Source organism: Canis aureus, chromosome 20 (genome assembly GCF_053574225.1).
Source record: "Canis aureus isolate CA01 chromosome 20, VMU_Caureus_v.1.0, whole genome shotgun sequence".
NCBI classification, from domain to species: Eukaryota; Metazoa; Chordata; class Mammalia; order Carnivora; family Canidae; genus Canis; species Canis aureus.
In genome coordinates, this window is record NC_135630.1 from 31123458 (window position 1) to 31267636 (window position 144179).

Below are 144179 nucleotides of genomic sequence, written 5' to 3' on the forward strand. Positions count from 1 at the left end.
AATTTCTGTGTGTGAGCAGTTATGGGGATGCATACAGAGAGTGGCCCCCTACTATTTGAGTCATCCATCTCCTATGTAAATAGCTCCAGCCTTTGACATACTATACTATACAGAGTCCCTGGAATTCTGTGAACCACTATACTGTACAGAATCCACAGAATCAAGATATCTTCCATATTCTAAGATAATTGAACAGATATAATCTCAGAATTCAGTGGAAGGCCAATAGGATCTCAGTATGAACATGACATTGAGGGTGACTGCACTAGCCTTTTTTCCCACTAGTATCTGCTAAGAAACCCTTTATACCAACCCATATAATTTTGTGAAAGTCAAAGGTCATTCCCTTTGGTTTGGGTGCTACAGATCTAAGTCCAGGTTCTATCCAGGAGCACCATGTACCCATCCATCCTGCCAGCATCATTGGCCCTGTGGCACCCACATGCATCAAGGTAGTCTATAGTGTCTATTCCAGTGAGAAAATAATGTCCACGTTCATAGTTGTCTTCTAGATTCAGGAAAGCCTGCTATTTAGCATTTCCCCAGTGAGCCTCACAAATTTAATTACACAATTACATAACACATTGCTCATTAAACAACAACAACAACAACACTATGTTTAGAACCCAGGTGTGTGCATGTGTGCATAGATAGTCCTCTAACATGCATGTGTGTGCCTATGTACACACATATACATACATATGTGCATATAACCATGTGTTTTGTGTGTATGTGTGTGTGTCTACATTCATATATATTCTTTATATTCTTAGAACATTTTAGATTCTGGAGGAAAATGAAATAATCCTTTCCATGGCCAAAAATTTTTATTTCTTGTATGTTTTTCTCAAGTAAAATCCATTTCATCTATTTTCATTACTTTTTGGAAATGGCCTTGTTGCAAAAGGAAAGAGATACAAACAAATATACACAGAGCAGGAGCAGGGCAATTCTTTCCTGTTCCACACATAATTAAAAACATAATACATTTTCTATTCTGTGGCACTATCAACTTTTCTCTAGTCGTATTTAATCCCATAACCTTGAAAGGCTTCAGTCATAATAGAAAAAGAGGAGGAGGGCTACAGGGTTTGAGATCTTGTGAGTGGAAAGATTCTCCTATTTCCAAGCTTGGAGCTCTGAAAGTGAATAAATCTTTTCAGTTTCTGAAGAGTCAAAGGACCCTGGGCTGCCTAAAAATGCTCAGAAATGAGTTTCTTTGACAAGGGCAGAACCCGGGTCTTTGCAGTCATGATTGACAATAAGACAAAAAGGAAGCTTGGGGTAAATGTATGGGAGAATGGTTCAAAATCTTGGAAAGATAGAATGGAAAACATGTCCCTTATAATGGTTCAGCATGAACCAGTACATTTGTTGGGAATGTTTAAAAAATATTGTGGATTTTCAACTTTTGGCAGAAATCCATTCAAATGTTTTTCCATTAAAGCAAACATCTTTTTAATGCTGAGAAAAGAAAAGCAAGAGAGGAAAAAAAAAATCACATATAAGTCTACCTTCCAAAAACAATTAGCATTTAAGGCTAATTTCTTTCAGTATTTCTCAATGTATATTTTCTATGGAATAATGATCACCCCACACACCCTGGCTTAAAATCAATTTTCTCCACTTCCTCTGTATAATCACAGGCTTTTGCAATGGTAGAGGCCATGGGGATAAGGAACTTGAATTTGAATCTGAGTTTTTCTCACACACTTTGTGCCTGACCTTAGACAAAATTTTAACTAACTTAAACTCTAGTTTCTTCATTTTATAATGGTAGCATGAATAATTCATTCTCTATAAGATTATTGGGATCAGCAAGTGATAAAATACTTATAATATGCTTAACACAATTCCTGGTACATAGCGAGTAGTAAAAGCTAAAATAATAGCATAATTTGATATACCTATTCTAATTTATCCTTTGTGTAACAATTTAGTTTACCAAATCATATCTTTACCCTTAAAATCATACCAAATCATATCTTTACCCTTAAAAATAATTATTAAAATGTTATGTATCTGGGAGGGAGAAGAGGCAAAAAAGGAAAAAAAAAATGTTACATATCACTTCCTTTGTATTTGTGACTATTATTTCCTAGGGATGGTTTCCCTAAAGTGAGATTGTTGTTTCAACAATTAATTCTGTTTTTAATATATCTTAATATGTAAGAATTTTGCTTTCTTGAGTTCATCAATCAATTCCTTACATCAAAAGTATATAAGCATATTTCTCAAAAATGTACTCATGAAGACTGAATATTTATTTCTCTAATATCAATGTTGTCATCATTGAAAATGAGGTAATTGTTTTTATTTCAGAATCAATAATCTTTTATAATCGTATTTGTTACTTAGATGTCACAAATCTCATATGCATCTTTTTAAAATTATTTTTGCTCAGATGCTCTCCTCTTATCAATAAATGCATATTCAGTTTAGATATTGATCACCATTTTACATTCACACATTCTAGTAATAAGAAGTACTACCATGGGACACTTGGTGACTCAGTTAAGCATCTGCCTGAGCCTCAGGTCATCACCGCAGGACCCTGGGATGGAGCCCTATGATAGACTTCCTGCTCAGCAAGGAGTCTGCTTCTCCCTTGCCCTCTGCTCCTCCCTACCACTTATGCTCTCTCCCTCTCAAATAAAAAGACACAAAATTAAAAAATAAAGTAGTACCTGATCAGTACTTCGTGGACATTTAAAATTTTCTTGCAGATAGATTAAATGTCGACATATCCATTCTTGCTTAGGTGTATTATTTGTGCTTGGATTGGGATGGCAGATGTGTTTATAAACAGCATCATAAATTGTTAATTTTACTTAACAAATAATTAAGCTCATTTGCCAAGTAATTTATAATAAAACCTGTCCAAGTTCCATACCTAAATTATAGTATTAGCAAAGCACTTCAATTCAGTGAGGGGAGGGGACTCTCAAAATGCTTACTTAAATTTTAAAAACAGAACACTCATAAATAAATAAATAAATAAATACACAGAAGACTCCAATTTTTTATGCTGTTTGTTTTACTTTTTAAATTATTACAGTGTTATCATTCTGCTTTCTATCTCTGTGAATTTTTTCATGCCATTTTCTCTGCCTACACCATCTTCCCAAAAAAATCCTGCTCACCATCCAAAACACAAATCCAATAGCTCCTTTTCTGTGCAGGTTCCTGTGAGCTTCTCCAAGCAGAGTCAAAGGCCACACCCAATTCCACCACTGTATGCATACCTGTAATAGCACTTGCCCAGTTTTTGAATTACTGAATTTCAATAATCATTCCCTTTGTTATACTGAGAGATTCTCGGGGGCAGGAATTGCCTCATTAATCTATGTAATCCTTACATATCAGATCAGTGCTTGACTTCATCAGTCTCCCCAGCATTTGACAATCATTGGAGTCCAGTCTCTCTAGTTCAGCATTTCGTTACTACATTTCCTAAGATTAGCTCTGGTCACAGCTCTGTCCCCTTCTAAGGCTAAGGCAAATCAGCATGTTCTTATGCTATTTGTGGCCACTGTTTAGATTTGCATAATTCTTCCATTTGTCTAATGGTGGTTATTTTTTTTTTTAAGATTTGATTTATTCATTCAAGACAGACAGAGAGAGAGAGAGAGAGAGAGGCAGAGACACAAGCAGGCTTCATGCAGGGAGCCCGACGTGGGACTTGATCCAGGGTCTCCAGGATCATACCTTGGGCGGAAGCTGGCTCCAAACTGCTGGGCCACCGGGACTGCCCTAATGGTGGTTATTAAGAACAAATAAGTTACGTGGGTATTTTTAACTATTCAGAGGTGGATGCTAGTGGGTAATCTGAAAGACCTATATTAGATCTAAACTGATCTGCTAAACTGCTAAACTGCTAAACTGAGTTCAAAGTACTGGCAATATCGATGAGAACACCTTTGCCAACTGTCATATGATGTCAATTGTTTGATCATGATGAGAGGGTTTTGGGTGAAGGAGCCTGATGCAACACAAGAGTATTATGTAATGTTGCAGTTGGAGAACACTTTTTAAATTATGTTGGCCTATTTATTTTTTAAAGTAGGCTTAATGCAACCATGAAGTTTCCATGATTCTACTAGAAATTATATGGCTAATTAAAACCCTGTTTAATGAAAATCTAGAATTGTCTCTTTTATTTTATAATACATTCATCCCCAGGTGTCATGACTATGCAAAGATTATTCCGAGAAAAGTAGTAGTTTGTTGAATGAGTGAGTGAATGAATATTCAATCCAGCAAATTATGGCACTACTAAAAATAGTAATGCCATACTAATAATTACTGTGCATAATATGATGCAATTTTATCTCTACCTCTCTCATTATACATTTAGTATAGCATTTCTATTTTATAACAAGTACTCAGTGTTTTTATCTAAATAATGAAATCATTTAGAACCGTATTTGTGCACTTTTAAAAATCTTTTTTTCTGTTAGAAGGAAATCTCCATGAAGCCAGAAATCTATTTTTTTTAGCTTCTATTTCTGTGGAAGCATCCATTAAAGAACAGACTCACAGTGGGAGGTCAGTTATTTACTGAGTGAGTAGACACTTAGTTTCAAAAAGAAAACTGGACTCTGGGCATAGGACAACAATAGATTCATCAGTGTAACAATTGGGCTTGATTTACTTGCTCAGCTGTGCTAATCGCTGCCTGCTTGTCACATTACTAATCAGAATGATGGTGCAATGATCTAAATTTTCACTGAAGACACCAAAATGACCAGATTGGTTATTAAGTGGTCTTTTGTAAGCTAAATTTGCAAAATGTAGTCATTAACCCATTGTTTAACAATTATTTTTAAAATTTATATAATTGAGATTTTTTTATGCCATTGGATAAGTTTTTGATTATATTAAGATTCATTTTGATCTAAAAGTGTAAATTAAAGAATGATCAATTAGATCAGTCAGTGTTCAGCCAAAAAACTAGACCAGTAGGACAGGTAGTCTGAAGGGAAGATGTCGGGTAAATTCACAGTCACAGTCACATACTAATGCTGTTATCCACAAACAGTAAGGTAGAAAGATTGTGGGCAGGACTAGAACCCCATGAGCATGGAAAAGATCTGTCATACATAGGTGGGATCTCTTCTCTCTCTCACAGGGAAACCATAGCTTGCTTTGGCACCTTCCTATAGATTCAGTCAGACCCACCCAATTATCCAGGATAATTACCACTACTTAACACTAACTGTCTGTAAAATCCATTCACAGCAACACTTAGATTAGTATTTCATTAAATAACCAGGGACTGTGGCCAAGACAGATTGACACATCAAAAAAGCCATCATATTTTTCTTTGCCAGCCCTGAAACTCCCCTTCCAGAGACACTGCATGGTTGGGGGCACAGGGAAGGGATCCTGTCATCAAAACCATTCATCTCAGCGTTCTCTGTTCCCCACAGGGGGGCAATCCCACCAAAATAGTCTCCTTGCCCCCCGGGGTGTTATTTGTTCCTATAGACTAAAGATTTCTTCTCCCCACCTAGAGGAAATAGCTTAGCCTGTGGAGGCTCCTTCTATTCGCTAAAGCAGGGGTCCTCAGCTGCCAGCGGTGGCCAGTGAAAAACCCAGGGGTATGAGACAGACAAATTTACCATAAAATGTATATGGACATGTGTAGGCCCTAATACAGCTAATATTATTTTAAAAATAAAGTGGGAGGAATCACTAGTTTATATCAATGCTATACAGCTGCAGTGATTATTGTTATTAGTAGAGAGTGTTATTAGTAGAGGGACAGATTCAGAGATCTATGGAACAGAGTTAAGATCAGAGAAATAGACTTACACATATATGTGCAACTGATTTTTGGTAAAGATGCAAAAGCATCTTGGAGGAAATACAGCTTTTTCAATATATGGTGCAGTAATATTTGGACATACATACCCCAAAAAAGTGATCATTTATCTAAACCTCACAATGTAGATTTTTTTTTAAAGATTATATTTATTTATTTATGAGAGACATGGAGAGAGAAGCAGAGACATAGGTAGAGGGAGAAGCAGGCTCCCCACTGGGAGCCCCATGTGGGACTTGATCCTAGGATCCCCGTGTCACAACCTGAGCCAAAAGGCAGGCACTCAACTGCTGACCCACCCATTGACCCAATGTAGATAAAACTTAACTCAAAATAAATCACAGACTTAAATATGAAATTTAACCTCAAAAAATTTTTAGAAAAAACATAGGAGAATATCTTTAGGATCTCTGGCCAGATAAAGAGCCCTTTAATACCAAAAGTAAGATCCAGAAAAGGTTATATTGATAAATTACTTTATCAAAATTTAAAAAAGTTTTTGCTCTCTGTCTCTTTTAAAAAGGTAAAATATAACTGAAAACTGAAATAAAATATGTGTTAGCTACATATCTGACAAAGGACTCTTACCTAAATAAAGAATGCAAAACTCAACAGTAAAACCAAACATTTCAATTAGACAATGTGCAAAAGACATGAAGAGATGATTCTCCCAAAATGATATTCAAATGAGAAATAAGCACAAGAAACAATGTTCAATTTCATTAGTCATTAGGGAAATGCAAATTAAAACCATAATGAGATATCACTTCACAAAACAAAATGTTTAAAAAATAGTGAAAACACCAAATGCTGTATGTAGAGCATTCAGAGAAACTATACTTTTCATACACTGCTGGTGGGAATGTAACATGGTAGTCACTATGGAAAACACTTTTGTCTGTCTTATAATCTAAACATGCAAGTACCACATTATAGTTACAACTCATTCATTACAATCCCAACCCAAAAACAACCCCAAAGTCCTTCAACATGAATGACTAAACAAGTTGCTATATCCATAAAACACAACGCTACTCTAAAATAAAACACTAAAGTATCCGTAGACAAGACAGCTTGGATGAACCTTCAGGTCATTAGCAGAATGAGTAAAAGCCAATCATAAATGGTTACATTTTATATATTCCATTTATATAACATTCTCAGAATGACAAACTTCAGATAGAGAACTGGTTAGTGACCAGCAGGAGTCAGGGAAATAGGTGGGAAGTGATGTGGTTGTGGCTGTAAAAGGCCGTATCGGCTAACCTGGTGGGGATGAGACTGTTGTATGTCATGACTGTATCAATGTCCATATCTTGTTTGTGATATCTTACTACAGTTTTGCAAGATGTAAACATTAGGGGAAATTGCATGAATACGGGGGATCCCTATGCATTATTACGTACAACTGTGGTTAATCTACAATTTTCTCAAAATAAAAAATTTAACGAAGAAAGCAACACGTTAATCAAACTGAGCTTCAACTTTTTGAAATACAAAATGATGAGTGATTATAAATTTGTTTACAGTATTTTTTTTAAATATGTGCTTTTTCTAGATTTTTTAAAAAAAATTTTATTTATTTATTCATGAGAGAGAGAGAGGCAGAAACACAGATAGAGGGAGAAGCAGGCTGCATGCAGGGAGCCCAACGTGGGACTCCAGGATCAGGCCCTGGGCTGAAGGTGGTGCTACACCACGGAGCCACCGGGGCTGCCCACAGCTTGTGTTCTGATGCTGGATCTAGAGTTCCGTAACCATGGAAATGACTTAGTACTGTGGGAACGGAAGAAAGAGAAAAATAAAGAAAGAGAGGAACAGAAAAAGGAAGGATGGAAGCGGTGTTACATTGCATTTTAGAAATCAATATTGATTTTTTTCTACTAAAATCTTCAGTGGTGTTGTAAAGGAAATAGACATTATTGTCCTTGACTCAATATTTGAGGGAAAAAGGCGGTCATAACCGGTGGGGCACATAAGACATTGCTAGGGAGTGTCAGCCAATCCAAAAACAAACAAACAAAAAGAAACAAAAAAAAGCACAAGTATCAGTCTATGAATACAACTACTTATTTCACAAATGTAATTCAGTAAACTTCTATGCCATAAGATCCATTACAGACATGATAAGTATCCAGTACTACACTAATTTCTGGGGATATAAAAAGAAAAGAACAAGACTTGTTTTCATGAAAGTCAGACTTTTATTAGCTATACACATGCAATCCTGCACAACAGATCATACAGGTACCTGGAACCAATAACACATGGCTCAGCCTGGAAGTCATATTCAAAGATATGTCTGCAAGCATGTGGATCCTTCAGCTGTTTTCCTAAGTTGGTCAAGTTAGTTTGAAACTAGAAAAAATATTGACAAGTTGGCTGAACTGCCTTGATATTTTTTAGTCATGAAGTGAGAGTGGAAATATAAAACTAGTCATGGAGAAAAGTCCTGCATCACTTAATCCTGAGCGCTATAGTGTTGATGGATATGTTGGTCACGATGCTTAAATCTTTGAAAACAAAGAGAAATCATATTGTTGTTCAATTTCAGCTTTAAAAAGTAACAACATTCCAAGGTCCTGTTTTATTTGACATTTAGTTTCGTAGGTCCCTGTTAATTAACACATCTTGGAAATCCTGCCTGTAGAAGTGGGGTACAGTAAAGTAACATGAACTTATTCAAGAAGCCATGGGAATGAGGCAACCCACAGATTGATTTCAAGTGAAATTGATTCATTTTATATCCTTAAAAATACCTGAGACTAGGAGAGTTAAGGTATATAAGAGGGATATGCATTCAGATTGTCAAGAAAGAAAGTGGAATTACATTGTTGAAAGTAAATAACTCAGAGTCCCAAAATACATGTTTATGAAATATGCAAAAATTTCCATTCCATATGCATTGTAAAGAAGCAGACAGTATTTTTTGTTGTTGTTATTGTTGTTTTCAACAACATTTGGGTCAGGAAATATGCACGCACACACACATTTGTTGTCAAGACAGCAAAAGCCTTAGGATGTAAGAAAAGATGGAGAAAATTAGAGCATGCATGGGTGGAGATGAATATACAGATGTTTTGGAAGGATGAACAAAAGTAGATATGTTTCAAAAAGAAAAACCAAACAGAGACAATAGAAAGTGCACCCTAAGTAGAGTAGGACCTTTATGTTGAGGAAAAATGAAAAATGTAGTTGGTTTTAAAGACTGGGTAAAGATTAGTGAGATTTGCTTGACAAAATATTTGCCAAAATGGAGCATGCAATAACTATTGAACTCAATTCATGATACTGGAATCCTCAAAAATTCATTTACTTAAATATATTTTGGATGACAGATAAAGAAGCTGAGATATCTAATGTTAAAGTGAAAATAACTCTGAGCTAGTAATCCACAGATATTGGATTTTAGTCCCCTCCTTCTCTTTCCAGTGATTGAACATGGCAAACTCATATAACCTATTTGGATTTGGGGTCATTTTGTGAGCCAAAGTAAGGAATTTGAAGAGGCTTTCCAAAATTCCTTCCACTTCAAATAATCTGTCAAATCAGACTACCAAGTTAATACCACTTCTTTTCAATATGTTTTATGGGCTTACTATAAGCTTCATCTGCCTGTAAATGTTGGTTTTCTTCATTTTGCTCTAGGTCCTCCTCCCATATCATGCTTCCTGTGGGTAGTTTTGCCCCATTTCATGCTTTAAATTAGCCCTACATATCAAATATTTCAAGTGTGTATAAGCTAAATCTCTTCCAGCTACCTAAGAACATCTCCCTTTGGATATTTCATCCTTAATATTATATATCTAACTACTAATAAACCCTCTCAACCCACCAGAGGTAAGACTTTGCATTTGTCTACTTGGCATTTATAGGTTGATACCCAATAAATATTTACTTAAGTGGAATATATATTAAATTTAGGAAAATACCAGATTTTATTCTCAGTATGGAATGAAAATATTAATAAATGTATCCATATCTCAATTATGTCTCAGGTCTGTGTTATCACACACTTTTCTACTGAAGCTAAAATCAAAGATAGCATATTTCTCCCAGAACTTAAAGTTAAGCAGAATGGAATGCTATATTCTGACCCAAAGAATATTCTTGTATCCTCAAGGGTGTTGATGATGTCTGGTTCTCTATTATCTCTCTTTTGCTTGAGCAATATTTTCAGCATCAGAAAATCTCATGGGATATAACTTTAGCACTAGCTCTACCATAATATTTTACAATGGACATCAAGAAGACACTTAAAGCAACCAAGAGTAATTCAGTGTTTTATTATCTAAGGAGAGTCTCTTGCTAAGGTAACTCCCCCGTGTATGCTAATTAAAAGTGAATTTTCTCCAATTCCCAGTAGAATTTCATACAGTTACAAATTCATTCAGCTCAATCAGTTTTTAAGACTCTGTCTATCATACTAACAGATTTATGTAAGAGATAATTTAAAAAACAATCCTACTAGCATTTGTCTTAGGAATTGACCAAAGTTGTATTTGCTATCCAGATACAATATTAAATGACTTCCAAGTTAGGTTAAACACTAGCGTCTATTGTTTATTGTTTCTGTAGCTGGGTCACCTTTCAAACCTAAGCATAAGATACTTTTCCTTCCTTCAAACGCTATAATTAAATTTTTAAAAATATGACAAATATTTGCACAGTGTTTTAAGAAAGGCTCTGTGCTCAATGATTTACATGTCCTGCCGCTTACTTCCACTGAAGCCTGTAGGTAGGCAGTATTTATCTCCACTTCAGAGATGAAACCTGAGCTCATGGTGGAAGGTAAAAGAATCAGCATTTGAGGGGGGCACCTGGGTGGCTCAGTAAATTAAGCATCTGACTTCAGCTCAGGTCATGATCTCAGAGTCCTGGGATCAAGCACCCCTTCAGACTTGGTGCTCAGTAGGGAGTCTGTTTCTCTCTCTCTCTCTCTCTCTCTCTCTCTCTCTCCCTCAAATAAATAAATAAAATCTTAAAAAAAAAAAGATTCAGCATCTAAACCCAGGTCATTTAGACTAAAAAAAAGCTCTTTTCATTGCACAGACACAGATGCTTAAAAAAAACAGCAATTATACATCCACAAATATTTTTCCTTTAAAATTTTTTTTTCCTAAAAAAAATAATAAAAATATTTTCCTTTAAAAAAGGGCACCCTTTTTAAAGAATATTAGAGACAGTATGCCAACTGGAGAATTAGAAATACAAACAGAAACAGTCATTACTCCATAACCACATTTCACTTTTTACAAAATACGCTTTATCAACTTTGATAACTGATCTTTTTCTCCAGTCTGAGTTCTAAATGTCATCTATTTCCGAAGTCAGATTCTTTTGCAATGTTGATTGATTTAAGCAGCCATGCTGTTGATTCTGAATGCAAATGCAAAGAAGAGCTCCAAAAGTATTTTGAAACACTTTGAAATAAGTAGATAACCTTTTAGGTTATTTTTAAAATCTATATTGAAAATATTACAGTATTAGATGTATTTGGGAAAATAGAAAACCATAACATATCACATAACTTCAGTATGACAATTATATTTGAGTCAGAAAAATTCTTTTTATCTCAGTTCTGTTACTTAGTTGTAACAAATTGTGAGGCTTTGAGGAAAGAACCAAAGATTTCATTCTAGCCCTTTTCCCCTAATTTCTAACATGTGTAAAATAATTATAATGTTAGCCTTATGGGTAAGTGTAGGGTAAGTGAGAATATATGTGAATATTGTTTGGCTATTCTATCCCAGGATATTGTATATGCATATATACGTACATATATTCTGTCTGGCTGCATTAGTAATATGTACCCTTTTATGTTGGGAACTACTGATTTTCAAATATATATGCTATGGAATTTTTTTTTAAAAACCATTAGGATGGATAGATGTAAAAGGAGGGTCATTTTGTTTACAGTTTCACCAGGACTTTAAGAGGGATTCCCAAATTGCTTCTAGACTTGGATTTTCTGTCATGCACTCAAATGACAAAATTTTGTTCTATCAGAACGCCCTAGCTCTGCTAAAGGTATGACCATCACCTCTCTGGATTTATGTGCTACCTTAGGCTCCTAAAGTTTACCCACAATCAATAAATTCTTATCTAAGCTTTACATATTCCTGTAAGATGATTCATGATGCAATGAAGCTGATATAGGTAAGCATGAAACATGGAGAATTTAAGTGACTTACATTACATCTTGTTTGGTTTCCTTTAGAACTAGAAGTCAGGTCCACAGAACATTGGTTATGCATGCTCTACCCTAAAGTGGGCAGTGCTTAGATTGCTGTAAGATGAATGAGGAAGGCATTACCTTTCTGAAACGTGTCTCAGACCCTTTCAGGTTGACACTAAACATATTCTCATCTCCCACTTATAGCAATTACAGCAGGAATTCCTTTCTTTTTTTTTCTTAAGATCTATTTGTTTTGGAGAGAAAGAGAGAGAGCACATGAGCAGGGGAAGGGGCAAAGAAAGAGAGGGAGAGAATCTCAAGTAGACTCCCCACTGAGTTTGGGCTGAACACAGGGCTAAATCTTGGGACCCCAAGGTCATGACCTGAGCTAAAATCAAGAGTCATATGTTTAACAGACTGAGCCACTCGGGCACCCTTACAGCAGGAATTATTTACTCATTTATCACTCCTTTTAAAAAGGACTTAATTCAGAGTGTGCTTTATAATGAACTCAGTCTGTTATTTGAATAGCTAATAATCATTTGAAATAAACCATTAATTTAAAGTGAAATATTTGTCTTTGTACATTATGTCTAGCTGTATCACCTCTTCCATGTGTGACCTTGACAATGTAAATAAACTGGTAAAATATGTATTATTTTCTCTAATATGTTATCAAAATGAGTAAACAGAGCCCCAGGAAATTTGAGTACTTAGCCACAAAGATAGGAAGTGGCAAAGCTGCATTTGAATGTGAGTGAATCTGGTGCATTTTTTTTGGGGGGGGAGGCTCTGTTTAGTGCACCATGAAACCATGTCACCCACTTTCAATCATGAAATATGGATGACAATCCAGATACTTAGGATCTACCTTTTGGTTTTCCTTATCATGGGGTTTAATTTCTTTTCTCTTTTCTCACCACTAAGCTCCACTTATCCCAAATAAATCAGAACAATGTGCTATACTAGATTTATTCATCTATTTGTTCACCCATCCTATATATATTTCCTGAACATCCATTATGAATGAGGCTCAAAGTTAGAGCTACAGTTGAAGAGAAAGATACCTAATTTTAAAGTCTTAACAGTTGAGAAAATATAGACAAGTGAATATCCAGTATAAGTCACTGTGATATGTGATATTATAGAAGTAAGCAAAGGGAGGGACTCCTGTGTGGCTCAATGTTTGAGCCTCGGCCTTCGGCTCAGGGTGTGATTCCAGGGTCCCAGGATGGAGTCCCACAATGGACTCCCTGCAGGAACCTTGCTTCTCCTGCCTATGTCTCTGCCTTTCTCTCTGTGCTTCTCATGAATAAATTAATAAAATCTTTTTTTTTTTTAAGAAGTAAGCATAAGGGGCTGGTCCTAACAAAACTGTTTTTCTTGGTGATTGATTCAAATATCATGTTAATTACTATCCAAATCTCTGATTCTAACTGTGAAAAGTGACAGGAAGAAAATTAGAGTGCAATGGAAGAGTGCTGATACACTATTAAGAGTTAGGCATAAATGCCTTTAAAAGTAGTATTTGAACAAAGCTCTGAAATATAAGTTGAAATTAACTTGGTTGAGAAGGAACAATATGTGATAAGATCCTAGAGCAGAGGGCTCATGGGAGGAACCCATAGGAATCTACTGTTAATTGGACTGTGACTGTGGTTGACTCAAAGTTATACCTGTTGAGAAGGTAGCAGCCAGATTGCACATGGTCTAATAGACCACAGTTAGGGCATGAAAGGTCTTTACCCTAATGAAATTTAATTTATTGATTATTTTTAAAATCACATTTATAATTTAATGATATACATATATACTTTTATGGAGGGAAATATGAATTATTAGCTACATATGCTTATATTGGGATAAAAAGAGAGAAGAATATTTCTATACTACAGAGAGAAAATATTCTACACTAGGATGTAGCATAAGAAATGGAGAAAAACTTGATAGAATTGAAATCTATTATAAGATAAAATTGGCAGTAAGTATTCATTAATTGGATATGATGATAAAGAAAAGAAGAGTAAAGAGGACCATAGCCTCATTATTTGCTTGCAAGATTGATTGATGGAATGCCAATGAAATAGAGAACATGGGGCTAGGGGTAAAGGTCATAAGTTCAGCCTTTTTAAAATTTTTAATATTTTATTTTTTATTTTATTTTTTAAAGCAGTGTTACATTCACAGCATAATTGAAGGCAAGTACAAAGATTTCCCATATACCTCCTGCCTCCGCATGTCCATAACCTCCCCTGCTATCAATATCTCTCACCAGAGTGGTACATTTGCTACACTCTGAAAGGTCTGAAATAAGGATATAAATGAGGGAATTTGTAAGATGCAAATTGGAATCACAAGGATGGATGGTGAATATAGTAGGAAGAAAGGAAGAGTAATACTGAATACCTTGAGAAATGCTTATATATTTATCAATCCAGTAGAGGAGAATAAGTTGACAAATAAAATAAACTAGTTATAGTTTAGTCCAACCTGGATTACTATAAAATGAACATTAAACGTCTATGCTACCACTTGTATTTGACCTTGCTAAACATGATTAATAATAAGAGAGTTGTGTTTTTCTTCATGTGCAAGCATAATCCCAAGGACTGCTTCTCACAACATTCTGGAATTCACCATTGTATTACTAAAATAAAATATTTGAGTATATATATGAAATTCAGATAGTAAATATACTATAATGGAAGCTATGTCTTCTGCCTGAGGAGCTCCCAGAAAAACAAAGCAGAATAAGATATGGTCTCATGGAAGCAAGCATCAAGAGGTGGGATTCATACTCCTGATAGTTACTTGACCATAATCTCAAACCCTGTTTCTCTTCCTCTAATTTAGAAAGGAAATAAAACTCTCACCATCAGAGAAGGAATTACAAGTATATAAAAGGGGAAAGCAAGAAACTAATCCTGTGGTGTTGGTTTGGAATTAAATATACCAGTATGTGCTCAGGGTATTTAAGATACATGATAGATAGGGTGCCTGGTGGCTCAGCTGGTTGGGCATCTGCCTTAGTCTTGGGTCATGATCTCAGGATCCTGGGATCGAGCCCCATATCAGGCTCCCTGTTCAGCAGGGAGCCTGCTTCTCCCTCTCCTGCTCCTTCTGCTTGTGCTCTTTCTTTCTCTCTGTCAAATAAGCAAACAAACAAACAAATAAAATCTTTAAGAAAAAGATAGATGATAGATGACTGATAAAAGATAGCTAGATGATAGATAGATAGATGATGATGATAGACAATGTCCTATCACTGTGAACTTAGAGAGCTCAGAAGCAATGACATCCCTATAGCAATGAACAAATCTAGCATCCAAATTATAATTTTTTAATATCATTCTCTATGGATGGGAACCAGAGCTTTGATTGATAAATGGCAGGTTCCAGGCTGTATCTAAGAAATACAGATGAGTCAGGAAAGTCTTTCTGTTTCAGAAAATTGAGAATTGCTTAAAGAATGATGGGAACTGGGATCCCTGGGTGGCGCAGCGGTTTGGCGCCTGCCTTTGGCCCAGGGCACGATCCTGGAGTCCCGGATCGAATCCCACATCGGGCTCCGGGTGCATGGAGCCTGCTTCTCCCTCTGCCTGTGTCTCTGCCTCTCTCTCTCTCTCTCTGTGACTATCATAAATAAATAAAAATTAAAAAAAAAGAATGATGGGAACTTATTAGAAAGGCTTAAGAATCAATTTAGGCTCTTTAAGGGGCTCTATCTTATCAAATATAGGATAAATTGATAAGCAAAAAATAGTAACAGTAATGAATTATAATCAATTGAATAAAATAAAAATCCATGAGTCTACTGATAGACATACCTAAATATCTAATCTAGTAACACTATTCCTCTCAGGAAAAAGGAAATTAATAGGTATAAAAGGCATAATGGAATTAGAAAATCATCAGTTGGCCACAATCATAGCAATAATTGTTTGAGTCAAGAATCAACAGATTAGAGGCTCCTGGGTGCCATTGGGCTCCCTGCGTGGAGCCTGCTTCTCCCTCCTCCTGTGCCTCTCTCTCTCTCTCTGTGTGCCTCTCATGAATAAATAAATAAAATCTTAAAAAAAAAGAATCAACAGATTATTCTAATGGGCTAAAGTTTGACAAGTAATAAGACATTTTCAAAGTCTGTCCCCACGAGATGTTTATTAATTATGGAAAATAAAAGCCTTAGCATGCAGAAGCCTGACAGACACTGCCCAAGTTATTGAGCCAATGTTATGTGAGTCCTGATACAATTCACTGAGAAAGACACATTATCTCTTCTCTAGTATCTTTGACCCCCAAAATCTAATTTTTATTTTATCATAAGGAAACATACACTCTTAAACCAAAGGACATTGTACTTATAAAAAATATCAAAGAAATTAAATATAAATAATGATTCCAGGACTGTTCTAGATTAAAGAAAAGTAAAAAGATATGAAACCTAAATGCAACACAAATTAGGATCTAATTTTGTTATAAAGGTCATTAGTTAGACAATTAGCAACATTTAGATCATCTTGCTTTATAATAGTATTGTATCAGTATTAATTTTGGATTTTGATAATTTTATTCCAGTTACATAAAGTTTGTATTTTAGAAAACACAAATTAAAGTATTTAGTAATTAAGGAAAACAAATGTATTCAGAAAAATTATGCACATATATATGGAGAAAAGGGAAATACAGTATGCTGTTAGAATGTTGGGTCATCTGAATGCACAGTATAAGACATTATTTGATTCATTCTTGCTACTTTTCTGCATGTTTGAAATTATATAAAAATGAAAGTTAAAAGAAAAAATAAACGAAGTATATTTTATGATCTTTATGATTCATTTTCATTATAAAAAATATGTAAAAGAAAAATAAACACCAATCACCTCACCACAAACATAGGTTAATTTTAACACTTTAGTAATTATATTCTAGTTATATGTTTTTCATGGAAACACAAATATATACAGAATTTTAATACTGAATTTTCATTTAATAATTAAAAAAGCATGTGTCCATGTTGTTAAATATTCATACACATTTTAATGAACATATATTGGTCTATATTTCAGATGGTCTATATTGTATTTCAGATTATTCATTGAATCATCCTCCTCTTCAATATTTAGATTGTTCTCATTTTTTGGAATTATATATAACACCATAATAAAAACATAATTATTTTTTTTCATGGAGCAAATTTTTTTGATTTTTATAGGATCCAACTTGTCAAATTTTCTTCCTATGCATCACTCTTTTGGTGTCAGGTCTAAGAAGTCTCTGCATAGTTCTGGTTCATGAATATTTTTCCTACAGTTTTTTAAAAAGTTTTCTGTTTTATTTTTATATCCATGATCCATTTTGAATTAATTTTATATAAAGTGTGAAGTTTATCATATGGTTCTTTTTTTTTTTTACTTACATATGTCCAGATCTCAACATAATTTGTTGAAAAGGTTTTTGAATTGCTGTTGAATCTTGTCAAAAATTACTTGCCATATTCACTAGGGTCTATTTCTGAGTTTGCTGTTGCTCCATTAATCTACCTTTCTAGACTTTTTTTCACTACCATGCTGTCATGACTACTGTAGTTATACAAAGTTCTAATAATAAGGGGTAGAATGACTCCTCCCAATTTATTCTTCTTTGTCAGCATTTTTTCTTTTTTACCTACTCTAGGGCCTGTGCGTTGCTATATCAATTTTATTTTGTTTTACTTAATTTTTTCTCATTTGTCTTTATAAGTTTGATTTGCCAACACATAGTAGAACACCCAGTGCTCATCCCATCAAGTGGACTGCTCAGTGCTGGTCACCCAGTTACCCCAAACCCACCTTCCCTTCCACAACACAGTTTGTTTCCCAGAGTTAGGAGTCTTTCCTGGTTTGTCTCCCTCTTTAATTTTTCCCACTAGGTTCCCCTCCTTTCTCTTAAAGTCTCTTTCACTATTTATTATCTTTCCCATAGGAGTGAAACTATATGATGATTGCCCTTCTCTAAATGACTTATTTCACTCAGCATAATACCCTCCAGTTCCATCCACATCAAAGCAAATGGTGGGTATTCATCCTTTCTAATGGCTGAGTAATATTCCATTGTATAAATATACCATATTTTCTTTATCCATTCAACTGTCTAAGGACATCGAGACTCTTTCCACAGTTTGGCTATTGTGGACATTGCTGCTATGAACATTGGGGTGCAGGTGTTCTGGCGTTTAACTACATTTGTATCAATGGGGTATAAATACCCAGTAGTACAATTGCTGGGTCAGAGGATAGCTCTATTTTGAACTTTTCGAGGAACTTCCACATTGCTTTTGAAAGTGGCTGTACCAGTTCACATTCCCACCAACAGTGCAAGAGGGTTCCTCTTTCTCCACATCCTCTCCAAAATTTGTTGCTTCTTGTCTTGCTCATTTTCACCATTCTCACTGGTATGAGGTGGTATCTCACTGTGGTTTTGATTTGTATTTCCCTGATGGCAAGTGATGCGGAGCATTTTCTCATGTGCTTGTTTGGCCATGTCTATGTCTTCCTCTGTGAAATTTCTGTTCATGTCTTTTGCCCATTTCAGGATTGGATTGTTTGCTTCATTGCTGTTGAGTTTAATAAGTTCTTTATAGATCTTGGCCACTAGTCCTTTATCTGATACGTCATTTGTAAATATCTTCTCCCATTCTGTAGGTTGTCTTTGAGTTTTGTTGACTGTTCCTTTTGCTGTGCAGAAGCTTTTTATCCTGAGCAAGTCCCAATAGTTCATTTTTGCTTTTGTTTCCTTTGCCTTCCTAGATGTATCTTGCAAGAAGTTGCTGTGGCCAAGTTCAAAAAAGGTATTTCCTGGGTTCTCCTATATGATTTTGATGTATTTTTGTCTCACATTTGGATCTTTCATGACTTGAGTTTATCTCTGTGTATGGTGTAAGAGAATGGTCCAGTTTCATTCTTCTACAAGTGGCTGTCCAATTTTCCCAGCACCATTTATTGAAGAAACTGTCCTTTTTCCAGTGGATAGCCTTTCTGCTTTGTCATATATTAGTTGACCATAGGGTTGAGTGCCCATTTCTGGGTTCTCAATTCTGTTCCATTGATCTATGTGTCTGTTTTTGTACCAGCACCACACTGTCTTGATGATCACAGCTTTATAATACAGCTTGAATTCCGGCATTGTGATGCCCCCTGCATTGGTTTTCTTTTTCAATATTCTTCTGGTTATTTGGGGTCTCTTCTGATTCCATACAAACCCAACTGACTATTTGTTCTAAGATTATTTGTTCCAAACCTGTGAAGAAATGCCAAGGTATTTTTATACAGGTTGCATTGAAGGTGTAAATTGCCATGAATAGCATAGACATTTTCACAATATTTATTCTTCTGATCCATGAGCATGGAATGCTTTTCCTATTTCTTTGTGTTTTCCTCATTTCTTTCAGAAGTGTTCTGTAGTTTTTAAGGGATAGATCCTTTACCTCTTTGGTTAGGTTTATTCCTAGGTTTCTTATGCTTCTGGGTATAATTGTAAATGGGATTGACTCCTTAATTTCTCTTTCTTCAGTCTCATTGTTAGTGTATACAAATGCCACTGATTTCTTGGCATTGAATTTGTATCCTGTCACATTGCTGAATTGCTGTATGAGTTCTAGCAAACTTGGGGTGGAGACTTTTAGGTTTTCTATATACAGTATAATGTCATCTGCAAAGAGGGAGAGTTTGACTTCTTCGTTGCCAATTTGAATGCCTTTTATTTCTTTTTGTTGCCTGATTGCTGAGGCTAGTATTTTTTACTACTATGTTGAATAACAGTGGTGAGAGTGGACATCCCTGTCATGCTCCTAACCTTGGGAGAAAGGCTTTCAGTGTTTTCACATTGAGAACAATATTCGCTGTGGGCTTTTCATAAATGGCTTTTCAGATATTGAGGAATATTCCCTCCGTCCCTACACTTTGAAGAGTTTTAATCAGAAATGGTTGCTGTACTTTGTCGAATGTTTTCTCTGCATCTATTGAGAAGAACATATGGTTCTTGTTTTTGCTCTGGTTGATGTGATCTATCATGTTGTTTGTTTTATGAGTATTGAACCACCCTTTCATCCTGGGGATAAATCCCACTTAGTTGTGGTTAATAATCCTCTTAATGTACTGGTGGATCCTATTGGCTAGTATCTTGTTGAGAGTTTTGCATCCATGTTCATCAGGGATATTGGTCTATAATTCTCCTTTTTGGTGGGGTCTTTGTCTGCTTTTGGATTTAAAATAATGCTGGCCTCATGAAATGAGTTTAGAAGTATCCCCTCCCTTTCTATCTTTCAAAACAGCTTTAGTGAATAGGTATTGTTTCTTCTTTAAACGTTTGATAGAATTCCCCTGGGAAGCCATCTGGCCCTGGACTTTTGAGTCTTGGGAGGCTTTTGATGACTCCTTCCATTTCATCACTGGTTATCGGCCTGTTCAGGTTTTCTATTTCTTCCTGTTCCAGTTTTGATAATTTGTGGTTTTCCAGAAAAGCATCCATTTCTGCTAGATTGCCTAATTTATTGGCGTATAGCTGCTCATAATACGTTTTTAAAAATCATTTGTATTTTCTTGGTATTGGTTGTGATCTCTCTTCTTTGGTTCATGATTTTATTAATTTGAGTCTTTTTTCATTTTAATAAAGCTGGCTAATGGCTTATCTATCTTATTCTTTCAAAGAACCAACTCCTGATTGTATTGACCTGTTCTCTGGTTTTCTGGTCTCTATTTCATTGAGTTCTGCTCGAATCTATTATCTCTCTTCTTCCGCCTGATGTAGGTTTTACTTGCTGTTCTTTCTCTAATTCCTTTAAGTGCGAGGTTGGCTTGTGTATTTGAGTTTTTTGTAATTTTTTAAGGGAGGCCTATATTGCTGTGTATTTCCGTCTTAGGACCACTTTTGCTGTATCCAGTCTATTCTGGAGAAAGTTCCATTTTCACTTGAGAAGAATGTGTATTCAGTAGTGTTCAGATGGAAAGTTCTGTATATATCTGTGAAACCTACTTGGTCCAGTGTATCAGTTAAGGCCCTTGTTTCTTTGGCGATGTTCTGCTTAGAATATCCGTCATTTGCTGAAAGTGCCATGTTGAGGTCTCCTACTATTAGTGTATTACTATCTAACTATATCTTTACTTTGGTTATTAATTGCTTGATATACTTGGCAGCTCCCACATTAGGAGCATAAATGTTCATGATTGTTAGGTCTTCTTGTTGGATAGACCCTTTAAGTATGATATAGTGTCCCTTTTCTTCTCTTACTGCAGTCTTTGGTATAAACTTTATATGATAAGAGGATTGCTACCCCAGCTTTCTTTTGAGGACCATTTGAAAGTTAAATGGTTCTCCACTCCTTCTTTTTCAGGTTGGCAGTGTCATTAGGTCTAAAATGAATCTCTTGTATACAGCATATAGATGGGTCTTGCTTTTTTATCCAGTCTGGTACCTTGCATCTTTTCATGGGGTCATTTAGCCCATTCGTGTTCAGAGTAACTATTGAAAGATATGGATTTAGTGTCATTGTATTACCTATTCAGCCCCTGTTTTTGTGGATTGTTTCTTTGGGCTTCCTCTTTCTTGTACAGGGTCCCCCTTAATATTTCTTGCAGAGCCTGTTTGGGGGTCACATATTCTTTCAGTTTCTGCCTACCCTGGAAGCTCTTTATCGCTCCTTGTATTCTGAATGAGAGCGTTGCTGGATAAAGTATTCTTGGCTGCATGTTCTTCTCATTGAGTACCCTATATATATCCTACCAGCCCTTTCTGCCCTGCCAGGTCTCTGTTAAGAGGTCTGCTTTTAACCTGATAGTTGTCCCCATATAAGTTAAGAATGTCTTGTCTCTTGATGCTCTAAGGATTTTCTCTTTATTTTTGTAATTTGCAAGTTTCACTATTAAATGTTGAGGTGCTGAATGCTTTTTATTGATTTTTTTTGGGCGGAAACTCTCGATCTCCTGGATCTGAATGCCTGTTTCCCTCCCCAAGTTCGGGAAGTTCTCAGCTGTGATTTGTTCAAATATACTATGCAGTCCTCTTTCTTAGTCTCTTCTGGAATGTCAAATAGGCATATATTCTTCTTTCTCAAGCTATCATTTATTTTCCTAAGCTTTTCCTCATTAGGCTGTTAATTTTTTTTCTTTTTTCCTCAGTTTCCTTACTTACCATCAACTTATCCTCTCTTTCACTCACTTTCTCTTGCACCTCATTAACCCTAGTTAGAATATCCAGTTTGGATTTTATCTCATTTAATGTATTTTTAATTTCAGCCTGATTAGATCTCAATTCTGCAGTAATGAAGTCTGTAGAGTCCTTAAGCATTTTTCCAGAATCACCAGTAGCTTTATAATTGTACTTCTGAATTGAATTTCTGATATCATATTTATTTATTATTTTTATTTTTTTAAAGATTTCATGTATTTATTCATGAGAGACACAGAGAGGAAGGCAGAGACACAGGCAGAGGGAGAAGCAGGCTCCCCTCATGCAGGGAGCCTGAGGCAGGAATCGATCCCAGGACTCCAGAAATACACCCTAGGCCAAAGGCAGGCGCTGAACCTCTGAGCCACCCAGGGATCCCTCGACATCATATTTGAATCCAGATTCTATAATACTGTGGCAGAGAGTATTGTTTCCAGTTCTTTCTTTTGTGGTGAATTATTCCTTCTAGTTCTTTTGTCCAGTGTAGAGTGGCTGTATGAAGGGGCTAAGTCAAAAACACCAACCATGACCCAAGTAAAACACATCCTAGATGATTCCAAAGAGGTCAGAGACCAAAAAATAAAAGAAAAAAGAACAGAAGAAAATAAAACAAAAGGACCCTAAAGTGAAAAACAAATTTTAAAACAATGCAGTAAAATGAAAAATGAAAAACAAAGAATAAGAAAAAAGAAAAAGAAAAAAAAAAGAGGAAAAGAAAAAAGGGAGGGATGATGGTAGTGAGGAAGTGGTAGTGGAGAAAGAACGTAGTCTACCTGAGGGGTCCAAGAGGGTCCTTGGTTTTGAGTATATTAATTTCTGTATGTTAGAAGATGCTCAATACCACATTTATATTAAACCAACAATATTTATAGAAAGCCCAACATTGACCACAAAAACATAAACAAGATAGAAGAGAGGGGAAGAATGGGAAGGAAGAGAGAATATAATCTCACAGAATGAACCAACACAGTAATCCACTTGGTTTTGGGTGTATGTTCATCATGTTTTAGAAGGTACTAACCTTCACCATTGTAAAACAAAGTGAGGCAGAAAAAAACAAAAACATAAAACAAATAATATCTTGTATATTTACCAAAATTAAATTGAATACGTTGAAGGGAATCCAGAAGTGAAAAATATATCTAAGATAAGTAATTGTAAAAATATGAAAGTCAAAAAGAAAATAACTTAACAATGAATAGCTGGTAAAATATTGTAGTTAAGGTGGGAAAAGAGAAAAAATATTGGAAATTTTGTCTGATATAAAAACAAGTCATAATGGAAAAAGAAAAAAAAAAAAGGACCCTCTAGTTCTTTATACTATTTTCCTTAAATACTCAAGCTTTCCAGCGCTACTTGGTCAAGAACTTGCTCTTCTCCTGTCCTTCCAGCTGGTCTTCTTGGGGAGGGGCCTGCTGGGCTGATTCTCAGGTGTGCACCTGGGGGAGCTGCCTCGCCCCCTGCTGGGTGCTGGGCTCACTGCGAGCTCTTTATCCTGTGAGGCCTCTGTTCCCTGGCAGCCTGCCTCTCCCAAGCACAGGGTGAAACAAAGAGGAAAAACAACAATGGTGTGGCCAGATTTCCAGCTCTGGAGTCATCTCCCCATGAGTAACTAACCACAGTCTCCCAGTCCACACTGGCCTAGATGCTCCTGAAGGTCCATTCGGGTGCCCTGATCTGAACAGCTTGGGGGGCGCCCAGCAGCAGGAGAGTTCTTGTTGTCCTGTGCCCTCCCCGTTTCTGCCTGTCCCAAGGGGAGTGCAGGATCGCTGGCTTTGTCCACTTGGGTGCCCTGGATCCGGGGCCCTGTGTCGCTGGACCACAGTCCGGGCCGCCTCTCCTGAAGGCGACGGGGTGCAGCCACCCCCATCCGGAGCCGCCCGCGGACCCCACTGGCTTCTCCCGGATGCCCCGAGGGCTGCGGCGCCCCAGCCCTTTACCCACATGGACTGCGGTTGGCGGAGCCCTCCCCGGGCCCCTCCTGCAGTGACTCCGGGCATCTGGAGGCTTCACTGCCCTCCTGCCATTCTGCCCGAGCTCTCTGCTGAGCACTTGGCCATCAGGGAAAACCCCACGTGAATTTTTATAGTTCCTGCTTCTCCAGGGCTCTGCTTTCCGGTCCTGAGGCTCTCGTTGCTTCACTTTAGCCCGGCCTGTTGAGGTTCCCCTCCCCCACTTTGTTCTTTTTTATGTATGTATGTATGTATGTATGTATGTATTTATTTATTTATTTATTTATTTATTTATTTTTGTCTTCCTACCTTGTTAGAAGCGAAAATTTTTCTCTCTATAGCATTCCAGCTATTCTTTCTTTAAATCTCAGGTCGAATTCGTAGGTGCTCAGGATGTTTTGAAACTTATCTAAGTAAGTTGGTGGGACCAGGTGAGTTGAGGACCCTACTTCTCCACCATCTTGCTACTATATCTTAAAAACGTATTTGTTGATGAGGTTTGTATACATTTATTATTCCCCTGGAATTAGACTTTAAAGGAGGAATTCTATATAAGTATTTTATTCCCCCTGATCATTATTAGTCACACTTGCAATCCATTCATGATTTCTGTTTTAGGGTCTTCATCATGTTTCTCTCCCCACCCTTTTAGCAAATGTCCATACCTCCAAACACAAAGAAAAAAAAGTACAACTTCCATTTTTTAATGACCAGCCTGTTAATAGATTCATCCTTTACTGATTGTTCTCTTTTCTTCTGGCTACAATGGAGGAATTGCCCACCCTTCTATCCAAGGTAAATTCCTCCACAAGGCCTTTGCATCTTATAGCTTCCTGTCTTCTCAAGAACGTAAAATATTTACTGTCCCTTCCATGTTCTTTGCATTCACTTTAAATATTCAATACTTAAATCTACTAAGTCCTCTTTTTATAAGACAAATAGAAGGCCCTTTAAAGTCAAAATTCGTTGAACATTGTCTATATGATCTCTATTTTATCACATTTCATTTCTCAACCTATTCCAATTTATTTTTATCCAAATAATAAGGTAGTAATAGCTTTTCCAAAGTCCACCAATTGTCTACCTTCCCATAAACCAAATGCATACTTTTTATATTTCCATCTCACTTACTTCTGTAATAGTTTTCAACATTATTGAACACAAATTCCTGCCTTTTTACTCTATATTTCCTTACCAGGCAATCCCATCTGAACTTACAGTTTTAATTATGATCCATATCCTGCAAAGTCCCAAATATTTTTTCAGCCTTAATTTCTTCATTGATAAATACATTTTGCACATATGTGATAAGAATGTCTTGAGATCCTTCTATGTCAATGATAAGGTAACAAATACACTCAGATATCATAGCCACTTAACATTATAAATGTCTAATTGTAGATCAGGTGAAGTTTGATAAAAATTGGTCAGATGTTCTCTTAAGTAATATTTTAGGGATTCAGTCTCCTTCCAAAATGTCCCTGTGCTAATTTGCAGTCATAGTCTTTCAAATTTGTGCACAAGAAAGAGTTAGGGAGGTCACAGAAAACTTACAGACACCAAAAATAGAAATGGTTCTTCTACATCTGCCCATATATTGTTGGCCAGAACTGGCATTTTCTCAGATCTTCATGTACTGGAAATGACAGTTTTCTTAGTTGCTCAGGAGGAAAAGGAAGTATCATGAATTGTTATCATCTTCTGGCAGCATCAACTAACCAGTAGTGCAAACCAAAACCTTCAGAATTACTCCTGGCACCTCCTTTTTAACAGCTCCCATATCCATTCTATCACCAGTCCTTCATTTCATCTCTTACATATTTTTTCTAATATGCCCATATTTTTTCTATTTCCACTTTTCTCATATCTTCAAAGTCATAAGTAAGTGTCATTTAGACTGAGGCAGGGTCCTTTTGTTTTTGTACATTTACTACTCAGCTCATCAAATCCATTTACATCTAGTTGTCAGTGTTTACAGAAGGGAAACCTCAGTATGTTTTGTCCATTCCAACCCTCATATTTATCTTCCTCTCCCATTTAAAACTTTTTAATCATTTGCCTTAAGATAAATGCCATAATTCATAATGGAACAGACAACATCCTATTTTTGTCTCAACTATAGCAACTCCTCCAACCTCTATCATATGCTCTCCAGTCACTCCATACTTTAAAATATTACAGTGTGCTGTTTTGCTTTGTTAGAACTCTTGAATCTTCTATTCCTTTATCCAAATTCTTCCCCTATCCCTAGCTACGTTAATCATTATTCTTCTTTTATTTCTTAGTTCAAACAATATTTTCTCAAAAAATCTTTCCTTGATCTCCCACCTTAGGGAGGAATTACTCCAACTCCACACTTTCACAATGTGGCATATCTTTCCATCATTTTATACATCACAGCTGTAAGTTTATATTTAACCATATGCTTGCTTGAAATCTATCATCTATCTATCATCTATCTATCATCTATCTATCTATCTATCTATCTATCTATCTATCATCATCTATCATCTATCATCTCTTCCATAGAGAGAAAATTTTTAAAGAGGGGTGCCTGGGTGGCATAGTCCATTGAGCGTCCAACTCTTGGTTTCACCTTAGGTCTTGGTTTCTTGGTTGAGATACAGCCCCACTTTGGGGTCCACACTCAGTGAGGAGTCTGCTTAAGACTCTCTCTTCCTTTGCCTCTCACTCCTGCACTCTCTCTCTCTCCTCTCTGATAAGTAAATTTTAAAAAAGTATAAAGATAATGTGGAGACCATTTATTTCTACTTGCTATGGAAAGAACCTAACTCATAGCAGGAAATCAGGAAATATTGAATGGATGAATGAATGAGTGAATGAATAAATTGATGAATGAGCCACTGGATTATGTTCTCTGTTGTAAACTATGTCTCAGGAAAGTCTATATCAACTTAAACTGCCTCTCTCAGTGAATAAGAATCCCATTCTATCATATACCATCACCAACATGAATATCACAATTAATTTTACTTCCTATTGAGATTCAGATTTTTTCTATTCAATTGTATAAATTGTTTTATGGTAACTATTCTCATGCCTGCAACAATTTAAACTCACATTCTATATCATAAGCATGAAGACATCCACTTATTTTTCTTTCTGATGTTCCTGAAAAAAACACGAAGTAGTAACTCTTCTTTTCTTTTGTCTATCCAATAGAGTTTGCAGCTTCAATTTTACCCCACTATAAGCCATAAGCCATATGGCAAATCATGAATTCTTTTTTTCTGTTACCAACAAAAAGTGGAACCAACTGAATCTGTCTTTTGACAGCTTGGAAGATGATCTTTCATTTCCTAAGGTCTTATATACTTTCAGAAGTAATTTGCGCTAGGAGAATGATATTAGCAAGATGGCAGATTATTAACTGCAGACCCTTGTTCCTACATGGAAACAAAAAGTAAACAACAACACATTAATGGGAATAGCTTTGTGTAAGCTCTAGAAAACAGTCAAGGTTCTGAAGTCCCAATCAAGAAAGCATGCATACACACAGACACAAAGCGGTAAGAAATTGTGTGTTATTTTCTCACTCTGCCTCATCTTCTCAGAGCAATACAGCTTGATGTTGTTGGGAAAAAGCCATCCAATTCCCTGTTACTCCCTTAAGAGGGAAGGAAAAGAGTAGAACTTGTTTGCAGTGGGGTTGCTTGATTTCTGTTGCACCTGTTTTAGAACTCAGACAAGAATGGGAGCATCGTTTGGAGATCAGGTTGAAAGCTACTGAAATCAGTGAAAGGTGTTGCAGCATGTGAAAATTGCAGGAAGATTAGAGACCCACAGGAACCTAAGAGTGAGAGGGTCCAAACAGAGGGCCGCATGGAACATCTAAGGTGTGAAGAAGAAGTAAGGAGAGATTCTTAGGGAAATTAAAACATTTAAAAGCAACTATATGTACGAGTAAATTGGGAAAGAAAAACATACATACAGACCTACAGAACAACCATGTCCAGAAAGGCCTGAAAAGCAGTTAAGCCTTCTTATAGGCTGATTAGTGATGCTTCATTGCATGGACCCTGTCTGCAAAGTTGTGTGTGTGTTTAGTTTTTATAGCAAATTTTCAATAAAATATCACAAGGTACATCAATATCTATATCTATTATCTATATCTATATCTATATCTATCTATCTATATCTATCTATATCATCTATCTATGTAAATACATCTCCAGAAACTGATCCAAAGAATCACAGCATTCAAACTTACTAGACAAATATTTCAAAACCCCAGTCTTAAATATGATCAGAGCTAAAGAAAAAAAACACACACACACAAAAAGAACTAAAGGAAATCTGGAGAATGATATATGAACAAAATGAGAATATAAACAAGATTATATAAAATATAATAAAATGATTCTGAAGCTAGGGGCACCTAGGTGGTTCAATCAGTTAAGCATCTGCCTTCAGCTCACATCATGATCCCAGAGTCCTGAGATGGAACCCTATATTGGACTCCCTGCTTGGTGGGGAGCCTGCTTCTCTCTCTCCTTCTTCTGCTCCCCCCATTTCTGCTTGCTCTTTCTCTCTCTTCTCTCTCTCTGTCAAATAAATAAATAAAAATTTAACAAAAAGATTCTGAAGCTAAAAAATATAATAGCTAAATTTATTTATTTATTTATTTATTTATTTATTTATTTATTTATTTTAATAGCTAAATTTAAATACTTAAGAGGGACCCAACAGACTTGGGCAGACAGAAGAAATAATCAATTAACTTGAAAATGAATCATTTGAAATTATTGAGTCTGTATAGGAAAAAGAAAAAAAGAATGGAAAAATGTTATAGAACTTAAGGAACTTATGGGGCACCATTAAACAGAATAAAATTTGCTTTATGGAAGCTCCAGAGGAAGAAAATACAGTCTGAGAATTTATTTGAGGAAATAATGACCAAAACTTCTCAAGTTTGAGGAAAGACATGAATATACAAATACAAGAATTTTAACGTACTCCAAAAGGTAATTTAATAATAATAATAATTAATAATAATAATAACCTACATCAAGACAGTACAATGAAACTGTCAAAGTGAAGGATAGAGATTCTTGAAAACAGCAGAAAAAGTGACATCACATACATGAGATCCTCAGTAAAAATTTTAGTGAATTTCTTAGCAGTAACCTTGAAGGCTAGAAGGCAATAGGATGATATATTTAAAGTAGAAAAGAAAAAGAAAAAGAAAAAGAAAAAAGTCTGTCAACCATTAGTACTATATCTATCAAAACTATCCTTTATAAAATGAGGGGGAAATTAAGACATTCTCATGTAAATAAAAGCTGAAGGAGTATATTACCACTAGACTTGCCCTATAATAAATACTGAAGTGACCCCTTCAAGTTAAAATGATAGAGGAGTCTAGACAGAATAGGCAAATACTATGTGATTTCATTTATATATTAATCTTAAAAAAAAAAAAGAACAAACTAAATAGAAACAGACTCATAATACAGAGAACAAACTGGTAATTGCTAGAGGGAGGGAGTTCGAGGGGATGGGTGAAATAGGCGAAAATGATTAAGAGGTACAGGCTTCTAGAAATAAGGTACAAAAATGAAATGTACAACATAGGGAACTTAGAAAATAATATTGTAATTGTTTTGTTTGATGAGAGATGCTAACTATACTTATTGTGATTAGCATTGCTTAATGTATAGAATTTTTGAATCACTATGTTGTACACATGTAATTAATAAAAAATTGTATGTTAATATACTTTAATTTAAAAAACCCTACAAAACATAAAATTCTCCAGTAGAGGTAAATATATAGACAAGTATAAAAACTGGTATAATTTAAACATTTATTGGTATCTCCTTTTTAAATTATTTTGTAGAATTTAAATGTAATATATAACATGAGTAACACGAAGAAGGGGAATATTTAGTTAGGGAGGGGGGAGGTAACAATTTATTTCCTATGCTCCTTCATGTAAACTAACTCATTGCCCTTATAATTATAGACTGAAGATTCATTTTCTCTAATGTTCTTGATATAATTTCCTGGATACATAATTTTATTGAAATTATTGAAAGATAGGTGGTCCTACCTACCTTAAGAGAAAGATTTAAAATAGAGAGACTTTATATCAAGTGTTATGAAAACTATATCAGGATGCCTTAGTACCCTTTTGATAATGTTAGTGCATTAAGTGTACCTGTTCCTCACAATAAGGTATCTTAAGTAGACACCAAATTCCCACCAAAAAGTGTAGAATGTGCTTAGGTTGGCTTTGTTTTTAGAAAAAGTAGGACACATTGTGGCAAAGAACCCGATTCAATTTTGAGAGTTTTACATTAGCACCACTTCTATACATTAATTAGAAGGGCAGGTTTGGGGACACATTATCTATATATGACTTAATGAGGGAAGCCTCGGGCACTCTGATGTTTGGTGGCACCTCTACAGAACATTTTACTTTTTTTATGAATAAACTGCTCTAAATCTGATAGCCCAAGAATTATCCTTCTAAAAAGTTCCTCTTGGTCATGTTCTGTCTTTTCTGGCAGGCAGAATGGATTCATCATCTTCAAATCACATTAGCCCTTTTTGAGGAATTATGCAAATGTTAAAGCCAAGTCTCTGTACATCTTTAAAAAAAATGGAAATGCCTTAAGAGAGCACCAGTGAGAGAATGTAACACACATATATTGGAGGTTAAGATATGCTACACAGTAGGATCTTGATGACCTATGGGACATGAAATACATGGCATTTTTGTCAGAGCTCATGAAATCCACACTATCCTTCCTAAATTTGCCAGTACAGAAGCAGTTCAATGCAAAAAGTTTGACAACCAAATAGAACTCAATACATAAGCTGCATAATCACAGGGTTGAAAGAATTGGAATTTGTTCTTTCAATCAGTGCCACATTGCACTCTATTTAAACAAATACAAATATATGTGGGGAGAAATAGAAACAAAATATTTCAAAATGACAAAACTAAAAACAGTTGGATTATTTCAGCATGGCTGATCCTATTTTCTTTCCGCAGAAATGTAATTTATAGTTTTGTTAAATATCTTTTGTTTATTAAAAGAATCCAGGCAGATTGCTGATTTTTGTTTCAATTGTAACAGCAATTTCACCAAACAAATAACCACTTAAAGCCATACTTTCATGGGATATAATTTGTTTCCCTCCCATTCAGAGTACTACTATTTCAAATAAGGATATATTTCCATGCTTTTTCTCACACCTGTTTGTTCAAGGACATTTAAAGAGCACTGATACATGCTCTTTAAAGCAATGTACTTTTATACAGTACTTATGATGGCTGTTCTCAGGTAACCAAAGAGCAACTTTTTTTATTATTATTATTAAGTGTATTTACAAGCTCTGTAGGAAATAATACGTGGAACAGCAAGACCACTAGATACTCATCCTTTCCCTTTCCTAAGAGTGTACTTACACTCTTAGAGGGCAGGTGTCTGGCATCAGGAACTATATATTCTAATTTTCCCTCTATATCCCTTCATTATAAATAAAGTTATCAGTCTACCCTCAAGTGATACTAATAAAAATAGAATATGATAAGATAATCATTTGGAGTTAGAATAGTAAGCCTTGGTAACTGATATGATATGAAATCCAAAGGCAAGGGTCAAGTCAAATATAACTAATGTTTTGAACTCCTGAGTCATGAAATAGTATCCAGGACTGCCTGAAATAATGATAAGGAGATCACTGAATGTGTGAAATTTTGGTAAGAAGATGATACATTCATTGCTGGGGGCATTAAAATTGAGACATCAGTGAGATCTCCAAGTGACAAAAATACTGAACTACAAGGAATGGCCTACCTTTATCTAGACCACAATAATCCCTAAAGATTGCCCTTAAAACATTAGACATTTTCAGGTATCCACATATTTATTTTAGGCCTCTTCTTCTCACTGACAGACAACCTTTGAGACCCTTCTTATCAGATGAAACATGAGGTGTTCTTCAAAATTCCAGTAACAAATTCCTTCCTTTCTGTCTTCAAATCCCAATTTTTAAGTACACAACCTTGTTTCTAATTTAATCAATGAATTTCCTTGTCATGTATACACACACACACACACACACACACATATATACGTATATATAATTACTATATATATAACATTACTCTCCACTTCTACATGTATGGTCATGTGGAGGCACAGAGAACCACTATATAGTTTCTGCTTTCTAGAAGAGTACATATCAAATGGAAAGTGTGTAGTTAAGTACTAAAGTAGACAAATTAATCCTAAGCCTTTCTTGTACCTTCCAAATCCCTTCTCTAAAGCTCTATGACATTGAAGATATTGGAGGCATAATTGTTCATTAGACTCTACCTCCTTGAAAGTAGAGGTATTGCCCCCTTTTTATCCCCCGTTGACAGAGCTTTCATTTTTATAGAGATTAGTGAACATGTGTTTCAAGAAGGGACTGTTAAGAGAGTATATTCAAGGTAGAAAAACATGGATTGACTATTTCAGATATGCAGAAAGGAAATACAGAAATGGTGAGGCATTTATATTCATCCCTTTATTCCTTCATTTGCTATGTATTTTAAGAGCTGAATAAGTATCTTAAGCAAGAGAAAAAAAAACCAAGGTAGAAATATGGAAGCGAGAATGTGAACGGATAATCCTGAGGTGCTGGCAGTTAAGGTCTGGCCTGAATGTTGTGCAGATTTTGTATTTCATGACGAGTGGTCACGCTGAGAAGCTGGAGGAGGAGGATCAATAAACAAAGGCACGTAAACCCGTGGTGTGGGGGTGGCCAGTGCTTGTAAAGGCCATTTGTAAAAGAATACAACTGACCAAATAATTTGGACCCAAACCAAATGCTTTCTTTTCAACTAAATTTTCAGTTAAATTGAAGGATAATTTTGAGAAACTGGGAATGGTTATTTGACTTTTTAAGTAGCCATTGTGCAAATTAATAGTTGCGTGGCACAAAAGCAAGCACATTTCAGATCCAGGGGTTTCCTTTCCATTGAGAATGTTACATATGTATTTTTTTTTCCCAAAAGAATTTTCAGAACTCCTGGTGATAGTGTCTTTGGAACTCAAGTGTTCCCTAATGGGAGTTTCTGACTGACCTCCATTAAAGTCATGTCAGCATCCATGATGTGGGCCTGTGTGTTGCATGCCTTATTTTTAGTTTATAAATTCTAATTCAAAATCTTAGTAAAATATGACAGAGCACTTTGCAGAAATTCTGGCACATTTCAAGTAGTTAAAATTCCTGAGTCTATAGCTACTGTGCCTTTTTGCAGCACCTGAGCAAGTGATACCAACATGCTTGTGACCCAGCTTACCTTATCCCTGAAGCATGTTGTCTGCTCTACCATATCCCAGGTAGGTTTACTAAAATGGCATGTGGGTGTGAAAAAGTGTTGATTAGTTTCTTACATAATCTCATCGGAAATGAATTAATTTACAGAGATTTTCTATTCAGGGAAAGATATCGTCTTCATTCTGTTCAAAAGGAAAAACTTGGAACAGATATGGTTGGAATTTCTACACCAGAGTCTTTTACAAAGTCCTTCTGAGTCATTTGGAAGATTCAGAAAGAAAGGCAGAGTCACTCCACTTTACAGCTCTGACCTGAGCAAGGCACCTGACCTCTTTAAGTATCAACTTCCTCATCTAATGTTGAGCAATCATACCTCTTAGGGTTCTTTGACTATCAGGTAACTGAACAGTACCCAGGGCATGGTAAACCTTCAGCAAACAGTAGATACGTAATCACTTCATACCCCTAATTTTTTTTTCACTCTGTCCTGTCAGACTAATAAACTAAAATATGACTAGCAGCATGTCAGTGTCAGGAGTCAGTTAACATCATTTCAGGATGGAATATCTGGCCAGACATGCCAAAAGTGATGAGGATGTGGGAGGAGGGCTTGGAGGCTTTCCTGAAAAAGTGTGTCATGCGTTTCTCTATTCATGGATATACAATGCCAGAAGGGAAACACACACACACACACACACACACACACACACACACACACACACAAACACCTAAGTGAAGTTTTGAAAATAAAGTCTAAGAGAGCAAAAGGAATTGGGTTAAAAAATATGGATCTGGGGCAGCCCCGGTGGCTTAGCCGTTTAGCGCTGCGTTGGCCCGGGGCGTGAACCTGGAGACCCAGGAACTAGTCCCATGTCAGGCTCCCTGCATGGAGCCTGCTTCTCCCTCTGCCTGCGTCTCTGTCTCTCTGTCTCTCTCTCTGTCTGTCTCTCTGTCTCTGTCTCTGTCTCTGTCTCTGTCTCTCTCTCATGAATAAATAAATAAAATCATAAAATAAAATAAAAAATGTGGATCTGGTAAGGAAATGAAAGGAACAAAATGGATAGTGAGATAGATATGTAATGTCCACCTCAGATCAATTGGAAGGTGTCTGAAAGGGAGCTAGTTTCCATGGTTTTCTGTGTGCATTTAGTCCTAAACAATTTGTTCTTATTGTTCTTCACCGGAAATCAGAACCTGGAGTGCTTTTGCATGCATCACGTCATTCCTATCTAAATTTTAATATTATTTTCCAATTTCATTTATTATCTACTATTTTATTTCTTTTATATAGTGAAAACCTGTATTTATTATTATATAGGTAAATTTTACTGTCTTGCTCATGTCCTTTGATCTGGCCTGGACCAATGGGTATTGATCCTTTCCTCTATAACCTGTTCAGCCAAACTTATATTTCTTGGCTTGGTCCTATGAAGTCAGACAGCTTGCCCAATTTCTAACTTTGGCTACTCCTCCCTAGATCCTGACTTCTTAACATTTTCCTTTGGCTTCATGGAAATCCTATTGAATCTTTTTATATGAAATGGCTTTCTACCAGTGTTCTCTGATTACAATAAAAATCTTTCTCACCAAGTCCCTGACCTAGGAGGTGGCTATGGTTCAGTAATATCAGGTTGAATCAGTGGCCATGGGGGCAGCAGTGCCCATGCGAACTTTTATATCAGGATGCACATTTAGGATTCTCTAACTATCACAGGATCACTGACAGCAGCCTTAGCCTAGCTTGATAAAAAATTACATATGCACAGACCCATCTTGAATCTACAGGAAGCAGCGCATGCCCCAGTCTCTGCCAATAGTGACTTTGCATATTCTAGCACTGCTTAGAATATGGTCATGCTTCCTTTTTGAATTTGTGTGTTCAAAGTGTCTAATGGTAAATGCAGTGTGATCCTGGATTAAATCCCAGATCAGAAAAGGAGATTAATAAACAAATAGCAAAATCCAAGTAAAGTCTAGAGTCTTACCTGTTATTGAGGTACTATCAACAGTAATACTGGTTTCATAAGTTTAGACAAATGTACTATAGAAGTGGAAAATATTATTAGAAGAAGCTAAGTAAGAGGTACACAGGAAATCCATGCATTGCCTTTGCAACTTTTCTATACAATCAGAACTGTTCCAAAATACATAGTTAATTAAATAAACAAATTATAACTTTGGTTGCCAACAAGGTGGACCAAGCCCATTATTTCTCTAATTAAAACAATAACTGGATAAGTACAAAGAACAACTATCTTAGGACTCCTGAAGTAAATAATGGCAATCAGGAAAAGAAGTCAAAACTTTAAGAATGGCTAAAAAGATACTAATGAATTTCCTGTTCCCTTTCTTTTTATCTCCCAGCTGTGATCAGAGGGCAGGGCAAATCACAGAAATAGGGTGGAAACAATCAGCAAGATAACCAAGAGAATCTATCTTTCTAGTCAGAAGACCCGGAAGAAGACATTGCCCAGACTGTGGGGGGAAAATTCTCTTTTAATTTTGTTTTTCTCTCCAGTCCTACTCAAAGACAACTTCATTCCTAGAAACACACTCCTACAGCAGGACAATGGAAGCAGAGGTATAAAATACACCATGGGAACATTTCTACCCCTGGATGGAGGGTCCAGGAAAAGAATATGAGTAGTATTTTTTCTCCTGTCGCATTGGCCAGAGCAGGCTCAGTCTCGAAGAACTGTGTCACAGCACAGGAGACTTAAATTCTTAGAGAAAACCACCTTTGTAGACATGAAAACTTGGGAAGAGCTTCCAGTGCCTTCTTGAAAAGATAGAGATGGAAAAGCAGATCCCTATCTCTATGTTTGATATGACACAAATCCTGCAGTCACTCTTAAGTTGCATATTTGTGGAACACACCCCAAATAGATAATAGCAAGAATCCTGACAGCCAAACTACTATATAAACATTCTACAAGGTAGAATGGAGATGGCAGAGGAATGAGTATGTGAACTTGAAAATAGGTCAATAGAAATTACAGAATCAAGGAACATAGAAAAACATATTGAAAAAAATGAAAGAGCTTCGGAGACCTGTGTGCAACATCAAAACTTCTTACTTTTTTTTTTTTTTTTGAGTTGGAGTCTGAAGGCAAAGGGAAGGGAATGATGCAAAAAAAATATCAAAAGAAATAATAGCTAACAAATTTTGTGAAAGTCATAAATTTATATACTCAAGAAGCTCAGTGAGAACCAAACTGGGATTAAGCTCAAAGGAAACCACATTGCATATGTGATATATAACAGTAATTGACTTTAACATGTTGAAAGTCAACCTTGCTTTCTTGTACTAAATCCCACTTGGTCACATTTTATGGTATATGCACATTTCTTATATTGCTGGATTGGTTTTGTCAATAACTCCTATTTATACTAATAAGAGATATTAGTCTGTACTTTTATTTTCTTGTGATTTACTTGATTTGTTTAGATGTCAGAGTAATGTGGGCCCCAAAAATCAGTTAAGAAGAACCCCTTCCTCTTTTACTTTCTGGAAAAGTTATAAAAACTTCATATTAATTCTTCTTGAAGTGTGGTAGAATTTAGCAGTGAAACCCTCTGGAACTTGGCTTTTCTGGGTGAGTGTTTGTTTTTAAACTACTGATTCAGTATGTTTCCTTACACAGATCTACTAAAAAATGTCTATTTCTTCTGAGATCAATTTCTTTAATTTGTGTCTTTCTAGGAATTCTTCCATTTTATTTGAGTCATCTAATTGCTATATGATTTTTAGTAGTGTCTTATAACCTTTTCTTATCTTTCTGTAAAGTAAGCAATAACATTTATTTCTGAATCTAGTAATTTGAATCTTTGCTGTTTCTCTTGGTCATTCTAGCTAAAGGTTTATTAAATTGTTATCTTTCAAGAAACCAATTTAGGATTCATCGATTTACTATTCTTTTTCTGTTCTCCACTTAATTATTTCTCACTCTAATCTATTATTTCCTTCTTTGATCTCTTTATGTTTAGTTTACTTTTGTTTTCTAGAGCCTTAAAGGAGAATGTTAGGTTTTTGATTTGAGATCTTTTTTCTTAACATCAGCATTGACACTAATAAATTTGCATCTAAGAACTGCTTAACACGTTTGTGTAACAAACATGTTTGCATAAAAAAATTTTTGATGTTACTTTCATTTTCTTTCATCTAATAGCAATTTCTGATTTCCTTTCAATACATTCTTTGTCCCTTTGGTTATTCAGTAGTGTGTTGTTTAATTTCTACATATTTTTATGTCTCATATTTTCCCTGCTATTGACTTCTAAATTCATTCCACTTTATTCAAAACATACAGTTTGTATTTTTTCTATCCTTTTTAAATTCATTGAGGTTTGTTTTATGTCTGGCTTATGGTTTATCCTGGAAAATGTTCACGCATACCTGGAAAGAATGTATATCTTAATGTTGTGTGGAGTGCTTTACAGATCTCTGTTAGTTCTGGCTGGTATATAGTGCTGTTCAAGTCTTCTGTTTTCTTGTTCATCTTCTGGCTAGTTGTTCTATCTATTATTGAAAGTGGGATACTATAGGCTATAACTATTATAATTTAATTTTTTGTTTTTTTCTTCATCAGTTTTTGTTTGACATACTTTGATGCTCTATTATTAAGGCATATATTTGTATAATTGTGTCTTCCTGATAGATTGATTATTTTATTGTTATAAAATGTCCCTCTTGATTTCTAGTGCTATATTTTGTTCTAATATCTATTTTTATTTTACTTTTTTTTTTAAAGATTTAGTTGTTTATCTTAGAGAAAGAGAGAGAGCAGAGGGGAGGGGCAGAGGAGAGAGTGTCTTAAGTAGACTCTGTGTCGAGCAAGAAGGCTAAAGTGGGACTGGATCTCATGACCCTGAGATCACCACCTGAGCTGAAACCAAGAGTCAGACACTTATTGAACAGTGCTACCCGGCACCCCATCAATCTATCGATCTTTGAATCAAAATATTTCTCCCGTAGACAGCATATAATCACATCATCGTTTTTTGCTTTTCAGTTTTTGTTTTAATTTTTTTCAGATCACTTTTTTTTTAATTCAGCCTTCCAATTTCTCTTTTTTGATTATTGTTTGGTACATTTCATTCATTGTTGTTGTTGTTATCTGCCCTTTTACTGTTTCGCACATCTTTTTTGTTTCACTATTACTCTATTACAAAATTCATTCCCATTAGTAAGTGTTTTCTAATGTAGCATTTAAATATCTTTACTCATTTTTTTCACTATATTTTTTAAATATTTTATAGTGGTTGCTCTAGAGTTTACCATATAAATCTTAACTTATCAAAATCAACTTTAGATTTATACTGGCTTAATTCCAGAGATGTAAACATTACTTCTGTATAGTTCTATTCCCTTCCTCCTTTTGTTTTATTGTTATACATATTACATCTGTTAATGTTACAAACCCAAGGATATATTGCTATAAATATTACATCACCATCTGTAGTCCCTTCCTTAGTTCTGTACAGTGTTGCTTCTACTCACCTCCTCTATGCTGTTATTGACAAATATATTACACATATATACTATATTGCAGACCTAACAATACACCATATACATATTTTATTAAAATGCTTTTAAAATAAGGGAAGAAAGAAGAAAAATAAACATTTAAACTGTCTTTTAATAATTACATTTACCAGTGCTCTTTGTTTTTCATTGTGGATTGGAATTGCTGTCTGGGGTGATATGCTTCCAGTCTGAAAAATTTTATGATTCTTTGTAAGGCACGGCAGCTAGCAACAAATTCTTTCTTCTTCCTTTTTTTTTTTTTTTGTTTTGTTTTTGTTTATCTGAGAAAGTATTTTACCTTTATTTTGGAATGAAAGCTTTTCTGGCCCAGGATTCTTGGTTTATAGTTTGTTTTTGTTTTGTTTGTTTTGAGCACTCAGTAAGTTTTCCCACTGCTTTGTGGCCTCTAGCATTTCTGATGAGAACTCAGTTGTAAATCTTATAGGGGTTCCCTTGTAAGTAACAAATTGTTTTGATTATTTTTCCTTACTGCTTTCAAGATTTTTCCCCTTGTCTTTGACATTCAGCTTTTTTATTATGATGCTTATGTTTGTTGATATCTTTGAGGTTATATCGTACTTGGAATTTATTGACCTTCTTGGACATGTAAGTTACTATTTTCCAATAAATTTGGGAAGTTTTCTGTCATTATTTCTTTGTATATATTTCTGTTCCTTTCTCTCTTTCTGGTGCTCATGTTATGCATATGTTGGCGGGCCTGATGGTGTTCCACATTTCTCTGAGCCTGTCTTCATTTTTCCTCATTCTTTTTTTCTCTGTGTTCTTTGACATGCAAAATCTATCAACGCATCTTAAAATTTGCCTATTCCTCTTCTGTCAGCTCAACTCACTCTAAAATCCACTGAGCTTGGGACCTGATGGGGGGCTCTATCCCATGACCCTGAGATCATGACCTGAGCCAAAAACAGGAGTAGGACAAACTGACTGAGAAACCCGCATGCCCATTATTATTTTTTTAAAATTTCAGTTATTGTACTTTTCAACTCCAGAATTTCCATTTTGTTCTTTTTGTAGTCTTTATCTCTTTATTTATTTTTTCTATTTGGTGCAATGCTGTCATTATACTTCTTTTATTTATTTAATAGTGGTTTCCTTTAGTTCTGTGAATGTGTTTATAATGGATATTTTGAAGTTCTTTTCTGATAAATCTGATTTCTGGTCACCCTTACAGGCTTGCTTACATTTTTTTTCCTTCAGGTGTGATCATAATACCCTGCTTCTTTGAATGCATCATAATGTTTTGTTGGAAATTGAACATTTTCCATAATATATTGTAGCAACTCTGAATACATCCTTCCAGTCCTCCCAGCCCTGGGAGTGGTTGTTATTGTTATTTTTCTATGTCTTTGTTGAGTCTTTGGTTGCCTTATTTCAGTGATGTCTATTTCTCCTCTGATTCTTATAAGCTTTTATTGTTGTTCCTCAGGGAGGCAAGTTTTTGGGTATGCCCACAGAGACCCTGGGAGGACAACGGTTTTGGTAGAGCTCTCTTTCACTATATTCCTTGACCACATCCAATGGTTAGGTTCCACCAGTTGCTGATCGATTGTTTAACTGTTTTCATAACTACTTTGTAGCATAAATTGCTGTAAATTAATAAATCAAATTGTAATTTCTTCACAAGAGTAGTTTCTGATGTCAGTGCTTGATATCTATTCTGATCCAAGGAGGACTCTTCTCAGCTAACTTGCTCTTTAGTTCTCTACAGCATACTGGCTGGCTTGCTTTTGAATCTCCTCCCAGTTGTCCCTCACCACTACCTCCACTATTCCTAAGAGTGCCTTTAGGCTTGAACTTCTTCACTCTGATGCAAATAAATTCAGTTCCTTTGGGAAGAGATTAGGAGCTGCCATGTTTTATAGTCTACATCTTCTCTAGGCAAAATCTCTGAACCAGAGGTCTGGAATAAGTGTAGGGACCATGGAAAGCTTCTCCCTGAGTGACACTCTAATTCTAGGAGGGTTGGTAAGAGGGCCTGGCATGAAACCACTGCCTCCTGTAACAGGGAAAGGATGATGAGGCCCTCAGTCTTAACATGCTGTGCCCAAGGAGATTTATAATGTAAGCCTCCAATATATGAGTGGGGACAGAGAAGAGAACCTCCACCTCTTAACCTCACTCAGCAGAACTTGATATCCTGTTCTTCTCAGGAATAAAGTCCTCTACTTGGAAAGTAAGGGGAGAGGGAGACATCTTCTTCACTGAAAGAGCCTGAAGTAGAGTCTCTACCTCACTAAGGTGGGAAGGAAAAGACAGAGGGCAGTCAGTTCAAATATTGCAAACTTTCACCTTTCTTACTAAATTTTTGTTCACATTATTGAGTAGATATTTATCCATTGGCTGTTTAACCTTCAGACTTTCCCATAGATTTAAGAGGAAATTTTTAAATATAGCTTTTACTCATTTCAATGGTGAAAAGATCAGTGGAACCCTCAGCACTGTCATATTAGTAAGTAGATCTCATCTGATTATATCTATATGAATCTTAATTTTTGCACATATGTACTGAAATAGTTATAGAAGAAATGATATGGTGATTAAGAATTTTTTAAATCCTTTTTTATTTATTCATAAGAGACAGAGAGAGAGAGAAAGAGAGAGGCAGAGACATAGGCAGAGGGAAAAGCAGGCTCCATGCAGGGAACCCCATGTGGGACTTGATCCGGAGACTCCAGGAGCACGACCTGAGCAGAAGGCAGATGCTCAACACTGAGCCACCCAGGTGCGCCTAAGAATTAATATAAAATATCCTAAGGAAGTGCTTAGGGATATATATACAATTGGTTTGGGTATATTCGAACTGATTAAAAGATGAATTAAGTTTATTAAATGACTCTCTTTCTCTTCCTCTCTTTTGCTTTCTCTTTTTCTCTCCAGATATGCATATTGTAGATGTGACTTGAGTGTATGTGTATACAATTTCATACAGTATTTGGAGATATAAGAAACAGTTAGAAATGGCTAAAGTGTCTCTTGAAGGACAGTGTAAGAGGGAGACTTAGATTTTAGAATTTATCCCCTCCACAATTTTTTTTGATGATTCTGAAATATGGTCATATCTTCATTTTAGAAATATTGATATGGTACAGTTTGTTATTTTTTTACAGACATATTCAAGATTAATCATAAGTTAGTGGTATTGTCAGGATTTGGCTATAGATCTTCTAACATCTAATTTCAAAACTGGGATTCATTTACGTAATACCATGTTGGCATTCTGATTTTAAGATAACTTTATTCTAGTCTTCACATAAGCAAAAAAGGAATCATTAACAATTAGTTGAAAGCAGACAGTTACAAAAAAAAAAAAAAAAAAGAATTAAAGGGTCCAAATTAGCATGTACCTGCTTCATGCAAAGGTATAACTAAAGGTTGACTTTGATTTAAATCACTCTTAGAAGAAGAAATGTGGTTGTGAGCAGGGAAACTAAATCATCTTATCAAGATGAGCCTACATCATAACATCCACTGATTGCGATCCATATCTATCTAGGTAATATATTTATTTAACTTAAGCCTTCAGAGTAAAATGAATCTCTTTTGTAATTTTTCCAAGAATAGCAATAATAATGATATATATGTTCATAAGAAGTATAAATGAACAGGTCATGTATTATAAAATCACAAACTCAACAAATATGAGATATTTAAAAACTTTAATAAATCTCAAATATCTCATAAAAAATTTCATTTCTCACTGCCTCTTAGACATCATAGTAGCACTATAATATTTAATAATCAGTCCTCTGGGTTTAAAAAAAAAGGCTCTGATTTCTAATGTTTGTCAAATTCTGTGGTATCAGTACTTTGACTACACTCAAGTTCAATCTACAAATGGATTAACAACTAGCCAACAAAATTCCTGAAAATGTAGTAATTCATTCTCACATGCTGGTAAATCAGCCTCTGCACATCCTTTGAGCATCACTGCCCAACAGGAACATATGCATTTGAAAATTAAACCAATTAGTGCTAGATTTTCAGAGTCAAATGGTCATAATCTGAGGGTTTAAACACATGTATGGTGGCTAATTGCATATGTCAACTTGACTGGGCCATGGGGTGTCCAGATATTTGGTCAAACATTATTTTGGGTATTTTGGTGAAGGTTTTTTGGATTAAATTAACATTTGAATTGTTAGACTAAGAAGATAGACTTCTCTAATGTGGGTAGTCCTCATTCAGTTGAAGACCTGAATAGAGTTTAAAGGCTGAGTAAGAGGTAACAACTGTCTGACTGTTTGAGACATTGGTCTTTTCCTGTCTTTGGATTTGAGATGAAAAATTGACTTTTCCTGTGTCTCAAGCCTCCCAGCTTCCATACATAAACTTATACCATCAGCTCCACTGGTTGTCAGGTTTTTGGGTTTGGACTACAACTACACCATCAATCCTGGATCTCCAACTTGCCAAATTCAGATCTGGGATTTCTCAGCCTCTATAATGGTATGAGCCAATTATTTATAATATGTATGTACATATGTATGTATGTATGTATCTATCTATCTATCTATCATCTATCTATCTATCATCTATTTATCTACCATTTATCTACCTTTCCATCATCTATCATGTAACTATCCATTTATTTATCTTTTTCTTCAGTTTCTTTACCTTACTCTCTCTGCTAGTCAGGACCTACCAAAAGGATTTTAGAGACCAGTATATTATCCACAATTTGCAAACAATGGCCTAGTCTATCCTAGCTCTTTGCTTGTTGTTGGGGAAATAATAATGGGTAAGAAATGACCACCCCCCTTGAAGTATTGATAGCTTGACAAGGGATATTTTTAAATATTTTATTTATTTATTCATGAAAGATACAGAGAGAGAGAGAAGCAGAGACATAGACAAAAGGAAAAGCAAGCTCCTTGCAGGGAGGTCAATGCGGGACTCAATCCCAGGATCCCAGGATCAAGACCTGAGCCAAAGGCAGATGCTCAACCACTGAGTGACCCAGGTATGCCCTTGACAAGGGATTAATCACTCTTCAAGGGTTCTGAATTGAGAAGCAAAAGGCCATCATTCTCAGAGGATAAGGGGCTCAGATTCACATTTCCTTACAGTTCTAACTTAAGTTTTAGTTTATAAACAAATAGTTAATAATAAGATCATGCCTATGATTATTTAGACATCATTTTTCATATTTTAATGAATTTAACATCTCTATTTCCCTGGGCAACATTTAATTGCACACATCTGTATCTCACAACTGCGTGTTCACTACAGTACTGCTTCAGTATGATCTCTGGAGGCTGTCAAATACACAGTCTAACTCTTCTGGTGGAGAGAGAAGGTCCCCAGTCTTCCTTTGTGTAATATCTACAGAATAAAGGTCAGAGATGACACAAAGAAGATGAATGGGCATTATCTGTTCTGAGGTAAGGAAGATAGAAAGAAAACATTTTCTTCCTTCTCCCTTTATTTCTCTTTCCTTTAGCCAGAGAGGACTCAGGGACATGCCTTGCTTGACAGCAGAAGAGATAAGGATCCATTACTCATCCCTCAGCTAGGAATCAAAATTGCACATTTCCCGCAACATTTTGTAAACTGCCTTTTGGCAGCCAAGAGCAGTAGTTCATGAAAGGTGGCTTAACAGGGCATCTGCAGTTAGGTAAGGGAGCACTAAAAACGAATCCCATGAGGTAGTAATAGTGATTTTTCATACCTCTGTCTTACTTCTTCAGCTATGTTATAGAGAACTTCTCTCATGGATAAACAAGAAGCCATTACAATGTTTAAAAACATCTTTTGAAAATTGGGCATAACTTCTTGAAACATTTTGAAACTTGGAGTTCCAAAACCATGCAAAATGGTGACTTTCCTATATAATAGTGTTCTGTGGGGAAGTGTAATTATGTTTCTAAGGAACTTTTATAACTGCAATAAGTATTGCTTTTGAAATCTATTATGGTGGTTGGATATAGAGAAATCAAAATCATAAAACTTCCCACTGAATGCTCCCTTTGGAAATAGAATTTCCTTTTTAAGTAGGCCTTTTTACATGTCAAAGAGAGAGAGAGAGATTTTACTCTCATTGCTCATGGGCTGAAAAACATGGGACATTAGAAGTGGTCTGAGCCTATCAGTAGGTTTAGTGATTTGCCCCACGTCACACAATGCCTTAGCATAACCAATTTGAACTCTTGGTTCTTGTTCTCAGACTAGTGTTCCTTTGATGACTTTTTGTCATAAAATATAAATCACCTTGTCTATATAAATCAATTCCCCTCAATTAAGAAAGATATTTACTTTAAGGTGTTTTCTCATACATATTTTACAGACTTCTCATCATGCAGATGAGAAAATATGACCAAACATGGTTAAATAAATCACCCAAATCAAACACCTACCATGTGGCAGAGATGATGCAAAATTTTTAGATCCATGTTTTGTTGTTTTTCAAAATATGAGGAGCAACAGTATCTATTATTAGAATTGAAATATTTAGTTCATACATAATTCAAATAGAAGTTAGCAGTCTTGGTAAAAATATAATATATGCAGGACATAATCTGTTAGGATTTATATTTTTTGGCTCTTCTTCCCAATCCATTTGCTGTCTTTGAAAATATAAATTTGAAAGAAAAAATTATTAAAATCCACTTAATTATGCTAATATCTTTTGCTTGCATTATTTGCTTTTTACCACAAAGATACAATTAATATTTAAATTTTATTATGCAAACTTCACTTATCCATGTTAAATTCCAAGTGCTAAGTGTATACATCTGATCAAAATCTTGAAAAAGTCGCTGACTTATGCAGCATCTGGAGTCCAATTTCCTTTGCTTAGCCTATTAATCCCATTTGCAGTGTTTTGAAAGGTAGCCTGTAAGTAATTGATACAGGTAAGGTTCAGATAAGCCCCTGCATTTGCTCCCTTCACAAACCATTTACCAGGGCAATTTTATTTCATTTCCCTACTAATTTGTTCTTCAAGTTGCTGATTTCCTTAGCAACTAGATTTAGTAGACACGGGTGAATAAAGTCGATGTTTATTTTATAAAACTCAAATTCAACCTTCAATCTAATTCTGTAATGTGAAATGTGATTGTCTACACCTTTGGGGAAAAAAAGACTTGCTTTAAAATAATATTCCCTATCTTTGTAGTCTAATTATGTTCATAATAAGCATAATCAATGCTAGAGATGATCAGAAGGATGAAGGTAAACATCTCCAGGTGTGGCTTACATCTTCCCATCTATTTCAATATAATGACAAAATGTTTATTTCTTTTTTTTAATGTTTATTTCTTATGGCATAAAATTAATATATTTTATCAGAGGTGCTACTTTGTGAAGAGTAATATATTTCACATACAATAGTCACAAATTTTGGGTTTTGACTGTGTGGCTGACTTTTCAAGATCCATGTGAAGATTACTATTCACTGTGTGAATTTGCATCAGAACAGGGGTTATGGGTTATGTCCAAGAGAAATTCTTGAGAGAATTTAAGAGAATTAACATATCTATCCCTTTACCTTTCAGGTCTCAACATTTCCTTAATTAATTATGACAATTGTGACAAGTAAGTGAGTCATTTTAAGAATGAATGACCTCATTATTTCACACTAGAAGAGATGCCAATCAGGAAGATTCTGCAATTTATCCAAGGTCACACAGCTTTTTAGTATAAGAAACTCAAAGTTCCCAACTGCATGAATTCATGTAATTAAAATCATTGTTAATTAACCGTAATGTGTATATTTAAACATAGAATAGTTAAGTCACTGTGTATATTTGTGTATGATTTTTTTTTGCCTGTTTGGGGTTTTGTTTTGTTTGTTTTTATCTGTTGTTTGTATATGTGTATATATGATTTTACCATTTGCCTGTTGTCAAGTACAGAATTCAAGTAATATTTCTTTAAAAAAGAGTTTTAGTTCATTCTTTACAATTGGTTACATTGGATTGAGTTTTAGAAAATATCTTAAATTCTTAGAACCTGGGCTTGCAAAGAAACCAAATATTCTATTATTTTCTTGCCACCCATTTGTTTTCTAAAGTTTAATGTTATCCTCATATTCAATTTAGTTGTATGTCTTTTTCTTCATATTGTTTATCCTCAGTTTTCTCATTCTTCCCTAACTTCCCATTTTCTGTCTTCCTGGTCAATCTCCTTGGAAAGTTATTGTTTTTTCTCCTCATTTTCTTGGTGATTTTAAATATTCTTATTACCTCATAGATACTCCATGTGCTTATGATTTCAAAATGCATATTTGTCTCTATCTCATTTTCAGGCTTATCTTCTTCTCAAGGATTTCTTGACAGTAACTCAAAATATCCTGCTAGAAATTTTATCCATATCATGCTTCCCTCATGCACCCCATCTTAATTGATGCTATAGGTAGTATTTCAATAATTTATGGAGAAAAACTGGGGACGTCTTTGACTTCTATGTCTCAGACACTCATTTTTTAAAACCCTGTTCTTTTCTGGTCTGTGGATGATGATTGTTCTACCCATGTGTGTATATTTAATAAGCTCACTATTCTTTACTCTCTTGCTAATGTGTTCATCCTCCTTCCTTTTTATTCCTTTAAAAACCACCCCTGATTTGATTGATCTTATTGCTCTTTAATAAATTGCTGCAAAATCTAAGCTTCTGAGTATGGCTATAAAGATGGTAAGACATATGAGTTGAAGCCTCTATACCTTGGTTTGCCTGGAAATTCTATGAATCAAGGAAATTTTATGAATGTTTTCACATTTCTGATTTTTTAGCCTTTACCACACGGCTCAACTTCTTTGATCCTTCTTATTCTCAGTAGATGACTCTTGACTTCTCTTGAGATGCTAGAAATCTTCAGGCAGAAGCTACTCAATCTTAGGACCACACCACTAGAAACTTTATATATACATCTATTCAACCCTGGCTCCTTCCTTCATTCAACATCTTCCTTTGTCCCTTAACTATTCATATACCCAGGTTTCAAGCACATAGTATATCTCACCAACATTATTAGTGTGGATGTTTAACCAGATTTTCTTATGTCAGGTTTGTCTTTTACCAAGTATGTCTCTGAATTATTTTGATAAGTACAGAGAAACAGAGTATCAAGGTCTGTTAGTTAATTGTTAATTAACAAACTAACCTATATATTCCTATACTATTGAATATTGAACATATTTTTAGTCATGCTAAAGGAATTTTTTTAAAAACTTGAACACCATTCACTATAGTAAACAAAGAAAACAAAGAGAGAAGTGCCCATCAGAGCAAGTCTTGGTTGTCACTGTTCACTCTCCTTTTGAGGTACTTATGCCATAAATGGGACTTAATTTTCATTGATGTTCTTCTTCTGCTGAGTTCACAAAGTGGTGGTACAACTTCTTGGTCTTGTTTAGGGGAACAATGTTTTATACTATTTAGAAATAATATTTTTATGGCCAGATTTTATTTACCAAGTTCAAAATAATTATGTAAGACAAGGCTCACATTTTACAAAGGATATAATATGATAATATATTTTTAGAAAATAGTGATACAAAGGCTCATATATTCTGTCCTTTCTTCATCCTCCAAGGTAAAACAATCACAGAGATAAAGTTAAGAAATGTATAGTTACTTCTTCAAATTTAATCCCATGTTGCTACCAGAAAAATCATGCTTAAACACAAATGTGTTTAAAAACCGATTTATGTCCCCTATAAACTTCAGAATAAATTCTAATTCAGTAAGACATACTACGTCCTTCAGTAGTATGCTTTGCTTATTTGCCAATACCTTTCTACCCCCAACTCTTGAAATGGCAAGTGTTTTATGGCTCAGAAATATCCTTTGCACTTCTATGCCTTCTGGTCTGCACATCTCAAGCTTCTTTTGCAATGAAGAGAAGTTAAGTCTTTTCTTCAATAGTAAACTCAAATATTGTAAAGTGAATGAATAATAAATTGGTTTTCTAAACTATTCCTCACATTCTCTGCCTCTGTCCTCTCTCCATGGTATCACCTTTTCCATGGGTACAATTTTATAAATTCCATGAATTAATCCCTTGCTATCTTTTTTCCTTTCCTCAAACTATTGCCTTTCCATCCCTCATTCTACCCAAAATAATGATTTCTTAACCTAAACAGATTAATCTACTTTCTCCTTGAAAAGTAGACTCTAGATTGCCATTATTTAAAGAATTTAGTGCAAAGTTCTTGGCACTCCAACCAAAAAACTTCCACAATATAATTTCAAACTGCCTTGCCAGTCTCAGTTTATGTATTCCTATGACACCAAAATAAATATTCCTCCATGAATTCAAATCTGAAGAAGCCTAGACTACTCATAGCTTTCCTGAGCACTTAAAAAAATCTCCATCATTGGTTCATCTTAAAATTATAGCATTGTTAAAATGCCATTCATTCTTCAAATCGCATCTTAAATGTTACCCGCTTCCCCAAATGACAAGGCTTGTATGATCTCTCAGAGAAGTAGAGATAATTTCCTTTTCTTAAAAAAGTGCATTTTAGGGATCCCTGGGTGGCGCAGCGGTTTGGCGCCTGCCTTTGGCCCAGGGCGCGGTCCTGGAGACTCAGGATCGAGTCCCACATCGCGCTCCCGGTGCATGGAGCCTGCTTCTCCCTCTGCCTGTGTCTCTGCCTCTCTCTCTCTCTGTGTGTGACTATCATAAATAAATAAAAATTAAAAAAAAAAAAGAGTGCATTTTATTATAGACTTTTTTTTTCACACCAGTCTTTCTACTTATGAAGGGTTTGGACTGATTACTATGCCGTTTTTCTGGAAAAGTGACTAATACATTAAATGTACTCTTCATTAAATGTAGGAGACAGAGAGAAAGAGACAAACAGAGGGACAGAGAAATAAAGACTATGAAAATGAAATAATAAATGTCTCCAGGAAGCTTCATTGACCAAAATTATTGAATTTTATTATTTTAGAAAAATACTTTCATAGGCTTATTTAATTCAAATTTTACAATTCTTCTGTCTTTTCTTCATATAAAATCAAGATGTAAGGATTTCAAAATATCCTTTTTTTCCAAGAATCTTTTTACTTAAAGTATGTTTCTGAGCTGTATTTCCCCTGAAGATTTCTGATACTGAGTGTGTGGATGTTTTTTCTCACACAACCAGTTCTCCCAGTCTCCAGACACCAATGGGTGTTATATACCTTACTTCAATTATGACATTTACTGTCTTGGGTTAGCACAGACCCCACAGTGTAAGGGCTCAGGCCCATAAGATTGTCCCCATTCCAAACTGCAATCACAAGTCCCAGTCACCTGCACCTCAGGAAGTTCTCATAACCCCCTCAATAATTTATTAGAACGGCTCACAGAACGCAGAGAAATACCTTATTAACATTTGCCAGTTTATTGTGAAGGACACAGCTCAGGGAGAGATGGAAGGGATGTGCAGGGCAGTTGTGGGGGTGCTAGGAATGGAACATCCATGTCCTCTCCAAGCACAACATCCTCCCAGCAATTTGCTGTGCTCACCAACCTGGAAACTTTTCACCAGTCAGGAAGCTCTCTAAACCCTGGTTAGGAATTTTTATGGCTTTTTCATTGGACATGCATAATTGATTAGATCACTGGTCATTGGTGATTGACTGAATCTCTAGCACCTCTTCCCTCCTCAGAGGTTAGGGGTGAAGCTCTAAGTCCCAACCATCAAATCACATGGTTGTTTCTCTGGCAAACAGTCCCCATTCTGATGCTATCTAAGGGACCCCCAAGAGTCACTTTATTCACATTACTCAGGTATAGTTGAAAGGGACTTATTACGAGTAAGAAAAGATGCTATCACTCTCATCACCTAGGAAATTCAGGGACCTGCCAGGAACCAGGGACAAAAACTCAACATATATTTCTTTATTGTCATGATTGCTTAAAACAATTATAAATGAAGTGTTTAATAATATTTGCCTATTTCAACCTATCTTTTGTCATCCAAATCAATTTCTAAAATCTTAATTGAGAATAGCAATAATAGCAACAGTCGAGGCTCTTTTATGTAGTTCTTATGGTGGGTCAGCTATCGTGAGAGTCCAGTCCTGCTCCGATGCCCTAAATTAAAGTTGTGGCGGCTACTCTGCACTATCACTCAGGCCCCTTCCACTGACTGAAGACAACATACAACACAAGAGGGGAGAAAAAGCAAGGCGGAATATCCTGTCCGCTTTGCTTATGGGCTTACTTCTACTGACAGATCAAAAGGCACAAATAGAAGAAGTCCTGTTTTTAATAAGTTCAAGAGTCTTTTTCCTTTTCATTTTTCTCCTTGTGAAACGAGTCACTTCTGTATGTGTTTTATGCTGTAGAAGTCTCTACTTCAGAAAACAACACAATTCTTTGTTATGCAAAAGTATTGGACTCTTATGCTTATTCTTATGTTTAAGCTTTTGCCTGCTTCTCACAAAACTGGCAGAAATAAAGAAGGTTGGATTCTTTTAAAGTTCTGCAGGAATTCAAATGAGCACATTCATAGATAATTTGAATTAGCACCTCTTAATGTTTTCCAAAATAAAGCTTTTCAAATTTAACTTCTTAAAACACACACAATTCTTATTTCACTAAAATAGTCATATGTGCAAGATATGCTGAGAAGATACTTTTTTTTTCCCCAAATGAATGTTTTCTCCATAAAAAGGGAGACAAACCAGGAGAGATTTAAACTCTATGAAACTAACTGAGGGTTCCTGGAGAGGATATGGGTGGGAGGATGAAGTAATTGGGTGATGAGCACTAAGAAGGGCATGCGATGTGATGAGCACTGGCTGTTACATGCAACTGATAAATTATTGAACTCTACATCTGAAACTAATGACGTACTATATAGTGGCTAATTGAATTTAAATTAAAAACAGTAACATTTTCAAAATCTGCTCCCCATCCACAACTTCTATGCAATACAAACAAGTGGTAAGTACTGAGTGATTTTCAGAGGAAGAAAATACTTGTATTAAGGACAGAATCACAGTTAGATGCTTGTCTGTACCTGTAGGAAGCTGTGTGACTTGGTTAATCACTATGAACTTCACTTCTCTCGTCCAGAAACTCTGAATGATTTGGTGAATTCTAGTGACCTTTCCAACCACTAAATGCTATAATCCCATTGTCCTAGTAACAGAAGGAAGGTTAGAATTCTAGATATATATATATAGTTAAAGATAAGGATAAACAGGCACCTGAGATCAACAGACCAACAATGCTCAGAATCCACATGAAGGGGTTATCACTACTCACCAGCAATGAAGTTTTGAAGCAGTGTTGCCATTTGGGTTAATTAGATCCCGCCCTCAGAGCAGTAGCGAAAGAGGTGGGGGGCAAAGGCAAATGAAAAATTAATTTTTTTTACTGCCTGCAGCCCATTGACAAGTCCTTGAAACAAGTAGAGTGACATTCCTTTAGGAACTCAGCTTGCCTCCATGTTAATACTTTGTTAAGGGCAAAAGACAATCTTTGCCAGACCCCTAGGATCTTGTGGATCTACTTTAACATATAACAATTCTTTTGGAAATTTCTTGTATCTCAACCTCTCAATATACATGTTGGCAATCATCCCCCAAGCACATAACCAACCCATCGATATACACCTGAAAGGTCTCTTGACTAAAATTTCACTAGACAGTATTAAATGTCGTATTCCTAACAATAGCTAACTCCCTCAAGGTCCTGGAAACCTTGCTTCCAAAATTTCTTAGAGCCTTGGCTACCCCCAAGCCCTCCCAACTTGAAAGTATATAATGGGCCACTCCTCATGACCCTGGTGCAGCTCTTTCTGCCCATGGGTCCTGTCCCCATACTTTAATAAAACCACCTTTTGAACCACATATCTCTCAAGAATTCTTTCTTGGCCATTGGCTTCGAACCCCAACATCTTTCCCACATCAGTGAAAAATACACTGGGTCAGAAATCCTTTACTCATAGGTTAGTCTGTGTTTTTAAGCAAAGCACTTTATACTGAAATCTCTGATTTATCACCTAAAACTTAGAAACTATCTTTTCCACAAAGGAAAAGCAAATGATAATATCATTTATGATGTGAAGTAGGGCTTGATTTATTAGAAATGATTTATAGAGAAGAAACAGAATCTAGTCATCTTCCCTTCCAGTTCAACCATATTAATGATGGGAATAATTCAACTTTCAAAGGAAAATTTTGGTCATGTCTAGTCTGGAATTTGAAACCTTGAAAATAGTCTCAGACTTTCTCCTTAAGGAAGATTTAACAAATGTAATTAGCATGGACATTTGAATTTTATGTAAATGTCCAGGAGCAGAGGAGGAATACAGCATACTTTAAAGAACTGAGCAAATTGAATCTCATAAATAAATGAATACTCCAAGATCCATTATTCCTGCTTTCCTTTTTTCCAAGAAGAGAAATAATTCTTAACATTAAAGAGATAGATCTTCCTCTGGCAAAAATCATTACTTTTTAGAGTAAATAAAAGCTAAGTGTTTCTAATTAAAAGTTAAATAAGGTAGGAATAAAATCTTGGTTTTAAAAATCCCACTTTTGCTGTTTGTTTCATTTTGTCAGCTATTATAATTGCTAAGGCAATTATAACATCATCTCATCTTTCTACAGCATGTCAGGTTACCGTCCATATGCTATTAAACACTGACAATAAGATGAAGAAAGTAAAAGAATGGCTCATTAAGTATCAGGGACTTTGTATATGATCAATAGTTGAGTAATTCAACAGAGTGTCTAAAAATCATGCACACAATTGACATCAGCCAATCACCTTCTTTTATTCCCCTCTATTCACAGGCTGTACTAGCTGCTTCACAGGACTCCTTCTGTCTCTCCATCAGATCTTGCTATAAATGTCTGTCACTGTCCATCAGTTTCAGCCTGTTCCCCACCACCACCTCTTATATCATTCCATCAGGCCCTTCTCAGTGTCACAAATTGCCCTAAGTGCAATCTTTTATAACCTTCTATCATTTAAAAGATTGTGTTTCATGAGTACTGTCCACACTTGCCATTCTGATGATGGTTTAAATATCAAATTGCATCCAGGAGGCACCAGAATGGGGCTGCCAGAAAGTGCATGCCCTGCATGCATTGCAAAGGCGCTTAGCTGGTGAAGACTTCCTCTAATTGCAAACCAGCTTAGTGTGCCATTCAAGTAAGAATAACATGATGTCTTTGAAAAGGAAGGCAGATTTAATGCCCTGTAATTCTCTCTCCTTTCTTAGGATGTTAAATTCCTTAGATTCATTTGAATCAAAAGAAAGCGTTAGGAGGGGAAAGCAGCCCTTTCAATAAAGCCTCCTAAATTTAGACCTCCACATTTGAGCTGTTCAATCTTGCTTTCTCAAACAATTAAGTTTTAATCAAAAGAGTGGGTGGCTTTACGGCAACTTCCAGCTTTGCATCACCAGCCAAGGAAATCACTGTAACTTATTTATCTTTCCCACTTTTATTTGTAAATTCCTATGCTAAATGGTTGTTTGGTATAGGAAGTGATGGCCATGGCCATATTAAATAATTTATTCCTCTAGGTGGCATTTGTATAAATTTCTACCTAAGAGATCAGTCACTAAAATGGAGAATAAAAAAAAGGGGGAAGTAGAGTGAAGCTTTCTGGAGTGTAAACCAGAGACTCCTTCTCTATGACCCCAAGCTCAACATCAGAACCAAATTATTCTCCTTCATAAATAGGCAGTGAGTTATGCATTCATTCCTAGAATCTGATTCTGTTATTAGTTTCAATAAATTGACCAAAGGACCCCCGGAAGCAACCAGGATTTCTATGGTTTCAGGGAATGTGGGTTGTCATGGAAACCCAACACCTCATTTGTGACATCCTGTTACCACTTGCAGTAGGCCAGGGCCAAAGAGCAGTAGCTCTACTTGCAATAGCATAGCTATTCATTTATTTAATTTTGTACAGAATAGCCATTTTTGCTTTCCCATGTGTTTGTCAAAGATTTTATTTCTGTGGTCTTTGAGATGATTAGAGTATTGAATCACTCAGTGGTAGACTAAGTTTTGACCCACATAAAAGCTTAATTCTATAAATTTAATGAGTTTAGTAGGCAACAGAACCCTTCTATTATGAGAAATCTACCATGAAAATTGGACAAAAATAAATTGAAGTTCTGGAGGTAGTAATAACCAAGACAACTCTGTAAAATCTCTAGCACTCTGGTTGCTGTTTTAAATCATATGCAATGTATGTACACATGTAATTTGACACATGTAAGTATATATTGTTTAAATGAGCATATGCCAATTCCCTAATGTGGATGAACAACATGATTTATTTTTATTTATCTCTCCAACATGACTATGAGTTTCCTTAATTGCAGACTATTGGATAATCCAAAGAATATGAGATCTAAGAAATTAGAAGACAGAGATAGATATTAAGACATCTTGAAAACTGAGAAACTATGGTGGAAGCCTGGATTTAGGCAAATGATGGACCCTTACAAGCAGATACAAATTAGAAGTACCTTTTTAAAATCTCAATCAAGGGTAAGTTTCTATGACCTCAGTTTTTGGAGCTCACCCAAAGAATATGACAATAGGTTGATCCATGAGCTAAACCTGGGCTGTCAGAGGCTCCTCATTGTTGTGCCCAAGATTACTATCTGAGAAACCACCAAGGAGCCGACACCGATGCAAACACACAAGGGTTTATTTACAAGCTCGAGCTTGGGTCCAAGTATACCCGACACAGCGGAGCAGGGACTTGGACCCAGAGGTGGGTTCCAGCTTAGTTTTATGGGCTGGTCTAGAGGAACTTCAGAAGGGGTGGAGGAATTTCTCAAGTTCTGTTTACATTCTGATATGGGGCTTTCAAGGGCATTAAGCTCTGTTCTCATTCTAATATGGGACTTTCTAGGGCATTAAGCTGTAAGCTGTTTTTTTCCTGTAACTGAAGTAATGTAAATTTTAGCTCTTATTCACAGGGGCCTGAGGTGGCTGTACTTGTGCTAATGCTGAACTTCAGGTGGAATGGCCTTAATTTTCTCAGCCTCCACACTCATCCCCTCTCCTGTCTTGGAATGTACACTGTGCTTGCCTTTCTAGTGCTAGAAGCTGCCCAAGTACACTGCATAGTATACATGACTGAACCTAGGTAAGACATCTTTGTAAACTTCTATAATTTGGCAGGCTGGTCAAAGATCTAATAGTTTTGTGGCCACTCAAGACAAGCCTTGTTTGTAGATTCCCTTTACTTATCAAACCTGCCATCTAGCAAGCTGAAGTAGTTTGCCTCTTTCTCAGGTCTCTCTCCATCCTCAATGTACAGGAGGGAGACACTTTTAGATTATACCTTAAAAGTGAGACAGAACGTAAAGACTGCTAACCCTGGGAAACGAACTAGGGGTGGTAGAAGGGGAGAAGGGCGGGGGGTGGGAGTGAATGGGTGACGGGCACTGGGGGTTATTCTGTATGTTAGTAAATTGAACACCAATAAAAAATAAATTAAAAAAAAAAGAAAACTAAAAAATAAAAAAATAAAAAAAAAATAAAAGTGAGCTCTTGACCATGTATCAGAAAATGGAGTGAGTGGATTAGAGCAGAAATGTTTCCTTTTCTGGATCAGCTATGATAGAGTTTTTACTGATAGTCCCCTAACATCTTGTTGATTTCTGCCAACCACACTGTTATTGGCTAGGTAGTATACAATCTTGGTTCTATGAGTCTTTAGAAATTCTGTACACTACAAAATACCCAAAAGTAAATATTTTCCTTTTAAACAATCCATATGTTTTTGGATTTACAGCTAAGAACCGTTATCAATATAATTGCCCTATTAAATGTATAGTTTGTGATGCTTAGGATATTTGTTTTTAATGAACAAGAAGAAATAATTTCAGAGTGAGAAACATTTTTGAATCTCCATTTTTCATTCTTTTACCAAATTGTATTTCAGCATTTTATTATACCACCTGGTATACTGATGTCCTACCTAGATTAAAAAGGGTAAACTATTGATTCCAATATGCCAATATAACTAAGAATCACTGGCCTAAATCAATCATCCAAATATGACTCACGTTAGACTCTCATCAGAGACTGAGCTTGTGAAACACAAAGTCTCAGGTACCCCTGATCTACTGAAACATTCCCCTTAGGTACAGACTAGGAATCTGTATATTTATTAAATTCTTCAGTTAACTATAATACTGCCAGATGCCAAGATCCAGTGTTTAGAAGCCACTGGCATAGAAAATAAATAATTTTTTTAGTGGGGCCTAATGTAGGTTCATTAAAACAACTTTATTCCCTTTCTTAAAGTATCAATAGATTACTCAAGCAAGGGAAAGCTGTCCAATCCTAGATCTGCACTTCAAAAAATAATATCTTATGAGATGTCTTATAATATTTTTGTGAAGAAGGTGGCTAAGTAAAGTTAAATGGAAAAATCAGTTGGATCATTTATTCAGTGGTTCAATGTCTATCATGAAAGATACTAATCAAAGGAATAATCACCTTCTAACAAAGATATTTCATCTATGTAATGATCAATATACTTTAAATTGTATTTGAGTATAAACAGTATTTAAATTCTTTCTCTTGCTACATGCTCACTGTTAGTTTAATAGGGACCCTGGTTCACAACATTTTCACTAGGGCCCTAGGCTCAAAGAATGCCACAATATCGGAAACCTCTGTTGGGATTGTGGGGATAATAGATATAGCAAGTTTTATATTGGCCTAAAGGATAATTATTTTTTTACTCTCAATACTTCTGCTGCCAAATGTGTAGAATTTTATTTTCTTCACACTAAACAATTCTGACAATAGCTATCTGGTGTTAGTGCAGACCACAGGTTAGGGGTTCAGTCCCACAAGACTGCCTTCCACTTCAGATGCCAATTGTGAATTCAGAACATCTATACTTCTAACAGGCGGTAGATAAGGGGTTCCCACAACCCCCTCCTTGGATTTGATTATTTGCTAGCATGGCTCAAAGAACTTAAGGAAACAGTTTACCTACCATCACCAGTTAATTATAAGGAATTTTAAAAAGAATATAAATGAACAACCAGATGAAGAGTTTCATTGGCAAGGTCTGGAATGATCCCAAGTATAGAAACTTTCTGTCCTTGAGAATTTGGGATATGCTACACTCCCAGCATATGAATGTGTTCACCAACCTAGGAGCTCTCAGAATTCTGAAACCTATCATTAAAAATTTTTATGGAGTTTCCATTACATAGGCAAAGTTGATTAAGTCAGACCATTAGTGATTAACTCGGTTTCCATCCTATCTTCCCCAACCCAAGGTCAAGGAGTGGAGCTGAAAGTTCCAATACTTTAATCATAGAGTTGATACCTCTGGCAACCTGCTCCCATTCTGAAACTATCAAAAGGCTCAACAAGAGTCCCAACATTGAAATACATTCAGATGTGGTCGAAAAGAACTCATTATGAAAAACAAAAGATATTCCTATCACCTCTAGCACTCAAGAAGTTACAAGAATTTTGAAAGCTCTGTCCTAGAAATCCCAGAGATTTATACCATTTGACCTTCATCCTATTGAATGACCAACTGCTGTGGTCATGCTTAACTTTGAGGAACTGGAGGAAAGCATTCTAAACTTAGAAGGATGTGCACTGAAATATGAGAACTTTCTATATTAAATAGATGGATCTTGTCCACATTTCAGGATTATTTAGTATTCAATCAAGATATTGAATCTTGAGTTTCATTCCACTTGATCTGGTAGTGAAAAAGAGTGAATAAAATATCAATCTTGAAAAAAAGGGAAGTATTTTGGATGATTGGGCTGAAGGACAAACTGTTCATCTATTCTTCTAGATCATTGTTTACCATATGGCTACACATTAAAATTGCCTGGGGAGTTTAAAAACTCAGATGTCCTGATCATACCACAAATCAATTAAATCAGAATTTCTTGGAGTGGGACCAGACATAATCATTTTTACTCAAATTCCTCAGGTAATTAGAATGTGCAGCCAAGGTTAAGAACTACTGGTTTAGATCAATGGTTCTTAAACCTGTGTTCATATGGGAATCATCTGTAGTGTTGTAGAATGTGGTAAAATTGTAGATGGGCAGTAGCCTCTCTTCTAGGCTCTATGTAGTAAAGTTATACAAAAATAGGTTTCAGTTGAATATCAGAAGCAGTTTTATTTATTTATTTATTTATTTATTTTTAAAAAGATTGTATTTATTTATTCATGAGAGACAGAGAGAGAGAGAGAGGTAGAGACATAGGAGAGGGAGATGCAGGCTCCATGCGGGAAGCCTGATATAGGACTCAATCCCAAAGTCCGGAACCATGCCCTGAGCCGAAGGCAGATGCCCAACCGCTGAGCAACCCAGGCATCCCCGGAAGCAGTGTTAAATAGAAAATGTTCCAGAGATAAAAGATTTCTTTCTGTAGTAATTAAGGACAGTCTTAGTGACTCATTGGCAGGGGCACTGCAGAAACACACTTCAAACAGGCCTGAGTACTAGCCCCACTTTTCCCTGGAAACTGGTCTTTCTGTCCCACTGCCAATATACTCTCACAAACAAGCATTATTTTTTGTTCACACCTAGTGAGAAAGCTTGAGTTTCCAGAAGAGCAGCTTAGGCCAGGGGTAAAGAGACAGGCAATATTATCCTCCATTAACAGCATCCTCATTTTCACTGGAGGTATCTTTAGAAGGTGTGTACACCCAGGAGGATATGCCACAATACACTCTGCTCCCTTTAGCTGATATGTGCCTTTTTGTATCTTTAGTTATATTACATGAACTGTTTTAAAAATTGTTTCACCCAGAAAATTTGATGTCCTTGTATCAATCACTGTCACTCTTAGGACAAATATGTAGATGCTGTGGAGGGGAGCCAGGTTTCTGCCCCACTTGATGATCTTTGAATCTAATAGTAATGTTAATTACACGTTTTTAAAATCTTGATTTCATTAACATTACATAAATATCTTATTCCTTACGTGTAAAATAGTGGGAGACTAACAACAGGGATTAGACTCTAGCTTCCACCACTAATTACCTTTATTAAGTCACTTAACCTCTCTCAGCATTGTCCTCCTTACTTGTAAAATACCAGTGATAACATCTAACACAGACACCATACTAAATGTAAAAGTCATTTTCATGATCTGAGTTCAGTAGGTAGTAGTTGTTTTCATGTCTTGCGTACATCAATTAAAAATAACTCTATGTGAGCCACTTACTCAATTATGTTTTATTCTAGATTGTTAATTCCATGAGGATTTTATATATTCTCCTTTGTATTATTTGTGTAGCATACAAATAGTTTTGAAACATTGATCTATGTTCCCCATTCTACTCCCCACCTTTTTTTCTCCAGTGATTATCCTTCCTCAATTGATTTGGTATTCTGCATTCATTCATTCATTCATTACACAGCATTCTGTGTCAAATAATCGGGTTGTCAAATTCAAGAACTTGGGCTTAAACATTACAGAAAAATTTTGGATGTATAAATAATGAACCAAAACAAATCTTTCCTACTACATATGATATCCTGGGTGGGGTAGTGAGCAAATCAGAGGGAAATCAGTAGATTGTATATATTCATGGCCTGCTGAGAAGGGGTACTATAGATTCTCCTTCACCCTAGTCAGACTCCCATTCTATTCCCAGATAGGTCTAAAAACACTACTACATCCCCTATAGTCTAGAAATTGTTGATTCTAGTAGTGAATTAACTAATATGCATCCAGAATGGTACTGATTATGTAGTAGGCTTGACAGTTGAAAACATAATCACTCATTTATTGGTATGCAGTTCAGATGAGAAATCCTGATTGTGAAAGGCTAGTCTACATAAATGGACAAAGACAGCCTCTAAGCATTTCCTGCAGCTCAAAAGTGGCATGAGAGCATCAGAATAATCCCATAAGGCCCCCAGACCTCAGAAGGCTTGACACTGGAATGAAGAGAGATTCAGGAATGGTATCTGTGAACTGAAAATTAAAGACTGATGGGAGCACCGTGCATCTCAGGAGACACCATAGTGGATGGATGACAAACAAGGACTACACACCTCCCCTAATGCCCAAGCCCCAGCCCTCTGCAAGAAACCTCTCCACCTCTTAAGGTCTGAGAAGGTAAGAGAAAATTCTGTGTGTATTATGGGTAAGCTCACAGCGGGAGAGTGGGAGAGAGGTGGTCAAGATAGCAATTAAGGTTTAGAAAAAGAAAGTTATTTTTCTTTGAGTTGTCACCTTGGATTTTTATCTGTTACACCAACTTTTGTTTTACTCATAAAGTGGATGTTTATTATAGCAGTGAATTGAAATGGTTACTGTAAAGGTATAAAGCTATCTTAGAACCAAGGTTCTCAAATAGTTGATGTTTTCTAATAAGAAAATACAATCCAAAAACCTTTATTTCATCTTAAACATGATAAAATTCTAGAAATATTTTACCCAAAAGGAAATTAATATATGGATGCACAATGTTGGTCAACATTGGAAATATGATATTCATACCATGGATTTTATTTCATAAATAATAAATTAAAGTCAATTTTATAACATGTAATATTTTATTTCTTTCTTTTTTTACACTGAAGATTAAAATATAGAGAACTAAAGAGAGTTTTAATATTAGAGAAATTATATTTCTGAATTTGGAAATAACTCTGACAATCAGTTCCATTAAGACTTTTTAGCTCTCTTCCATAGGAATATAAAAATGAAATAAAAGACTTTTATTAGTAATTATAGGGATATTAAACACCATTTGCTATAAATCAAAGCACATTAATGACTAATGTTCGGCAATATCTTCCCTCATGTCATATTTGGAGCAGAACTGATTTAAGTGAAGGTAAAAGTATGAAGTATGTGTAATAATTACTGAACTTATTAGAAAAATAATTCAGCAGTTGGGGAATTTAGACCATTATTTCAGATTCTTGCCAGTCTCTCCTCCAGTGAGTAGAAGCATTGAATCATTAGTACATTTCTCCATAAAACTGATTAATTTTGATAGACAGAACTAATTTTATGGTTTCCAATTTTGTGATGCCACAAAAAAGCTGTTTCCATTAGGAATCCTGATAGCTTGAAGAGTCAGCTTTGTTGTTTTTTTTCTTTTCTTTTAAGAATTAAATTCAGAATTCTTCAGTATCACTGATCACCAAATCACTTTTTCATTTACTTTTCTCCTGTTTTACTACTTGTTATTCCTCATTCATGAATGGTATTAATTATTTTTTCAGTTCAAATAATCTTCTACTTACACCTAACAGTAATATCTGAATTCATAAAAAAATGTAATTCGCCAAAATTTTTATGTGTATATATTATGTGTGGGTTTATGTATATAAATGTGTGTGCATATATATACATACACACTGGCTTCACTCATCCTCATTTATTAATCAAGGACATAAAGCGGTCATAGAAAGGTGAAGAGCAATACACAGCTGGGCTCTTGTAACAGAATATTCTAGAACTGACTAGGCATTCAATGATTCTTTTAGATATGTACTAAAGAGTTCAAAGATTGTCCTGTGAAAAGAGGAGAATTAGGTAATTTTAGGAATTATGAAGAATCTTCAGATTGTAATATATAATAAAATATAATCTACATAAGTTTTACTTTGAATAATCTTGGAAATTATTAACTTCTAAAATGTCTTTAATTGTAAATGAAGTACATCACCTACATACATATTTAACTCATTTTTTAAACCTAAACAAATATGTTTTTTGAAGCCAAAGTCAGTGGCCATTTGTCCATGCATCAGAAATGTAGTCATTGCTTACTTCCATGTACAATATGTAACTATACATGAAATAGGATAAGAGGTCTCAGTTTAAAGCTAAATCTATCATAATTATAATGATAGATGCATATATTAAGAAAATGGAAAGCTAAAAAAAAAAAAATCTTACCTTTTACTCCAAGGAATCAGAAGCAGAGGAAACATCAGGTCCAAACTCAGCAGAAGAAAGGAAATAATGAAGATCAGCCTGAAGATGGAAGAGAGACCAGAAAAATAATAGGATATTTCAACAAAATTAAGATTTGTTTTTTAAGATAAATAGGATGAACAAATCTTTATCTAGATTAATGAATAAAAAGAGAACACTTAAGTCATAAATGAAAGAGGAAACATTACCACTGACACTACAGAAATACATAGGATAATAAGAGACTGCTATGAACAATAATATATGAACAATTTGGATTAGCTAGTTAGAAGAAATGGATGCATTCCTATAAACATTCAACCCATCAAAACTGAATCAGAAAGAAATATAAAATCTGAGTATACTAATAACAAGTAAGGAGACTGATTCAGTAATGAAAATAAAATTCAACCAAAAATTTAAAGAATAATTAATGTCAATCCTTCTTGAGGTCTTCCAAAAAAATGAAGAAAGAATACTTCCAAACTCATTTTATGAGGTTAGCAGCATTTCCCTAATACCAAAGTTACGTAAGGACATTACAAGGAAAGAAAACTCCAGGACAATATCCTTGATAAATATACACGCAAAAATTCTCAACAAAATATTAGTGCACTGAATTCAACAACACATTAAAAAGATAATATATAATGACCAAATGGGATTTATCTTTGGGATACAAGAATGGTTCAACATGTGCAAATAAATAAATGAGATACACCACATTAAAAGAATGAAAGATAAAATCATATAATCATTATGATACGCAAAAGAAATATTTGACAAAACAGAAGACCTTTTTGTGTCTACTGATAGGTATATTCATATATTTCCTTTGTATACTTAACAAATCGGGTATACAAGGAACATATTAAAGCCATATATAACAAACTCACAGTTAATATTACACTCAACAGTGAAAATTTGAAAGCTTTTTCTCTAGCATTAGAAATAAGACAAGGATATCGACATTTGACATTTTTATTCAAAAGAGTACTGGAAGTCCTAGCTAAAGCAATTTGATAAGATAAAAAAAAAATAAGGGGCACCCAAATTGGAAAGGAAGGAGTAAAATTGTCATTATTTGCAGATAATATAATCAGATATATAGAAAATCCTGAAGACTCAATAAAAAAACTGTTGGAACCAATCAAAGAATTCAGTAAAGTTTTAGGATATAAAATTAACATAGAAATCAATTATGGCCCCATAAATTAACAATGAAACATCTGAAAAAGAAATAAAAAGCCCATCGCATTTACAATAGCATAGAAAAACCCAATAAAATACCTAGGAATAGATTTAACTAAGGAAGTGAAAGATCTATTCAATGAACACTCAAGACCCCAATGAAAGAAACTGATGAAGACAGAAACAAATGGAAAGATCTTCCTTGTTCATGGATCAGAACAATTAATATTATTAAAATGTCCAGAGCAGTCCAGGTGGCTCTGTGGTTTAGCGCCGCCTTCTCCCCACGGCGTGATCCTGGAGACCTCCGACCGAGTCCCACCTCGGGATCCCTGCATGGAGCCTGCTTCTCCCTCTGCCTGTATCTCTGCCTCTCTCTCGCTCTCTCTCTTTGTGTCTCTCATGAATAAATAAATAAAATCTTTAAAACAAAACAAAACAAAAAGTAAAATAAAATGTCCATAATACACAAGCCCTTTATAGATTCAATAAAATCCCTATCAAATTTCTAATGATTTTTTATGGAAATAGACAAAAAAATCCTAAAATTTGTATAGAACCACAGAAGACTCCAAATAGCTAAAGTGATCCTGAGAAAGAACAGCAAAGTCAGATTTCCTGATTTCACAGTACATTACAAAGCTATAGTAATTAAAATACTATTGTATTAGCAAAAAAACAAAAATATAGACACATAGACCAGCATCAAGAACCTGGGAATAAACTCTTGCATATATGCCCAGCTAATATTTGACAATGGATCCAAGAACATTCAATGGGAAAAGGATAGTCTCTTTCACAAATGACATTGGGAAAACTGGATAAGTATATGCAGAAAAATGAAATTGGGCCCTTCATTTATGTCATTCAAAATGGAGTAAAGACTAAAACATAATGCTACATAAAACTCCTAGAAGAAAATGTAGATGTCAAGAATGTTCTTTGACATTAGTTTGAAAAATGATGCTTTGTATATGACATCAAAATCACAGGCAACATAAAAACAAAACAATAAACAAAATGAAAGGGTAACCTACAGAATAGGAGGAAAATATTTGTAAATGTTATATCAGATAAGTGGCTAATATCCAAAATACATAAGGAACTCATAATTCAATAATAAAAAACAACCTGAATAAAAAAAATGGACAAGGGACCTAAATAAACATTTTTCCAAAGAAGATATCCAAATGATCAACAGGTACACGAAAAAGATGCTTCAAGTCACCAGTCATCAGTGTAATGCAAACCAAAACCACAAGGAGATACCACCTCATACCTGTCAGAATGACTAATATCAAGAAGACAAGCTATATAGCAAGCGTTGACCTGAATGAGGACATAATGGAACCCTTGAACATGTAAAAGGAGAGTAGAATGGTGGTTAACAAAAAAGAAAAAAAGAAAAGAAAAAAAGAAAGAATGGTGGTTAACAAGGGTTGCAGGGTGGGGATACTGGTGCTGGGGATGCTATTAAGGGTATAAACTTGACAACTACACAGATAAGTCCTAGAAAGTGAATGCATAACATAGTGATTACAGACAATACTATAAACTTGAAAGGTGCTAAAAGACTAAATCTTGACAATTCCCAACATACACACACACACAGTGATAATTATGTGATGCACTAGAGGCGTTAGTGGGCACTACGATGATGATCATATTGCAATATATAAATGGTTCCTAGTTCAGCCTTGAACCAGGAATACCTAAAACCAACACACTATGGATTCCTATGGGAAGACCTCCAAGATGACAAATTCAAATACAAAATACATCAAGAAGCAATCTTATATAAATATTTGCAAACATATACTTACTTTATAGGCTAGTATGTCCTCTAATGCAAGAGGTTAATCATTTTCTCATGTCCTGAGATACTAGAACAATCTGTAATGTATAATGAATGGATATCAAAAATATATAAAGATAATAAAGAAACCCAAAACCTTAGAAAAAAATAACAGATTAAATAGAATTAATAGGCATTGAAAAAAAAAAGGAAAATCGTCAAAAAAATAAACAAAGTGAAGAACAAAAACAACATTTAACACAGACAGGTTGAAATTGAACTGAGGTTATTACAATTGACACTAGTACGAAAAGAAAGGGAGATGGATAATTTTATCAGATAAAGCATTGATAATTTAGACTACTGTATTTAACTGAATTGTTATATGTACTAGTAAAGGGTACAACACAGAAATGAAGTGCCCATTTGAGTGAGGGGGAAAACCACACAAGCAAGCCCTCTAAAAGGGCCAGAATTTCGGTGATTAATAATCGCTAAAGCAAGGGTGAGCATTGGTGATGAAAACAGGAGAAGCTGAAATCCAAAGAAAAAGAGATGAGAAATCCACATCCTTGCACCAATCAAATGCAATCAGCCCTTTGGAACCATGGCCAAAGGCAGAATGTCTATTTCTGTGAGACTAGTATCAGATCTGCTATAAATGTCTGCTAGAAGTAAAAAAGGAAACCACTCGGTCAGAGCTCTTTTATACGTGTTCAATTTCTTTTTCTGGGTATGGGCTATTCAGTTATTTTACTTCTCAGGTCAGGTTTGATAAGTCCTGTTTTTCAAAGAATATTCCCATTTCATTTATCACATTTCTAAAATATTTCTTTATAATATACCCTCATTTACTAATGTCTATGGCACTTATACTGATATAATCCTGATATTGAGATTTTGTGTTTACTATCTTTTTTTATGCTGAATAATCTTGCTAGAAGCTTAGCAATTTTTAATCTTAAAAAAAAAACATTGACTTTGCGAATTTTGTCTACTGTTTGTTTTCCATTCCTGTTTGTGTGTTTAATTGCTATTCTCGGCCTTCTGGTTACTTTGGGTTCAGTTTGCTTTGGTTTTCTACCTTTCTGGTAAAAAAAAAAAAAAAAAAACATAGGAAATTACTTTTTTTTAAAGTTTAAGTTCAAGCTAGTTAACATATAGTGTACTATTGGTCTTGTGAGTAGTATTTAGTGATTCATTGCTTATATATAACATTCAATGCTCATCCCAACAATTGCCCTCCTTATTACCCATCACCCATTTAGCCTATTCCCTGACTCCCTCTCCCCCACCCATCCTCAGTTTGTTCTCTACATTTAAGAATCTTTCATGGTCTGCCTTCCTTTCTGTTTTTATCTTATTTTTCCTTCATTTCTCCTATGTTCGTCTGTTTTGTTTCTTAAATTCCACATACGAGTGAGATCATATGATATTTGTCTTCCTCTGACTTATTTCTTTTAGCGTAATACATTCTAGTTCCATCCACATTGCTGCAAATAACAAAATTCCATTCTTTCTGATTGCTGACTAATATTCTAATATATATCGCATTTTCTTTATCTATTCATCAGTTGATAGATATTTGGGCTTTTTCCATTATTTGGCTATTGTTGATAATGCTGCTACAAATATTGGGATGCATGTACTCCTTCAAATCAGCATTTTTGTATCCTTTGCATAAATACTTAGTAGGGTAATTGCTGGGTCATAGGGTAGCTCTATTTTTGTCTTTTTGAGGAGCCTCCATGCTGTTTTCCAGAGTGGCTGCACCAGTTTTTTTGCATTCCCACAAAGAGTATTAAAAGGCTTCCCTTCCTCCATATCCTCACCAACATCTACTGTCCCTGACTTGTTAATTTTAACCATTTTGATGAGTGTGAGATGGTATGTCATTGTGGTTTTGATTTGTATTTCCTTGCTGATGAGTGATGCTGAGCATTTTTTCATACATGTTAGCCATCTGGATGTCTTCTTCGGAAAAGTGTCTATTCATGTCTTTTGCTCATTTATTAACTGGATTATTTGTTTTTTGGGGGGTGTTGAGTTTGATAAGTTCCTTATAGATTCTGGATACTAACCCTTTATCGGATCCGTCATTTGCAAATATCTTCTACCATTCTGTCAGTTGCCTTTTAGTTTTGTAATAGATAATTACATTTAAATATTTTTCCTTTCTTATATAGACATTTAGAACTATAAATTTCCCACTAAACATTGCTTTAACTATATCAAACCAGTCATTTTGTGTGAAAGATTTACTAATTTTCCCTATGATTTCTTTTTGACTCACAAGCTATTTAGAAGTTTGATATGTAATTTCTAAATACTTCAGAACTTTCTGGATAACATTGTTATCTTTTGTAATTTAATGCTACTATACAGAACCCTCTGAACCTTGCATTCTTTTGAATTTTATTGAGATTTATCTTTTGCCAAACATGTCTGTTCCACATTCACTTGGAAAGAATATGTAGTTTATAGTTGTGGAGAGTAGAGTTCAATTATGCCAATAGATCATGTTGATTGATGGTTTTGTTGAGATTCCCTATATATTTCCTGAATCTGTCTAATTTTTCTGTTGCTGATGGAGGGACACTAAAATCTCAATCTACGAATTTTGTATTTGTTTATTCCTTTGGCTCTATAAGTTTACATTTATTTATATTGAAACTTGATATGCACACACTTTTTTTGTCTTTCTCATAAAATTTCTGATTTATCATTTTGAAATTATTCTTTTAACTATTGCAGTGCACTGTTTTGACATTTATTTAATATGCTGCATGACTTCTTTGATGCATACTCTTTTTATGATATAATACAGTAAAATATGGTATAATTTTTCTATATCCTTACTCTTACCTAACTTTCAAGTGCATTTTAAATAAATATATGTTATTAAATCTTTCCCTCACCAATGGAACAATTTCTATATTTAATTTAAATGCTTCATCAATTTATATTCAATATGAATATTTATATATTTGCCCATTTTGCTTTTACTCCTCTGACGCTCATTTTCTGCCTTTATTGTAATTAATCAGATGTGTTAAATAATTTCACTTTATCTCCTCTCAGCTTCCTAGTTATGATGCTTTTTAATATGTTTATTTATATATAAATATATATCTTTCTTATATGTTTGGAAGAATTCCTCAGGTAAAGTATAGGGGCTTATAATTTTATTGAAAGAATATTTTTAATAATATTTTTCATTTCTTAAATATACAGGAATAGTCATATATTCATCTCATTGTAATTTTTGGTAAATTATAACAAGAACTGCACCTATTTCATTTGCTAAATTTATTCATGTAATATTTTCGAGTCTTTTTCACAAGATTTTTAGTGATTTATCCTTTTTTTTGAACTATTATTGATAGGTGGTATTTCACTTCTTTCTTTTATTGCTCAGTTTTACTAGGAGCTGTTCATTTTATTAATTTTGTCAAATAACCACCTCTTGGAATTTCTGATTTTCCATATTATGAATTATTTTCCATTTTAATAACTTCAGCTTTTATTTTTTATAATTTCTATTTTCTTGAGGTTTATTTATTTTTTTTTTAAACATGTTTTTTTTTATTTTTCTATTTATTTATGATAGTCACACACAGAGAGAGAGGCAGAGACACAGGCAGAGGGAGAAACAGGCTCCATGCACCGGGAGCCTGACATGGGATTCAATCCCGGGTCTCCAGGATTGCGCCCTGGGCCAAAGGCAGGTGCCAAACCGCTGCGCCACCCAGGGATCCCTTCTTGAGGTTTAATATTTCTAGATTTTTGCAAATGAAATTTAAATATTGATTTTTAATTATTTCTTCTTTTATAACTTATCTATTAAAAGTGATATACGCTAGCTGGGGGCATCACAATCCAGGCTTCAAGTTATATTACCAAGTTGTAGTGATCAAAACAATATGATACTGGCACAAAAATAGACACATAGATCAATAGAACAGAATTAAAAAAAAAATAATCCAGTTCAAAATGGGCAGAAGACATAGACATTTTTCCACAGAAGATATCCAGATGGCCAACAGACACATGAAAAGATGCTCCATGTCATTGATCATCAGGGAAATACAAATCAAAACTACAAAGGCAAAGACTGTCAGATTAGATAACATTTATTTAGTTTTTACATGAAATCGACTTTAAGTGAGAAGACAGAAATAAAAAAAATGTAAAAGGATGAAGAAAGATATGCCATATTAGCTCTAATCTATAGAAGAAGCTTATATAGCTATATTGCTATCAGATATAATAAAGGAAAATACATTAGTAGGGATAAACAGGGTTATTTTATGATGATAAAAGTTCAATTTTTGAAGAGCACACACACTGTTAAATGTTTATGCATGGTAATAGAATTTTGAATTATATGAAACAAAAGCTAATAAAACTGTTAGGAGAATTAAATAAATCTACAAGTATACCAAAGATTTAAACTCATAGGCATCCCTGGGTGGCTCAGCAGTTTGGCGCCTGCCTTTGGCCCGGGGTGTGATCCTGGAGTACCAGGATGGAGTCCCACATGGGGCTCCTGGTATGGAGCCTGCTTCTCCCTCTGCCTGTGACACACTCTGCCTCTCTCCCTCTCTCGCTCTATGTCTATCATAAATAAATAAACAAATCTAAAAAAAAAAGGATTTAAACTCATAGTTTCAATAATTTATTAAACAAATGTTTGGATTTAGAAAACATGAAAACGTTATGGTCCAACTTAATCAATTGACGTTTATAGAACACTTCATCCAATAACAGGAGAATACACATTCTTTTCATATTCACACAAATCAATTACAAATGATATGACCTATCATATCTTATTCTATCATATAATATCATATTATATCATATAACTATGACCTATTGATTATTTGTTTATGGAAAGTCCCCAAATGAAAAAACACTTCTAAATAATATATGGTACAAACTTATATTTAAAGTATATATTAGAGGGGCTCCTGGGCAGCACGGTCATTTGAGCATGGACTCTTGGTTTCAGCTAGGGTCCTGATCTTGGTGTCCTGGGATCAAGCTCCGAATGGAGCTCTGCATTCAGTGTGGAGTGGTCTGCTTAAGATCTTCTCTCCCTCTCCTGCTTATGCTGTCTCACACACTCTTTCTTAAATAAATAAATAAATCTTTTAAAAAAACAGAAATCAGAACGTATTTGAAATAAATTAAAATGAAAACAAATCATGTAAAAATTTATGGGATTCAGATAAAGCAAAATTTACTCAGTCAAGTGTGAAGTTTATTGCATTTAATTTTTAACACTATTATTCAAAAGAATAATCTCTAATCAATGGTCCCCATTTCTACTTTAGGGAACTACAAAAAGAAAAAAAAACTAAAACCCCAAGAAAGGAAAGAGAAGATATACAGATTAGAGTAGAAACCAAAGAAGTAGAAGACAAATAGTCAACAAATTGTTGAAGCCAAAAGCTGGTTCTTTGGTAAGGTAAATAAAATTGATAACCCGAGTCAGACTGATCAGGAAAAAGAGAAAAGACACAGATTTTCAAAATCATGAACTAGAGAGTTGACATCACAATAAATTCTATAGATATTAAAACGATAATAAGGGATTATTTTGAATTTTTAAAACATTTAATAAATAATATTTTATTTTATTTATTTTTTAAATATTTTATTTATTTCAGAGAAAGAGAATGAGAGGGGCAAAGGGCAGAGGGAGAGGGAGAAAGAGAAGCAGGACCCCTGCTGAGCAGGGAGACTGATGTGGGGCTGGATCCTAGGACCTGGGATCATGACCTCAGGCAAAGGCAGACGCTCAACCGACTGAGCTACCCAGGTGCCCCAATGAATAATATTTTAGAATAGTTTTATATTTACAGAAAAGTTACAAGAATATTATAGAGACTCTCCATATATGCCACAACCAGTTTAATAATTAAAATTTTGAAAAAATGTTTAAAGATGGATTCCTCCTAAATATAGGGAAAGACGATATTTTTTTTTAAAGATTTTATTTCTTTATTCATAGAGACACACAGAGAGAGGCAGAGACACAGGCAGAGAGAGAAGCAGGCTCCATGCAGGGAGCCTGACGAGGGACTTGATCCAGGGTGTGCAGAATCACGTCCTGGGCTGCAGGCTGCGCTAAACCGCTGCGCCACCGGGGCTGCCCAGGAAGATATTTTTTAAATCCACAACACTGAGGGAAGTGCCTGGTATAAATTAGATCTTCAATTAATGTTTTTAATTGAGATATAATTGACATATAACATCACAATAGTTGCAGATGTATAACATAATGATTGAACATTTTGCAAAATGATCTCCACAATAATCCTAGTTAACATCCATCGCCATATGTAGTTACAATTTTTTTCTTGGGATGAGAACTTGTAAAATATACTCTTTTAACAATTTCCAAATATACAACTCAGTATTATTAACTATAATCACTATGCTGCATATATGAGTTTATTTTTGTCTTTTTTTTTTTTCCATGTAGGCTCCATACTTAGTGTGGATTCCCACTTGGGGCTTGAACTCACAACCCTGAGATTAAGACCTAAACTGAGATCAAGATTCGGACACTTAACTGACTGAGCCACCCAGGCACCCTTGTCTTTTTTTTTTTTTTTTTAATAATTTACATACAAATGAGATCATGTGGTGCTTGTCTCTTTCTGTCTGACTTACCTCATTTAGCATGAGGTCCTCAAGGCCATCCATATTGCCACCAATGGCAAGATTTTCATCTTTATTCTGGCTGAATTATATTCTTTTGTGTGTGTGTGTGTGTCTTAGCAGGCTCCATGCTGAGAGTGGAGTCTGATGCTGGGCTCTATCTCATGACCCTGAGATCACGACCTGAGCCAAAATCAAGAGTTGGGCTCTTAGCTGACTTGAACACTCGGGTACTCCTATTTTTAATTTCTTGAGGAATCCCCATACTGTTTTCCTTGGTGGCTGTACCAATTTACATTCCCACCAACAGCACACAATGGCTCTCCTCCATTTGCTCAGGAACACTTGATATTTCTTGTTTGGTTGGTTGGTTGTTTATTTGATAATAGCCATTCTTACAGATATGAGGTAATATTTCATTGTGGTTTTGATTTGCATTTCCCTGATAATCAATGATGTTGAGCAACTTTTCATTACCTGTTGGCCATCTGTATGTCTTTTCTGGGGAAAAAAATGTCTATTTAGATCCTCTATTTATAAAGTTGAGTTGTATGTATTGTATGTATTGAGTTGCACTAAGTTGTATGAGTCCACCATATACTTTGGATACTAACCACATATCAGATATATGATTTGCAAATATTTTATTCTATTCAGTATGTTGCCTTTTCATTTTGTTGATGGTTTCCTTTGCTGTACAGAAGTTTCTTGGTTTGATGTAGCCCTACTTGTTTATTTTTGCTTTTGCTGTCTCTGCTTTGGGTATTGCATCCAAAAGCTCATTACCAAGACCTATGTCAGGAGCTTACTACTTATATTTTCTTGTACAAAGTTTATGGATTGGGTCCTAAATTCAATTTAATTTATTTTCAGTTAATTTTTTAAGGTAAGATAGAGATCTAGTTTTATTCCTTTGTATGCAGTTGTCCAGCTTTCCTAACACAATTTATTGAAGAGACTATCCTTTTCTTATTATACATTCTTGGCTCCTATGTTGTCAATTAATTGACTGTATTTGCATGGGTTTAGAGGGCTGTCTATTCTGTTCTATTGGTCATTGTATCTATTTTTATGCCAGTATCATACAGTTTTGATTAATATAGTTTTGTACTATAGTTTAAGCTAGGAGCATGATGCCTCTAGCTTTATTCTTCCTTAAGATTGCTCTATTTGGGATTCTTTTGTATTTTCATAGAAATTTTTGAAATTTTTTTCTATTTCTGTGAAAAATGTCATAGGAATTTGATAGAGATTGTGCTGAATCCGTAGACTACTTTTGGTGGTATGGACATTTTGACAACATTAGTTCTTCCAATCTTTGAGCACTAAATTTTTTTTTCCATTTATTTGTGTCTTCTTCAATTTCTGTCAAAACATCATAGTTTTTAGTGTGCAGGTCTTTACTTCTTTGTCCAAATTTATTTCTATATAGTTTGTATATAATTGTGAAATTATTTTCTTAAATTTTCTTTCTGATAATTCATTACTAGCATATAGAAATGCAACAAATTTTTCCTATTAAGATTTTGTATCCCATTACCTTAATGAATGCATTTATTTTTGTAACAGTATATGAGTGGAGTATTTATGGTCTCTCTATATAATATCACGGCACCTGGAAATAATGATTTTTTTAAATTTCTTCCTTTCCATTTAGGCTGCTGCCTTTTACATTTTTTCCCTTGCCTAATTGCTCTGGCCAGAACTTCCCAATACTATGTTGAATACTATGGTGGGAATGGCCAACTGTGTCTTGTTTCTTATCTTCCAGCTTTTCACCAAAGAATATGATGTCATCCGTGGGTTTGTTAAATAAGGCTTTTATTATGTTAAGGCAGATTTATTCTACACCTACTTAGTTGAGAGTTTTGAACATTTTATGACAACTTACATAAAATTATCCAATTCTTTGAAAGTCATTAACTAGTAAAACTTACCCAGGAATAAAGAAATAACCTGAATGTCCCAAATCTGTTAAAGAATTTGAGTTTGTAGGTTGAACTTTTCAACAAAGAAAACTCCAAGCCCAAAAGCGTTCACTACAAAATTCTACTAAACCTTAGAGACATAAATAATTCTTAATCAATAAGTCCTTTCAAAAAATTAAAAAAAGGAATGACGACTTCTCTATGAAGCCAACATAATTCTGACATGAAAACGAACTACATATCAGTATCAAATTCAAAGTACTCAAGAACACAAATTCAAGAATTCTTAACAAAATTCATCCAGTTGAATACAACTATTTGTAAAAAGTAGGCTTATCATGGAGCTGCTGGACTGATTTCAAAAATCTATCACTGTATTTCACAACATTAATCTCAACATATTCAGGAAAATCATTTGTCAACATGTAACATCTATTCTTGATAAAAATATTTCAGCAAACTACAAAAAGAAGAAAATTTCCTCAACCAGACAATGGGCTTTAATGGAAAACCTGTCAGCTAACATTATACTTATATAGTGGAGGTACAAATCTCTCCTCTCACTGCTTTAACATTGAGCTGAACATTGTAGCCATTGCAATAAGGTAAATAAATAAATAAATAAATAAATAATAAAATGAATAAAATTAAAGGCTTTCAAACCAAAAAGATATGACTAGTTAATAAATAATATGATCATTTATGAAGAAAATCCTATGGAATTTACAAAAAAAAAAAAAAAAAAGAAGCCCTACTAGAATAAGTAGCTGAGTTTCAGTGTGTGTACAGGATCCTAGATCATTAAACAAACAAAAAACAACTGCGATTTTACAAAATACAATTAATCAGAAATTTAAAGTGCAAAAAGAAAAACAACAACATACCATTTACAACAGTATTAAAACTATGAAATAATTAGGAATAAATATGATAAAAGATGTTTTAGGTTGAAAACTAAAACATAATGCTGATATAAATTTAAAATAACAAATAAATGGAGAGATAAACTTTTTATGGATGGCAGAGTCAATATCTTTAAGATGTCAAACCTCTTCAAATGAATTTCTAGATTCAACATGATATCAATGTCGGGATGCCTGGGTGGCTCAGCGGTTGAGTGCCTGCCTTAGGCCCAGGGCATGATCCTCGAGTCCTGGGATCCAGTCCCACGGCGGGCTCTCTGCATGGAGCCTGCTTCTCCCTCTCCCTATGTCTCTGCCTCTCTGTGTGTGTATCTCATGAATAAATAAATAAAATCTTAAAAAAAAAAAAAAAAAACATGATATCAATGTCCCAGCAGGGACTTTGTTATAAAAATTGAGATGCTGATCCCAAAATTCTTACGGAAATGTAAAGGGGGAAATAAAACACATTGTAATAAAAAAGAACAAAATTGGAAGGATTACATTAACTTTAACACTTACTATTAAAGCTGTAATAATCAAGACAGTGTTATATTGGCATCAAGCTATTCAAATAGATCATTGGAATAGGAAGAAAGTGCAAAAATACATTTATACAATCAATTTAGTTTTGTTAAAGGAAAAATGTCATTCCATTACCTGATAGACAGTCTTTTCTACAGTTGAAATAATTAACTGCTCCATGAAAAAAAAATTGATCCCTAAAAAAAAGAAAAAAAATTGATCCTTAATTTTAATCACATAAAAAATTAACTCAAGATGCATCATAGCCCTAAATAAAAACTTAAAACTATACTACTAGAAGAAAATAAATGAGTAAATGTTTGTAATCTTCACTTAAGCAACAATTTTTTAGTTGCAACACCAAAATCACTGCCTTTCAAAGAAATAATAAATAAATAAAAATTTGAGTTTATCAAAATAAATGTTTTTCTCTTGAAAATATACTATTAAGATAGAAAAGACAAGCAACAGACTAGGTGAAAATATTTACATAGCACATATTTAATAAATGACTTTACCTAAAATATATGAATAAAATTCAAAACTCGGTACTAAGAAAATAAGCCAAAAAAAAATGGACAAAAGATTTTTCACCAAAAAAGGATATGCTTATATCAGATAACCACATAAACAATATTCAACATCATTATTAGTAAGGAAATTCAAATTATAAAAATTATATGCCATTGCATTCCAGTCGAATATCTAACATTAAAAATTGTTTGTACCAAGTTTAAGAAAGAGTGAAGCACAATTAGAATTCCCTTACACAGCTAGTGAGAAAAAAGAATGATTGATTGAACTACTTTCAAAACTAGATAGCCAGTTATAAACATATTCCTACTATATGACCTGGTCTTTCTATTTCTTGGCATCTATTCAAGAAAAATAAATGCATGTGTCCATCCAATGACTTGTATACAAGTTTTCATAATGATTTGTTTATAATGGCCCGAAATTGGAAACAACTCCAGCATCAAAAGGTGAATGTATAGGCAAGTTATGGCATATCTGTACAATAGAATACTACTCAGCAATAAAATTGAATAAATTATTGGTATACCTAAAAAATTTGGATGAATCCCAACCTAGTTACAATGAATTAAAAAAGCATGCAAAAAATGAGTTCATAATGTTTCATTTCACTTTTATAAAAGTTCAGAAGATACAATCTTCTTTCTAGGGACAGCATATCAATGATTGCATGGCTAAGGGGCATGAAGGAAGAATCACAAAAGAAGGAGAATTTTGAAGGTCATATTTCTATTTTCTTGACTTTAGTGATGATTTCACAAGCCTATGCATATGCCAACATTTATGAAATTGTGCACTGTAAAATGTGTAGTGCTTTATATTTAAGTTATGTCTTGATAAACTAGACTCATCCACTAAAATATCCCTGGTCTAAGGATTTCACTTTTTTCTGCGCATGCTCTGCCTTTGATAAAGGATATAAGGATGCATATTTTTGTCTCCTTTATATTCCTCTACCCTCAAAATAAGAGTCTGGGCTTGATTTTTAGTTTCAATATTTCCTGAAGCTGAAGATAGGGCCTATCATCAAGGAGCTCTGACTTTCAGAGTGTGCCTTAAACTGGCAATTAATTCCCATAAGCCCATCAATTTATTTTTGCAAGTCTCCAATGCCATCAAAATGGGGCTGTTAAGTATATATTTATGTCATGCTGATTAAACATCACAGCTATCTGTTCTCCTAATGACCTGCCCTTCACTTGCCTCTCACCTCAATTAACCACAGGTGAAAATTTTAGTGATTTTTGAGGCTACTACATGCTAGGATAATAATTAAAATGGTGCCCATCAAGAATGGGATCTTACTGGTTTCAGATGAGTAGGCAATCCAAGACCCAAGTCTCATCCTCAGTGTCTGCTTTCTAGTACTATTTGTAGAACTCTTGGGTTAGCTCAAGTTCTCCAGAAAACAGCTCAAAACAAAACTTACATGCTAAAACATTATTGTAAAGGGCAGGCCCAGAACAGCAAAAATGAAGGAAATGTAAGTAAGGCATAATAAGATAGGAAAACAAATACCAGATGGCATATTATAAAGCTAGTCATTACTTCACCAAGAAACACAGCATGCCTTCTAACAGGTGCGTGGAAAACTAAGCTTAAGGCCCACCCAGTGAAGGGAACATTGAGGAAGCAATTTATCCATTGACTTCTTGTCTTCTTTGACACACCTTACCCACACACCCACATTTCCAGGTGGTGTCACATAGCTTCTCAGACAGCAACTAGGACACTGCATTATATCTTTGTACTGTGGACCTGTATGTGAAAAAGTAATGGGAGAGACCAGAAGCTCTCACCTTCAGATGATAGAAACTCACAGGCCTCAGGGCCATTTACCATAGCAATGACTGGGCAGAGAATGGCCAACCGTCAGGAAAGCATTCGAGGCTTTCAAGATGACTACAACCTAAAACAAGCACTCAAAACTAGGCACAGGGCCAGGCACAGAGCATATGCACTCTTGTAATTCACACATATTTTCTAGATCTTTAGATCACTTCACAATTTGTTGTCCTGCCAGTAGCAGCATCTATTTATTTGCTTCCTTGCCACCTGGTTCCAGACTCAGCAAGCCAGCTTTTCTTTATGGAGTCTCATCTGTGTTCTTTCTAGCCTGGCTGAGATCCTGACATTGTTTTTGCTTGCCTGCTACTTTCTCTTTTCCTTGAACTTTCTTGTGCTACAGGTTACAAATTTCTGATATAAACCACTTCCATAACCTTTAAACTTTCTTGGTTTCTGGGCAATAACATGCATTCCACTATCTACCGATTTCTATCATCTATCTATCATCCATCTATATCTAGTTATTTTTAAATTCAGTACCACCAACAGCTAAACAAAGTTATTTTTCCCCTCCTTTCTCTGCTAGCCATAGTCAAGCCTAATTTAATTTTTATTTTTTAGAATAATATATCAGACCTCAAACCCCATGACTGCTTCTTCTTGGTTAAGCTTCAGGAAAAGGATATTTAAAATCCCTACCTGATAGATCAGTATTCTGAGCTCTAAGCACCTAAGGGACATATGAGGTTTCCTTACGCCTCACTAACTAACCTATAGGCAAGTGATTTTTAAAAATCATGAATATTCTAAAATAAGTATTCAGACAATAACAGAATAGCCTCAATATTCTCTGTTAATCAGAAGCTTATATAAGTTACTTTATGAGGCAAATAGTGAAATGTCTCAGTGAATCTAGAAGATATAAATGAAGCATATCTTTGGTTTTTCAAGTCAAATATTGAATTCTCTTTTCAATGAAAAGTCTTCCCTGTCAACAATTGCCATTTACTGGCTCTCACTGCACATACTAAATTGTGAGTTGGTCCTCTAATAATGTACTTCCACCTGTAGTGGAGAATAAGAAGAGCGTATCTAAAATGAAGTTTTGATTTGGAGATAGACGTAAAACAACTACCACGTGATTCTACCTGGCTATGGGATAATGAAAATACGTATTTTGTGTATTTATTAGTTTTATATGTCCATAACATATTTATGCATACATATAATTCACATATCATTGAATAAATATAGAGTAAGCTTAAGCAATACCCAAGCATTAGTTTCCTTCAAAAATAATAATATTAATAATAATAATGTTTTATCACAACAGAAAATATCTAGTTAAAATATCCAGTTAGCCCCTGTCTATTCTATGTTGCAGGGGGTGATAAAGACATCCTAACCTTTTGACTAGTTACTATTTATTAGGACTATAGTCCTACAATCATTGGATTCAAACACACAAAGGTGAAGGCACAGCAGGGGGACATTGCCTGGGTCAAGTTTAATGAATAATCATATAGCTTTCTTCTGACTCAATTATGACGGACAGTTGTTTTAAGAATGGTGACATGGAGAGAGAGGGACATGCGATTTGTTAAATGTCTACTCTGTGCCAGGGACTATGGTAGAGGCCTTATGTGATACAATGGTCAGGAGAATTCTGAGAAGTAGATATGAGGATCCTCTATTATACTGAGGATCCTGAATTTGATAAATTATCATTTCTAGCCCAAAGTATTTCAGAAGGAAGAGATCAAAGATTTTACAGCATTGCCATTAGGATGTAGTTTGCTTGCATTATAGTTTAAGGTGATGTTGATCATAAGGACACTTCTGGGATTGAGCATCTTCATTACTTAAGTGGTCGCTGATATTTGTCATATCCCCATAGCTAAGTTTGTAAATTCTCTCAAAGAAATACCAGAGATAGGGATCCCTGGGTGGCGCAGCGGTTTAGCACCTGCCTTTGGCCCAGGGTATGATCCTGGAGACCCAGGATCGAATCCCACGTTGGGCTCCTGGTGCATGGAGCCTGCTTCTCCCTCTGCCTAGGTCTCTGCTTCTCTGTGTGTGTGTGTGTGTGTGTGTGTGTGTGTGTGTGACTATCATAAATAAATAAATAAATGAAATACCAGAGATAGTTTTCTTAGTATCTTGATTAAATTAATTATAGTGTTGTTTTTAATTTTAGTGCTAAGTGTTTGATCTTTTGGGATCACTTATGATGCTTAATTTTATGTGTCAACTTGACTAGGTCATGGTACCCAGATACTCAGTCACATACCATTCTGCATGATGTTATGAAGCTGTTTTTTTTTTTAATGTAGTTAACATTTAAATCTTTGAGCCTTTGATGAATGCAGTTTAGTTTCCATTATATGAGTGGGCATCATACAATCAGCTGAAGATATTAAGGGAACAAGAAGGTATTAAGGGAATGGAGGGAATATTGCCTCCAAACTGCTTTTAGACTTGAGCTGGAACATTAGTTCTTCCCTGGGTCTTCAGCCTGGCAGCCTACCTGCAGGTTTTACATTTACAAGTGTCCATAATCACATGGCTATTTCTTTAAATTCTCTCTCTCTCAAATCGTGACTAATGCAACATGTGATAAAATTTCATTATTAAATAAAAGTCCAAGTGCTTGCTATAGAGTTGAACAACATGAGGGACATTTGCAAAGTCTAAATACTTGAATAGGTTACAAACATTATAAAAAACAGTTTGAGAAATACTTAAGGACATAGAATAATATTGATTATTTAATACAAACTGGAAATAAAAAGCCAAATTGTGCAAACCACTCAGGTCTGTATGTATGTAATAGAAGTTAAGCACTCAACTTGTTAGATGGTTATCCCTATATAGAAAAATAGCATTTTCAAAGTTACGATTTTGTCTTTTCCAATTTTTTTCCAATCAGCATGCTTCCTTTTATAGCTCAAAAGTCTTTAAATATAATTTTATTTGAAAATAGGAAAACTAAAAAAAAAAAAAAAGAAAAGAAAATAAGAAAACTATGAAGGATATGAGAGTCAGTTAGGAAAGAAAGAAGCCAAAAGGTACAAATGGAATGGGGTGGAAGGAGAGGGAGAGCAGACAATACCCTTAGGGCTTCTTACATTAATTAGGTTCCTTATTTTCTATCACAGAATCTAGTATTGTCAGAGGTAGTATGCTGAGTTGAACTGAAATGAGCATAACTTACCTTCTTCTACTTCCATGTACATTGAGCAGCTTTTAGAGAGAAATAGAGTTAAAAATAAGAATGTGTATTTTGATTAAATGCCTAATGCTTAAGTGTTAAAGACAATATTTAGGCAAATTCAAGACCAAGACTGGTTTAAGACTATCTTATATTAAGCTTTTGGAATACAAAGGCAAATCCTAAATTTTACACCCCCAAAATATTGTTACTCCATTATTGTTACAATTTCAAATGTCATGTGATCAAATTTTGCTACTACTTCTCAGCACTGTAGAAGGCTAGATGACAGACATTGCTTAAATGGCACATCTGCAAAACTAAACAGCATTTCCATTATGATCAATGGGGAATCTGACTTGTGCTTCAGCTCTGCCTCTATAGGAAACTGTAGATGGTGAAGTTGCCAATCAAGTCATGAAACTATACTTCTTCTCTAATTATAACTGACTCAAATGACCAATTTACTTTCAGCTCTTGAATTTGGACATTTAGCCAATGGTAGTCATGGGATTTCACTGAAATCATTCCACATCTAAAAATTTTGTGCACTCTGAAAGAAATGGTGTGTGAATATTTATAGAAGCAGGTTTAGGTTACTCCTCTGCCTTTTTTATTCATAATATCTGTATATGCAATTACTGCTTCACAGTGACTTGAAACAAATTTGCCCTTAATTCTTATATCTAGAAATGAGTCTGGAGCAATATAATTGGCACACAAATACTGTTTCTGAATTTCCATTTGCATCTCAGCTTTCGTTGCATGACACCAATTTCAGCCTCTTCCCTGGAATGGAATGATTTGTATGTCTTCACAGCAGATTTTGTGTAGAAATACTTGCACTCTCGAAGCACAGCAATTTGATTACTTATTCAGCAGGTTCCAGCAAATAAACTTCTTTCCCTGCAAGCCCTGCATTATTGTTATCTGCACGGTACAACATTAAAGCTTCTTTTGTTTAAACAGCCTTTTTAAAATGTAATAGCTCCCATTCCATATTGGTTAAATATTTTGCATATGCTGTGGAAGGTCAAAAATCATGTAGTTCATCTTTGACTAAAGAAGAACAATAAACATGACTATATACACACATGTATATGTATTTATATTTACTTATGGTCAGTATTTCTTTAATGTTAGCAGTACTAAATACACAATGGAGAATGTGATGAAGACACTGTACTCTTGGAATTCCTAAATTTCTCAGAACCTTGTCACCTTGTTAATATCATTGCATTGTACATTTATTTGTCAATATGCCATTCTAAAGCATTTCTTCAAATAGTTACTATGTTGCTAGTTGCCTGAGATCCTTATATCTTTTGCCGGAAGTAGATCAAAAAGTATAGTCATTAATTCTCTGCAGAGTTTTTTGGGGAAAAAGGCTTTTCACTGTTTTTCTCCCAAATATCTAACTAAACAGAAGTAGTACACTGGAAAAAAATCCCTTGTTTTTTGTGCAGAGCATACTATCATTAAACAAAAGCATTGTTTTACTAGCATATTTTCTAGGAAGAATATGTTACCAGAGGTTTGTAACTTGAGGAAATTTCAAAAAATAATTTGTCTTTGTTGAAAGTGGTTGGCAATTCTTTAACAATTATTTCATGGGAGTTTTTATTTAAATATTTAGACTCAAATCTATAAGCTGATTTACTCTTAGTATTGTTATAAATGAGTGTGGAACTTCTAGAAGTACTGAAATTTTAAGGTAAAACAGTAGATATTTAATCATGATAAAAATTCTCAAGCAGTTTTAATTGTTTGATTCCTAGTTTAGATAGAATCAAACAATCATAATCAAAATATATTCCTCATCGCGGTTTTAGTCATTAATCAAATTTACTATTTAATCTACACATGTTCAATTATAAGATTATTTTTCTATCCCATATTATTTTTAAATTTTTACAGAAATATTTTTTGGTTCAAAAAGAAAAAAATGTTCTGCTTAAAGTTAGTTACCTGGTTAGCATAAACTCTCAATAGTTTTAATAGACATAATATATTTAACTGTTAATATTTCTCCACATTTGTAATGATTTCAAAGTTCTTAATAATGACTCTAGTACATAAATCTAACAGCTATTACCATAATTATTAATGGTTGAGTTATTTTGTTTTGCAATGATACATAATTCATCTGACTGATCCTCTTTTTCCATATAAATCACATAAAAGATTTCATTTAACGTCATATCTCTGGTGCTTTCCTATGTTTCAAATTGAATATTGAAGAATTTAACAATAAATCAGAATCACTGCTTGTTTGTAATCCTAACATTGTTGTGATAATCATGATGCTACATGCAGGATTACATAGTCCTTGATCACATAGAGGCTTAGGGATACCAGCCAGAAAAGGTACTGATATTGTCATCAGGCTGTTTGGCTTTACCAAAGCCAAGAGAAGTTGATGCTGAAAAGCATTTAAAAGGGCAAAACCAAACTTGAGTGTATTTTTAATACGTGCCCTATACTTATGTCACAACAAAAAGAAGATGGGGCTTGCCTTCATGGAGACATGTGTTTGTTTCTTTGTTTAAAAATGTATTTATTTATTTGGGGGGGGTGCAGAAGGAGAGGGAGACAGAATACCAAGGGGACTCCAGGATGACCCCAAGCCTGAAATGAGGCTCAATCCCAGGACCCTGAGATCATGACATGAGTCAAAACCAAGAGTCAGATGCTGAACGGACTGAGCCACCCAGGCACTCTGGCATATGTTTAATAAACATGACTGAGCATCTCCTACAAGCCAAGTAATATTCTAGGTGCTAGAGATGCAGTCTGGGAAGGTGGAAGTCTGAGTAACTTCCTGTCCTCCCACAGATCACTATCCAGAGGGGAAGACTGTATAGTAAACAGATCAGTTTATGTGCCAAATGCCTCTGGAAAGGCATTCACAGAGAAGCCTTAGGGGTGGGGCCTCACCACCAAAGAAATGCATGGATCAGAATAAAGGCATTCCTTACAGAGGTAACCACCAATGCTGACACCTCATGAGGGACACAGGGTCACAGATAGGAAGAAGGTTTCATTGACCTGTGTAGCTCATATACTGACAAGTCACCCACTCTACCTCCACAACCAAACGCTCCCTAGTTATCCCACGAAACCAACTTTCACTCCAAATACACCTCCTGTCACATTGTGCCCTTTTCCGTCTCTCTTTATCCCTCTCATACTTGCCTGCCTCTAATACTTGCTTTTATGTGGGTAAAATATACAAGAGAAGTCCCCAAGTATGATTTATTTGGCCTTGTTTGTTCATCTAGTGATTTTAAAATCTTTTTATTCCCCCTCTGTGAGAGTTGAAAATTAAGATCTGTCCTGAGGGAAGAACACTGATTTGAAAGTGAATGACTTGCTTTAGGACGATTTCAAAGGCAATTGTGCAGATACCAGAATAAAGCAGCTGCCAAAAAAATAAATAAATAAATAAAATGCGAAATAAGCCTGTGTATTATACACTAAAGTCCGTTTTTATGAATATCACCATACTGCTTGTCATGTTATAAGCTCAGCCTCCGAAGGAGGGAAGCAATGTATATTTTTCTTCTTCTTTTTTCTGGTTTTATTGAAAAAAATAATTGACATATATGATAGTATAAGTTTGAGGCATAAAACATGATGGTTTCACTTACATATATTGTGAAATAATTAGCACAATAGGTTCAATTAACATTCATCTTCTCAAATAGATGCAACAAAAAGGAAAAATAATCTCATGATGAGAACTCCTGGTATTTACTCTCTTAACTTTTCTATATACCGTACAACATACAGCAGTGTTAGCTGTAGTCAGCATATTGTGCATCACACCCCTAGCAATTATTTATCTTCCAACAGGGACTTTGTACTTTTTGACCACTTTCTTCCAATTGCCTTTTCCTTCTCATACTCTTACCTGCTATCCCCAGTCTGATCTCAGTAAGCTTTTGTCTTGATTTTGTTTTTGTTTTTAATTTAGATTCCATATGTAAGTAAGATCATGTAGTATTTGTGTCGGTTTGGTTTACTTAGCATAATGCCTTCAAGATTCATCTATTTTGTTGCAGATGCTAGGATTTCCTCAATTTTATAGCTACATAATATTCCACTGTATATAAATACCACATCTTCTTTATCCATTCATCCAGTATGGTCACTTAAGTTATTTCCATGTCTTGACTATTACAAATAATGCTGCAATGAACATGGGGGTATATGTATCTTTTTTGAATTAGGATTTTCATTTTCTTTGGATATATTGCTGGATCATATAGCAGTTCTTTTTTTAACATTTTGAGGATCCATACTGTTTTCCAGAGTGGCCACATCCAGTTACATTGCCACCAACAGGGCATAGAAGTTCCCTTTTCTCCACATATTTGTAACATTTTTACATTTTGTCTTTTTGATGATGTAGACCTGGTATATATACTACTACAGACTGAGAAGTGCACCATTTTTGATGGGAATAAACACAATAGGATCAAACTGACCTGGCCTATTTATGTTTCCACAGCCCACAACTCATGTGCTGTTTATTTTCACAGGTGTCTGGCAGCTGGCCTGTCTACTGCCTTCTCAAAACTTTCCTCCTTCCTGTCCGAGGCTACAAAGACCTTGAAACCAGAGTACAGGCAGGGCACAAAGGTTCCCCTCAAACTCTGCGTGCCCCTGGGAAAGTAAGGGAAAGCCAGTCTGAGTCAAAGGGTATCTAAACCGGTTTCCAAGTCTTTAAATTGATATTATGTGATGCTTAATTGGAATTATTTAGAGAAGCCTGAGGGATCATTGTTTCTAATCAGGATGAAAAGTAATTAGTGGGCAACTGTAAGGTGGGAAAAAATCCAAAATTACCTCTGACTCATTTGATACAGTGTTTTATATGTGGTAATGGCTTCGTGTCTTCTCATAACAAATTCATTTCTTTAATTAACAAACTTGAGACTGCAGTTTGTATTAAGATCACACAAGCATGGCCTATTCTCAGATCCTAATGAAGGAAATATAGTCAAGGGACATAAACTCAATTTAACAGGGCAAACTTGCTAGTGTAGTAGGGCTACCATGACTAGAATTTACTTCCAGGTTAGGTTAGTGAGTTCAAATCCCACACTTCCTTGAAAAGAAGGCTTCTGTTTTCACCCTAATTTTGAAAACATCCAGTTTTCCCTGACCACCTATAGGATAAGTCTCAAGTGGAAGAGAGGACCTTTTAGATCATCAGCTTCATTCTGTTTCATCTGCATAAAACCTTCAAATAATCACTGTGCTAATCACACACTAGCTGCTCTCCACCTGGGGTCTGCAATCATCCCATCCGCTTCCCTAGGAATCTCCACTCTCTCTTCTTCACTATTAAAGTTGGATTGATCTTATGTGTTGTCTTTACTTTGACTTGCTCTCCAGTCAGTGATCATCATTTGGATTAGCCATCATTTTTTCTATGCCTTTGCTTACATCTATTTTTTTAGCACACTTCTTATGGATTCACCATTTACTGGAATGGGAAGCCCATTTCCATCCATGAAGGAAGAGGATCAAGAATGCAGCTGTGGATGAATTAACTCTGAAATGTCTATCAGATGTCTATGTGGAGTGTCAATAAAACAATAGGCAATATGAGCCTGAGTGCCAGGCCAGATGTGTGAAATAGAAATACAAGTTTGAGACAAATTGGCATGTTCATGACATTTCGACCATGAGATTCAATGAGAAAATAAGGAGCGTTTCTATAGAGAAAGGAAAGGAACCAGGGACTATGCCTTGGGGAACTTAAACATCAAGGTTGAGAGGGGAAGGAAGGATAAGCAAAATGAACCAATTTGAAAATTAGCTAATTTACAATGAGTCCTCCAGGGAAGTCGATCAACCAAATAAAAAGAGTATGTGTTGAATACACACTAGTACTTGGCACTGTACTGAGAGACTTCAAGGACCCATGAGAAATGGAACTGCACTTGCTCTTAAGAGATTTACGGTCAAATTGGAAAATAGGGCAGACAGACATACAGAGACACAGGTACACATAGAGTAAACATTATTTTTTTTTTTTTTTTTTAAAGATTTTATTTTTTAATTCTTATTTATTTATGATAGTCACAGAGAGAGAGAGAGAGAGAGGCAGAGACATAGGCAGAGGGAGAAGCAGGCTCCATGCACCGGGAGCCCGACGTGGGATTCGATCCCGGGTCTCCAGGATCGCGCCCTGGGCCAAAGGCAGGCGCCAAACCGCTGCGCCACCCAGGGATCCCTAGAGTAAACATTATTAATAATGCCAAAAGTCAAAATGCATTGTTAGCAGAAAGTATTGTATATTTACAGAATGTCAAAATATCCACTCTCCCAAATAAAATAGAATTTTCTTTGCATCTTGAAGGAGATTGACCCTCCAATGGAGTGGACATTCCAAACAGCAGGGGAGAGCATGAATGAAGAAGCAGGTGTGTAAGGCCATAATAGCTCTAGGGATGTAAAGGAGGGATCAGTAGGTTGGAAAAATAGGTAAGATTTCATAATAGACAAACAGGTATAAAGACTCGATCTTTTTTTTTTTTTTTTAATTTTTATTTATTTATGATAGGCACACAGTGAGAGAGAGAGAGAGGCAGAGACACAGGCAGAGGGAGAAGCAGGCTCCATGCACCGGGAGCCCGACGTGGGATTCGATCCCGGGTCTCCAGGATCGCGCCCCGGGCCAAAGGCAGGCGCCAAACCGCTGCGCCACCCAGGGATCCCAAGACTCGATCATTAAGGTAAAGGTGACCTGTGGAAACTGATTGATCTTGGCTGTTACTAATGAAAACAAGATGTTGGAAGATATAATAGATTGTTCCCCGGGTATCCAATGTCTTTCTCATTTCTGCTCTAACTTTTTAGTTTTAATTTAATGATTTGACTGGCCTGAATTATTATCTTTCTTCCTCATGTTTCTTGCTCTCATATACTTTCTTTGATGGCAATAATCACCAGCAGGACTGGGTAAGATTTTAACATGACTTATGAGGAAGTAAGTTCACAAAGACTCTGGTAATATTATCCAGAAGCTTTTAACCCAAATCTCCTCAACTTAAATTGCAAAGTATAAATGAAATAAAACTTTCCACATCAACTCAGTTCGGGTCAAATTACATTTATTAAGCATCTACTATAAGCTTAGAGCTTTGTTGGATTCATGAGACAAAAAAAAATAATGCACGGTCTCAGCCTTGATTTTTTTTACTGTCAATGCTCTGGAAATTAATGTTCTCAATATATTATGGTATAGAGTAAGACAGAAGTATGCATGGCTAAAATTGGGAACCCAGAGGAGCATAAAATTTAGCTTCGATAAAGTCTTCCTGGTTAAGGTGATACCCATTCATTCTATTTTGAGATAGCTCAGCAATTGGATTGATACCTAACTGTAGTAATGGCTCGGTATAATAGGTGGGATATAGGGATGATGAGGCATCTTTCTCTTTTTATTTATGTAAATACTAGAATTCTTTTTTAATTTTATTTTTAATTTAATTTTATTTTTTTATTTTTATTTATTTATGATAGTCACACAGAGAGAGAGAGAGAGGCAGAGACACAGGCAGAGGGAGAAGCAGGCTCCATGCACCGGGAGCCCGACGTGGGATTCGATCCAGGGTGCCCCGGATCACGCCCTGGGCCAAAGGCAGGTGCCAAACCTCTGCGCCACCCAGGGATCCCTAATTTTATTTTTTAAATGAAAAGTTGACAAAGGGAAGAAAGCTGTGTTTCTTTGTAATAGTCACTACATTTATTGCATGACAAATTCAATGATCTTTGTAATTTTAACTTCTGTTTCACATCTAGTAGAGTGAGAGATCATCTCACAAAGAAATATGAGGAAGGGCTTTCCAGGCATCCAGAAGAGAATGGACAGTGGCCCAGAAACAGTGCAGCATGGGGGTGTACCAGGCATTACCAGAAAAGGGGGCCTGATGTGTAGTAGATACGGTGACCAGGGAAGGAGGTTGCAGCATCAGGAAATGAGCACAACTTTCAATCCAGTGACTGCTAGACCCCATTCTATATTTTGAGATAATTGTTACATTGTTTAATTTCTCTGTCTCCTTCTTTAAAAAAAAAGATTTATTTATTCATGAGAGACACACAGAGAGAGAGAGAGAGAGAGAGGCAGAGACACAGGCAGAGGGAGAAGCAGGCTCCACGCAGGGAGCCTGATATGGGACTCGATCCTAGGTCTCCAGGATCATGCCTTGGGCCAAAGGCGGTGCTAAACTGCTGAGCCACCCGGGCTGCCCTCTGTCTCCTTCTTTTACATGAAAGAGTATCACATCCTTAATAAACACTGGCTCTTTTTTTCAGGCTTTTCTTCTGTTTTTCTTCTCAGAACAGAGTGGTCTCTCAGAATAGTAAAACTCAAAGGAAAAATAGTCATGTTTTCTCAGAAAAATAAAATCTCCTGTGATGGAATAAATAGAGTAAAACTAAGAGTTAAGTCTAATCTATTTATTCTCTTACAAATGAGAAGCATTCATATGTTTGCATTCCGAAATCCATCTAAAGACTACAGAAAGCACTGATGGGCACCTGAGTGATTCATGGTTGACATCCTCAAGATGATCAAACAGACAGCCTCATCAGGAAGACTACAAGTCTCGGATGTTACCAGTGCTAATAGCTCACCTAAATTGTTACATATACTTGAGTTCCATTGATATATTAAGCAGAAAGAAATGAAAATAATAAAGATTAACTCTTGGGAACCAAACTCATCATTTCTAAATTAGACCAGAAAGTGATTGTGGGTATGAGTATAACCATATCCCTATACTTCACACACACACACACACACACACACACACACACACACAGTTCATTACAAATTGGCATTGAACAATAAAATAACAGCTTTAATGAAGTTTTTAAAAAAGTTTTGATTAGTGTTCAATTCTTCTTAGCTATACTGCTTTATTACTTTCACACTATTTTATACGGTGTCTTAGATTGGTTTCCCTGGAAACAGACACTGAAACCAGATGCTGTCTACAGATAGTTTATCAGGGACAACTCTTGGGAGATACTCTAAGGAAAGCGGGGAGGCAGGGAGAAGTGAATTACAATGAGACCACATCATTCTACAGGAAGCTCTGGAGCTGGACAGTCTTGTAGAGGTATTTCCAACTGGAGCATGGGCCAGGAACTGTGGGTTTCTGCACCAGCCAGTCAGCTGCTGTGGGCTACCCCCCAGGCAAGGCAGGATGTACATCTATAAATTGTCAGTGGTGGGATATTCCAGCCACCAAGGGATGGGTGCATCATCTCTGAGGAGGGGATCTGTGTTGTTGTGATACACAGTCTGCCCACCACTAGGTTGACAATACGTATACCTTGTATCAAAAATCCTGATGAGAAAATCGGCAAGTTTCAGTATTTACAAGAATGATTTCATCTGACCTGGTTCAGTGGGTTAACACCCTAACACCCAAGATAGACCTTTAAGTTTAAAGTTTTATTTGATTTTGGAGATTTCACTGAAAATAGTTTCGTATATTTTGATAGATTTTTCTGTCTTTGCTTTGGAACATCATTCTTCTAAGTTACCAGAGAGAAAAAGGGGAAATGTAGCCAATGCAAGCAGTAGAGATGAAGCTACCTAACAGAAGATCTGCTTGGTGTTAGATTTAATTTCACTCAGAGGGTTGAGAAATTCTCCTTATAAATCTGTCTACTGTGTTCTTTGGTCTGTGCCAGGAAGAAAGGAAAGAAATATCAGCTTAGAGTATAGATGAACTGATGTAACTTGTATGCACAGAATAAATAGAATAGGAGAGGAAATGTGGCCTGTTTCATGGAGGAATGGGGCATGGATATCACAGTGGGTGATGTTATAGAAACACCAGAGGTAAAGATGGACACCCGATAGGCTGGAAGTTTCAGTCATAGGCTCTTGCCGCAGCTTTGGACTTACCATGGCCTCTTTACCATGCCATCTTATCTAGTTGTACCTGTTTATTTTGTTGTTAAATATGGATTTGCTTAACTCACAGGGTTATTATGAATTTCAGCTGATAGTCTGTGTATAGGCTTTCCAAATTATAAGACACTAAGTAATAATTGATGGAAAATGGAACTGCACTATGGGTCTAGGTATTAGATGGTTGAAATAATGTGCCAGTAAAGTCCAAAATTCTAAACAGAAATTTCAGGCCATGAAGTATCACTTTAATTTATTTTGGAAATAAATTACTGAGGTGACAATCTATGCAAAATGCTAAGCACACTGCCTTCACACAAAGTGCAGCCCAGGAGCCCTGGTATCCTCTACTTTGTAGTCAGAGACCTGATCCAAAGCACACTGTAAAATGTAAAATACTTCTTCAGGAACTGGCTGCTTGTTGGGCAGTAAACAAATCAATGTGGTTTTTGTTTGTTTGTTTGTTTGTTTGTTTGTTTTATTCCATGTCTCCAGTAAAATCTCCTAAACCCATTTATACCTCAGGATCCCACTCACAGGCAGTTCTTTCAAGATCTGGTATGCCCTTTTCTCTTTAACTGTCTCAAGTACTACAAAATAAAGGTGATTAGTGGAGAGAGGTTTTTTTTCCCTCTACATCCAGAAGTCCTGGGTTTCTTGTATTCATATGGAGCATACTTACTATTAAGGAAAGTTTTGAAAAATGTACTTATATTTGATTTCAGTGTTGTAAAATTCTCATGCACTGGAGAAATGCATAGGACTTTGTAAAATAGCAAGAGCAGATTAAATATAACATATTCTAGTTTGGATTGAGGAAGAATTTATCTCTTTTTGACGGAAGATTTTACGTATGTATCATGCCCTTTCTTCAAAGACAATAAAATATAACTTAGGCAATTGTAGAGCTTCTGTTAGTGCCAAATGTCTGCCAGATGATCAACCTCCTCTTTAACTATTAAAAATAGTGACCTCACTTTGCTTAAAATAAACTTGTCCTGAGTAGCCTTCCTGCTCACTTTTAAGTGAAAGTTGCTTAGCATAAACACAATGGCCTAAATGGGCAGTGACAGACAGCACATTTGATCGACAAGTACTGAGGAAGGAGATCAAACATGAATTCTACAAAGCAGTGTTAGCACACCATAAACATGATAAACAAATGCAGATGAAAAGAAAGCTCATGAATAATGGATGAGAAATTCATTGAACACTATTAAAATATGCAGAGTCTGGATAGCTGATGGATTCCAGATGGAATAGGTCCAAAGGACAGGTGAGTGAGAGATAAGACCAACCAAAGGAAGCTGATTAAGTGATATGGGGAGAAGCTCCCGAAACGGGAATTCTGGAGAGAAGATTTTAATTGTATATCCAAGTGAGCCTGCCAGCTGAAGAGTATGCAAAGTAGATATGACACTTAGAAGCAAATGTGTAGATGGTAGTGAAAAGAAAGGTGAAAACAAAACAAAAATAGAAGGTCAAGGAATACCAAGTTAAGTGAGCACACATTGCAAAGGAAAAATGTGTACATCATGGTGAAATGAAAGCAACGCACTTTCCTTGAACGAGGGACAAATGCACAGGAAGAGGGAGGCTAACCAAGAGCTTGTTACTGGGGAATTTAGGTTGCTTCAATAATTTGTAAACTCAAAAGAAGCAAAAAATATGCTGAAAAGAGCCAAAGATTCTTGTTCAGGGTCTGTAAAACAGAGGCATTTGTTGTTCAAGTAAGAGAGATGCTTTTCTAAGAAAGCTTTTGCTATTCTTCACCTTTTGAAGAAAAAGGCTTACTATATTGATAGTTCTTTATTTTGCATTGTGGTGAGATAAACCTCATAAATAAATTTTCCAGATTATGACAATATTTTCCATTCAAAACAGTGTTTTCCTTCCAGTATTTTCCACTCCACTTTAAAAGAAATCAAGTTTTGATTATGAAAATGAAAAAAAATATATATATCCCATGCTTCTCCACCTTTGGAAAATATTATCATTTTTTCCTTCATAAATAAGTTTTACCACAATTTACCTTCACTATTAAAGTGGAAACAAGTATGATAGTATTCCTGTATGCGGTATTATATTACACATACTATATGTTAATTTAGCCATTGCCATAGTTCTCACTCTCAAAAAGTAAGAGTCCTTTTTGCTGCTTCTGTTAGCCCATGTTTGAAACTCAGTTTGCTAATGTTTAGAAATAATACATACAAAATACTTTAGTTTTTGATTTTCTTAGGTTAAAATATTAGCATATTTTATCTTGTCTTTCCATAAACTTACATATAGAATCAAGCAATCAGGGTCAGACTGCCCAGGTTTGATGGAGGGAAGGTAGTAGTTTACCTATACAGACAGCATAGAGGTAGAAATACCTTAAATTCTGATGGGAGCTAGGGAAAACAGTCCCACGATAGTTCATGGATGTTTTGTAAAATAAAGAAATAAAGCACTAGTAATAGGAATGCTGATAGCAGCTAACCTTTCTGAGAGCTTTCCATTTGCCAGACATTTTGTTAAAATTGACATTGTCTCATTTAATCTGCCAAACAGAGATGACATCACCAAGATGGTGGCGTGGGAGACCCCAGCCTCCGTTTTCCTGCAAAGATTAACGATAGACTGTGATCCATAAACAAAACAACTCTGAGAGAGCTCTGGAATTGACTTAAGAAATTGAATCATACAGTAGTTTCATTTTTACCTTTTTTAAAGGAAACTCCATACTATTTTCTACAGCAGTTGTGCCATTTTACAATCCTACAAACAGTGCATAGGGCTATAATTTCTCTACATGCTAACACTTGTTATTTTCTGTTTTTCTTTTTTCTTTCTTTTTTCTTTTTAGGGTAATCATCCTAATGGTTGTGAGGTGAGATCTCATTCCAGTTTTGATTTACATTTCTCTGATTAGTGATGCTGAGTGTCTTTTCATATGTATATTGGTCATTTGTATATCATCTTGAAGAAATGTCTATTCAAGATTTCTGCCTAATCTTTAATAGGACTTTTTCCTTTTTTATTGTTAAGTTGTAGGACTTCTTTATATATTTTGGATATTAACCCCTTTTTCTGCTGTTTTCTGATCTAATATTTACAGGTTGTGTGTCCTACACTTCCATTTCAACTGGTTTCTTTCTGGGATCTAAGACTGGGCGATGAGAGGAAGAGAGGAACCAGAATATTTCCTTTAGTTCTTTCTGCTTTGGATTATGTACCTGGCAAAGATGATATCTCTTCTTTGACTTGAACTCCCTTGTGAAAAGTCCATTGTGTTTCAACTTCCATTTAGGGATTATCTCTCTCCAATCCAGAGCTAGGAGGCACTTTTGGTATTGTTTGTTTTGTTGTTTCTTATTTAGTTTCTTGGTATTATGACATTTGGGCAAAACAACAATGACGAGGACAAAGGCAAAACACCTTATACTAAATCCATTTGTTTTTTATGTTTATGTGTGCTGTCACTTTTCTTGTAAACGAGCCTGGTAGACCAATCAAGATCTTAGAGTGTTTTTTTCTGTGTATTCATGACATTATTTTTCTTTATGTTTTACATTAGAATTTGGTTAATCTTCATATAGACCCTACATATTTTTTTAACTGAGATAAAATTGACATGCAGAAAAATGCAGAAATCTTATTTACAATTCATTCATTTGATAAAAGTATACAGCTTTATGATTACCATCCCAATTAAGGTAAAGAACATTTTCTTCACTTTGGAAATTTCCATAGTTCCAAAACTCTACAGATACACTTTCCAGTGAAATGAGCATAACTGGTGAAGAAAAAAATATTTAAAAATCAATCATTTTAAGTCTCTGGAAATTGTTGTAACAACATAGAGAAAATGGAAATTGCCCTAATAGCATACAGAAAATGAAGAAATACTTATTAAGAAAATCTACTAAAGCTTAATAAAATAGCAAAAATCTGTGGCATTCAGACCATGACCTTTTATCTCCTCCCAGATCAACAAAACAAAAACTCCAAATCAGGTGGGTGCAGCCAAGAACACAATACTCCCTCTGTCCCCTGCTCCTAGTCAAAAGCTATGATATCCTTCCCAAGGAGGGCACCTTCCCTAATTCCTCTTCCCTTCAGTTTTGAGTTGCTGAGGTTTAATTCAAGGTTAGTATAGCTGAGATGCTGGGGACTCCATTTTTCTGTGCACCTTCTACTGACAGGTAGTAGTTTCACCCAAGGTGTGGTAAGGTAAGAACACTGGAACCCTGGTCATCTTCACCTTAGTGTACTCATGGAGCCAAAAAGAATAGAGGTTACTGCCTTGCCCTACCCTGTCCCTAAAGCAAGGGTATCAGTCAGAAGGAAGTGTGCCATTGTCTCTGACATAAACTCCAGAGCTGTGGCTCAGATATTTTGATCAAGAGTAAAGAGAGGCAGCTGATAAAACAGAGCTTTGAAGTTTTCACTTAAAAAAGCTGAACTTATTTAAAACAGTATAAGGGGAATTTCAGGCCTTTGGGAACCACGAAAAAACAATGGAGACTTTGATAGTAAGCAAGTTAAATGATAAGCTAGCTAGTTTATCAGAAAGAATGAGGGAAAGAGATCTAAGAAGAGTCTGCTAGGAATATTAAAAACACACAGATTGATCTCACAAACTAGCACTGCAAAGGATGCCAGACAGCCTGTGGAACAAGTTAGACCACAGGGTATTGTTGAAAACAATTGAGCAATCAGCTGGCAATTAGTGGGACTTAATAGCTGGATGTGGCCAGAAAAATGAGAGAAGAGCCTTATTAAAACTACTGTCATCCCAGAGTGAATTCACAGATATTACAGTCTATATTTTGAGAAACAACACTAGAGGATCCACCTGCAGAAGAAATAGATATCATTAAAACAGTTCACTCAATCAGTAAACAAACAAACAAAAAATAAACAGAAATAAGAAGGCAGGAATAGGCAGATAAGAAATTAGAATTGATACAATATATTATCTATAAAGTACATGTTTCAACAAATAGTTATGAAGTATACAAAGAAATAGGAAAGTCTGACACATATACAGGAAAAAAGAAAGCAACAGAAAATGTGAGAGGGTCCAGATATGAAAGAAACAAAGACTTCACAGTAGACATTATAAATATATTCAATAACTAATGGAAACCATGCTTAAATTTTTTTAAAAAAATCATTTACACTGACTCATATATAAAGAGTAACAATAGAGATAAAATTTATTTAAAAAATGAGATTCTGGATTTGAGTAGTACTTTTTAGTACAACTAAAATGAAGGATTTACTAGAGAGCTCAAGAGGGGATGTGAACTGGCAGAAGGAATTTGCAAATTTGAAGATAGATCAATAGAGATTATGCAATCCAAAAAACAAAGAGAAAAAAGAATGAAGAAAAATAAAGACTCAAAGAAATATGGGATCCCATTAAGTGCATCAGCATGTGCGTACTGGGAGTACCAGAAGGAGAGGGGAGAAAAAATATGTATATGTATTTAAAGAAATGATGGTTGAAGTCTTCACAAATATGATGAAAAAGAAAACATTGATTGGTACATTCAAGTAGCTCAACCAGCTCTAGGTAGAATAATTGTAGAGATTAAAACACAGACACATCAGAGTGAAAATATTGAGAGAAAAGACAAAAAGAAAATATTGAAAACATCAGGAGAAATCAACTTGTCACATACAGAAGAAATCAAAATATTAACAGCCGACTTCTCATCAGAAACAACTGAATCCATAAATTAGTGGGATGACATTTAATGTGCTGAAATATAAAATAGTAATAATAGCTAATATAAAAGAAATCTATCAACTCAGATTCCTGTATCTCACAAAACTGTTTTTAAAAAATGAAGGTGAAATGAAGGCATTCAAAGCTAAAAAAAAATAAAATAAATAAAAATAGATTCAATGATAGCAGATTCACTTTATATAAGAGATACTAAAGGAAGTTCTTCAAATGAAGGCAAATAATTCCAAACAGTAATTCAAATATACTCACATTAATAAAAGGGGCAGCAGTAGGAGAATTATATAATTATAAAAGACAATATAAATCCATCTGGCTTCTGTTTTCTTCTCTTAATTAATTTAAAAAGCAATTGTATAAAATCTATCATCTATCTATCATCTACCTATTGATATTATTGAAACTATAACATATAGAAATATATTACATTTGTGAATAATATTACAAAGAAGATGAGTGGGAGAAAAGTTTATTAGAGTAAGGATGTGACATTAGATGGTAACTCAAATTTATAGTAACAAAAGAAGTAGAAATGATAAATAATAAAAAATTAATGTAACAAATATTCGGCATCTATACTTGCTCTCCTTCCTTCCTTCTACTTCTTTAAGATGTAAAATTCCTTCCTTCCTTCCTTCCTTCTACTTCTTTAAGATGTAAAATTATATAAGGTAATAATTAAAATAGTCTATATGGGGCTGGTAACATATAGATACAAACATAAGTATCAATTATAGCACAAAAAGTGAGAAGAAAATAGAACTCTATGTAACTAGTGTTATTTACTTCACTTGAATTAAATTAATATAGAGGTAAAGTATATTTTGGTGAGATATACTTTAAATATCCTACTTTAATTACTAAGAAATAATTCAAAAAGGAGAAAAAATAGAAGGAATTAAAATATTAATATAAAATACTCACTTGAGTTAAAAGAAAGGAGTAAAGGAGAATTAAGGGAACCAAAAGACATTTTGGTAAACAAACAAAAAAGTAAAATGTCAGATCTAATCCAAGTATGTCAATCCAAGTATAATCACATTAAATTATAAGTGTATAAAATAAAATAATAATTAAATGTCAAAGGTTGTCAAATTGTATTAATAAAAACCCTCAATCCAACTATATGCTATCTAAAGGAGATATTTTAACCTAAAATATATAAATAGATTGAAAGTAAAAGGTTAGAAAAAGAGATAGCATGAAAATAGCAAGATGAGTAATTATACTAATCAAATACAATAGATTTTAAAATAAAAAAAATTGTTGGACATAAAGAGCGACATTTTAAATGATGGAGCCAAACATTCCAGAAGATACAACAATTATAAATGTACCTATGACAGATTGTAAGAAGAATTGATAATTTAACAGCAGTTGGACACTTAAATACTCCACTTTAATAATGAAGACATTAGTACTCCACTTTCAATAATGGATAATCAAAATAGAAGACAAACAAGAAGGTAAAAGAGAAGAACGTTAAAACCAAGGGATACATTTTCCGTACCTTTGATTTTGCGATAGTTTCTTAAATATTACAGCAGAAATTTATGGCACTCCCAAAATATATTTTCTAAATAGATAAATAGATAAATCATACTTAAAAGTTTTTGTGCTTTAAAGGATGCCGGCTTGGAAATGTTCTGAACTGGAGACTATATTGGGAAGTCATATATCTGATATCAGGTTTGTACCTCATACATAACAAAGGAATAACTCCCATAACTCAATAATAAAAAGACAAATAGATAAATTTAAAAATTAGTATATGAACTTAATATACACTTCTCCATACAACATATAGAAATGGACAATAAGCACACAAAGGATGTGCAACATCATTTGTCATGGAAATACAGATCAAAGCCAAAATGAGACACGACTTTACACTCACTAGGTTACTTACAAAAAAAAAAAAAAAAAAAAAGATAGATAATAGTAAGTGCCAGCTAGTGAGTGTTGACAAAGATGTGGAAAAATGGAGCTCTGAGGCACTGCTTGTGCAACTATCAAATGATGCAGTCATTTTGGAAAACATTTTGTCAGTTTCTCAAAATGTTTACACATAGAGTTATCACACAACCTAGTAATATCACTCATATATATTGCCAAAAAAAATGAAAACATATCCATACAAAATATTTTACATGAATTTTCATAATAGCATTATTTATGATATCCAAAAAGTTAAAAATTATTCAAATTTTTATCAACTGATGAATGGGTAAGTTAGAAATGAGATATGCATGTAACAGAATATGATTTGGCTATTAAAAGCAGTAAGGTTTTGTGCATGACACTCCATGGATAAATCTGGAAAATATGCTAAGGGAAAAGTTCAATTACAAAAGGTTACATATTATATGATTCTATTTTTGTAAAATGTCAAATACAGAAAAATCTTACCATGTTCCCTTCAAGTCAGTCTCAATCCTTCACAGGCAACTTTTGATTTATCGCTATAGATTATTTTACCTCAAAAGAATCTTTTTTCAGCCTTATACATGTTGTTCCATTAGTTGTATTGTTTAGTAGAGTTCCCTTGTAGAAATTTACATTTCTTTATCCATTCTTCAATTGATATTTGGGTTATTTCTAGTTCTTGGCCATTATGAATAAAACTGCTATGAATATTTTTGAACAAAAAATCCATATGTTTTTATTTCTCTTGGAAAAAATCATATATTTTGAATTCAAGTTTTAAATCATGTATTTTGAATTCAAATGTATGTCAAACTTTGTTACAAACTGCCACAACTTTTACAAAGAGGTTGTGCCATTTTACAATCACACCAGCAATGTATGAGAATTTGGGTCTTCCACCTCTTTATTAAGATTTATTGTAGGTATGAAATGATTTATTATTATGGTTTTATTTAGAACTTTTCTGATGACAAATGATGTTGAGTATCTTTTCATTTGCTTATTCATCTTTTCTGTATCTTTCATGAAGTCCTGTTTCCATTTAAAAATTTTATTTGAATTATTTATATTTTGCTATTTGTTACTAGTCTGTGTGCCTGTTCTTTGTATACCACAGATACATGTATTTCTTTAGATACATGTGTAACAAATATTTTCCCGATTCTGTGGCTTGATTTAATATTCTCTAAATGGTAAATTTTGATCAACAGAAGTTTTTGTTTTTATAGAAATCAGCTTTTCACTCTCTCTCTCTCTTTTGTATTTAGTGCTTTTTGGGGTCTTGTCTAAAAAACTTTTGAATGAATTTCCCCAAATATGTTCTTACATTTTCTTTTGGAAACTTCATATGTTTAGCTTTTATGTTTAGGTCTAACTTTATCATAAATAAATATTCATGTCTGCTAATAAGAGAGGATTGAGGTTCATTATTTTCTGTACACTTATATACGTTATAGTACAGTTTATTGAAATTCTTTTGTCGGGCAGCCCGGGTGGCTCAGTGGTTTAGCGCCGCTCTCAGCCCAGGGTGTGATCCTGGAGACCGGGGATGGAGCCCCATGTCAGGCTCCCTGCATGGAGCCTGCTTCTCCTTCTGCCTGTGTCTGTGCCTTTCTCTTTCTGTGTCTCTCTCATGAATAAATAAATAAAATCTTAAAAAAAAGAAAAGAAATTCTTTTGTCTATTGAATGTTTTTTGTCTTCTTAGTGAAAATTGGAGGCAAAAATGTGGATTTATTTTTTTTAATTTCCTTATATTGTCTCATCTATTTATTTGTATATCCTTATAGCAGTATAACACCATCTTTATTATTTTAATATCTTTGTGATTGATTTGGTTATTCTAGGTCCTCTCTATTTCCAAATAATTTTTAGAAGGTTCCTGCCATGTTATATTTTAAAAACCTCCAATATATTTCAAATTGTGTCTAATCTACAGGCAAGTTTATGAAAATTTCACATAAATATAGAATCTTTTATTCCAAATTATATTCTAATCAAAATCTCATACCTACAACAAGTCTTAGTAAAGAGGTGGAGGACCCAAATTCTCATACATTGCTAGTTGTTTTGAATTGTCAAGATTTTCTATGAAAATTATGAGGTCTTCAAATAGGGACTGCTTTTAATTGTTTATTTAAAATCTTAATGCACTTTGTGTTTTTCTTTCTTTATTTCATTAATGAAGATCTCCAACAAAGTGTCAATAAAAGTAATGAGGGAACAAGAGCATTCAATATTTCTCCAGTAAATATGGTGTCAGCATAGGCTTTCATGTATACTTTTTTACCAGATTGTGTAAATTCCCTTTGTTCCTGGTTGTTGATAGTTTTAATAATAAATAGGTAATGATTTTTTCAAATACTTCTTTTCTGAATATCAGTATTATTATTTAAGTTAAAAGTAACATTTAAAATATTATTTTATTCTAAAAATTATTTTATTATGCTGAATAATGCAATTGATTTCAAATGTCAAATGAAACTAGTATCTCATGTATAAATTTCAATTGGCCATAATAGTTTTTTTCTCTATATTTTTGGATTCTATTTCCTAATGTTTTGTAAAGAATATTTGTGTCTATATTCATGAGGAATATTGATGTATAATGTATAATTATTTTTCTTATAATGTCTTGATTAGGTTTTTGTATCAAAGCATGCTGATTTCATAAAATGAGTTGGAGCGCTTCCTCTGTTTCTATTCTCTGAAAGCATTTATATAAAATTAGGATTTCCATTGAATCTTTGATGTAATTCACTGGTGAAACCTGCAGCCCTTTAGTTTTCTTTGGTTAGTGATAACCAAAAATGTCTAGTTTCTGTTCTGGTTAATCAAAGACTCAATTTGGTGTCAGTTAACTTCATCTGAAGGTAACCTTTTTGCATTTCTTTTACATAAAATCATTTAATTTTATTTTTGTAGAATGTTTTCGTGCATACAAAACTTATTTTTTTATCCTCCAGAACTTTAAAAATGTCCTTCCATTATCTTCTGGATTCCATTGTTCAGGCAAAAAATTGGCCATCATTTTCATAATTGTTCTCATGTATAAAATATGCCTTTCCATTTTTTTTATTTTTTATCTCTCCTTATCAGCAACTTGGCTGTGATGTGTCATGGAGTGGTCTTCTTTGGATTTATCCTGCTCAGGGTTTGCTGAAATTTTCGGATATATTAATTATTTGCCACGTGAAGTTTGACTAATTTTTGGCTATTTTTTTTTCCAAGTACACTTTCTGCCCTCTTTTCTATCTGTCTCTTCTCCTTTTGGAACCTTGTTTACATATATGTTAAATGACTTTATATTGTTCTGCAGAGAACTGTGGCTCTGTCAGCTTATTTTGCCATCCTCTCTCTGGGATACAGATTGCGTAATGTCTATTGTTCCACCTTTTGGTTCTTTTATTATTTTTTCTGCTATCTATCTGCTGTTACACCAATATATTGGACTTTTATTTCAGATATTTTACTTTTTAATTTTAGAATACAAAATTGGTCTTTTTTATCATTTGCATTACTATGCTGCTATTCACCATCTGTTTGTTCATTATGCCATCTTTTTTATGTTATTCAGCATATTTGTAATAGGTTCTTCAAAGTGGTTGTCTGATAATTCGAACATCTGTGTGAATTATAGATCTGTTTCCATTGGCTGGTGTTTTTCTCTTAATTATGGTTTGTATTTTCATGTTTCTTCTCATGCATATTGTTTTAATTGTATGATGAACATTATATATAATATATATATATAGAGAGAGAAAGTTTCTTGTTTTTGTTCTCTGAGTGATATTGCTTTTTGTTTAAATAAGAAGATAAATTACTTGTTGGCAACCTTGAACTTCTGGATGCTTGGTTTCATGTGTTATTAGTGAAGCTAAGAGGTTTGGCCATTGTCTTGGGAAAAATCCTTAGGCATAGACTATTCTTCATTAATAATGCATAACCTTTCTTGGGATTCGATAGGAAGTTCGAATTTCGAAAGAAAGTTCCCTTTCTTGGGAAGATAGGAGTTAATCGCTCCTTAACTTGGTGGGATTAAAACTGTAAATACTATTTTCTCTTTAGTGGATGATAGTTGAAGTCTCTGGGTTTTTGGCTCTTATTTTTCATCAGACTGTCTGCTGTCTTCCCCATGTATGCACAGTTCATGGATTAGATATAGATATGAGATCAGTTCACATAAATTTTTTTCTTATTGTAGCTACCTACTCTGCTGGAATTTTACACCTTCTGGCAGCCCCTGAAAGACTTTGTACTGCATATTCTAGAGCATGACCTCAGGAAAAAAAAAAGCCATATGAATATAAACCTAAGTTTTGCATATTTTTAAGTATTAAATAAATATATAATTTAGTTGCTATTTAAGATATTCTATTTCTATTATTTTTTGTATACTTAGTTATTAAGGATATGTCAGAAATGGAATGATTTGAGTATTTTTGCTTTGACATTGACCTTCTTGCTGACACAATAATTATGAACATTATCAGTTTGATTTTCTATGTATTTCAATAAGGAATTACATTTCTTTCAAATACCATTTCCTTTTTTTTTTTAGTTTAACTTACTTGTATAACTGGATTGGCTAGCATTTTATAGTATCATTCACCTTTTATTATATTATTTTATAAAATAATTATTTTTAAAAATCATATTATATAACATTTTAGTAGTTTGCTAAGAGTGCATTTTAAAAAGGGATTAGATAGTGAATGTCATTATGTTTTTTCAGTATCTCTTAAACTATCCTATTTCTGCTCCTTCTATTTTGCCTAAAGATATCATGAATGCTATTAATAGATGTCATAGTAATAAATCATTTGTTTGTACCAAAATGAATATTACCTTGTCAGAGATATTACTTCAATACATTAATGGACTTTATTTTTTCATAGTTTGTTTAGAATGTTGAATTTCTGTTAACAAATGAAATGATGTTATATTTTTCTTTTTTTCTGCATCTTTGTAAGTTTGTGAGGAAAAGTTTTACAAGTTTCAAAATATTGTGAATCTAATTTCCATTTTTGGGAGCTCTTAATAACTAAATGATTTTTTTAATTAAAAATTTATAAAATCTCATCTCATCTGTCAAGATTTCCTGAGAGTTAATTTTTATTTTTTTTTCCTATTTATTTAAGGTTTTACCTTTCAGGATTTCCACCTAGACTATTTATTGCAAGTGGCTTATATTATTCATATAGTAATATTTTCATACATATCCTAAAACACATTAACATTAATTAGTATAAGTTCCTTCTGAATATTTTGATTGTATCTGTTGTTATTTTATTGTATATTAACTTATAGCTTAGTTATTTTTTAGAAGTCTTTATTTTTTATAGTAGTTTCGGCTTTACAACAGAATTTAGAGGCAAGTACAAAGATTTCTCTTATACCTTTGCCCCCAACACATGGATAGTGTTCCCTGTTTTCAACATCACCTACCAGAATTGTACTTTTTTTTTTTTAACCAAGGGTTTACCTACATTGACACATCATAATCACTCAAAGCCCATAGTTTACATTAAGGCTCATGTATATATGTTATACATAAAATGTATATGACATGTATATCCATTGTTATGGTATCATACAGAATATCTTCACCACCCCTAAAATTCTCTGTCCTCTTATTCATCTCTCTCACCTACCTCAACCCTGAAAAGCACTGATCTTTTACTGTTCCAGTTTTGCCTTTTCCAAATTATCATATAATTGGAACCATACAATATGTAGCTTTTCCAAATTGCTTTCATTCAGTAATATGTATTTAAGTTCCCTCCATGTCTTTTTATATCTTGCTAGCTCATTTCTTTTTAGCATTAAACAATATTCCATTGTCTGATGTACCACAATTTGTCAATTCACCTACTGTAGAGCATCTTGGCTGCTTCCAACTGTGGATGATCATGAATAAAGATACTATAAATATCCCCTTGCAGATTTTGGTGTGGACATGCATTTTCAACTTCTTTGGATAAGTACTGAGGACTGCAGTTGCTGGGTCCAATGGATAAGACCATATTTAGTTTTGTAAGGAATGGCCAAACTGTCCCTCAAACTCATTATAAAATTTGGCGTTCCCACTGGTAATGTATAAGAGCTCCTGTGGCTCCACATCCACAGTTTCTGCAGTCAGCATTTGATTTTGACAACTGTGTGATGATCAGGGAAATGCAAATTAGTTATCTTAATTGACATATGACATGGATCATCTTTTTATATGCTTATTTGCCATCTGTATTTCTTCTTTGGTGAGATGTCTGTTCAGGTCTTTGACTCATTTTTTTTTAATAGGGTTGTTTATTTTTTCATTGTCGTACTTAAGAATTCTTTATATATTTTGGATAATAGTCCTTTACCAAAAGTGTCTTTGAAAATATGTTCTCCTACTCTCTGTATTTTAATTCTCTTAATATTATCTTCACAAAGAAGAAGTTTTAAGTTTTTATGAAGTCGAGCTAATCAATAATTTTTTTTCATGGGTTATGCCATGTGTCACAGTTGTATCTAAAAGGCATTGTCATGTCTAAGGGTATCCAGGTTTTCTCTGCTGTTATTTTTTAATTAAATTTAATTTAATTAACCCTGTTGAATTAATTTTTGTGAAGAGTATCAGTTTTGTGTCTAGGTTTATTTATATATTTTTGCATGTGGATATCCAGTTGTCCCAGCACCATTTGTTGAAGACAGTATCTTTGCTCTACTTTATTGTGTTTCCTTTTTTGTTGTTTTTTAATTTTTTTTAATTTGTATTTATTTATGATAGTCACAGAGAGAGAGAGAGAGAGAGAGAGAGAGAGGCAGAGACACAGGCAGAGGGAGAAGCAGGCTCCATGCACCGGGAGCCCGACGTGGGATTCGATCCCGGGTCTCCAGGATCGCGCCCTGGGCCAAAGGCAGGCGCCAAACCGCTGCGCCACCCACGGATCCCCTTTTTTGTTGTTTTTATTGTATTTCCTTCTTTGTCAAAGACTGGTTGAATATATTTATGTGGGTCTATTTCTGGGCTTTCTATTCTTTGCCATTGATTTGTATATTCTTTCTATCTTGATCATCGTTTTATGTACTTTTTTCTCTGTAGCTTTTCTTTTACTTATTTATACTAGCATTTGTTTGTCTCTTTGATGATTTTCAAAATTTAATTACTTAGATTTATCAATTTTTTAAAAAATATTTTATTTATTTATTCATGAGAGACACAGAGAGAGAAAGTCAGAGACACAGGCAGAGGGAGAAGCAGGCTCCATGTAGGGAGTCTGACGTGTGACTTGATCCCGGGTCTCCAGGATCACACCCTGGGCTGAAGGTGGCGCTAAACCACTGAGCCACCAGGGCTGCCCAGAATTATCAATTTTAATGTTAATTTGATTTCTAATATATTAAGTCCTGCTTTCATCTATATAATTACTTTCACTTATTGTTGTTCTTTTGCTATGTCAAACATGCAATAGCTAGCTAAATTATGCTTCAAATTACATCTGCTTTAGCTCTGAAAGGGCTTTAGCATATGGATTTTAGTAAAGTATAATTTAGAACACACAATAAGAGTATTGATTTGTGTTGTTCTGATTTTAATCTATAATCCAAATATTCTATAATCACAAATTTGATGTCTTGTGTGATGCAAGTTATTTAAAACAATCCTAATTTCCAAATGATCTGGCTCCTTTATTTATACTTTCATTATAACAAAACATATATTTATTACAGGTAAATAGATGTAACAAGCTTCATATTTGTGTAATTGCTGATTTTTTTGTAACTAATGCACCAAATTTTAAGGCATTTTTCCTTAAAAAATCTGTTTGCTTCATATATTCATTCATTGTTTTAATTTATTGTCCAAGTGCAAAAATAAAATGTTTTGAACATTTTTATTTTATAAGTATTACACATTCTTTATTTTCTTAATTTATCAATATTTTTCTTAATTTATTGATTTTCCACTAATATATCAATTAGTATATGTGATAATAATTGAAAAAAGATACACAAAGAAAAGAATATATTAATTCTTCTATACTGTGATTTAAACTCAATGTGATACAGGCATCAATGTTAACTGCACCCATAAAATTAAAATTTCTTGTATTTTGAGTTTATGAGATTTTTGTCATTGCTATTGCTGTTTGCTTTTCTTGATACTTTTAAGAATAAAGATGGATTACATAATTCTCATCACTCTGAAACTTTCAATTTCTTTTCTTTTTTTTTTTTTTTAAGATTTATTTATTTATTCATGAGAGCCGAGAGAGAGAGTGAGAGAGAGGCAGGGACACAAGCAGAGGGAGAAGCAGGCTTCACGGAGGGAGACTGATGCAAGAATCAATCCGGGATCCTGGGATCATGACCTGAGCAGAAGGTGGGCACTCAATCACTGAGCTCCCAGGCATCCCTGAAACTTTCATTTTCATGTAATGGAGTAACATGGGTATATTTAAAAGTATCATGAGGCTACAGATATCACCACTAATATTGCATAAGAGTTACTCTCTTGCTGCATCCTTGCCAACATTGCTCATGGGTTGACATTTTATTTTACATATTTATTCATTTATTAGACTATTATCTAAACTGAAGTCAATTTAATTTAGCTTGCATTTCTAAGGTTAAGAGTCAGGTTGTGCACTTTTATATGCATTTAAAGGCCTTCCTTTTTCATTTCCTATAAAATTCCTTCTTCATTTTATATTGGATTTTTTTCTTTTTCTTGTAGATTTATAAAAATTCCTTTCATATTCTGAATATGAATCCTGCTTTAGGATATATTTATGGCAAACATTTTTTTCCTATTTGTAGTTTGGATTTTAATTTTTTTCTGTTTTATTCTTTTAAAATTTTAATGGAGACTTTTATTTTTTAATACAGTTCACTATGTTAGTGCCATTTTGCCTTGTTTAGGAAATCCTATCAATTTAGAAAAATAAAGCTGATTTCCTATATCCTCTTTCAAAATTCTTAGTTTTGCTATTTATGTTTAAATCTTGAAAACAATGGCAATTAACATTTGAAATAGTTTGAAATCAGAGTACCACTTCCTGGACTTTTTTCCACATTATTAACCAACTCTCCCAACATTATTTTTTGAATGCAGCACATTTTACCATTTCTTTATTTATTCAAATAATATTTACTGAGCACCTATTATGTGTCAGTCACTGTTACAGATACTACATTTATATGAAAATATTAAAGCATTTGGAATACATCAGTGAACAAAATAGATCCCTACTCCTAATAGAGCTTTATGTTCTTATAAAGGGAGACATAGAGTAATTGGTAAATATAGTAAATTTTGACCATACAGAGTAAGGGAGAAGGGCATAAATGCTATGCAAAATGAGAACACGTGAGGCTGAATGGGAAAGGCTAGGTTTCAATTTAGATAGAGCACTGGGGATAGCCCTCACTAAAACATAAATTTGGGGCAAAAATCTGAAAGATGTAGACATCTAGGTAAAGAACATTACAGATAGAACATCACTTAAAAAGTCCTAAAACAGAAATTCTTGGTATTTTTAAGCAAAATAAGACAACATAATCAAGTAGAGAAGGAGGAAGGAGAAGAAGGATGCCAGATACATTGAAGGACAAAGGGGCCAGCTAGTACATGTGCATCATTTACATCACTGCAAAGATGCTGGTTTTACTGATATGGGAAGGCACTGTAGAGTTTTTAGTCAACTGTGACCTGCACTGTCTTATAATTTAAAGGCATCATTCTGGATGCTTCATCAGGAATAGTCTTGAGATGGCAGTAGGGGTAGAGATCTCACTGAAAAAAAAATGGAGTTCTCTCACATATGATGAGAGTGACTCACCCTACAGAGGGCAATAAAATTTGACAAGCTTCTGGGAACATTTTGAAGGTAAAGCCAACATGATTTCCTGATGAATATATGGTTTTAGAATGTTCCAAGGATGTTGGCTAGAATACGTGCCTAATCAGGTAGAAGGACTGAGTTGCCATTACTGAGTTGGGGATGGCTGTTGTGAAAAGGATTTTAAAAGACCAAAGTGAATTCTGGTCTTTCTTTAGAAGGTCTATTAGGGACTCTTGGATGTCTCCATTAGTTAAGCATCTTTCGATTTGGGCCTAGGTCATGATCTCAGGATTGTAGGACCGAGCCCCAAGATTGTAGGGCTCGGTCCTACAATCCACAGCCCCAGCTCCACACTGGGCAAGGAGCCTGCAGAAGATTCTTTCTCTCCCTCTCCCCCCACCCCTCCCTCTCTCAAAAATTAAAGGTCTATTAGATCTTATCTGCATTTTCCATCTGTTTTACTCACTTCTTATTCCAACCACTTCTGCAGCGTCCAGTTTATGCATATTTAGGCCATTTATGTGTATGTACAGCTTGGCAATATTTTGCCTAAAACTTGTCCCACAAACTTCACCATTTAGGATACAGAGACTTCAACATATAAGACCCAGTGGTAATTCTGTCAAGAGGCCCCCTCAGTGCTCTTCACCCAGTCACATCCCCCTGCCCACCTCTCCTTCTTCTACCCCTTAATTGTTTCCCAGAGTTAGGAGTTTCTCATGTTCTGTCACCCTCTCTGATTATTCCCACTCATTTTCTCTCCATTTTCCTATGATTCCTTTCAATATTTTTTTTATATTCCCCATATGAGTGAAATGATATGATGATTGTCCTTTCCTATTGACTTACTTCACTCAGCATAATACCCCCCAGTTCCATCCACATCAAAGCAAATGGTGGGTATTCGTCCTTTCTAATGGCTGAGTAAATTTCCATTGTATATATAGACCACATCTTCTTTATCCACTCATCAAGGACATCGAGGTTCCTTCTACAGTTTGGCTACGGTGGACATTGCTGCTATAAATATTGGGGAGCAGGTGTCTCGGCTTTTCACTGCATCTGTATCTTTTGAGGTAAATCCACAGCAGAGCAATTGCTGGGTCGTAGGGCAGGTCTATTTTTAACTCTTTGAGGAACCTCCACACAGTTCTCCAGAGTGGCTGCACCAGTTCACATTGACACCAACAGTGCAAGAGGGTCCCCTTTCTCCACATCCTCTCCAACATTTGTGGTTTCCTGTCTTGTTAATTTTCCCCATTCTCACTGGTGTGAAGTGGTATCTCATTCTGGTTTGGTTTGTATTTCCCTGATGGCCAGTGATGCGGAGCATTTTCTCATGGGCTTGTTGGCCACGTCTGTGTCTTCCTCTGTGAGATTTCTGTTCATGTCTTTTGCTCATTTCATGATTGGATTATTTGTTTCTTTGCTGTTGAGTTTAATCAATTATTTATAGATCTTGGATACTAGTCCTTTATCTGATATGTCATTAGCAAATATCTTCTCCCATTCTGTAGATTGTCTTTTAGTTTTGTTGACTGTTTCTTTTGCTGTGCAGAAGCTTTTTATCCTGATTAAGTCCCAATAGTTCATTTTTGCTTTTGCCCTCATAGATGTATCTTGCAACAAGTTGCTGTGCCCAAGTTCCAAAAGGGTGTTGCCTGTGTTCTCCTCTCAGATTTTGATGGATTCTTGTCTCACTTTTATATCTTTCATCCATTTTGAGTTTATCCTTGTGTATGGTATAAGAGAATGGTCCAGTTTCATTCTTTTGCATGTGGCTGTCCAATTTTCCCAGCACCATTTATTGAAGAGACTGTCTTTTTTCCAGTGGATAGTCTTTCCTGCTTTGCCAAATATTAGTTGACCATAGAGTTGAGGGCCCATTTCTCGGTTCTCTCTTCTATTCCACTGATTTATGTGTCTGTTTTTGTGCCAGTACCTCGCTGTCTTGATGATCACAGCATTGTAGTACAACTTGAAATCCAGCATTGTGATGCCCCCGGCTCTAGTTTTCTTTTACAATATTCCCCTGGCTATTTGGAGTCTTTTCTCATTAAATCTTAAGATGATTTGCCCCTTCTATCTGAAGAAAGTCCATTGCATTTTAATAGGGATTGCATTGAATGTGTAAATAAAATTGCCCTGGGTGGCATTGACATTTTCATAATATTAATTCTTCCAATCCATGAGTATGGAATAGTTTTCCATCTCTTTGTATCTTCCTGAATTTTTTTCAGAAGTGTTGTGTAGTTTTTAGGGTATAGATCCTTTACCTCTTTGGTTAGGTTTATTCCTAGGTATCTCATGCTTTTGGGTGCAATTGCAAATGGGATTGACTCCTTAATTTCTCTTTCTTCTGTCTCATTGTTAGTGTATAGAAATGCCACTGATTTCTGGGCATTGATTTGTATCCTGCCACACTGCCGAATTGCTGTATGAGTTCTAGCAATCTTGGGGTGGAGTCTTTTGGGTTTTCTAAGTACGGTACCATGTCATCTGCAAAGAGGGAGAGTTTGACTTCTTTGCCAATTTGAATGCCTTTTATTTATTTTTGTTGTCTGATTGCTGTGGGTAGGACTTCTCGGACTATGTTGAATAGCAGTGGTGAGAGTGGACATCCCTGTCTTGTTCCTGATCTCAGGAGAAAGGCTCCCAGTGTTTCCCCATTGAGAATGATATTTGCTGTGGACTTTTTGTAGATGGCTTTTAAGATGCTGAGGAATGTTGCCTCTATCCCTACACTCTGAAGAGTTTTGATCAGGAATGGATGTTGTAAAAAAAAAAAAAAAAAAAAAAAAGAATGGATGTTGTATTTTGTCAAATGTTTTCTCTGCATCTCTTGAGAGGATCATACAGTTCTTGTTTTTTCCCTTGTTGATATGATCTATATGTTGATTGTTTTACGAGTGTTGAACCAACCTTGCACCTCGGGAATAAATCCCACTTGGTCATGGTGAATAATCTTTGTAATATACTGTTGGATCCTATTGGCTAGTATCTTGTTGAGAATTTTTGCATGTGTGTTCATTAGGGATATTGCTCTATAATTCTCCTTTTTGGTGGGGTCTTTGTCTGCTTTTGGATTTAAAATAATGCTGGCCTCATGAAATGAATTTAGAAGTATCCTCTCCCTTTCTATCTTTCAAAACAGCTTTAGTGGAATAGGTATGGTTTCTTCTTTAAACGTTTGATAGCATTCCCCTGTGAAGCCATCTGGCCCTGGACTTTTGAGTCTTGGGAGGCTTTTGATGGCTCCTTCAATTTCATCGCTGGTTATTGGCCTGTTCAGATTCTCGATTTCTTCCTGTTCCAGTTTTGGTAATTTGTGGTTTTCCAGAAAAGCATCCATTTCTGCTAGATTGCCTAATTTATTGATGTATAGCTGCTCATAATACGTTTTTAAAATAGTTTGTATTTCCTTGGTACTGGTTGTGATCTCTCCTTTTGTTCATGATTTTATTAATTTGAGTCTTTGTTTGTTTTAATAAAGCTGGCTAATGGCTAATCTATCTTATTAATTCTTTCAAAGAACCAACTCCTGATGGTGTTGATCTGTTCTATGGTTTTCTGGTCTCTATTTCATTGAGTTCTGCTTGAATCTTTATTATCTCTCTTCTTCCGCTTGGTGTTGGTTTTACTTGCTGTTCTTTCTCCAATTCCTTTAGGTGCAAGGTTAGCTTGTGTATTTGAGTTTTTTGTAATTTTTTGAAGGAGGCTTGTGTTGCTATGTATTTCCCTCTTAGGACCACTTTTGCTGTATCCTAGTGATTTTTGAATGGTTGTAACTTCATTTTAATTAGTTTCTATGAATTATTTTAATTCTTCTCTAATTTCCTGGTTGAACCATTCATCTTTTAGCAGGATGCTCTTTAACCCCCATTCGTTTGAGTTTCTTCCAAATTTCTTCTTGTGATTGAGTTCGAGTTTCAAAGTACTGGTTTCTGAAAATATGTCGGGGATAATCCCAATCTTTTGGTATTGATTGAGACCTGATTTGTGACACAGTACGTGGTCTATTCTGGAGAAAGTTCCATGTGTACTTGAGAAGAATGTGTATACAGTAGTGTTCAGATGGAAAGTTCTGTATATATCTGTGAAACCTACTTGGTCCAGTGTATCAGTTAAGGCCCTTGTTTCTTTGGTTATGCTCTGCTTAGAAGATCTGGCATTTGCTGAAAGTACCATGTTGAGGTCTCCTACTATTAGTGTATTACTATCTAACTATATCTTTACTTTGGTTATTAATTGCTTGATATACTTGGCAGCTCCCACATTAGGGGAATAAATATTCATGATTGTTAGGTCCTCTTGTTGGATAGACCCTTTAAGTATGATATTGTGTCCCTTTTCTTCTCTTACTGCGGCCTTTGGTATAAACTTTATATGATAAGAGGATTGCTACCCCAGCTTTCTTTTGAGGACCATTTGAAAGTTAAATGGTTCTCCACTCCTTCTTTTTCAGGCTTGCAGTGTCATTAGGTCTAAAATGAGTCTCTTGTATACAGCATATAGATGGGTCTTGCTTTTTTATCCAGTCCGGTACCTTGTGTCTTTTCATGGGATCATTTAGCCCATTCATGTTCAGAGTAACTATTGAAAGATATGGATTTAGTGTCATCGTATTACCTATTCAGCCCCTGTTTTTGTGGATTGTTTCTTTGGGCTTCCTCTTTCTTGTACAGGGTCCCCCTTAATATTTCTTGCAGAGCCTGTTTGGAGGTCACATATTCTTTCAGTTTCTGCCTATCTTGGAAGCGCTTTATCTCTTCTTCTGTTCTGAATGTCAGCCTGGCTTGATAAAGTATTCTTGGCTGCATGTTCTTCTCATTGAGTACCCTGTATATATCCTACCAGTCCTTTCTGGCCTGCCAGGTGTCTGTGAAGAGGTCTGCTTTTAACCTGATAGTAGTCCCCATATAAGTTAAGAATTTCTTGTCTTTTGCTGCTCTAAGGATTTTATCTTTATCTTTGTAATTTGCAAGTTTCACTATTAAATGTCGCCGTGTTGAATGCTTTTTATTGATTTGGCGGGGGGGGGGGGGGGGGGGGGGACTTCTCTATCTCCTGAATCTGAATGCCTGTTTCCCTCCTCAAAGTAGGGAAGTTCTCAGCTATGATTTGTTCAAATATGTTTTCTGACCCCTGGCCCTCTTGGCACTTTCTGGAACCCCAATTATACATAGATTCTTCCTTCTGAATCTATCATTTATTCCCCTTACCTTTCTTCATGGTGTTTTAATTGTTTTTCTTTTTTCCTCAGCTTCCTTCCTTGCCATCAACTTGTCTTCTGTGTTGCTTACTTTTTTTCCCACTTCATTAACCCTCGTTGTTTGGATCTCCAGTTTAGATTGCATCTCATTTAACTGATTTTTAATTTCGGCCTGATTAGATCTGAATTCGCAGTCATGAAGTCTGTTGAATCCTTTATTCTTTTTTTCCAGAGCCACTAGTAGCTTTATAATTGTGATTCTGAATTGGCTTTCTGACATCAAATTGCAATCCATATTCTGTAACTCTGTGGCAGAGAGTACTGTTTCTGATTCTCTATTTTGTGGTGAGTTCTTCCTTCTAGTCATTTTGCTCATTGCGGAGTTGCTGTATGAGTGGGCTGAGTCAAGAATATCAACCACAGGGCAGCCTGGTGGCGCAGCGGTTTAGCGCCGCCTTCAGCCCAGGGCGTGATCCTGGAGACCCGGGATCAAGTCCCACGTCGGGCTTCCTGCATTGAGCCTGCTTCTCCCTCTGCCTGTGTCTCTGCCTCTCTCTCACTCTCTCTGAATGAATAAATAAATAAATAAATCTTTAAAAAAAAAAGAATATCAACCACAACCTAAGTAAATTTCAGCCTAGATGATTCCTACGATGTCAGAGACCAGTAAATGAAAACAAAGATCAGAACGAAATAAAACTAAAGCAGCCACTCTGCAAAACTGTGTGGAGGTTCCTCGAAGAGTTAAAACTAGACCTGCCCTACGACCCAGCAATTGCACTGTTGGGGATTTACCCCAAAGATACAGATGCAATGAAGCGCCGGGACACCTGCACCCCGATGTTTATAGCAGCAATGGGCACGATAGCCAAACTGTGGAAGGAGCCTCGGTGTCCAACGAAAGATGAATGGATAAAGAAGATGTGGTTTATGTATACAATGGAATATTACTCAGCTATTAGAAATGACAAATACCCACCATTTGCTTCCCCGTGGATGGAACTGGAGGGTATTATGCTGAGTGAAGTAAGTCAGTCAGAGAAGGACAAACATTATATGTTCTCATTCATTTGGGGAATATAAATAATAGTGAAAGGGAATATAAGGGAAGGGGGAAGAAATGTGTGGGAAATATCAGAAAGGGAGACAGAACATAAAGACTCCTAACTCTGGGAAACGAACTAGGGGTGGTAGAAGGGGAGGAGGGCGGGGGGTGGGAGTGAATGGGTGACGGCACTGGGGGTTATTCTGTATGTTAGTAAATTGAACACCAATAAAAAATAAATTAAAAAAAATAAAATAAAATAGTGTAAGAAAATGTAAATTTCTGTATTCTCTAAAATGAATACCATCCTGGTAAGAAACAGGAAGGGGAAAAAATAAACTTGATCTTGCTAATTCAAAACAAAAAACAAAAAACAAAAACAAACAAACAAACAAACAAACAAACAAACAAAAAGGACCACTAAAGTGAAAACCAAATTTGAAAACAAAATATTAAATTTTAAAAGCTAAGAAGCCTAAAGAATAAGGTAAAAAAGGAAAAAAGAAAAAAAAAGAAGAGAAAAAAGCAAAAAAAGGAAAAAGAAATAGAAAAGAGAAGAAAAAATGGGAAGAAAAAATGGGAGGACTAGGAGATGGTGGTGATGGAGAAGTTCTAGTGTAGGGAGAATGTAATCTACCTGAGGGGTCCTAGAGGTTGATCTTCTTTTATTTATTTATTTATTTATTTATTTATTTATTTATTTAATTTTTATTTTTATTTTATTTTATTTTTTTTTTTTTGAGGTTGATCTTCTTGACACTGAGTGTTTTATTTTGTATGTTAGAAGATGCTCAGTCTCAAATTTTTCTAAACCAGCAATACTTGTATAAAGCCGCAACATTGACCATCAAAACATAAATGAGATAAAAGGGGGCAGAATGGGAATGAAGAGAAAATATAATCTCACAGAATGAACCATCACAGTGTTCCAATTAGTTTGGGTGCATGTTGGTCATGTTTTAGAAGGTATTAGCTTCCACCATTGTAGAACAAAATGAGGCAGAGAAAACAAAACACACACACACACACACACAGAAAAAAATAACTCTTATATCTCCTAAAATTAAATTGAATATGTTGAAGGGAATCTAGAAGTGGAAAATATATCTAAGACACATAATTGTAGAAATATGAAAGTCAAAATGGAAGAAACTTGCTAGAAGCAAAAACCTTCTCTCTGTAACATCTCTGTAGTGTTATCTCTTTAAATCTCAGGTCGAATTTGTAAGTGTTCAGGATAATTTGAAATTTATCTAGGTAAATTGGTGGGACCAGGTGAGTTGAGGACCCCTACTCCTCTGCCATCTTGCCCTAATCCTGATAAATAAATTTAATATTTAAAGCTATATTTTTGGGTTGCCTAGATCAGTTGGTTAGATGTCTGACTCTCAAAATCAGCTTGGGTGTTAATCTCAGGGTCATTAGATAAGTCACAAGTCAGGCTCAAGTGCTGTGGGGATTCTGCTTGAGATTCTCTCCCTCCTTCCCTCTCTCTCTCCTTCTGCCCCTCCCCCTGCTCTCTCTTTCTCTTTCTCCAAGAGTAAAAAATAAATAAATAAAATCTTTAAAAAAATAGAATGAATCCATACATTTTTTTTTCTTTCTAGGGCTACTCTAGCTGTGGTTCAGCATTTATATAAGAAGAGGTTTTATTATAATTTTCCTTGTTAAAATAAGTGTTAATTTTTAGTGTGCATTTTAATTTTCAGATATGAGGATTATTTATTTCCCTATTTATTTCTAATTTCTAATTTTCTTTTACATTGAGGTCAGAAATTATATTCTCTGTGATGGTGAGTCTCTGACATTTATAGAGACTTCTTTTTCTATCTTAGAATATAGTCATTTTAATGTATGTTCATAAGCTCAAAAAGAACCTATATTCTCTATTTGTAGTATGCTAATTTTCATTGTTTTCTTTTAAATTTCACCAAACTTGTTATTATAATTTTCTATATAATTGCTTTTTTTTGTTAACTCTCTCCTTTTTGGAGGTTATCTTATAACTTTGGCACCCTATTTAATTGTTCATTTACCTATATATTCTGTCCATGATTATTTATGAAGGTTATATTGTTAGATACATATATACTATTTTAATGATACATATTTGTCAATATCTATTTCATGATGTTTGCTTATGTCCTGTTTCATAAGATATGAAAATTTCTTCCTATTTGCTGAGTTACTTTATCTTTTTCAAATTCTCTGTATTTTTTCTTTTAAATGTCTTGCAGACAATATATTGTATCTTGTTTTTCTGAAACAAGATAACTGTTTTTTGAATAGTAGGTTAAGCCTACTTATACTCACTATAACTTCTCTATCAGAACTCTTCTGTCATTTGGCTTCATATATTTTGAGTTGTAATGTTTTCTCTTTCCTTTCCTGACTTGCATTGCACAGAAATATTTTACTGATTATGTGAAGGCCATATATTTTATTATTTTCCTCAGCAGTTGCTCTTTTTATCTTTCCCATGATGATTTTGTTATCTTTAGTAAAGTTTTTTTCTCTCATAGACACACTAAGCACTTCAGAATATTCTGTCTGCATTGACTTTTCCTTCCACACTTTCTGGCCCCTTGTTAATGCTGGTGTGATACTACAGACTACATGGTATCCATTTTTAAATTCTTGCTCTTTTACACATTTTATTAATTCACTTATTCTTACTTTTTTACAGCATTCTTTTAATTTTACTTCCATTTGGCTGGAAAAGACCGAAAACATTTTTAAAGTGAGATTTTAGTAAATAAACAACAAGGTGCAACATTTTCCTGAAAATATCCTTGATGTTTCCCCTTACTTAAAATACTTTGTAACTGAATATGCAATTCCAGGCTCAAGTTATTTTAACTTTAAAGACAATATTACCATCTTTCCCCTGACATCCAAAGTTGTTGATGAGATGTCTGATATTGAACATCCGGATATTGAATCTTCACAGATATCTCTTTCTTTCCTTCTGGAGGGCTTTAGATCTGTCCTTTTGCATTTAACCTTCTTAAATCTTGCTGAATAGATCTTTTTTCTTCTTTGTCACTCTAGGATTCCTTTCAAACTGAGGTATTTCAAATTTTTATAATTAAAATATTTCAAATATTTCTTCCTCTCTTTTATTTCCATTTATGTACATCCATTTATTCCCACTCCTGCTTTACAGATGTTTTCATTTCATCTTGTATATCTTATTTCTTAGCTTGAAAAAGAATGTATATTTTTTCCTGATGTTTTGCTGAATAACTATCTGATCTGGGCTTCACATTCAATAATTGATTCTCTAGCTCTATTTTACTACTTAATTCCACATAGTGGCCTCTTTATTATAAATATAGAGTTATATTTACATATGCATTATTTATAACTTTTATATATTATATATTTTATATATTTATATATAATTAAAATTTTAAAAATGTAAAATTGCCTCAATTTTTCTGCTCAGTGCCTCTTCATTTTTTCATGTTTCTGTTTCATATTGCCAGTGCTCTTACATATGCATGCTAGTACATGGATTATTTTTAATTAAATTATATATCAGCAGCATTAATTATATTGTGTTTTATAATAGTTTAGTTTCTTATCTTTAGTTATAAATAGATTTTTTTCCATGTGAAAACATACTCACTTGTATGGGCTGGCAATATGCATTAAGCAAGGGAGAAACATATCCAGCTTCTGAGAGTTCTCATCAAGACAGACCAGAAACATGGAATTTGCTCTTCCCTCACCTGGCTTCCTCTTTATCGCTTCACTAATACTAGTCTTTGCAAAGGGACAGTCCCCTAATCTGAGGATTATGGACAGAGAAAGAGGAACTATTTAGGGCTCCTCACTGAAGCAGGGAAGCTTCCTTCCTCAGGCTGAGCAGGTCCTGTGGTTTCTCTACCTGTTAGCAGTACCCAGGCAGGTATCTAAAGTTACAAGTAAAATTGTATCTTACTTTTTAATTTCTTACTTTATTTTTTATGATCAATTTCTTTCTTTCTTCAATTTCCCTTTTTCACATATCAAACACCTCTCTAACCCTCCCACCATCACATGTATACACCATTCCTACCCCTTAATTTGAAATCCTACAATACTTGCAATATTTAGTAGTGGTTAACTTTTTGGGTCAAATATAGAACAATAATATAATCTATGTCTATGTTTATACTTTGTATACTATATTATATTCTATTTATACAATTTACACCTTTGTCTAAGATATATTTGTGAAAAATTTACTTTCTCTCTAACTTTGCCACCTTTTAACTTTATGTATTTTGTTTGAGTAATTTAAAATATTACACTCAGCTTTAATTAATACTTTTTTTTTTACTATATATCTGTATGTTCTTCAACTCATTCTTGGCATTTATATTAAACATTTCTAAATAAATTTTATCATGTCTTTCATTTTAGCACAATTAATTTCTGCTATTCTTTCCTCTCATATTCATCTTCCATTATCTTGATCTTTTGGTTTGTGTAGACTACATTGGAAAAGAAAGGCAAGTGTAAATTGACTGTTTCTTTTATTTGTTTTTTAGATAAAAACATGAAGCTTTTCTTGAGGTCCTATAGCTCTCAAAGTTGGCTTTCTTTGCTGTGAAGTGTTCATTTATTTATTCAGTGCAACTTTTTTGAGTACCACTGTGTCCAAGGCACTGTTTTAGGATTTGAGAGAGAAAACAAAATGGGTGAAATTATCTGTTCTCCTGGCATTTACATTTTAATTATGATGGAAATGAAATATATAATTTAAGATTTAAGTAGGGCAAATGCCCATAAGTACAATGTAGAAAAAGAAAAGCAGCAAGGGAGCTCAGGGAAGGTTGGAATGCAATTACCTTAAATATGGTGGCTGTAGACATTGCCGCTGAGAAAATGACCTTCGGCCAAGCAGGAAATGAAGGAGACAGTCATCAGTATCAGTGAGCGAAACATTCCAGAAGAGAAGAGCAAGCATGAAGGTCCTACTCTACATGGAGAGTGCCAACCATGCTGAGTGATACCAAAGAGGCTGGTGGGCTTGAGCATAGGAGCTAGGGAAGAGAAACAGGCAATGTTAGAGGAGAGGCAGTAGGAATCAAGACCACATCATGTGAAGTTACATAGGTCATTATAAGTTCCTTGGCTTCTACTTTGAATGAAAAGCGATTGGGTAGCTTTGAACAAAAGAATGACATGATCTAACATATTTTATGGGATCTCTCTTGCTACCAATTGGAGAACTGAGAGAATGAGTGTAACATAATTAGCAAGAGAACAATTTAAGAGGATTTTGCAATCATCTGGATGAGAATTAATGTTAATTTGATCATGGCAATAATGGAAGAGTTGGTAAAAAAAAAAAAGTTTGAATCCTGAATCCATCTCAAAGATGGATATGAAATTTGTGGTTCACTGGATATAAAGTGTGAGAGAAAGAGAAAAATCAGAAATAACCCCAAAGATTGGTTAAAAGAAACAAAAATAATGTTGTTATTAACTGCAGGTGGGCAGGTATAGAGTAGGAAAGATGATTTGTTCAGTACTATTATATTTAGTTTGCAATGCCTACTGGACATTCATGTAGGAAAATGTCAAACGCACAATTAGAGATATAAGCCTGGAATTCAGGGTAGAATTTAGACTGACTGGGCCTAGGATTCATGGCTCAAGATTTTTTCCTCAGATATCTATAAGTCCTGACACTCTCTTCTCACTAATAGTGTTGCAATTAATGTCTAATGAATTTTATAGCAGATTGAAAGAAAAAAAATAAAACATACTACTGTTCAGTGCACATGAGAAAAAAGAATTACTAAATTATCTTTATTTTGTTTTAAACCCCATCTTTTTTTTAAATTTTTATTTATTTATGATAGTCACACAGAGAGAAAGAGAAAAGCAGAGACACAGGCAGAGGGAGAAGCAGGCTCCATGCAGGGAGCCCAACGTGGGATTTGATCCTGGATCTCCAGGATCACGCCCTGGGTCAAAGGCAGGCGCTAAACCGCTGCGCCACCCAGGGATCCCACTAAATTATCTTTAATAATAGGCATTTACCTTGCTATTATATATCCTTTTAAGAAAAAAATCTTACAGATGCATATCTCTTTCTTAAATTATATTACATGAGTGCAGGTTTGCAAATTTTCTTGAGATTCAGAGGATAAAATGTCTTCTGAATCACAAGTTATGGACCGTTAGTTATTCAGAGGGCAAGGGTAGCACGTGGCCTTTTTAAATATAGACAAAGGATCTTGATCTCTTTTAAAATCTTAGAAAAAAGACAAGTTTATATTGGAGGCACATTGAGAATCTTTGTATATTTCTTATTTGATTAAATTCATCAGTTTTTCTTCTTAATAGAATTATATGCTGCTAGATATTAACTTATCTTGAAAGTTACCTGGAAAGCTTTTTCCAGATTCATATCTGGTCCAAGGCAATAGGCTTTTTTAGTATATTATTTGTCAATTGAAAGAGCCTTTGCTCTTGTCCTAGATAGGTAGTTAGTTTTGCACATGCTCAAACAATGACCTTGTCATTATAACCTCCGTTAATTGGGTTTCAGCATCATCTTCTTTCAAGCCATTCTTCCCCATATCTCTAACTTGTTTTTCTGCCATGTTGGTTCCACCCCTTACTATTATCAGTAGTTGTAAATTCCTCACTGGAAATATTTTCCTTTTTAAAAACCCAGTTGAGTTCAAATACATCTCAATTTGCTTTCCTGTCTCATTAATCATCAAGGCCACACTTCTTTGATGTCCATACAGTTTCTGCATAAAATTTTACTCTGATTTATGAAGTTAGTTTCCAAGGGTCCTTTTCATTTGTCTCTTGCATGCTAACATTTGTTTTTCTTCCTTTACACTGTACAATTTCTTCATGAGAAGCATACTTTTGTTTTGCTTATTCAAATTTATATTGCTCGGACCTAACAAAACCTATCATTGGTCCCAAAATATTGTTGGTGTCTTTTGGATCCCACTTTCTATTCTCCTGGGCACTGTTAGAATTCTCCATTTTGAATTTAATGTGAAGGCTGAATGATTTGGGTTTAAATAATTAAATGTATTAATTCAGAAGAAGGAGAATGACATGGTTCTTGAATTGTTCCACAGGGACCTTTTTCTGTGGTTTTCTTTTGTTTAAGGGGAAGCCCAACAGCCAACCAGTTTTCTGTTGGGTGAAGACAGATTAGTTGCCCTGCACTATCATTGGTTGGCAGAGGTGAAAATGACTAAATACAGAAGAATTTTGGTGTCTCTCATGTTCTTTCCTCTCTTCTTCATTTTGGTTCTCGAAGATTAGAAAATGTTTCTCTTTAGGGTCAATGTATTTCATCCCTATGTTAAGAATTCTAGTCAGTAAAACACAATGAAGCTTGATTCAAGGATCATGTTTCAAGAGAAATGATTTTAATATCTCCTAAAACTCCTTTTTCTCATATGCTTGCCAGAAGCAATAGGTGGAATTTTTATTTTTCTTCATTTGATTTTTTATAATAGTTAATGACCCTTTTATTGATATTAGTTGTGTCTTAGGATTTTTTTTTTCAATTGAGATAATCCAGTGGAAAGAATTCTAAGCTCTTTCAATTTGGATATGTTTCTACAACATTTTGACAAAAAAAATTTTTTTTTTTACTTTTAAAGATATATGTGAGTATAAATGTCCATTCAATATTTTCACCATTTTTTTTCAAACATTCTCATAGTCTCCAGACCTATGATTATTAGAATATTTTATTTTCTTCTTTTTAAAAGTTTTTTTTAAGTTTTTATTTATTCCAGTATAGTTAACATGCAGTGATATATTAATTTCAGGTGTACAATATAGTGATTCAATAATTCTATACATCACCTGGTGCTTATCACAGGTGCACTCCTTAATCCTCATCACCTGTTTCACCTGTTCCCCCACCTACCTCCCCTGTGGTAGCCATCAGTTTGTTCTCTATAGTTAAGAGTCTGTTCTTGGTTTGCCTCTCTGTCTCTCTCTGTCTCTCTCTCGTGTTTTCCCTTTGCTCATTTGTTTTGTTTATTAAATTCCACATATAAGTGAAATCATATGTATGGTATTTGTCTTTGACTTGTTTCAGTTAGCTTAATAGTCTCTAGCTTCAACCATGTCATTACAAATGTCAAGATTTTATTATTTTTTATAGCTGACATATATACATATATCATATATATATATATATATATATATATATCACATCTTTATTCAACTATCCATGGATACTTGGGCTGCCTCCATAATTTGGCTATTATGCTACTATAAACATTGGGGTGCATGTGCCCCTTTGAATTAGTGTTTTTGTATTGGGGGCAGGTAAATACCCAGTAGTAGTATGATTACTGGATTGTAGTGTGGTCCTATTTTTAACTTTTCGAGAACCTCTATAGTGTTTTCCAGATTGGATAAATCAGTTTGCATTCCCACCAACAGTGTACAAGTGATCCTTTTTCTCCATATCCCCACCAACACTTGCTGTTTCTTGTTTTTTTATTTTAACCATTCTAACAAGTGGTATCTCAAAGTGGTTTTGATTTGCATTTTCCTGATGATTAGTGATGATGAGCATCTTTTCATTTCTCTGTTGATCATCTGTATGTCTTCTTTGGAGAAATGTCTGTTCATGTCTTATGCCCATTTTTATTTGGATTATTTGTTTTGGGGGGTTGAATTGTATCAGTTCCTTACATATTTTGGAAACTAAACTTTTATTGAATATATCATTTGCAAATATCTTCTCCCACTTAGTAGGTTACCTATAGTTTTGTTGATTGCTTTCTTCACTGTGAAGAAACATTTTATTTTGATGTAGTCTCAGTAGCTTATTTGGGTGATTCTATTTTCTGATTGACTTTATCATTTGGTTTAGTTGATAAAATGAACATAAAAGGGATATTAGTCTAGTAACTTTTGTAAGACCATTTTTGAGGGGATCCCTGGGTGGCGCAGCAGTTTAGCGCCTGCCTTTGGCCCAGGGCATGATCCTGGAGACCTGGGATCGAATCCCACGTCGGGCTCCCAGGTGCATGGAGCCTGCTTCTCCCTCTGCCTCTCTCTCTCTCTCTCTCTCTCTCTCTCTCTCTCTCTCTGTGATTATCATAAATAATTAAAAAAAGACCATTTTTGAGCAGATATTTTGGGATTCATAATATGATTTTTTTCTCACTTCTACAAATGCCAGATTTTTCTCTTGATTCTTTCCTCTGTTATCTCCCGGTATGGGTCTAGATTGTAGAGCAAAAATGATGTGGAGCAGAACTACACAAAACTTCCACCAGTATTTAATGTGAATGAGAACTTAAATATTTGTTGTTGTAAGCCACTGAACTTGAGAGTTTGTTACTACAGCCAAATCTGACGGACACAATATCAATGGTGATGGAGATTTTCCTCTGCATTTGTCCTATTCTGGTTAGACAGTTGTTTTAAGGAGGAGTATAGGGAAATTTTCTATGCTACGATTTCCCCCCCCAATGAATGTTATTTAATTTAATTTAATTTAATTTAATTTAATTTAATTTAATTTAATTTAATTTTAGTGATTGAATTAAATTGAATTGAAATATATTACTAAATTTAGCATATCTTGTGAATATATATACTCAAAATGTCATAAGATAAATGTATTCAATTAATTTTGATTTCTGTTTATATCTAATTTCCTCTGACATTTTGTCTAGCACATTTATGGCCACTGTTCTAGCTCAATCTTCTGCTTTAAATTGAGTCTTTTCCCTCTCTACAATGATGAGTTTCCTCTATATTAGTGTTTCAAAGATAAGGGTGATGAGAATAATTAATGAACCATGTACAAACTATTTAACTATCATATTAAATTGCATATCTAAATTAGATCACAGCCAAAAGGTTTGTATATCATCAAGCAGAGAAATGATTGACATTGAGTCAAGCCAACCTGGAATGAGTTTAATAAGTCTGAGAGGGCATGATTAGGAAACCAGTCATGTAGGAGTAAAACTATGTATTAGTCCATCTTTGATGATGTGGGACTCCATTCTCAGTATAGATAACATATATTAGATATCAAATTTTGGAAAGAAAAGAGAGGTTGAAAAATGCCAGTTTCTTTACACTGCCACTGAGAAAAATATATAGCTACTTTGTAATGGGCAGTCTTTTGTAATTTGAAAAAGAGCATATATATCAAAAGGATATTCTTCAAGGACAATTCCCATTTTTAAGAGATGTTCAACTGCTCCAGACTCCCACATTTTAGATAAAGAAGACTAAGTTATCAGTTAGCAATATCTGTACTATTGAATTTTGAACTTCATTACATGTAGCTTTAAAAAAACTAATGTTTTTGGACATTTCTATCCTACCATCTCTCTGGATTGTATTCATCTTCCTATATCACAAACTCCTCTTTATATTTTAAGATTTAGCTTTGTCTAAATTAAGCAAGTCTCTTTTATTCAACTTCTATATTTTCATCAAGCCATTGGCTACCTCTAGCAGTTGTCACCTTTTATTATCATTAGAACATAAAGTTCTTAGTCTCTGTAGGTGTTGAGTTTGTCTACAGAATGAATGAAAGAATGAATGTTAGAGAAGAGGAATATATTATGTGGTTTGACATAAGTAACAAATTTGGTAGGGTCACACACTGAATTGTCTTACACATTAAAGGGATCAATGAGATAACATTGCAAATCAACTAGGGGGAAAAAGTGCTGTGAGTATGCAGAGCAACTAGAATTCTCATATAATACACTACTGGTGTGAACACCAAATGGTATAACTACTTTGGAAAGCTCTTCACCAGTTTCTTATAAAGCTAAATTAATATAAAACTCAGCAATTCCACCCTTAGGAATTTACTCAGTGGTAGTGAAAACATGTTTCCACAAAGACCTATACGCAGATGTTTATAGTAACTTTACTCAAAGGAGCCCCAAAATGGAAACAGCTTAAGTGTTTACCAACTGGTGGATGGAATTATGGTATATCCATACAATTAATATTCTCAGAAAAAATGAGTGAACTTGATATGTGCACCAATATGGATAAAGTTCAAATATATGCTACTAAGTGAAATGTTAGATTTAAGAGAGTATATTATCTGCTTTCATTTATATGGCATTTTAGAAAGGCAGAACAATAGAGACAAAAATCAGATTGCCAGGAAACTATCATTTGGTGGAAGAAAGTGATTCAAAAGGGACATGAGGCAATTTTTTTAGTGTAATGGGGCTATTTTATATTTTGATTGTGACAGTGGTTAAATGATTGTATAAATTTGTTTTGCTCTCTTCCTTAAATGAAATTAAATGCCCTATGCATTCATTATTTATATCACATCCTTACAAAGTTAGAAGTAGCTAATATAAATTATGAAATTTCCAGAAAATTTACATTTTGAGTGTTTACTTTTCATCAGCATTACTCTGTGTTCTTTACAGCCCCTTCAGTCATTTAAGCAATGCCACAGATTATCACTATTCCCTGTCTACAGATAACATATCCAAAGATCAAATAACTAAATACACTGTAATAGTAAGCATTGGGAACTAAGTTTCTAACTAAATCTTTCTGGTTCTTAAGTATATGTGCTAACACATGGGGATATGACTGATAGGAAAACTGTCATCCTAAGTAGTCTTGGTCACACATAAATAGAATTGTGTTATTTTCCTGTGTAAAACATTTCCATTTATTTCCCTTTCATATTGAATAATATGCACAACTCCCCATCATAGCCTCTGAAGTTTCACATGCACAGATGCTTGTCAATATCCCCATTCTCTCCATCCCATTCTCCCTATGATCCACCAGGCTCCATACAAGAGCAATAATTCTGCTTGTGTGGCTCCTTGCTCTGGCAAATCTCTGCATCCTACTCTTCCTATTTATAGGATTGTTTTCATTTTAAGGTCTCAGCCTGAATATCATTTCATCAGAGATATATTTGCTCATCACTCTATATGATTTGTTTATTATCATTTTTTCCCAACAAACAAACCTGGTATATTGCCTAGGACATAAATACTCAGTGAATGTTTTGAATAAATGAATGAATACATTAATGAATTTTAAGCAGGTGTGAAGAAAAACTGTTATAATCTAGTTCAAAAGGAAAGACCATTCAAAGGAGAACTTTTAGATTCCAAAGCTGAAATCCGAGGTCTGCATATATTAATGAAAATCAATAAATAGCAATAGGCTTGCAAGAAAGACAGAAGCTGGGATTAAATCAATTAAGAATGTTGTCTCTATGTAAATTAGAAACATCAGCTAAATTAAACTGCTGAAAATGGAAGATTAAAAGAATATTAATGAGCTGATAGAAACTTGATAAGACTTCCAAAATGTTGTTGTTGTTTTTATTTCAGTGATAACAAACGTGGGGAAAAGGCATTTTGAGAGTGCTTTGTGCCTTCTTAATGTCTTACAAACACAATTTGCTGAAGGGTACTGCCTGAGACCTGAGACCTTAAGTTAAAACAAAAGACAGAGTTCTTTCATAACTTCCACCCACGTCCGGGATTAACCAGGATTCTTTCAAAGATTAGTGCATGCTCCTACAAGTGTTTCCTGCTGATAGTATTTTAGAGAAATGTATTTTACTGTGATACCTGCACTGAAAGATGGTGCCTTTGATGCCACCCCCAGCAAGTTCGAGGGAATCCACAGAACCTTCCATTCCTCTTGTGGGGATACTATCTCTTCACCTCCTACCTGGCAGGAAGTAAACTTTGAACCGATCTTCCACACACAAGGGGCTCCCCTACAACACACACACACACACACACACACCTACATTTTCAGAATTAATCTTCTCATGTCTTCATCCTCATGAACAAACCCATGTGTATCCACCATCTGCACAGTGATCTGTATTTTCTAACTGGGCCCAGTCTGCCTCTCTCCCAGGTCCCCTAAATTCTTCACTTGTGCTGCTTGATCTATCAGCAATATTCCTCATTTCTTCAACCTCTTCTCTGAGTATTTACTTCACTTTCTTGCTCTAGCAGAAGTCTAAAGGAATCTGAGGACATTGCTTCCATTTAAAGAGGATGCTCTCCATGCCCCCTAGTTCTCATTTTCTGCTGGCCCTCCCTGGAAGTAGGATTCTCCTTGCCAGCACTTCCAAATAACCTCCTATTTCTACACCCTCAAAACATTTCCTTTTTCTGGATTCTCCTAGAAAAGCATCTCTGGTTAAATCCACTCTCTGCCTCCTATGTGCCTTCGTGAGGGAAGAATCATATGTGGGGAAAATGAACTGAAACATGCTGACTGCTCTCACTAAAATGTTTACTGGGGAAATCTCAAGTGGGATCTCAGCATTGTCCAGCAAGTCCAGTGTATATCTCTTCACAAATCACTGCCTCAATTTCTGAAAAGGAGAATTTCCCTATCAACAGCTCTTCAGACTTCCACAACCCATCATACTTTTTTATTTTCATTTCCTGATCTTATTTCTTATTTCACTGAGGGAATAAAACCAGTCAGGAAATACCTCCTTGATCTCCTCACAGCTAAATCTTTCTTTATCCCTATTCATATCTATATGCTGTTTCTTTCTTGCCATTCAGTGAAATACACTAGCCCCATGACCACTGCTCCATTTTTTTTTTTTTTTTTAAGATTTTATTTATTTATTTACAGAGAAAATGAAAGAGCACAAGTAGGGGGAATGGCAGGCAGAAGGAGAGGGAGAAACAAGCTCCCTGCTAGGCAGGAAGCCTGACGCAGGGCTTCATCCCAAGATTCTGGGATTATGACTTGAGCTGAAGGCAGACGTTTAACTGACTGAATCACCCACTGCTCCATTTCTCTGAATACATCCTTATGAAAACATTATCCAAAAAATTAGTCAATATGTATTACATTCATGGGCTCACCTCCCAATCTCTCTTGGACCTTTGTTTCTACCATTACCTGAGTACACAAGGCCAGATTGACTAATGCCCTCAACAATGAGAAATCTAATGGAAAATTCTCAGTATTCATGCCACTCACCTCAAAGTCAGTATATGTCCCAGTTGATCACATTTTCTTCACACAGTTCCTTCATTCAGACACATGTTCTATAGTCCTTTCAGTCCTTTCACTTTCTCTCTCCTCTCTCCCTTGTCTTCTGATGTTCCCTCCTCTCAATTTGCTTTAACCTTTTAGATGATACAAATGACTTCATGGAGTTAAAGGCCAGCTGATGGCTCCTAAATTTGTTTCTTTATCCATAATGCCTTCCCTGAACTCAGATTCATATAAATAACTGTCTACCTGTCTACCTGTCTACCTGACATTTGCACTAGAATGTTTAAAAGCTATTTTCAGATTGTCCTGGCCTCACCAAATCTTTAAAGTCTATCTCTAAACTTTATTTTTCCTTAGTATTCTCCACTCATTAAGCAGCAGCAATATTTACCCAGATGCTCAGGCACCAAAATTTAGTTAGTCTAAGCTCTCTCTTTATTTTACAGTGCGTATTACTCACATATTGCTGCATAACAAATTGCCCCAAATGTAATGGATTAAATTAAATGTCATATTATTTTAACGTTTCTGTGAGACAGGAGTCAGGGCATGACTTAGTTGCTCATCTCTGGCTCAAAATCTCTCCCCAGGTTATATTTGTGCATGGCATACTTAGGGGGCCCATAAAGATTTGTTGAAGGGATGCATTAAATATTATAGTTTCATCTGCTGTACACAATATCTTTATAAAACAGATGCTATTAACAACTGCTTACTAATGAGGAAGCTCAAAGTGCTCTAAGACTAGATACTTGACTTGGTTAGCAGGATTCAAATCCAGGTCTTTAGAACTCCAGTGTACAACGTCATTGTGTATATTCATAATTTACTTCTAGGGAATCATCTATGATATCTGAGAGTGGGGAAGTATCTTGCAAAGAGCTTGGGTTGTACAGAGGGTAACAGGAAACACAAAAATTTAATCATAATTTCACTTGTCTGTGTCTACTAGTTCAAAGTTCCTTGAGGGTGGAGATGGCATATCGTTCATCATTTATCCCCAATATTTAGGATAATTTTGGCAAATAATGGTGATTCAATGTCCGATTGATGAATGATTTCATCAATTCATTCATTCACTCATTCATTCATGTCAAGTACATGAACAAATGAAAGAATGGACACAAAGCTGCCTCCCTAGCAGAAAATATAGTAGATGATGAGGGGGCTGTAGGATTTTTAAGAGGGGTCTGTAACTAAATGTAAATTCCCCTCAGACATTTGACATGAAGCACAGGCATTCCTAAGGATTTGCTGTCATGGGGCTCTTTATTAAGATAATTTCTTTTGATTGTTACCCTGACAAAAAGTGTTTTGTTTTTTATTTCAAAAGTGCTGAATGGCATAATCTCATCAGCACCATTCACAAAAGAATGCTGTTCTGTGGGAGAATACAAAGGATCAGATAAAAAAGGCTCAGAAAAAGGAAGAATGGATTCTGTACCTATGTTGAGAGCAAGGCAGACCATACTGAATGTGTTTATTGGGAACATATTTATTAAGTAGTATTTGTGGAATGCTCTGGCTAAAGACTTTCGAGTAAATTCTTTACATATATAAAAGAAAATAAATGAAGAATGTAGCAATACTATTGTTCATAAAACCATAAATTAAATACTTGTAAGTATTTACTTCTTTAGTTTTTTTTTCAGTTTTCCATTTGTGTTTTTTTATAATAAATTTATTTTTTATTGGTGTTCAATTTACCAACATACAGAATAACACCCAGTGCTCATCCCATCAAGTGCCCCCCTCAGTGCCCGTCACCCATTCACCCCCACCCCCTGCCCTCCTCTCCTTCCACTACCCCTAGTTCGATTCCCAGAGTTAGGAGTCTTCATGTTCTGTCTCCCTTTCTGATATTTCCCACACATTTCTTCTCCCTTCCCTTCTATTCCCTTTCACTATTATTTATATTCCCCAAATGAATGAGAACATATAATGTTTGTCCTTCTCCGATTGACTTACTTCACTCAGCATAATACCGTCCAGTTCCATCCATGTCGAAGCAAATGGTGGGTATTTGTCGTTTCTAATGGCTGAATAATACTCCATTGTATACATAAACCACATCTTCTTTATCCATTCATCTTTCGATGGACACCGAGGATCCTTCCACAGTTTGACTATTGTGGACATTGTTGCTATAAACATCGGGGTGCAGGTGTCCTGGCGTTTCATTGCATCTGTATCTTTGGGATAAATCCCCAGCAGTGCAATTGCTGGGTCATAGGGCAGGTCTATTTTTAACTCTTTGAGGAACCTCCACACAGTTTTCCAGAGTGGCTGCACCAGTTCACATTCCCAACAACAGTGCAAGAGGGTTCCCTTTTCTCCGCATCCTCTCCAACATTTGTGGTTTCCTGCCTTGTTAATTTTCCCCATTCTCACTGGTGTGAGGAGGTATCAGATTGTGGTTTAGATTTGTATTTCCCTGATGGCAGGTGATGCAGAGCATTTTCTCATGGGCTTGTTGGCCATGTCTATGTCTTCCTCTGTGAGATTTCTCTTCACGTCTTTTGCCCGTTTCATGATTGGATTGTTTGTTTCTTTGGTGTTGAGTTGAATAAGTTCTTTATAGATCTTGGAAACTAGCCCTTTATCTGATACATCATTTGCAAATATCTTCTCCCATTCTGTAGGTTGTCTTTGAGTTTTGTTGACTGTATCCTTTGCTGTGCAAAAGCTTCTTATCTTGATGAAGTCCCAATAGTTCATTTTTGCTTTTGTTTCTTTTGCCTTCGTGGATGTATCTTGCAAGAAGTTACTGTGGCCGAGTTCAAAAAGGGTGTTGCCTGTGTTCTCCTCTAGGATTTTGATGGAATCTTGACTCACATTTAGATCTTTCATCCATTTTGACTATATTTTTGTGTATGGTGCAAGAGAGTGGTCTAGGTTCATTCTTCTGCATGTGGATGTCCAATTTTCCCAGCACCATTTATTGAAGAGACTGTCTTTCTTCCAATGGATAGTCTTTCCTCCTTTATTGGATATTAGTTGGCCATAAAGTTCAGGGTCCACTTCTGGGTTCTCTATTCTGTTCCATTGATCTATGTGTCTGTTTTTGTGCCAGTACCACACTGTCTTGATGACCACAGCTTTGTAGTACAACCTGAAATCTGGCATTGTGATGCCCCCAGATATGGTTTTCTTTTTTAAAACTCCCCTGACTATTCGGGGTCTTTTCTGATTCCACACAAATCTTAAAATAATTTGTTCTAACTCTCTGAAGAAAGTCCATGGTATTTTGATAGGGATTGCATTAAACGAGTAAATTGCCCTGGGTAACATTGACATTTTCACAATATTAACTCTGCCAATCCATGAGCATGGAATAATTTTCCATCACTTGTGTCTTCCTCAATTTCTTTCAGAAGTGTTCTATAGTTTTGAGGGTATAGATCCTTTACATCTTCGGTTGGGTTTATTAGTAGGTATCTTCGGCTTTTGGGTGCAATTGTAAATCGGATTGACTCCTTAATTTCTCTTTCTTCAGTCTCATTGTTAGTGTATAGAAATGCCACTGACTTCTGGGCATTGATTTTGTATCCTGCCACACTGACGAATTGCTGTATGAGTTCTAGCAATCTTGGGGTGGAGTCTTTTGGGTTTTCTTTTTTTTTTTTTTTATTTATTTTTTATTGGTGTTCAATTTACTAACATACAGAATAACACCCAGTGCCCGTCACCCATTCACTCCCACCCCCCGCCCTCCTCCCCTTCTACCACCCCTAGTTCGTTTCCCAGAGTTAGCAGTCTTTACGTTCTGTCTCCCTTTCTGATATTCCCCACACATTTCTTCTCCCTTCCCTTATATTCCCTTTCACTATTATTTATATTCCCCAAATGAAAGAGAACATATAATGTTTGTAGAGTATCATGTCATTGGTGAAGAGGGAGAGTTTGACTTCCTCTTTGCCAATTTGAATGCCTTTAACGTATTTTTGTTGTCTGATTGCTGAGGCTAGGACTTCCAGTACTATGTTGAATAGCAGTGGTGAGAGTGGACATCCCTGTCTTCTTCCTGATCTTAGGGGAAAGGCTCCCAGTGCTTCTCCATTGAGAATGATATTTGCTGTGGGCTTTTCATAGATGGCTTTTAAAATGTTGAGGAATGTTCCCTCTATCCCTACACTCTGAAGAGTTTTGATCAGGAATGGATGCTGTATTTTGTCAAATGCTTTCTCTGCATCTAATGAGAGGATCATATGGTTCTTGGTTTTTCTCTTGCTGATATGATCAATCACATTGATTGTTTTACAAGTGTTGAACCAGCCTTGTGTCCCGGGGATAAATCCTACTTGGTCATGGTGAATAATATTCTTAATGTATTGTTGGATCCTGTTGGCTAGTATCTTGTTGAGAATTTTTGCATCCATGTTCATCAGGGATATTGGTCTGTAATTCTCCTTTTTGGTGGGGTCTTTGTCTGGTTTTGGAATTAAGGTGATCCTGGCCTCATAGAACGAATTTGGAAGTACTCCATCTCTTTCTATCTTTCCAAACAGCTTTAGGAGAATAGGTATGGTTTCTTCTTTAAACGTTTGATAGAATTCCCCTGGGAAGCCATCTGGCCCTGGTCTTTTGTGTCTTGGGAGGTTTTGGATGACTGCTTCAATTTCCTCTCTGGTTATTGACCTGTTCAGGTTTTCTATTTCTTCCTGTTCCAGTTTTGGTAGTTTGTGGCTTTCCAGGAATGCGTCCATTTCTTCTAGATTGCCTAATTTATTGGCGTATACATGTTCATAATTTGTTTTTAAAATCGTTTGTATTTCCTTGGTGGTGGTAGTGATCTCTCCTTTCTCATTCATGATTTTATTAATTTGAGTCTTCTCTCTCTTCTTTTTAATAAGGCTGGCTAATGGTTTATCTATCTTATTAATTCTTTCAAAGAACCAACTCCTGGTTTTGTTGATCTGTTCCACAGTTCTGGTCTCGATTTCATTGAGTTCTGCTCGAATCTTTATTAACTCTCTTCTTCTGCTGGGTGTAGGATCTATTTGCTGTTTTTTCTCTAGCTCCTTTAGGTGGAAGGTTAGCTATTGCATTTGAGTTCTTTCCAGTTTTTGAATGGATACTTGTATTGCGATGTATTTCCCCCTTAGGACTGCTTTTGCTGCATCCCAAAGATTTTGAATGGTTGTATCTTCATCCTCATTAGTTTCCATGAATCTTTTTAATTCTTCCTTAATTTCCTGGTTGACCCTTTCATCTTTTAGCAGAGTGGTCCTTAACCTCCACGTGTTTGAGGTCCTTCTAAACTTCTTGTGATTTAGTTCGAATTTCAAGGCATTATGGTCTGAGAATATGCAGGGGACGATCCCAACCTTTTGGTATCGGTTCAGACCCTATTTGTGACCCAGTATGTGGTCTATTCTGGAGAAAGTTTCATATGCACTTGAGAAGAATGTGTATTCAGTTGAGTTTGGATGTAAAGTTCTGTAGATATCTGTGAAATCCATCTGGTCCAGTGTATCATTTAAAGCTCTTGTTTCTTTGGAGATGTTGTGCTTAGAAGACCTATCGAGTATAGAAAGATCTAAATTGAAGTCACCTAGTATAAATATATTATTATCTAAGTATTTCTTCACTTTGGTTATTAATTGATTGATATATTTGGCAGCTCCCACATTCGGGGCATATATATTGAGGATTGTTAAGTCCTCTTGTTGGATAGATCCTTTAAGTATGATATAGTGTCCCTCTTCATCTCTCACTACAGTCTTCGGGGTAAATTTAGTTTATCTGATATAAGGATGATACCCCTGCTTTCTTTTGAGGACCATTTGAATGGTAAATGGTTCTCCAACCTTTTATTTTCAGGCTGTAGGTGTTCTTCTGTCTAAAATGAGTCTCTTGTAGACAGCAAATAGATGGGTCCTGCTTTTTTATCCAGTCTGAAACCCTGCGCCTTTTGATGGGGTCATTAAGCCCGTTCCCGTTCAGAGTTACTATTGAAAGGTATGAGTTTAGTGTCATCAAGATATCTATTCAGTCCTTGTTTTTGTGGATTGTTCCACTGGACGTCTTCTTAAAGGGGAATTTTAAAAGTCCCCCTTAAAATTTCTTGCAGAGCTGGTTTGGAGGTCACATATTCTTTCAGTTCCTGCCTGTCTTGGAAGCTCTTTATCTGTCCTTCCATTTTGAATGAGAGCCTTGCTGGATAAAGTATTCTTGGTTGCGTGTTTTTCTCATTTAGGACCCTGAATATATCCTGCCAGGTCTCTGTGGAGAGGTCTGCTATTACCCTAATACTCCTCCTCACAAAAGTCAGGGATTTCTTGTCTCTTGCTGCTTTAAGGATCTTCTCTTTATCTTTGGAACTTGCAAGCTTAACTATTAAATGTTGAGGTGTTAAACGGTTTTTATTGATTTTAGGGGGGGATCTCTCTATTTCCTGGATCTGAATGCCTGTTTCCCTTCCCAGATTAGGAAAGTTTTCAGCTATGATTTGTTCAAATACATATTCTGACCCTCTCGTCCTTTCAGCGCCTTCGGGAACCCAAATTAAACGTAGGTTTTTCTTCCTCAGGCTGTCATTTATTTCCCTTAATCTATCTTCATGGTCTTTTAATTGTTTGTCTCTTTTTTCCTCAGTTTCCCTCTTTGCCATCAACTTGTCTTCCATGTCACTCACTCGTTCTTCCACCTCGTTAACCCTCATCATTAGGACTTGTAGAAGGGTTGCCTCTCATTCAATTGATTTTTAATTTCTGCCTGATTAGCTCTAAATTCTGCAGTCATGAAGTCTCTTGAGTCCTTTATGCTTTTTTCTAGAGCCACCAGTAGCTGTATAATAGTGCTTCTGAATTGGCTTTCTGACATTGAATTGTAATCCAGATTTTGTAACTCTGTGGGAGAGAGGACTGTTTCTGATTCTTTCTTTTGAGGTGAGGTTTTCCTTCTAGTCATTTTCCTCATTGTAGAGTGGCCAAAATGAAGTTGTATTGGGAAAAGTAGAAAAACAGAGGAGAGAAAGAAGGAAAGAAAAGAGAAAAAGAAAAAAGAAAAAAGGAAGAAAAAAGAAAAAAAAGAGGAAGAAAAAGAAAAAGAAAGGGGAAAAAAGGGGGGTTGCGGAAGCAATCAAAAAGAAAAAAAAAAAAAAAACACGGGGGAGTATCTTCTGATTCTGTATACTTTAAGTCCCTTGACATCCCCTGGAACTTGTCCGTCCAGCTGATCTTCTGGGGTGGGGCCTGTTGTGCTGATTTTCAGGTGTTAGCACTTGGGGGAGCTGCTCTGCCCCTGCCTGGTGCAGGGCTCAGTGGGGGTTGTTTACCCCGTGAGACCCCAGTAGGAACAACTGCAGCGGCGGGGCCAGCTCTGTAGCCCTGGAGTCAGCTCCCGCAGTAGCTCCAGAGCTCTCCGTCTGCAGGGCCTGGAGGCTCCGGGGCGGGGCCACTGATCTGCTCAGCTCGGGGCAGGAGCGTCCTCGCTGTCCTGGGCCCTCCCGGCCTCTGCCTGTCCCGGGGGAGGCCGGATCCTGGGTGTGTCCCGGCGCCCTGTGCTCCGGGGCCTGCGCTGTTGGATTCGCTCACGCCCCGCAGCCCCCTCCGCCCGCGGAGCCTCTTCCTCCGCCCGAGCCCCCTCCGCGGAGCCGCCCCCGAGCCCTCCGAGCTACTCCCGCCCCGCAGCCCCCTCCGCGGAGCCGCCCCCGAGCCCCCCGAGCTGCTCCGGGTCCCCCGTGCGCGCTGCAGCCCTTAGGGAGCTTGGCGCCCTCTCCCGGGGCGCAGGTGCCTGTTAGTGTCCCCGGGAGCCCGAGGGCATCCTCGCCCTCCTGGGTCCTGCTCCACCTCCCTGGAGCCCCTTTCCGCCCGGGAAGGTTGGTGCAGCTCCTGCGTCTCCGGGACGGGGCTCTCCTGTCCTGGGGACACTCCCCCGGCCTCAGCCCGGCTCCTCGCGGGCCCCTCCCCCTTGGAGGCCTTTTGTGTCTTTATTTCTTTTTCCCCGTCTTCCTACCTTGATAGAAGCGCGAACTCTTCTCACTGTAGCATTCCAGCTGGTCTCTCTTTAAATCTCAGGCCGAATTCGTAGATTTTCAGGATGATTTGAAGGTTATCTAGGTAATTTGGTGGGGACAGGTGACTTGGGGACCCTACTCTCCCGCCCTCTTGCCCCTCCACTTCTTTAGTTTAATAAACAATACTGAAATTCATATTTCCTTTAAATTCTTCAGGCTTAGTCGTCCCAAAAGGAAACATATAAGGAGCACAATTCCATGACATTTTTTCTCTTTTTTTTGCTTAGAAATCTATACTCGGGAAAAAATAATTATGGCATTGAGGTACAAATTTTAGATCTCTTTCTTCCCATGCTCATGTGACATTTAGTGAAATGAATTTTCTCAACTCTAAAGGTAAGCAGAAATACTCTTTCAAAAATGAATTAACAAGCGTCAGTATTTGCAATATCAATCTAATAATCAAACCCACAGGGTAATGAATAAATCTTCTCTTATGAGGAACCAATATTCAAGTTGTCTTCCAAGAACTCAATTTGTACACGTGCAAAGAGATAGATGAGCAAATATGCCCCTTGTTCTTCCAAAAAAGGTCTGGGATGTAGCAGGATGATGTTTGTTTACCACTGGGCTTTTAAAACACATTTTGCTCTAAAGCATATAAAAATGAGGGTTAAATCTGGAGGCAATAAAAATGCATATCCTAGACAGTTTAGGACCTCTCCTCCTACCTTGGCCTGTGCCAGCCCCAGAGCATTGGCCTCCGTACCCTTAACTCACTTCAAGTCTCTCAACTGCATCTTTCTCCCGCCAGTTTACTGACCTGCTTTTCCCATGTGATCCCACCATCTTTTTTGGTTTCACAGAGAGTTGTCTGTGTGCTTCTTAATATTCCCCCAGGGTCATTGTCACCCAGCCTTCCATCAACAGACATTAATTAAGTTACTTCCCGAAGAAGGCTAGATGATGGTGATAATAAAACGAGAAAAACATAACATACCAGAATGCCTTTTCATATACTTTGGTGTTAAAGTGTTCTCTTATGTAATGATCAGGAGAAAAGTTGTTTTTGTTTTTGTTTTTGTTTTCATTTCAGGATCTGAAAAGCTCCTGCAACATTAAACTCTACAGTAAAATACTATGTTAAATGCGAAGGGTTTAAGATTTTCTGTTTCTGAGATGAAGTGTTCTTGTTCTAATGCTGACAGAAGGCTGTGGGAAATAGAGACTTCCTTTTCTTTTTATTGCATTTACTGTATAGTACTTTAGTTTATTTGTGGATTCTTGATTTAAACGTTAATCTTCCAGTTAGGTGGTGGGAGAGATATTTATATGTTGACTACTATTGCTCTTTTTCCGTAAATTCATTTCCAGAGTTTAAATTCTCTATTTATATTTGACAGAGAAAATTGACAAGGACTCCTTTTTTAGACATCTATTAAATTTGTATTTGTCTTATGGCCAGCAATACTGCAGGGACTGTACCCTGGAAACATTTATTTGAAAATGATCAACTCTTTCACTGTCTTTTGAAGAGAATAGTAGCATCAAATACTCTTATTGATACCATCATTATTAAAATGTATTCCCTACTATGTCAGATGTCTCTAAGCTGCATTTAATGTATTAACTTTGAATTGAATGGGTTCAACAGAATTTTCAGGATTTGATCTCTTTCTTGTTAACCAGATAGGATGCTGGAAGCAATCTCTAAAATCAACATTTACTTGTAGATTTCAATCTAGTCTTTTTTTTTAATTGAGATATGATTGGCATATACCATTATATTGGTTTCAGATGTATAGGGTAATAATTCAATATTTCATACATTGAAAAATGATCACAGTGATAAGTCGAGTTAAATCCATCACCATACACAGTTATAAAAAAGTTTTTTCTTGTGATGAGAGTTTTTAAGATTCACCCTCTTTATTAACTTTCAAATATGCAATGCAGTATTATCAAGTGGTATTTTTTATTTTTATTTTTTATTTTTATTTTTTTTTTAATTTTTATTTATTTATGATAGTCACAGAGAGAGAGAGAGAGGCAGAGACACAGGCAGAGGGAGAAGCAGGCTCCATGCACCAGGAGCCCGACGTGGGATTCGATCCCAGGTCTCCAGGATCGCGCCCTGGGCCAAAGGCAGGCACCAAACCGTTGCGCCACCCAGGGATCCCAAGTGGTATTTTTTAAATTTCATTTTCCAAATCCTTGAAATCTGAGAACGACCCAAAAAAAAAAAAAAATGAAGAAGAAACACTGGTTTTCATGGTGGACTCTGACTTAAAGCCTGATATGATCATTTAATATTTAAATAACAGATATTTTTATGTGACCTGGAACTTTCAAATGGTTTCTGTGACAAGCAAGAGATGCTATGAAGCAAAGGAATGAAAAGTAGAGACTGCAGAGATACTGCCTGTGTGACATCCTGAATCCTCACTTAGGCAGCATAGTGACCATGAGCTAGTTACTGAATCACCTTCTCTCCACATAAAAGGATATTAGTAATACATCATTATTACTGAAACTTAGTGAGTTCCCAGATGCTCTTTAAAAAGTGCTGCACATGATAAGTGTACAAAACACTTACAAAAAGTGTTTTTGCTATGATTATTGTTACGAATTTATTTAAACCAACAAATTTTAGTGGTAAATATCACTAAATTTTGGAATCATGGGCTTTGGAATCAGACACATTTGCATATAGGCCCATTATATTCTTACTATATACACTTATGAAATAGTATCTAATCTTCCTGGGCACTAGTTTTTCTTGTGTAAAAAAGAAGCTATGAATAAAAATTACTTAAAAAATATTACAAGGGTTAAATAAGGCATATGAAAATAGGGCTCTTAGTAAACACCTAAATCCATGTATATACATATATATAGATGTAACATGTATGTATACCAGCATATAACATGTATGTAGTTAAGATGTCTATTACTATCCTTTACCCCTAAGCTAAAGAAAGGTGCAGAAGACCATTGATGAAAGCTTCCTTTTAGGAATCTGGGCCCTCCTTGGGCATCCAGCACATCTCTAAGCATCCTACATTAACTGTTCGCCCCAGCTTCAAGCTACCTTCTAGCATTAGAACCATCTTATCATCACACCTTGCATGCCCCCAAACACACACTCCATTTCTTTCATTAACATCAATTCAAAATTATGAATGGATGCGATGACTGGAAAGCAAGACATATGACTTGAAATAGATCACTTGATCACCCCCAGCTTCAAAAGACCTTTGCAATCTGTTGTTTAGGTGTCTCTCTGTCTCTCTCATCTCCAAGTCACTCTTCCCCTGCTTGAGTTCTCTTGTAAATTTCTTCTCATCTCTTTTCCCTCCTTTTCTTCAAAATCAAAGTAAAATTTCTTACCCTGCCTCATGCAAAGTAATCTGGCCAACTCTGGTCTTGAAGAGTTTCGATGCTAAAGCACAGAAATAAAGCTCTGCTTTTGTCTTAATGTCTACTCATTTGTTGCCCAATGAAATGAGAATGGATTAATAGATTCTAACCAGATTTGGAGGGAATATTTAGAATGGTTTGATAAAAATATTAACAATGAATCAAACTTCAAATTAAATTATGGGGGCTTCAGGAAACATTCTTTTCATTCATTCTGAATGCTGAATTACATTAACTGTGACTATTTGAAGAACAGATTTTTAGGTCTTTACATTTTAAACATTTTACCATAATTTGATGGATAAGACATGTTATCACTATGAGTTGATTGACTTTATTTTGTTATTCTTAGTGAATACACATTAAAAATGATAAGAGGGTAGTTGTGACCCAAATGTGAACATCAAGGCGAGCTGAAAATTATAATTTTGAGAATGTCTCTCAGTAGTACAACAATGGGAAGCTGCATAACAATGAGCCTTCTTTCCTCTCATGTGGAGAGTGAGTGCCATCAAGGTCACTAAGAAAATGCAAAACGTTGCATGTGTAAACACAACTAAAGTGCTGTGTGGGAAAGGTGTGCACCAAAGGGACAGACGATCTTCTTTCAGAACTTAAATTCAGTTGAAATTAAAATATACATTACCAAACCCCAGGTTGGTCATTTGTACGAGGAGATGCTAGCCCCACCTTGCAGGGTGGTGTGAGGACCAAGGAAGAGAATACATGCAGACCACACAGAGTGATCTGGCATATGCTGGTTGCATTGTTACTTATTATTCCTTTGGGATTTTCTTCCCATTACTTCTAGAGTCAATAATTTTCAACCTGGTAATGCAAATTTCCTCTCTAATGGTCCTCTACTCCAGAAAGGAAGTTAAACATGTTAATTTTGTTCCATGGTTCTTCTCAAATTAAAAAAAAAATCAGGTCCAGCCCTTGCCATCCTGTCCCCCAGAACCCCAGTTAGCATTTTGATTGTTACCAGTTTGCTTCCCATAGTATATGGTATGTCAGAGGAACCCAGATGAAGACATTTTAGAAAAAAGTTTTACAATCAAATCGGTACCTTTGAAACTTTGTTCTTAAATTTATTCTGTAATTGAATTCTGTTTTGCTTAAGAATATCTGTTTTGCGTAAGTTGTTTAGTGGAGAATTTCTTTGTTGAATACTTTCAAACATTAAATTTGGAAGAGCTCAGTTAAACAATGGAGTGAGAGATAAGTTCTGCCAATAGTTTTTTAGCATCAGACATTGGAGGATTTCAGCAGCAAGTGTGAGAGGCCATTTGTTAAAGGCACCACCTCCAAGAGCTAAAGGAAGTTGAATATGTTAGTTCAATTCAATCTGTCCCATCTTGGGAAAAGGCAGAGCCAGATTCAGGCCCCTTAAAATCAAGGTGAAAATAAATGCAAACCTGAAGGGAAGCACCCACTTAAAAGATCACAGGTGTTTACTTGGTCCTGGAGGTTGATTCTGTGCATTAAGCCCCTTTAAAAATAGATGGATCTTCCTCTTTCAAGGAGCTGTCTGATTTTGCTTTGTTGGAGACATTCTCTTAACATTAATGCCCTAGTTGCCAGTATCAGACAGTGGATTGATTGTGGCTGCCTTTTATCTACAAATTTGCATTTGTTTGCATTTGTTTGTCCTGGAGAATGCCCAAGCTGACACAGGCCTCACCTGTCATTTTCCCTAGCAAGGTTCACATGTGTATACCTGTAACTCAGGTGCACAGGCAAGGCATGAGTTCTGGATGTGGTGACTGCTTTTAGAGATGTGCCCACTTTGATTTCTCAGCTAGAAAGTCATAAGTGGCAGTTATAGCATGAGTCCTTATCAATTATTTTCACTTTTGATATTTATAATGTCATTTATTACAGCATCGTTTAACATGCATACATGGGTGTTTTTACCTTAAAGCAAGGCTTTCTTTTTTTTTTTTTTTTTTTTAATTTAGTTATGATAGTCACAGAGAGAGAGAGAGAGAGGCGCAGAGACATAGGCAGAGGGAGAAACAGGCTCCATGCACCGGGAGCCTGATGTGGGATTCGATCCCGGGTCTCCAGGATCGCGCCCTGGGCCAAAGGCAGGCGCCAAACTGCTGCGCCACCCAGGGATCCCGCAAGGCTTTCTATATCTTTTCTTTTTCCCTCTTTTTCAATTTTTAAACACATCATAGTTTGACATGTTTCTAGATAGACCAAATACTTTTAAATTCCTTCTCAGAGGAAACAAAGATAAAGCAAACTTTCTTTTAACTGTATTATATATCTCCTTTATATCCCCATAAAATGCAGGTGCTAAGATGCTCTTTCATCCCAACACCTGCATTTTATGATTCTTATGATATAATATATTTTATTTGTGACTCCCCAAAGTAGATTTAAATGCAAACAAAAGAAATGAGATTCATTTGAAATGAAAGGCAAGATTGGCGATATGTTTATCTGGCCTAATATTTTTAAATACCTATCCACCCAGAAAAGATTAATATAAGCTCTAAAGGACAAATCCATAGACAATCCTATCTGCCATTTATTAACCTCTTATTCCTTCCATTATTGTTCAGAATCAAAAAGGTTTGACCAAATTACATGCTGATCTTTTAAATGGTAGGCATTATTATAATATTCAAATCTGTGTAATCTCTGCTTGAAATAAAAACTATGGAAGCCCCAACTTTTGTGTAACTCAGGTCCACTGTACTTAATTACACATTCAAGATGATAAAAAGAAAATGCCGATCTGAAATTGTTTGCAATAGCTCCCGTAATTTTCAAATAATGACAGGATCATAAGTGAAGCTTCATAATGAGTTTTCTTTTCTCTTTTAGTATCACAGATATAATCAGGAACCAAGGTCGCATAGTAGATGCATTGTTTATAGTCTAGCTTTAGGGCACAGAGGAATGTCAAGGGGAAAAACATATGAAAAGAGGGGAATATTACATCAAATAATAGGTTTGCTGAAAACTACACTTCTGACTAATTTGCAAGACATGGGGGAAAGTTATTCCTTTGACTCACTCTCCCTTAGGTTAGTTCAGAACTGGAGAGAGGCACAGAATGGTAATAATTGGCCATGAATCAACTCTAAACATCATGCCTTTAGTTTTATAATTATAGACGTGAAAGAAGAAGCCATGAGAAATAACCAAAGGTAATCTATCACTGGACTTTATGTGGAAAACCATCCTCTTTTTACAGAATTGCTCCTTCAGGGTTGATTAGTTGTTCTCAAGACAGCATCTATGGAGAATATCTCCAAAAAAGGAGCTCTGAACTGAATTTAGAGTATCAGTGTTGTCTTAGAACCCACGTATCTGTAAGCAACATCAAATCTGTAAAGCTCAGTGAACCCATCTGGAAGATGGACATGAAAAAAAACCTATTTTATGAGGTCATTTGGTGAATAAATACAGAAGTCCTTCATGTGACACTGCTGCTATGTTCTGAAATGACTAGAGAGCTATATTAGCTCATTTCTCTAGTGGAAATAATTCTTGTTTGTTCCTTAGCAGATGAGGAGTCCAGGCCATGTTGAAAATAGTTTTTACTGCCTATCAGTCACTAACCTTTCAATCAGCACCATGTGTGCCCAATATGGATTCTAAAAATGGCACCTTCTCCCTTAATTTCCTCCTATGTCCCTTTGTCCTATGTGTCTGTCATCATCATGTCTTG